Consider the following 144179-nt stretch of genomic DNA (forward strand, 5'->3'; position numbering starts at 1 on the left):
CTCTCGGGCTTATCAATCACTCTGATATCAGACAGTCATGGAAGGAATGTCAACAGCACTAACCTCTAACCCCACGTGTGAAGGCATTACAGTGGAGCACTGACCCCCAGGCAGCACTGCTCTAATGGAGATTTTATGGATGGTGTTTCACTTTATAGAGACTCAGAGCCTTACAGGGCGGCTCTGGGAGCCAGATGTGTTATATGGACAAAGTGGGTCAATTACTTGAGAATGAAAGAGCACTGGAATGCTTTTCTCAGGTAAAGGCACTAATATGTCAGTTAAATTTTACTCAAAGCAAAGAAGAATACTCGCATAAAACAGCAAGTCGGTCTCCTACAAAACACATTTTCATTCGGCTAATTTGCCTGTTGTGTTCACTGTAACAAATTACCGTAAAAATACAGGAAATGTTTAACAGTAATGTGCCGCTGTTTGTGAATATACAGTCAAGTGGGGGGGAAAAGGTTTTCACAGAATACTGTGCAGTCCTGTGAAAAACTAAGTGCAACATTACTGCTTCCACAGGCAGACCGTGCAGTGCACAAAGAAACTCTAAAACACATCTCAGACTTTACTGGAACCATTTAGTAAGTTAAATGTCAAAGTTTATTATGGTAAAGTTAGTTTATTTTTAAAACTATGGCATCTATGACTTTTTTTTTGTAAAGGTTACCAGGCGAAAGCCTCTTCTCAGTAAACACACAAAGTGGAATTTGCAAAGTTGCATCTGACAAGCCATCTGGCCCAATGTTCTTTGAACAGATGAAAGCCCATAATTCACAGTACTTCATTTGGAGAAAACCAAATTTAACATATGAGCGCAAACACCTCATGAAAAATGTCAAGCACGGTGGTGGTGGGGTGATGATTTGGGTTTGTTTTACAGCCAAATGACCCGGGAACCTTGTAGACACCGCGAACTCCTCTGCATACCCAAAGAGTCAAATGTGAAGCCATCTGTCTGACAACTAAACTCAGCTGAAATTTACCTCTCTTAAGAGAGCTGTACACACATGAATACCCACAAAAATCAATAGACTTAGGTAATCTTTTAAAGAAGAGAGGGCAATGATTCAACCTCAGTGATGCAAGATTCTGATCAAGCCATCCAGGAGGTAAATCGTTTCTTTTTCATGACTGTTTTCAGATATTGCAAATACTGACACATTTTATAAAAAATATTAGCAGCAAGCTACACTACATGATTTGTATAATTTATTATAGTTGTAATGGCTGTATCCGATTTTATTTTATATCACACTTTGATTGTTGCGAATGATGTCATTTCCACTGTTTGTTTGACCGAGAACAATGTGAACGTCGGAACGGGCCACAGTGACTGAGTGTCCTGCAGCAATTTATGACATCCCTCGAGTGTTCATCTTCAGGGTCGTTGTAAAATTGTTGAATACAGCAGACTCGCCATAACTATGCTGTGCAAGGAAGTTGAGAAATTAAGGAAGCTGATATGTTGTCTGTCAATCTGTCTGTAATCTAATGGAATAATTGCCTTTGCAACTTGACTTTTTCATATGCAACAACAAGCAACATTTTTATACATATACACAAGACAATAATAATAAGAACAATAAGGAAGCTCTGAAAAACTATGAAGGTTATGGTGATAGTGATCAAAGTAATGACGTCAGATGTAGTCATTACTGTGAGAACTCCAACAGCTGTGAAGACGGTGTAGATAAGCGGAGACTAGACTGATCAACGACATTCTGGTCTCATTACTCTTCCATTAGTCAAATTTCAGTTTAACCCATAGGGTGCATTAGACTATTTCCTGGGTCAAGACAAAGGAAAGAGTCTAATGTACATTGTTTCTGTGAAAACACCTGTCCCAGTTCAAATCCCTGAACCATAGAAAAGTGACTAATTCGCTTCATACTGACTTAATTGACAGGAGGTGACGAAAAGCGGGGCATCTTAATACGACTGTAACAGTATTTCCAGATTATTTTTTGTTTCTGCACATCTTTTTTCAACAACTTCTTCTTCTGGGTTTTGGGTGACAAAGAATAAGAGAACCAAAAAGCAAGTATGGGATTAAAAAAAATGTACATTTTAAATTAATTGTTCCAACTCTGTGTGGAAACACTCTTGGGAAAACAAGAAAGAAACAAAGAGACACAGACAGAAAGTGAAGACAGTGAAAGGAATGATGGTGCAAGACGGAGAGTTAGTGCAAGAGAGCGAGATAAAGGGACAAGAAAAAGGCACAGAGAATGAGAGAGAAGAGAGATCAAATGTCAAGTCCACTGTGGTCCATTTTGCCCGGAGACAGCTGCAGCCACAACTGACAAATCCAGAGGGGCCCCCTTCCTCTATAGGCACCGGGAAAGCACCGGGAATTATCAAGCGTCTCAGCTCTCTCCGCTCCTTAGGGAAGCTTGCTCTCACTCTCTCCCTCCCTGTCTCGCTCTTTAGTTAAAGGAGAAGAGGGTCATGGTCAGTCCCACTTTCAGAGCCTCCACTGATACCCCTGCTCCGCATTAGTTCAGCCAGCTCCCCGGGAATCCTGAAAGAGGGTAAATCCTGATGATTCAGGGGGCACGGTTCTCTCCCACCCTCCCATGCTTCCTTCTTCTACTTCCATATGTTCTCTCATAATGATTTGTATGCGCGTGTTAAAGGAATGTGGAAGTAAGAGGTGGGGGAAAGTGTGAACAGCTGTGATGAACTGTCGTCTGGGGCATGATAATATACCCATGTCATTAAGGCTGGACATTGCTACAGCTTACATCTGTATGCGCGTTTAGGTAGCTTTTAAAACAAGTAGTTCAAAGGAGGCCACAGCTTGGCGATACCCGCTGCGTCCGTTAAATAAGGAGAATAAAATGAAAGTGAAATTAATACAACCTACTGCCAGAGAGAAAGAAAAAAAGCAGCGGATATTGGTGTATTAAAAAGGGGTAATCGGGTGTGTGTGCTGGGAGGAGGAAGGGGGAGGGAGGAGCAGTAGCTACAAGGGTGAGAAAGGTAGGAGGTTTTGATGTTTGGAAAAGGAGTGCAGCAGGGGAGCACATCATAATGTATCTATTGAAGTTCAGAGCTCTGTGTTGGATACAGTACATCTGTACCCCATTTCCCTCTTTTCCCCCAGCTGTGCACTCTCACGTGTACAGGAACAATGAGACCCAGGACCATAAATTCCCTCATTCTGTCTCTCGCTCCGCATAAGTCTCCCCTAGCATCCATGTTTTGCGCTTTTAATCTCTTCCGCTATCCTTTTCCTTCTCTCTTCCGCACCAACAATGACACTCCTATTTTATCCCTTCCTCTCTTTTTGATTTAATGCAGGTGTTGCAAGCTCTTACTGTTAAATTTAACGTCTGCCTCCGATTGCTGAGTTGGCTGCAGCCACTCCTCTCAGGCACAGCTCTGCAAAAAGCTTGAATTAATTGATTTCCTCTCAGTAAGAGGGGTCACGTCTTCTGCTCTGGTTCCTGACATCCCTTACTCTTCCCTCCCCTCACACTCCCCATCTCCTCACCGCCTGACTCTCAGTGTACCATTCTCCCCCCAGTCCCTAAACCCCTACGACCACTCTGCAATGCAGGAGAATGGAAGTATCAGTTAGCCCCGTCAGGTCCGCTGGGGTCTGTGTGCGCGGTAAATGAAATATGGTAGCTGTCGCATTAGGAAATCCATTGAAGTTAATGAGGGCCGGTGTTCTGTGCGGAGCCACATCTGCTGCTGGTTAGGCGCCAACAGACCCCCATCCAGACATTACTATTGGGACCGTGGTGGAGATCAGAGGGATGGGGGTTGATACAGATGGGGAAACTGGACCTGGGGTATTGAGTGGTATTGGCCAGCGGTTGGCTTGGGATAGTGGCTGAATGGCTGAGAGGCCGTGACCTCCAGGTTACTTGTCTGGGTGGCTGGATTGAGCATCGAGTAATGGATACTACATTGTTATCAGAGTGATCAGCTGGCTAAGCTGTAGCAAAACCACGGAAATAGCCATTCCACACCCAACATACAATGTCAAGCCCCCCACAGGTGTGACTTTCTCAGAGTATATGATATTTCACTGCCTACAATTATATAAGGTGGGTTGTTACATTGAAGGTTAAGCAATAAAACAACTAAACTGTCTTACATTATTGCCTGGTAATGAGCTGTGAAGCAGCTCTCAGTCATTTGTTACTGTGGGATATTACAGGTTAATGGAGCATAATTTTGACATGGTTGCTCACAACAAAATCTTGAGTCATCCCTTGTTTCTTCACATTTTGCTTCCAAGGAGCCAGACTTTTTAAAATAATTTTTAAGTGGTCTTTAGCTATGGTTTTCCGGGCAATCTGGAGGTCATAGAAGTTTTTCTATGGACAATGAATGGTTTTTCACTCATTTTCAGTCCAGCCCTTGTTCCTGACCATTTCCAAGAAATGTTTTTTTGTTTTTTTAGTTTGTTAAGTTTCTTTATTAAGCTACTAAACACTGACCTGAGCCATTCAAGCTTAAAAGACACCAACTTCATTGGAATGGACCATTGGTGTGTCTAGAAAATTTGTATCTAAAATTGTATCTATAGCTTTGTAGCAGCCTGACAAAAACACATACTTTGTTCGCATTTTTTTAGTTGAATCTGTGAAAAATCTCAAAGATAAGAGTTTGACAGACCTGTTAGCCAAAAACATGTCATATCTCGGTATTGTGTGCCCTTAAAATATCTGAGGAAACGTTAACAAGTGGAGGACAAAAAAAGAAGTGGCATGCCTAACAAACTAACTACAGCACATGAAACTATCTGATATCCATGTCCTTAAGAAATAGGGAGAAAATCCAGCAAACATCTGACACAGGAGCTTAATAATGCTGTTCACCCAATTATCATCAGAAATGGTCTCAGTGGGAGGGTGGCTGTCACAAAGTGATTCTTAAGGAAGGCAAACAGGGAAAAAGATCCAGGTATGCTAAATTACACAAGAACTGGACTGAAAATCAGCAGCCACAGATCTTATAGAGTGATTATAGAGTGAGTAAAACATACCTGGATAGAAAAATACACTATGAGTCATGGACTGGCCTCCCCAGCATTCAGATCTCAGCATTATTAAAGCACTGTAGGATCATCTCAACAAAAAACAGAACAAGTCAGTCTACATGCAAAAAAGAGCTTTAAATCTCCTTCAAGAAACATGCAAAAGTATTTCTGAAGACTACTTGAAGAAATTACAAGAAATGTAGCCATGCTCAGCTGAAGAAAATAAGGTAGTCATAACAAATATTGACTTTCAAGCTTGTTAGAAGACTGCTTTATATACGGTATTTCGATAAATTTTTGTACACGCTTCAATAAAATACCCCACTTATTTTATTTTCATACTTCTTTGTTATTGTTTAAAAAATTCTCAAATATGGACTAAACAATGTATTTATCATTCTATTACCCATTTCCTAGTAAACTATAAAGAAATGTGGGACTTCTTGAGACTTTTGCAGGGACGCTACACAACAATCAAAGTCTTTACCATGAATTTTAGGATTTATCATACAATCACAACGTACAACAGCTGACCTGCACCCTTAGGTGTGTGGCCTAAAAAGAGAGATAATGACAACCAAACAATAAAGACGAGATAAGTAAACCTAATGTGACAGAGCTGTCCGCTGCTTAAACAGTAGTCACAGAGCTCAAAGAACAGAGTTTTGTCAAGGAGTGACAGACGCGGCAGGGTCAAAAGTTTAATGATAGCGTGTGTGTGAAACATGGTGAATGGGCAGTGTATTGACACGCAGACAAACGGTTCAAAGCTGCCTTGAATGGCCGGTCACAGCTCTTTAAGATCAAACTTTGAGTGCCCGACTGATGGGTTTGGGGTTGCCAGTTCAAACGAGGCCTTGAGACTGTGGAATCTGCTCTTTTCTAGAGGATTTTTTTGTTATCGGGTCAAATATTTGCTAATTAGTTTTACTTTACCTGCTCAAAGATCCAGATGGTAGAGGGTTTACTGTATCAGATCGAAGAGTATTTGGTTTTCGCTCACAGAGTTGACATTTAACCACTCATTCAGTTCTCCAAATAGTTGAATTAAAAAAAATGCAAATATTGCTTCAGTGTTATGTTTTAACATGAGCAGAGATGAAGAGCATGGAGACCTTTGATGTATTTAATATATATTTACTTACGGCATGTTTTTTACTGCAAAAACACCAATCGAAATACTAGAATCAGACTCTACATACATAAATTGTGTTTTATGTATGCAAATTTGTGATTGATTGATAAAACTGACCTGACATCGCCTAAAGAAAATGACTGAATAGTGATTAAAAAGGGGGTGCATAGTTTATCTCTGGCTATAACAATCAGCAGAAGAATGAAGGTGAAGAAATGGTCTCTTAACCCCTTGTCAAATCACAAAATAACCCACCCATCGTCAGCCATAGCAGGGGGTCAGTACATGCACTGAGGTGTCAGCTCATTTGTCAGCTACAGTTCAGTTCGGGGAGCATCTTCCCTGTGCCATCATCCATCTTTGCTGTGAATTCTGTGTGTGTGTCGGTGGTGTGTGTATGTTTCACGCCATTTGTCAATAGTTCAGAGTGCATCTTCATTCATTCATCTTCAGCAAGCATCTTAAGTGTGCATTCTTTGTGTCCATTAGTGCTCGCCGTGCATAATGGATGAATGGGTTGGGGTCTGTCTTCTTGCCTCAAACTAAATGTACAACTTTCCACAATAGTGTTAAAACAGCCCTTTGATTCGCGAACATCAATGTACACAAACGCTAACTGCTCTAGTTTTATATCGGTGGTATCAGCGATATAAGATTGATTTTGATATATGAAATCCTGTCACTGAAAGGGAGGGAAATCGAAAACTTCGATGCCTCTTGAACACCGGTTCCAAGTTTTCCAAAGCATCAGAGTCGTACGCGTCTATGCTTATCATTTCCTTTATCGGTGCCTGTGGCTGCTGCGATTGCATACTTATTGCAAATCAGCAACGTCATACACGTGTATCATGGTAGTGAGGACAAAGCATTGCTTCACGAAGAAAGATTATAACAGTGCCAGTTGCAATGGCTGTAACACGATTATTTCATATGCATGCTTGAGCTCCACTGTGCATGATGACATATGTACAAAACTTAACAGCAGAAGGCTCTTTATACATTGAGCTGCCAAATACACGCTCCTACACCTAAAGTCGACTTTTTCTTAGTGTAAAGTCTGTAAACATGCAGTTAGATCTTAACTTTTATTGCACACTTATACATTTGTTTTATTCAATTGGAAAAATACTTTTTTCTTAGAGCTTTTTAGAACTTTGTTGTTGAGAACATTTGTCTTGAGTCTGCTTTAACCTTAGCAAACAGGGTTAGCCATGTTACCTCACAAGACCTTATATAAATCACTTATTTGTTTGTTAACCTTATTGACCCAGGGCCTTGCAGTGTAGAGCTTGGCTGGGTTTTGTTCTAAATCCTTTGGTTCCCTCCCACATACAAAAGACCAGCATTAAAGGGATGCTGAAGAAAGAAAGACTCTGTGTCTGTCTTTTAGTCTGTGTTTTCATGTATAATACATTGGCAATGCATGAGAAATTATAAGGTCCAGAATGTCATAATCTAAAGCAGTGTGGTGCGTCTGGGAATCGGTGATTATGTGCCTCGGCAGCTCTCTCTCTCTATTTATATCAACAGCCTTTCAGCTGCTGCTAGATATGAGTGAAAAAAACGGATCTGACTGCTACCCAGTCCTGTGAATCTGTGTTCTGCCTGCATACTTGGCGTTAGATCAAGGTGAATCAGGCATGAGCAAGGGAATGAGCTAAGTAAAGTAAGACTGTGTTGGTGTGTGTGTGTACACTCTCAGCCCTCATTAGTAAACGCCAGCCTTGCGTTCACAGTATGAACACACCATTTCTCCCCTTGCTCTCGGCCCCCTTTAAACTAAATGAGGTTAATAAACTCAAGACTTTACTACCATCACCAACGCCATCCCTCCACCACCTCCTAACTCCTTCTTCCTTCATCTCTACCTCCACCTCTCCCTGCACTCCTGAGCCAGCACTCCTCCACCTCCCTTTTTCCTCCTAAGCCTCCCTCCCTCTTTTATCTCAGCTGAAATGCTTTCTTCCTCTTTTCCTCACCTCTTTTTTATTGTCATTGTTGCGAAGCAAAAGCTCTGGGATTTCCTCCCTCTTTTTCCCAGGACAGAGCTGCAATTACAGCTCAGAAGAGAAGAAGACCAGCTGTGCAGGGGAACCGAACTGAGAGCTGCATACAGGTGTAGCAAGAAGACAAAGGGCGCCTCCCAGAGGGAAGGAAGTCAAACTGCTAATATTTCCGCCCCAGTAATTTTTCCTCACTTCAAAGCAGAAGCACGCTTTGAGTCAGCGCTCATGACTGTTTTAAAAAAGTACAAGGGCAGGGTTATCATGACCAGAGAGGAAGAAAACTCGTCATGAGGAATATTATTCTGTTATGACCTGGTTCGCGTCCTCAGCAATAAACCACAAATGAGTACAAGCTAGCTTTGGCAAGAACAAACAGTAATACCAACAAAATGTAAAGAATGCACCAAAGAGCCTTGGGTGCTCCTACCTCGGACTGCATGTTGACAGTGACATCCTAAAAGCAGAAAACACTCAAGATATTGCTGAAAAGGGCACACAACCAACCAAGGTCAAACTCAAGACAGCTGCGTCCTGCATGCATAGACAGGAATGCTGTTCAGGTTGGCAAAAATATCATATGTCAATTCATAAGTGAGTGAATGGCTGTGAAGCATGTATTGTTCATGCTGCTGTTTGAGTTGTTTTCCCTTTCATCTTTATGTTTCTATCCTCAGGACATAAAATCAATGAAGTACAAGTTATACTCCCCGTTTTATTTTCCTGACTTATCATGCCTTCAAAATATTTCGAGTCATGCCAAAAAGTATTAGTGTTTTTAAAGAAATGTGTGATTATTTGATATCTGGGGCTGTCTCCAAACAAAAGGTTTAAGTGTTATTTTCAGCTCAGTTCTGGCCACGGTGTTCCTCATATGACTGAGGGGGACTTTAGTCTGCGGTGTGAAGCTGGAAAACTTTCCTCAGTTTTACTGTTGTGGCCCAGAATGAACCAATAGTACGTTTCTTGTGACTCTCATTATTAATCACGACTTCAAGCCGTCACTAGCATTCCAGGACAATATGATCCTTTTGAAGAAATCTTGAGATGCGTTCACGTATGTCCTTAATTTTTTTCCCGGAAAAACCTTAAGCACATACTAAGTATAAAAAATAGCTAGATGTTGGGAGTGTAACTATTGACATTTGCAGAGTGGTCCTCAATAAAGTATTTTCAGCAGCCACTTTGTTAGATAGATCTTTTTAGCAGCACGTTGGACCCTTTCTGCCTTCTGAGCTGCTGTAATTCTTTGTGTCACAGATTCAACAAGCTGCTGGAAACATTCCTCAGGGATCTTGGTTTATGTTGACGTGATAGCATCACACAGTTGCAGCAGATTTGATGGCTTCAGGAATCTTCCAGTCCAACAAAATCTCAAAGCTGCTCTATTGGATTCATATCTGTTGACTATATTCAAGAAACCACTTTGAGATGATTTGAGCAAGTTACCCTGTTAGAAGCAGCCATCAGAAGATGAGTAAACTAAAAGGATGGACATGGTCAACAACAACACTCGAGTAAGATGTGGCCTAGTAACAAAGCTCACTAGGAGCCCAAATATCCCCCGCACCGTTTCACCAAGAAAAATGTAATCCCCCGAGATGAGAAATTTTTATATATTTGCCATCTGACAAGTAGTTCCGATGAAACTGGTTGGCCACTGAAATTTCTGATTCCATTCTCCTCCTGCGCTGTATCATCATCCTTCTCCTGGCATTAAATGAATAATCCTAAAACTACTGTCCAACACGTTCCATTTGATGGACGCTTTTATCCAAACACTTGTGGGATGAGATACTTGGCCCCAACTGGAAGTGAACCCTTGACCCCAGTAGCACTGCCAGATCCACTCCACACAGGATCACACTATTAAAAAGACTTTGATATGTGCCTGTTCAACTTCAGCTATCAGCTGCTTGCAATGTAATGTTTCCTAACAGCTGTCACACTGTCAGATTGTGTGTGTGTGTGTGCGTGTGTGTGCGTAACAAAGAGAGTGATGGCAGCAAGAGCACATGTGTGTCCCGTGGGACAGTCGGAGAGGAGCAGACGGTTGTGTCGTTTCACTGGAAACATATGGTGAAACTCAAGTGTGTAATTTACCTAGGACTATGGGTGGCCCCAAGGAGCACATACACACATGTGTAAGCACACATGCACACAGTGAGAGGGTGTAATTTACCTGGGGCCTATGGGTGGCCCAGTATCCCATTGCACTTGTCATACACACAGACAGCTCAAACACAGTTCACACACGCTGACAGAGATAGAGAGACTGAAACTAATTTCCCCAGGCCTGCAGACAGGAGAATAAGAAATCACACGATGACAGAGATGTTAAGAGATCAGCACTCTGATCCAGTAGAGTGAGACTGTGCTATATTGGCCCGGTGGAAGACATTACCTCAAAATCTCAATCTGTGGGAGTTGCTGCACACCCTCACATCCTCTCCAATTCATCAACCTGCCTGCTTTTCAAGAGCTATCCCACCTTAGAGAGAAAAAGAGATGAAGGTCATGGGAGTACCAGGGAAAGGGAGGAAGACAGATTAGAAGAGCATGTCCCTCCCTGCATTCCTACAGTGTGGTGTGTGGCACTGTAACTATCATCAGGCCTCCATCCTTTGCAGTTGGATGTTATTGAGGGGGTGAGGTTATGTCTCCACAAACCCTTATGCCACACCTCGATTTCACAGCAACCGTGAATGGAGTGTATCTAGTTTCAGCATGAGGATTGACAGACAGGTTGCCCCAGACATTTACAGTTGGCACTGTTTAGAGCGTCTGTCTGTTATGGAGGGCTGGTATGATAGCCTGTCTGCAAGTTACTGTATGTGTCTGTGTGTGTGAGCAAGACACAGAGACACAGAGACAGAAAAAAACCTGGTGTTTGATCTTCTTTCCCAGCCAAAGGGCTTCAACTGCACTCCAGGTGCAGCAGTCAACCTGAGGGCAGGGGAGGCACATACAGTTTAAATCACACACACATACGCACACCGGCAACGTTTCCCTACAGCAGTAACACGGACTGTGTAACTTTGTGGTTTACCAGTTCAGTGGTGTCGCCGTGGAATGCTCCTAAAGACTCGGTAATATGCTGCAACGTAAACATTTCTGTTGCCGCCTCCACATGGGAACTTCAGCCTCAAAGAGAAATACCGAAAAAGGTGAAAGGGCCTGCAGGTTCAGTAGGTAGCATAATGACGACACGCAGGACAGGCTCTCAGTCAACTGTATACAGAAGCACATGGAGTTGGTTTTCTTTGCTGCAGGTCACATCTAATTAGGCAGAGAATAAATTAGCCGGAGTAAACACAGTGTGTACAACACTGCACCGATGTGGAAACCTATTTGTTCAACAGGTGCAGAAGACTTGGCAATTCGACTAAAACAATTACAAACCATTAACTTTAGCAGATACACTGTGAATTGCTGTATATCACAGTTAAAGGCTTTCTTCCACTCCATGACCCTAAATGTAACACGAGTCCTCACTCCCTTTATTCCGCTCTATCTCCACACAGGGAATCTGTGTGGTCCATAATGAGCTCAGCAAACATCTGCTACTCCTGTATTAGAGACCATTTTCTCCACATCTCATCCTGTAATATGGAGAAATTAGAGTGCAGGGACTCATTGAGCATGTTTATACACACAGACACACACACACACACACGCGCGCACACACACACTCACAGTGAGCAGACATAACATAAGGAGTCCAAGAGTTTTTATACTACCCAACTGACGCTCTAACATACCATCTCAACACCACAATTTTCCATCCACAACAGTAAAACACTACCGGGTGTCTTTGGTGTGTGTGCTCCTTCAATACCAAGGTTCTGGGTTACGGCTGCCAGGTTTAGCCCATAAACCCCTTAGAACATGAACGGATGGAAAAATCGACCCAAAAAAAACATCTCAGTTAACCTGCTTGTTTGGAATGGTCCTGTCATCATTAGTTTAAATAAAACATTATTTGTTTATTTAGCACGGCAGTGGTTTCTCCTCAAAACAGTGCGGGAGTTATGTAACTGCTACGGGAGGCGACTTGAGTAGAGAAACACCGCCACCTGGTGTCACAACTCCAAACAAAGAACACAGACCATAACAAGGCAATGAAATTCAGTTGTAACGCTTTGCAGGATTAATTAGCTTTTATTACAGACGACACTTCATCGCATACTGTGAATGTCACAGCTAAAATTAGTGACACTGGAAGAACTCCTCAGCAGACTGATACGCAGACATGAAGAAGTCAATGCTTTTACAAATAGAACATCAATATCCATATTCACTTCTTGTTAGATAAAGAGGTGTGGCTGTTGTAAACCGCTTGGAATAAGACTTGATTTGCTCCACATCCATGACCGCCTCATCTTCCAATTTTGAAAAGTCTGCACTGATGGTAATAAGAAAAAAAGTTGTTTGTTTCACTTGCTCATCTCCTGCTGGACTTCTTTGATGATTTGCTCCTCCAATTTGGATGTGTCGTACTCTTTTAGCATGTCATACTCCAGCCACGGCTGTGCCCACTTCTGGGCATGCTCCATCTGTTCTGGGGTCAGGGAGAGGTCGAAGCGGATGCCCTGGATGTCGAACTTAGGCCGTTCCCAGCGTTTAGACCATGGCTTTGGACGCATCCTTACCTTGATCTGGAGGACAGATAAAAACAAGTAATTGTTTTTGGTTCAAAATGCTGCAGTTTTATTCTTGCATCTTAGGTCTGTTAAATAAATAGACTGAACTGGACTGGGCTCAACACTTATCAAATCCCACACATTTGGCCTATTTATTTCAGCTCTGCTACAAATAAGACCTGTAGTAATATCAGTAATAATAAATAAAGGTTCATCAAAAATATTAAAAAAAAACAAAACATTTGAGTGTATTAGATGAGTTTGCTTTGGAGAAGCCCAACTTGATCCAGCTGTTTCAGTTCACCTTTAAGTTCTCTCACCTTGTTAACAGGCACCTCTCCAGTAGGTGAGAAAGGCACCGGCTTCATTTCAGGGTCCACAGTGCTGTACTCGGGCAGAGCGTCTCTCAGGTACATCAGATTATCGTCTAGTCTTTTCTCCAGCTTCAGCACCTCAATCTTCTGAATACGAGGGTTGTACAGCTCATAGCAGATCTCCACACCTAGGTCAAAAACACAGGCGTACATTATTAAAACATGGGTTATCCCTGATCACCTGGCTGGTGATCTGCAACACCTTCTTTATAGATTTACAACCCAAAGAATAAAGCAAAAGCCATCCTAGGCACTCCAAATAAAACCCTTAACATCTTCAGCTCATCCTCTTAACTTTTTATTAGTATCTCAAATCACAGCAGGTCTCAATATCTATCTTGTAAAGCTTCCTTTTAAGTCTCACTGCTAAAAAGTGAGACTAAAAAGGAACTCATATCCACCCTGTTTGCACTCTCTTCTTCTTGTCTGTTGCTTTGGCTGTTTGACCCTAGGTATCTAAACTCATCTATCCTCACTATCTCTCTACCTCACCTTTCCACCAGTCTCCCTCTCATTCACATGCGTATTTTGTCTTGATTCTACAGATTTTCATTCCTCTTCTCTTCCACCTGCTCTTTACTCTTACTACAAATCATAATGTCGTCTGCGAACAACACAGTTCACAGAGATTCGTGCCTAATCTCATCTCTCAACAATCCGTGATATAATCCCAGAACGCCACTGTCTTCCTGTCCTTGTGCATGTCCTGGACCATGCTCACATATTTCTCTGCTGCTCCTAATTTCCTCATGCAGTACCCCTGATCCTCTGCATTCAGAAGACATTTCTTACAAAACAAACAAACCTCACCTTGGTTATTAATGATGTTCCTCAGGACAAATGTGGCTCCCAGCCCTTTTCCTCCTCTCTGGATGCAGATGCCAACGAAGCGGTTGCTTTTCCCACTGGCATTTGGATCAGCCATAATCACAGCTAGAATACTCCCTGAAACCAACAAAACAGTTATAAATCTCTACATTCAGGTCAAAATATTCAAATGTCTCAACATGCAGTGGTACTACACCTGACAGTTTAGGTTCTTACCAACATAAAATTCAGGGATGTTGAGCACTTTTCTTCTGCGAATCATGTCTTTCCTCTCAATAGAAAACTTTAAAGGATCTGTTCTCTGTCTAGGAGGGATAAACTCTGGGCTCAAGAACCTAAGGAAAGAGGAGCAGGGGGGACATGTTACAAAAAAAAAAAAAAAAAAAGTCTTATTTACGCCCTCATACACACTTTACATAATGTCACTGAAATTTTGAGGTGTCTGCTCTGCAAATGAGCCTCATACTTTCGGAGAGATGCCACAGTCTGTGTCTTGTCTACAATGACAGGTTTCGATGGAGGGACGAATTTCGGCGATTCGCTGTCATTCCCAGCAACACGAAGACACGGAGATGTAGACAGAAACCCTGAAATCGAGAAGAAACTAAGACCGTCTTGTTTCTCATCAGTTAGTTGTAAACATAAGGGTTACGCATGTTATTTTTTTGGAGAGGTTGTTTCTAGCGTTAGCTCCGTTAGCTCAGAGTGGACACAAGTACGGCGCGTCCAACGACATGTCAGAAAAACACACAGTTATATGATAATACAGAAGATTTAAAAAAGTAAATCCATTTACTTACGCTCATTTTGGAGCTGCAAGTTTCGCAGTAACCTCAGTGAGATTATAAATCTGTCCAGCCTTTTAGTGCAGGCTGCCATGATTGACCTTCTGTTGTCGCGTGTGAGACTGTACGGAAGCCGTGTGGGTCAAACGTACTTGAAACGCGAATTCTCCAAGCTGTAATGCGGCAAGTTGCCCACAAGATGGTGAAACTCTTCCTTCATTTGATATCGGTTGGTCCTGACGTGAAATAATAATAATAATAATAATAATAATAATAATAATAATATGTTCTGAGATGGTGACGACATTATTAAGGCGCTAAGTGCTTCACGTGCTGACAGTTAGCTTTCTAGCTATTTCAGTTTTTGCTTAAGTAAAACTTTAGCAATAGCAAAATGTGTCCAAAATAGCATGACACAGGGCACACAGTACTGATAAAAATCCCACCTCAATTATTTTATATAGAAGAGCAGTGGTTAAAAATAATAATAATTAAGTCAGAAGTATGTAGCATTTGTATGGTCTTTCTCATTATGTTGGAGCTTCTTGTTACAGGTATAACCTATAGGCTGTCGCTATAGTCTGTTATTACTCTGTTTTAAATCATATTTTATCAGATTGGTCGTTGTAGCTGTCAGATTACGAAAGTAGACGAAAGTAGATATAAAGTGGAAAATAGATATAATATACATAAGTAACATAGACACCTCTGTCAATTAGGACTCAAACATTGCACATTTAAGAAGAAGGAAAAAGACTTCCTAAGCTAACTCTGGCTCTTTGAGACCATGCAGGGGAGCGTCGATCCCGCAGGTGGTGGCCATCCTCCACAACACGCAGTTGGAAGTGTAGTCAGAGAGCTGTGTACGGCTCCAGTCTTGAGTAATCCCAGTCTCAGTCTCACAGCGGTGTGGTGGGAGGCTGAGGAGAAGGCTAGAGACATGGACGCGCACATCTCCTGAATTCATCTCACAGTCTGAACCTCGATGTTTCCGCTGCTGCTGATGCTGCTGGACTTTCTAATGATTCGGAGACAATTTAAAAACGCGAGGCTTCAAGGATGTTCTTCTCAGATGGGACTCTCTCAGCCGTCAGTTTTACGCTCCTTTTGGGAATAACGTGTCTGACCGTCCTCTGCGATCTCACCGTGGGCTCTCCAGACCTTTCAGGTTGTGGTTTTGTTATTTGTTTTGCAATACACACGAAATACAATCTTGTTTTCTAGACTTTACAAAGCGGCACGTTCTTTTCTTAGAACTTGCTTTTATACTGCGTGACTGCACTTGCGCTCATTTGAAACTTGAGCGTGTTGTGTGCCGAGTTTATTTTTGCCCCCTTGGGAAATGAAACACATCACCAATAACTGCTGAGCACGACTGCCACTATAACTGATTTCAGTGCTGTTTCGCATCAAATTCTCCTCTCGGGACGACCCGTGCCTGTGGCGTGCTGCAGCATGCACACTCAAATGTTTGCGCAAACCCACTATAGGGCACGACTTAAACATGCGGAAAACACCCTTATGCTTATCTTTAAGGCCTATTCTGACACAGTTTGACCCACATAAGGCACTTCAAACAGGTTCCCTTTTACTAAACCGATCCGACTGTATGGATTAGTCTGAAGGCTGGTTTATCAGCACAGCATAAACCTGTTCCACACACACCCCATTGATGATGCAGTTGAGATAAATGGAATAATGGTTAATGTGTTACTGGATGGGAACTGTGGTCTAGGCCAGATGCTGCCCTTCTTTATAGATTTACAACCCAAAGAATAAAGCAAAAGCCGACTACAGAGGAAATTTTTATGGCTTTTCTGTACTTCATATAAGCTGCAATCAGCTTCAAAGGTAAAAGTGAATATCAGTGCTTAGACCTCAGGACAGAGTCAGAATTTATACATAAGCCAGTGTGATGGAGGCTGTAAGCCTTTGTGTCTGCTCCTAAAAGGTAGTATATTACTGAATTAAATTATTCTGTGTTGCATTAGTCTGTTGAGCTCTGCTGGGCCCAAGGCAAGCCTGCAGGTTTTGTTTATGGTGCTATAAAACAGAAAGGGAGCTTTGTGATGGTGTTAATTGGCCTCTAATGGGTCTAATGATTGGAATCAGCAGACTAACGCTACGGGGAAAGGTGCTAAAGAGCAGATGCATGTAACGCGTCCCCCGTGTATGATTCTGTGTGCATGTGTCCATGTTGCTGCCTAATTAGCTGTGAAAGACCCTGGTCTAGTGAAGGCTGTTAACAAGCTTTCATTTCTGTAATTAACATGTACACACATACATGTGATGGATGTTAATTTTGTCACAAGTAATAAGACTGAACGGATTACATGGTGGTTAATCAGCCAGCAAGTAAAAACCAAACAAGCAGCTGATTCCATCTCGAGTTCTGCTGCAGGCTTACACGCAATTATGCAAACATAAACGAAAAGCATGTCTGGCAGGAGTTCATTTGCTGAACTCTCAACTTTGGTGCAAATTCACTTCCTCTTGATTCTGAAACCTGTAATTTCTCTGCCCCCAGTGAGACCACTGACCTCTGATCAGTTTTTAGACTCTGCCCCGTAGAGTCATCGTTGCTGACTCCCCAGATGCACAGAAATGCTGACCAGTCTTTCCTGTGGATACGATGAGAAAGAGACTTTTTTCAGAATACCTCAGTGACAAAGAAAACCTTCAAGCCTCACATTCTTGACTAGCTGGATTGTTCTTGGACACCGTGCAGACCTTTTTGATTGACAGGTGCTGCCACCCTGCAGGGTGACAGAAGTTTTGATCTACCATCTGTCAATCAGACCTTTATCAGTCAGATGGTTGAACCAATGAGCAATCTGCTCACTTCAGTGGACCTCTGTCTCTGCTTTTAATGAATCTTTTCAAGTGACCATTTGTGGCAGTAGAAGTTTATTTCATTTGCATTTGAATTTGTTGTTAACAACTAAATGTAGCCATAGTTTCATATTTCATCAATGGCATTGAGAGCACTGGTGAAATGGAAGAACAAAAACTATGTTGGTGGGTTATTTAATTCTTCTTCTGCCCTGTAATCATTTTCTATTACAGTACAGCAATCTGAGCAGCTAATTAGAGGCACAGAGTGAGCCATGCAACACTTAAGAGCCTATAGCTAACAATGGTGTCAGCCTAGCTACTTTATCTAAATTGAAAGTTCACAGAATTCACTGTAAAACCTTGTCTCCCCATCTTTGTTCACGCTATGGACTGAGCACTCAGCTTGTAATGTAACATCTAACTGCCAAGCCTCTCTTTCCAAAAACGCTTTCTTTGTGCAAATACTAACCACAGTCGTTTTAGTGCCCATTTTCTGGAACCTGAGGACCACATGATTACTGGCTGTTATTTCTGTGTTTCTGTCTTGGTGCCATTACCAGCTGACGTAGGACAGATTATCATTTCTGTCAACACATAGTTGTGATGCTAAAGGAAAGTGATGAATGCCAGGCTGTTTGGAAAAAGGTCAAAACAATAACAGGAATAAAGCTTTTGCTGCAGCCGTGCCTTTTGGCCTGACGGTTGCTCGCTTTATCTGTAAGCATTTCCAGCAAAACACTCGCATACAATAGCGTATGCTTCTTTTAACTGCAGAATGTTCTAGAGCCGCTACCATTGTTAATGAGATTTTACTGATGATGTTGCCAAAGAGTTACAGTCAAGCCACTTTCTTTCTCTTTTTATGTCTTAACCCCCCACCCAGGCATCCCTTATTTAACCTTACTCAAAGGGAAGTGAGGCTGTTGAGGGGCCAAAGGGTCAACTGAGGTCATCCTATAGTAACCATCAGTGTGTGGTTAGAGGGACCTGCCATCCATCTTGTGCTTTGTTCCCCTGTCGAACCTCACCTCACATGTTTTTCAAAGATGAGCAAGGTAGCGAGAAAGTCACCGCAGCACTGTGTTTTAGGTCATTTTAAAGGGTCATTTCTGGCTTGTGTGATCCATTCGACTTGCATTTAAGGCTTTTAACTGGGACTCTAACTGTGATGTCGACTTTTAAGTTTGTAAAATAACAAATGCCTTATTTAACAAGGAGAAAAGAGCATTCTTTCTTTGAAAGCCAATCAAGGTCCCTTAATTCTTAATCTGCTTTGATTTTTTTAATGGTCCTGGATATGGGTGGCATGCTGAACCCCATACTCTCCTCTCCAAGCCCCTTCCCCCTCTCCATAGGCTCATCATACCTCCACCACCACTGCTTCTCCTCCCCGCCTCTTTGCTGCCTCTACTCCTCCCTTGGGCTTGCCTGATCACTGTTTCTGTGTCTGCTTGTGTGCCAGGTGAGCTCTGTCTAAACAAATCCTGCCTCCCACTTGTTTTGTCTACTGCGGTGGAGGCAGGCGGCTAGGCGGACAGCAAGGACCTGGCATAAGGCCGCTTTTCTCTCGAGCTGAATAGCGAGAGGTTACACGTCTCTTCAGAAGAATGGTTTCTGTGAATGATTTTCCCAAAGGAGCGACTCAAGTACAGGGAGCTCACACACACAAAAGTTTAAACCAAAGTCCTCTCTTGATTTCATCTTTTAAATCCACTTATATGCCGAGTGGTTGAATAGGGATATGACTGGGTTTATAGCACGTTATCACATCTGAATGATGCTTTGAGTCTACTTATAGGATCCAAATCCTTTTTCAGTCTTTTAAAATCACAAGCAAACATTCAAAACTAAAGCTGGTTGTTTTACATTTAGTTTAGGTCCTGACGCAGCTCTGACACAGAGAATATGTTCATATATGAGAAGCATAAAATGTTGGCTGCAAATTGACATATACCACAGTCACAGTTTTAGGAAATAGGAAATAGTGGGTGCAGAAAGCTTGGGGATATAATGTAGATAACTTCTGCCCTTGTGTGCATTTATGGCAGAGTGCGTGGGGTGTGTGTGTAATTTAAGATGGAAGTCTGGCCTGGTGCAACATGGATGTGATGAAAGACATGACCTACCATGTAAGTTCCTCCCCCGGGATACAATCAGTACATAAACAAACACACGCATAAGGCAGAGCTTGACATCACACAGGGGAACAACAAAGTGGAGCTGGAGATGAGAGATGGCTGTTTACAACAGGAAGCAAATCTTCTCCTCCGCTAATTTAAGACTGGCATGAGGAAATTAAATTTTACCACATCGCAGTGCAACAAACTGAGAAAACTCTGTTCTGTTCTGTTTTGCTGTGGCTGTGATTAAAAGTGGCTTGTTGAGATGTAAATAAGATTTTAAGCTTTTCTTTTTGCATAAATCAAATTCCTCATCAGCTTTTTTTTTTAAACCCACAATCCCCTGAAGGTGTTTTCAAATGAAAAGAAAAGACAAAGCAATGAATTAAAATAAAGTGCTGACATGATTAATGTTTCTATGTGTGCTCACAGGACGAATAGCCTTAAAGGTGAGCTTTGCGTTAGTCAAGTAGTGGCATATGGGCTCATTAACATGATCCAGTAAAAATGAGTTATTGTGTCATTGCCAAAAGATGCATTGGAAGCGATCGTATCCTGAGTGAGGTAATGTGTAATAAATGTTTTGGCACCTTTTGAGGTAATATTATGCTAAATTAAGTAGAGGATGGAGTGTTAGTAATGTTGTGGTACCACCCAAAGAACAGACACACAGTAAGCTGCCATCATCAAACTAGCTATTTTACAGTCATTTTTTTCTGGTGTATCATATGCACACGTAAGACACCTTCCATCTGACCTTTGGTTTGGATGAAGTTGTATTTTTGAAGTGTGTTTAAAGTTGTATTTTGTAGATTGTAGAATGCTTATTCTAGTTTGAGTATTATGAAATGTGGAGTTTCAATCGTGTCTTAATGTGTGCTCTTCCACGCCTTACCTGCTTGCCTTGATTCAAATAGGCTCAGGCGCATTTGTCTTTTTTAGCTTGTTTTATCTGGGCTAGAGTCTTAGGTGTTATATGAACTCTTGCTAGGGTCATCTGGTATAGGACAACTTGAGATGGCGGCTTTCTTAAAACAGATGTGACCCTACCTTTGTAGTGAGTGGTCACACGGTATTTCCTTAATAATATTAAAATACTTTTTCACCCTATTCCTATTAGTTTATCTTTATTGCTAATTTTTAAAGTATAGCCTCAGTACCTTTATAGACTTGCATTCCTGTCTATTAATCTTGAGACAACTTGTCATATCTGAATAATCATCCTGATTGTTTTGTTTGCAACAGTGGTGACGGCATTCTCACCAGGTCTGACTAGAATTAATGATTGCATTTATTTCTGGGCAACCTTTTTTCTTTTACACAGCAGAAGCACACAATGACATTTTATCTCAGTAATCTGTTTAAAAATTTCACTTGTAGAAAAACATTTGTTTATTATGAATTTTTGCTATTCCAAATTCAGACCAGACATGTGTCTGAGCCTACGTGATGTCATATTTGATGGTGAATGAGGACCTTAAATGCAGACTTGCAGGCAGACAGGGATCAAATGAAAACAACCTTTTATTGAAGGTGAAATTGTAATCTTACAAAGTGCAGTAAAATAACAAAGCCCATGTGAAAACACAAGAAAGCGAGCGAGACACTGGGAGCTCAGAAACAACAGGACTACAGGAACCACAGAAAACAGTAACCACTGTAAAAAGCATCGGGAACAGTACAGGTACCAGTATGACCTGATAAAGAACTGAGACAAACTGAAGGAATAAATACCTCGACATCTTGGGAACTGCACATATGTAAGCTAAATCTGGATAATGAGACATTTGAAGTGAACTAAGAACAAGGCACAAGGGCACACAACTACAAAAATAATACAGGAAGAAACTAAACAGGAAGACTTAGCAATACATGCGGAACACAGGGGAGGCAGGGTATACTGAAAGAAGGAATATTATAAATACAATGGTAACTGGAACAAATGGCACATGGCTGAAAACACAATAAATGAAATAAGAATGAAACTGAAGACAATTAATAATCAGCAAAACTTAGGAAACCAAAAACACAAAACACTGACCCATGACATGTGAAGGAGTGAAGCTTATTCAGCAGCACAGCGGTGCACACACACAAAAACAGAGAACATATTGGGAGATTTTAGAATTCAGAACTATAGTTTTCCTTTGCTAGAGTTGACACTGACAGTAAGTCATTTACATTGATGCTCAATATCTTGTACGAACTGTGGCTTTCTCCATCACTGTCAATGTTACTGAATGACAATATGATGAATTGCTGAGCGGTGGAGCAGTAATATATAAGGTAGGGCCCCTTGCAGTACAACTACTGTGGCCTAATCACCAGCATGTCCAGACACACATGAGCTTTCCAGAGGATGTGTATCGCCTGCTAATATATTCAGGAGCTCCTCCAACTACAGGATATAACAGTTAAGCAACAATTAATTACAAGATTAACTTCAGCAGTGCTTATTCTACCCTTGAGAGTGGGATGTAATTAAGAAAATTTACCTACTCTCTAACTGCTTAAATCAACTTATCTTTCAAACATCAGATCACACCCGCACCTGAAAGTACATATTCTGCATTTGTCATATGCTCCCAGGAGCTTCAAGATATAAAGAGTCCGGAAGGGCTCGGGCTGGTTTTGCAGTTCCTGGGTCCAAACGAGAGAGAAGGCAGTTTAGTAAAACACTTTAGAATTTCATATTTGACTTGACATTACCCACATAACACAGCTGGGTTAAAAGCGCTGTGCATTATGTTTAGAGGTCACGGGCCTCCTAGTGACAGGAATTATTTTCCTTTTCCTTTTTTCTGTTATACATATAATGGGACATGAATGCTCATATTAATTAATCATTTTTAATTAGGGCTGCCACGATTAGTCGACTAGTCACGATTACGTCGACTATCAAAATCGTCGACGACTAATTTAATAGTCGACGCATCGTTTGAAGCTTTGTAAGATCACAAAAGATGGAGGGATAAGTAGCAGGATTTAAGAGTGTAATAACGGACTGAAACAGAAGATGGCAGCACTGCATGTACAAGGATGCCAGCTGCCGTTAAACCCCGAAGAAGAAGAAGTAGCTCTGTCCCTAGAATTCATAGCGCAGCCCAGCTCAGTTTCCAACAATGGCAGTAGCTGGTTAGTTTTAATATTACTCTTATTATTCTTTCTGGGGCACAAAATAAACGTTTAACATATTTTCAAGCGAGAATGTAACTGTGTAAACCTCAAATATCTGCTCAGTTTATCAAGACACCACATATTTTGAAAAGTGCTCCGATGTCTGTTACCCACTAGCTCGATAGCTAGCCGGGGGCAAAGCTCACTAGAGCCCGTGAGAACCCCGAACTCCGGGCAAATCGTTTTCAAACCCACCGCCGTCTGTCGCTACTCAGGTTAAACATATATAAGTCACTTAGATAACTTAAAAATGTTATTGTTTGGCTTCTTTATAGTATTTTATTTATTCCTGAGTAAGTCGGTTTGGCTGAGATTAAAGTTATAGTTTTTACACAGCTGAATAAACGTCAAGCAGACAACTGATTATCAGAAGTGTGAGATGCTGGAGAATATACTCCAGTGTCCTGTTATATTTTAGATAGCAAGGAGTTTATTAAACTTCACCGAAACAATCTGCAAATTTCATTAAAATTTAATAAACTATCATCTTGCCTTTATTTTTAGTTAGCACATACCTTAAACACTTAAAGCTGTAAGCTAATGATAGTTATATAAGAGCAGATGCATGCTGGTGCAATAAGCTGTACGTTTTACCTCCAATGGATGCATGATCTGATTAGTATCGGTGACTAGTCGAGTATCAAAACAATCGTTTGTGGCAGCCCTAATTTTAATACAAAAAGACTCGGAATGCTCTAAATGTTCAGTTTCTTTCTGTGTGATGTTGGTGAGAGCAGATATCTTTAGTATGGTCATCTTACACTACTGTCACACTAGGAAAAAATAGTAAATCCCTGCATGAACAAAATAATTGTGCAGCGAACTTGCAGTCTTGTTGTCTTTTAAAATGGTTTCTTGTCATTTGCTGTTTTCAAAGGAAATTTGCTGTTTTAAGATGGCAACAAAATGGCACAGCCATCAGTCTGCTTGTGTTTGTGACTCAGTGGGTCAACTTGGCAATTAAATGCAATCTGTTTGTGATAATATGGTGATTAACTGTGATAAACTGGTAAAAATTGTAAATCTGTTGACATCTGTTGCAAATCTTTTGCAATCCACATGTGCAGAGCCAGAAAATCGTGGATTTGAAACAGAAATTCCTTCATAGTGACGTAGTTGCTGACTTTGACTTTAATAGATGACTGAAGCCCGCAGTGTTAGTTATTCTGTGAATGAAGGGGGCTTAATAACACAAATAATGGTCATACCTTTTCCTTTTTGGGCTCTTTGAGTTTTGCAGGTAGATTTGAGTAGTGATGATGAACATCACACGTTTTTCTCTGGGGTCTGAATCAAAAGAGCCAAAGCTGTGTGAAAGCAAACTCAGCAAAATACTGTGACGGACTGTTATCTGTGTGTTGACTGAGGGCTTATATTGGCTGCTGACGAAAAAAGAAGAAGAAGAAAAACACTATAATTTTACCATGTTGGTGTTGCTTTTTCAAACAACGCCTGTCTCAATCCTGATTTTAGGCTGAACTTCATAATTAAATCCGGGCTGAATTTTAAATTACTAATGTTGGCCGAGAAGGAAGTCTGACTAGCAGCTGAGAATCGAGGTTTTTTATCAGGAGAGAACTTCTCGTCCAGTCAGCTGTGAATACTGCACCATAATCGTTATTTTGTATAGATTTCTCTCAGTACGTAAAAACACCCAAATGGCCCAATCAGACGCTGAGCTGGATGGTGTTATAGTAATAACTGTTATTGGGGAGAGAAGAGAGGGTCTAATTCCATTTAGCTGAAAAGATGTATATATACACATTGCAGGTGTGCGTTTCTACTTGCCCTTTCTTGCATTAGGGAGAGTTAGAAGATCCAAAGAAAACACACAGAAACTTGTGAAGAAGATTCTTGAGTGGCACCCTGGCGTTGCTGTATGCAGCTGCACTTACAAAACTATCTACAGATCTCTGTGTCTATTTAAGCTCTAATTAAACAATAAATTAACAATAATAATTCATATTTCCAATACAGCCACAGGCTGTTTTACAGAAAAAGTCTTTTGAGTTGTGTCTTCTGCTGCTAGTACATAGGGTCGGACAGTTTACGTTGAGCTGTAAATAAATAGCAGCATGTGGGGAGGAAAAGGCTGAAGGGTGTTGGCACTGGCTATTATTATGCTCTAAACAAGCAGGAAGACATGCTCACATGCAAAAAGATACAAGACAAAAAAAAAACCTGTCACTCTTTATTATTTCTGTGACTTGAAAAATGTTAGCCATGCATTGATGCCTCCTCTGTCTTTAAGTCTGTTTCCTGGGTGCTGATTTGTGCTTGACTCAAGAGTTGATATCTCGTTCCATATATCCACCGATGAGCAGGTTGCTATAGTAGAGAAAAGGAAAGGAGGTCAATTTGAGCAGCATTTCTTCCTTTTATAGTTTGAAACCCTTGGAGGCTAAGAGAGAGACAGAGGGCACAGAGCGATGGAGAGGTAGAGAGGTGGGGCACCGAAGGGCCAGTCAGAACAAGGAGGCATTGTGTAGCCCCCCAACTGTGTTGGACTGACAGTCTGCATTACAGCACGCTACAGCAGCCTGCTCCCCAAAGCACTGCTAATCTGTTGCTTACTGCCCCTCTGGCCAGCTCAGGTAAAGGGGGAGGGAACGAGAGACGGGAGGAGACAGATTCCACGCGTTTTCCCCTAAGCCAAATAAATTTTTACCACCCAAACCTAGATTGTGTTTGTTGCTCTTTCAGCACAATTTAATCACGATAATTAAAAAAGAAACAAAAATGTGTGTGAAGTACAGAATGGATTTTCTTCAATAGCATTCAATGGCATTTGTAACTGAAGCTCTTTATAACTAAAACAAAGTAGGTTTCACCTTCAGTCTGTCCCTGCAGATCTGTCTGACTTTTTTGTAAAGGGAAAGGGATCTCCTTCCTAAGTGCCAGTGGACATCCTGCAGATGGTTTTTACTTTCGCAGTTCTTCTGAAGTTGTTCTGTTGCTTGTTTTCACAGAACACCCCACCAGATAAGCTTGTTAATTCCCTCCAAAAAGCTCAGCCTTTCAGTGCCCACCCACTCCTATGCTTTTTTCTTTTTTTCCCTTTTTTTAAGGGAAATATTTCTCTTTTTTGCCAAGCACATGCCTGAACTGTGATAGAGGTATGTGGTCTTGCTGTTAATGCATTAAGACTGACGATTGCTTTTGGAGGGAGTTTTGTGGGCTTTTGAGAAAAATAAAGAAGGATGAATGTAATGCAGCAATTTGCAGGATTACAGCCTGCCAGACAGCCAGGCTGTTTTGATGGTGTTGCAAAAGGGTTTGTTATTTTTAATGCAAGAGTATTTTCAGCTTAGACAGTGTTAGGAAACTAGTTGATGGAAAGAAGGCTTAGAAGGAGAATTTTGACTGTACATTTCATTCTCATTTTAGGATGACTATTATAACGTACTATCATTTAAAATATTTTTTTTTACTAATGTCAAGAAAGATGTGAAACTTCACTCAAAAATAAAAGTAAAGTTTAATTAACTTCATTTAATTAACTTCATTAATTTGGCTGCTGTGTTTCAGTTTCTATCTTATTGTGATAACACTGTTTATTGACTCAGTCAGAGCTGAGCTCAATAAATCTTAAGCAGATAACAAAAATATAATTTTGTTGGTGATACTGTAACTGGTTAAAAGTGTAGTTTAAAGTAGCATGACATTGTAACTCTTCAGCAGTCTGCACACTATTGTTGCATAGTAAAATTGAAATTGAAAAAATATTTTCTACCATTAGATGTATCTCAGGCTGAGCTTTGAAACTACTTGCTTCAAGTTCGGATCGGAAAGGAAATCAGTGGTATCGCGCATCACTAGTAAATTGTACTGGAAAGTGTGTTTTCTTGCAGATTTTACAAGTAAGCACGTACTGGACTCTTTTGTGTTTTTTTTAGATGTCTAATTTTTTGTAGCCAAACCACTTTCATATTATTCAAGTAGCTCTCTTTTTAGGTACTACACAGGCTGACACTCTGCTCTTGCTCTCAGACATGCCTGGGCTTGTGTTGTTGTTCTGCAGAAAAACATCACTACATCCTATCATGAGAAGGTTTTTAATAATGCATTAATATATATTACCTTTGTCATGTATAGTATGATATGTAAAGGCCCCATCCAGGAGACAGTTTTTCTAATTTAAAGAATATTTAATGAATAAGACTGAAAAAAATCTTCTTAAACATGACTTTAATGTATGGTTTGATTCTAGAGCTGTTAAAACAAAAATTCTTGCTTTCTATTTCTTTCTTTCTGTCTTTCTTTCTTTTAGTTTTTTGGATAACAAAAAAGCTTAATTATGTCCATTACCATGATGACCACGAGTCCATTACCACGAGAGCATTGGCCTACTGATAAAGTTTCCCTGAGGACTCCTAACCTTCTAAGTGTATGCTAATTCAAGTGTTAATATTGACGTTCATATTTTTGAAGAGCGATAGTTTTGCTGCTCTGTTGAAATTTGGACACGTTTCTTTGAAGTTTCCACGCTGTATAGCCAATTGTTACAAATTGTCATAAGTGTCTCTGTCTAGCCTTCTCTCTGGCAGTTTAAATGAGTGCAATGAATTGTCTCAGTGGTGACCTCACTGTCAAAAGCTCACTTGTCCAAGCCTCAGGCTACAACTGCTCCAACCAGCAGTCACTTAAATCCAATCTGCTGTGATGATGGTGACTGAGGAAGGATACATCTGTCGTTCACTTTGTGACGATGAAGCTTACACACTGATGCATCTGTCTGGTGATTAGGGATATGCACTGTGACTGCCACCCAACTCTTCCAGACCGTAAAAGTGACCATTAAAATGACAGATCTGCCCTCCTCTGGTTCTGTCTGTCCATATTTTTCTCCATCTGCACGCAAAAGCCAGAGATATTCCCGGAACCCCAGTGCCCCTCACTCCTTCACCCTTCAACCCCATATTCCATCCCACCGTTTAAAAAGAAACACACATGCTCTGAAGCTTGGAGTGGAAGTGTCCTCTTGCCTTGTGCCCTTTGACCCTCTGAGGTCACAAGAAGAGGCACGTGCTGACAGAGGTCATGGGAGTGTCCAGTATTTGGGTTTTGATGATTCCCTAAGGCAGACTTAGCGGCCACTGTCATGCCGTGAGGACATCCCCAAGCTGAGAGATTTATACCCATTCAGCACCCTCGGGACATCTTTAGACAGCAGACCCACAGGTGGACGTCCTCTGATTGTCTGCAGGGGTCGGCTCTTGTCAACAATCTAAAATATCAAGCGTGACCTCGTTGCTAAGATGACTTTAGCTGTCAGGGCACGCTCCTCCTGTGCTTTCATATAAAGCAGACTGTCCAGTGGGGTTTTTTTTCTTTCCCTTATTGTGATAAACAAGCAAGAAAAAGAAGTTGTTGCAAACTCCTTGTCCCTCCTGGCATGTGCATGACTTAGCATGTGACATTCCTCGCTAGATCATTCATTTTAGTAGAATTTTATGCACCCCTGGAAGAGTGGGATTCATGCCTCTATTAGAGTTTAAGCGACTTGCAGAGTTTCAGGCTGTAAAACGCACACACACATCATTATAAGCCTGCCAGTGTGCTGCTTTTGGATTCATACATCATGCTGTGAACAAATAAATGAGCTGTGTTCGGAAAGGCTGGGGGCAGAGCGGGCTGTAGACGTTCGTTTGTTTACTTATACATGAGTCTGTTGGTTTAAATGTGAGTGTGCGTGTGTGTGTGTGTGGCTGCTTGTTTGTGTGTGAAGGTGTTAAAAAGATAAGCTATCACAGGGAGGAGGAAAGGACCAGGAGAACAGAGTGTTTGTGTTTGTGTGTCTGGTTTTAATGACTTCAGCTGCTTGGTTTCTGGTCTCTCTCTCTCTCTCTTTCTCTCTCTCTCTCGTTTGAGGGGAGGAAGGGTAGATGTGTAAGCAACTCTGATTTTCAAAATAAGGCGACCATTGCCCGAGGGTATTGATACACACCATGAGGCCAACCCGTGCTGTTATTTTTAAAAAGTGGGATAAACAAGTTAGCACACAGACCTTTTCTTCCCTCTGGATTCCAAACCAGAGAATTTTGTGCACCAGTGAAACTGATCAAAGCACAGGAATTTTTTTGTTTGCTTTTTTTTCTCACATCTGTCTAAAATGTTAGAATCAGTGTTGCATTTACCCATATGCTCACAGTTTTGCCACTGTGTAAAAGACAAGAAAGAAACACACACAAGCATACCCACAGTTGAATGTCATGCTTATAAATCTTAATGCAGCAAAACCCTCAGCTTGTCTTCTAACATCAGTTTACCCACTCTTTATTTTCTCTCTCCTTAGGTTTTCTTCCTCTTTTTGCCACACGTTCTCCAATTTCATTAGCTATTGTTTGATCAGTCAAACAGCAAAACTAAATGTAGTGCACACAGCGTATGTAAAGTGCATGTCTGTTAACATGCTCAGGAAAGGCAACACTGCACCGGTTAGACCTCAGTCACACAGACCTTGAGAGTGGTCGGCGGCCCCTTTGCGACGGCCAGTTGCTAGGGAACAATGGGAGCAGCTGGCTAGTTAAATGTGTTGCAAAGAGGATGTGGCTGCAAAAACCTCTTTGGGATTGGTTTGATTCATAGCAGATTAATTGAGGAATGCATTTTTTAAAATCCAAATCAGAACAGTTTAGCAGTGAGGACTGTGCATGGCATGTTTACAAAAGCAGTTTCTGCACTTTTCCTTGACATTATATTTTTGTGGTGCGGATGCCATTAGGTGTGTGTTTTTAGTAGCATCCACGTGAACATTTGAACATCCACGTGAATGACAATAAAGTTGAATTCTATTCTATTCTATTCTAACATTTGCTCATTTATCTAGGTTGTTTTTGATATAATTTTGTAACTTAGTTTGCCTTACCCAGCTGTAGTAGCAGAAGATGGCCCGAAGATGTGATTTACAACTAATGGTTGTTTTACGACTCTGCTTAAAAAGAATTAAAATATGAACTAAAGAATGCAATGTTGTTGTGCGTATACATTTTTAATTTTTTTTACTTTGATATTTAAAAAATGTTGAGATAAGTTAAATATTTTAGCCTTTGAAACTCTACTACGAGTAATCCTTGAAGGGCTTTTCTGAACTGAGGGGTATAGGTCATAATATAGGTGTGCTTGTAGAACAAAGCGACTGGGTGTGCATCAGTAGTTAGTGAAGGTGGGCTCTGTCTATCTACCGTCTACCATTGAAAAAACCTAAAAAAAACCTCTTCCAATGGTCATTAAACCACGTCTTTAACGATATACACTGAGGTGACAAGACTCGTCATTAAGGGTACAGGGGTGGTCAATAACTCTCGTCTTTATGGGAGAAAGAGTTAAGCAATGTAAACAAACCTGGCAGAGAATCTTACTATAAATCAGATACATTTTCAATAGAATACAATTACAAGACTGGAGATAGTAGGACTTTCTTGAGAATGACCATCGATTTGCGGAAGACTTGAAGTAAAACAACATACCGGTAAGTCAAGAATTTGGGGGGTTTGTCTTTAGTTGTTCATAACACAGTTAAAGCAAGAATCTGGAGAAATCTTTGTAATCCAAGTAGAAATTGTAACTGTCCTGTGCTCGTTTTGCAAATTGTCGCATGTTGCATGGTCATAATTCAAGTAGCAGGAAGAGCAGGACTATCTGGGTTGTTGTCAATGCACAGTTTAAAATGGATGGATTTGATGAGAAATTTGCACATCTTTGAATGCCAAGTAGTGCATTTAGAGACTCATAAGGCAAGACACTTTATGCACATACATACTGGTTTTCCTGCAGTCCGGACTTGTCACAAGTCCGCAAGACATTTACTGCATCATGAAATGAAAAGTAGGACAAAAGAAATAGTTCAGCAGCTGAAACTTCATATCAAACATTTCACTTTTAAAACAGCAGTTTGTCTCCTTCTTATGGCGTGTTGTTAAAAGAAGAGGTGATGCAACACAGATATGAGCTCATTCCAACATTTTTGAATATGACTTTAAAGAAAAACACAGCTTCCAACAACCAATGAAAAGGTGTCAATATTTGATCATTTCTAGGCTTATCAGTCAAAAAGACATTCTGTTTCCCAACTATTTTCAAGAGGAGCGGTATTTCAAAGTCATGCTCTGCTCCGGGCCTTTGCATCTCATCTGTCGTTTAGGAAATGTAATTACTACAGGGCCTAAAGCCACCAGCATTGGCCTTTGGACCTCTGCTGCCACATCCTGTGAGTGGTGGCTTTTAGAAGCTCTGTCTTCCTCTCTCCATACAGCTTTCTTCCTCAGCAAAAAAAAAAAAAACGGTCATTGTTTTTCTGTTCTTGTTTATTTAAACCACCATAAAGCATTAAATTATTAAGCTCCTTCTCCAGCATTCATCTTATTCTTTGCTTCCCCCCCTCTTCATTCTCTTCTTCCTCTTTTCAAGTACCAGACTTCTCCAGAGCAGTGCTGGAGTGTGGCCCGTGTCTTTGAGGCAAACCTCATCTCTTCCCCGAAATTACCACTTAAAGGGAATTCCTTTTCCAGCAAGCGAGCCTGCAGCCCTCCATCTTTGAACATTTGATGGTTTGATAGCTATAATTTGCTTAAAATAACACCAATAAATTTATGAAGCGGCAAATAAATGCCTAATGCACCAAGATGAAACGCAATACAGCCTTTCATACTGTAGCGCTCGGGAATGTCTTTATTATTTAGTTTCTGTGGAATGTTTTTTTGAGGTCTTGTTACAAATATACTTTATCATATGTGAATGTTCTTGCACTTTTAGTTTATAGTTACAGCCTGTCAATTATCTCTAAAGTACAGTTTAAGCAATCACTTTTGTGGCATTAGGCTAAGCTGTAATCTCACAATTTTCTGCAATGTTATACATACTCGCCCAGTACAAGAGGATTTACATTACTGCACAAGCACCATAACACTGACTTAAAGGAGTAAGCAGCTAAAAAAGAAGCAGCATTAATGGTATTATAACACGTTGGTAGCATTTGCAATACTTCTGTCTTTCTTCAGGCCTGGCCAATAGGAAAAAGCGGCGTCTTTCAAAAACAGGGGAAAGCCCTGAGCATTAGTAACTGACAGACTTTGTAGTCGAACCGCTCCCCCTCTCTTTTATTCACCTCCACCTTCCCCTCAGTTCATGTCAGAAGTACCTGTCGTGCTCATTCTTAGCAGACACTGAACACCCCAGCTTAGTGTACCAAAAGTGAATTAGTTAGCTTCCTCTGAGGCTGACCTGAAAGGTGAGACAGGTAAGATTTCAGCTGAGGCTCCAGCTTGTGTGAGAGCACTTTATATAAGCTTTTCATCAGTTTGTACAAGACATGAAGGCAATCTTTTAAGCTTGTTTACCCACACCCAGGTGTAAATTAGCAAAGGTATTTGATATGCACTAGTTTGCGTACTAGTACCGATCCCTCGAGAGAACCACTATGCCAGCTGGGGTTTTTGTTATGTGATGTTGACACAACACAGCAGACCACCACTAATCTCCATCATACGTGACCTGCTCCAACCCTGGGTCAGACTTAAGGGTCATCACATGACCAGATATAGGGGGCTAATAATCGCAAGAGCCTCTGTTTTTATGCTTCATGACTGGCTGTGACAGTGGACATTATTTCCTGCTACCGGGATAAATTGCATAATGTGACAAAATCCTATTCGTGTAGGACAATAAAAAGACAGGTGCTGTTAACAAATCCCCGTGTGTACTTGTGCAGGCGTTAAATTAGCCTTTCAATTCAGTTCATGACAAGAGTTGAGCTGTTTTTACACGTGAAGCATCAGAGCCACAGCCTCCTGTCTTTTAATGAGAGAATAAACAAACCAGTAGACATAATAGCGCAGCGCTTTTGTCAAGAGAAAGGGCAGAGAGCTAGTTAAATAGGGAGTCTGCCCCCCACATGAAAAAGAACACAGAGGAAAAGGGAGGAGGAAAGACGCCTGGGTGTTCCTGCAGCATTGTCGAGCCTTGTGCCTTTGAGGGACACCTGTCATTGGCTGGGCAGTTCACACAGGTGCCTTAACGCCGTCTGATTTGTTGTCCTTAAAATGAGGCTTCAGTCAACAGGTAATGGAAACAATGATGACGATCTTGAAGAAGAGAGCGAGGCAGAGTGGAGGGAGGGTGTAGTGGTGGAGAAAAAATGGATTCTTTAGAAGGCACCTGAGGGTTTTGTGTGAGATAATCTGTTTGCCTTTTACTCACAGTCCTCCTTTTGTCGGGTGGAGGAAGGCGTATCGATGTGTTTGCGGTGCTCAGACTGTTGCTCAAGGATCGCTCTCTCAAGAAACTCCTCCTGCGAGTGGTCCGTTCAAATTCACTTATCTATCCTCAGTCCCCTCTCATTTACCCCTTTCGTAACCTCGGATGTTTCCATGGCTACACAACCCCAGCCAAGGCCTGGGTAGCTGGAGGGCCGCGCAAAATCGTGGTCTGTCACGGCACTTTGCCAAGAACCAGTTCCTAATAATGTGATACTGTTACACCATCACCCACACCCTGGTTTCAGGATCCAAACAGCAGGGCTTGTTCCTACCACGTTGTTTGTGTTGACGTTTTGCATGCATGTGTGTGTGTGTGTGTGTGTGTGTGTATTTATGTGTGTGTGGTCCAACTGCTTGGGGAATGCCAAGTTCCCTCTCACCCTGTGTGGAATGTGGCATGCAAAGCAGACCTGTGTGGTTGTGTGTGTGTGTGTGTGGAAGCAGGAGATTAGAGCTAAGACCAAAGAATTAAAAGAATCAAGGGCAATAATGATGTGAAAAGTGTAATTTATAAAACACACCTAATTCTAATTTATCTGACAGCTGCAGCTACTATCAGCTTTTTCTGTGTGTGTGTTTTTTAGCCGTTTGGGGCACTGAAAAACTCCTTGCACTGTGAAGATTTCATAAACTCTGTTTCTGCATCTGTGTGTGGGCAAAGAAAACAAAGATTTTGTCTTGTAAGTCACAGGTGTGTGCCTATCTCCTGTACTGACATCAGACCGTGCGGTTACTGTTTGTAGGCTTTGTTTGTGGGGGGTTTACACGTGAATGCAGATAGTTTTCAGACTAAAAGCATTAAACGCCCTTTAAAAAAATACAGCCTGAATTCTAGTTCCGGTATCATCCTGTATCAGACCACTATATCTCACCATTTCTCAGCTATTAAACATTTCAATTATTCTACCTATTACCTTACCATTTGTACTATTTGTCTACTTGTAATTACATGACAATTTGTGACTAATTTCACATATTAATCCATTATGGTTAGCTAACAATTTTGTTTGTATTAGAAAACAATGTAATTCCTTTTCCTCGTTTTCATCAATTGTTAATTTATACTGTTTGCCAACAGTCTGTTATACTCTTTGTGAAAATAATGACAGTTTATAATCCAGATAAGCATTTTAAACTGTTAGCCATGCTATAGGTATTTTTAATAATTTATTAACTATTTAACCATTATGGTTAGGTAACAGTTTTGTTTGTGGTCTTCGATGACAACTTAACTAGATTATCCATACTTTTATATTAAATCATGCTTATCACACCAAGAACTATCTTTTTTACCTTCATTGTCCCATATATTTAGAAACATTTCCAGCTTTTTATTCAAACGTATTGTCTTTTAATATCTCATTCATGAGTTTAGCTAGTTGCTGTATTTCAGCGATATCAATTATAAACTTTTTCCTCAGTTATCTATACCATTAATGCTTTTTATATATATGTAAAACAAGCTGGGTCTATTTTTGTTCTGTTTTTGCCCATTATCTTTCTTAAGTCCCAAATTTCAACAGCTTATTAACCTAAACTCTGAAAACTCAGATCAGTTCAGTTCTTTTAGTTATTTTAACAGCTGAGTTGATCATTCCACCTGTACTCTGGCTAACCATACATAACCTAGCACTTCAGCAATGTCTTAGAGAGCCTCTGAATTGTAAATTTAGGCAAAAAGTCCCCCACATGCAAATCCAAATGCGTACGTGCTCATTATTCAGGATGTTTTGTGTTTTTTTCTTTTAACCACAGCCCAACAACTTAGTATCTCACAAAGATAGAATCACCCAAATGCATGCAGGTAATATATACAGCTGTTACAGTAGTAAATTTAAAAGTGATCTATACCATCGCAGTAATATGGCACATCTACCTTTTCTCCTTTATCACATCACAGCCACAGGTGGAAACCGGTTACTGTGAGAAATGGTGGTTTAATAACCATCTCTATTTAGAGTGAGGCTGACCTTTCTACACCCAAGACTGTCTCCTGTTTCCCCTCTGCCTCTTTAACTGTGGCCATGGTGATAAGGGCACAATGTGTGTGTTTTGTGTGTATGTTCTGCAAGTCCACATCTGCTAATGTGTGTGTTAATGAACGCTGTCTTGGTGTTATTTCCTCTTTTCTACCAAACCCTAACCAAATAAAGGTAATTGAATGAGAGTGCGTCCACTTTGTGTGTGAACATGTGTGACTTTACTCCTCTGTAAACATGTTTGCAGAGCATTAACTGCAGAAAGAAGGCTGAGCTTACGTTGGAATGTGTTTTCTTTTGTTGAAAAGTAGCTCTTTAACATATTTTACCACCTGGATTAACAAAAAGTGGCTGCGTTTCCTTTTAGATATGGCAGACCTTTATAACTTCAGAGAAAAGAGATTAACTCAGTCCTTAAATTTTGGATTTTACAATTCCAGCCAGTTTTTCAAATGGAAGAAGCAAAGTGTTCTTTGGCAGCCAGCTCATAAATGAGCCAGACGGTCAAGAAAGACATTATATGGCAGCGGCCAAGGGATCAGCTCTCTTCTTTATCTGTTTCCTTCTCACAGACTGGAATGTTAATGGTGGCTTTGTGAGGAGTCCTCTGGATTGACTGACAGCCGAGTGGCAGCTCTCAAAGACTCTTAATGGAAGAAAGAAACCTTTTCTTTAATTTGAAGCAGCATCTGAGTTCCTTGTTTCATGAAATGGTTATATAACGTGTCTATTCACATGAACTGCCTTGCATAGTGCAAGAAAACGTGGTTTCCAGCAAACAAATGAGATGCTAATAGATATCGAACATGTGGAGTTGGACATTAAAGGTTTAAGAGAGATAAGAGACGACAGGTCATTCCAGAAAGACTTTGTTTCAGAATTGTTCTTGGATCAATATTAATTCAGTTCAATTCTGGTGCAGAATCTTTCTATAAAAGAATAATAGTTTCATGTTTTAAAAATCATACTTTGCACATGTTTTTATAATATAAAACACAGCAGTTTGTTCTGTAGCGATAACAAAAGGGCTAAAACTTACAGCTGAATAAGATAAATCTTTACTTTCTTTGTTGCTGCACTAGTCAAGGCTTTAAAGGCATCTTTGAGCTGGAAGCAGTGATGTAGTTCTTTAAATGAAGGCTAGGCTAGCATGGTTACAACTCTCTGCATATGGAAATGGGATGGAATAAGAGATTAAGTAGTGCATCATAAAATTATACAACTCGAGAATGCTTAAAATTGTTAAGTATCAAGAAATTAATTATCAACAGATGGTACTGTTTAATGTGCAATAAATGAATGTCTGCGGTTCTGCTTTCTTGCTTTCTCACAGGCTATCTGTCCAAAGTGTTGAGGAACTACACAGCGAGGGCTTGTGACGGAGACTTCCTGACTGTGCGCTGCCCTTCGCGTGCCACCATCACCATCCAGTCAGCTTTCTATGGAAGAAGAGGTGCTTCTGATCCCCAGCAGTGCCCTCAGACCTACCAGGCCCTCCTAAGCTCTTATAAAGCTCGGGAGGATGATCGATATTGCTCTGTGTCCACTGCACTACAGGTAAATAGCCAGGCTCATTCCTTTTGCGCTATTACATCATCATTATTCACAACTGTATTGAGTTGGTATTTACCAGACTTTTCCTAAGAATAAAGAATCTCCTCCCACATTTGGCATCCCGCCTTCTGTAAGTCACTTCTTAATGCACTGCCTTTCTTTTTTGGGTTGAGAGAAAGTGTTCTGTAAAAGGTTCAAATTAGCCAAGGGTTAAACTCTGGAGAACCAACGATTATGTAATGCTTTGTGGGAACGTTTTCCGGCAAATTACACTCTCTAAAGAGGAAGCAGGCTTGTATGTTCCCGTGACACAAAGCGATTTCATGGGGTCTTTGCTTTAGCATCCTCTCCTAAATTGGGATGCGGCTGGACAAGAAGACCCGCTTTGCAGCACCAACACAAACACACACAAACACATCCTGTTCGGCATTCATTCAGTTGTTCGGTTTATTCTTAGGCTCCCCTGCCTTTTAGCATCAAACACCCTCCGTTTCCATAATAGACAGGGCTGCCATGAATGCACAGACACAGAGGCTGCATTGTGTCGAAGTGAGAGAATGACTGCCGTGCCACCCACATGAGCACCACCTGTTCATGACCTTTGGTTTGCTGGCCTTACAGAAAGAATGCCTCCATCTACTAATGCTTGTTTAGTGATGCCTCAGGTTGACCAAGTGACATTTGTCCTTATCTTTTAACCTAATTATTTTCAAATCCCATTTATACTGATTCATTACTTTTTGTGCAATCAAACTTTACACCATAGAGATTTTGCAAGTAGCAAATATTTAGAATTTTTGCTGTAAAAAGGCAGATTAATCAATTCATTTCTGTCTGCCAGTAACTGAGTTCATAATTGTTTAATTAACATAACATAACTTTCTCACAGTGAAATTTTGGCAATAGCATTCAATAATATCTTTTTTTTTTAGATTTTCAGCATGTAGTCTGATGGATGTGAAAATTCAGCCTTTGCTGTGTGCTTAATCTGTGATATGTAGAGTCATTCTTTGGCGTATTCAGTAAAAAGCTTTGTCTTATTTTGTATTCTTTCTGACTGTCAACACAGTTGGCACTGAAACTTGTCTGGGAAGATGAACACCTTCACTGAGCCTTCTAAGGTTACTTATTGTCACCAGATTCATGCTCAAAAGGGGAATTTTGGTGTGTGGCGGGGAGATCCTCTCAAAAATGAGCGTGATCTTATTTATTTCCTATTTGAAAAGCTGTGAAAAGACTTTAATTTGTTGCTATGTGGATTAAACGGAGCTGAAGCAGTCTGATAAAAGAGACCAACAATGGCCATCACTTTGCAACTTAATTAATTCTTCAGCACGAACACATGTGGTCGTTTCTCCTAAAGATATCGCTCTTTAAAAAACACAAACTTAAATATACTTTGTAACAAACAGGATCAAATATTGCATTTACTGCCTGTTTGCAAGCATGGATCAGTACCCAGCCATGTGCATGTTATTAATGTAACAGCTAATTCAATTCAGTGGTTTACTGTGTTTTTTTGTTTATGTAATACAGTGGACGTACACAGAAGAATAAGACTTCTCATTCAGTGCTTATTGTTTCATTATTTGATTTGGTTTTCTTGTTAGATCTGCTGACAACAAAAAGTATATTTCCAGACGTATTAGTCTTAATTGGCGCCACAGTGAGGACCTTCTTGTCTATTCAGTGTGTTTTTAGGTGGAAGTCCACAAATTACGTCTGTTATCTTACCCCGGCACTATTTCAGTGGTAATTCATGTCTCTTTCCGTGCTTTTTCATAACTAATGCAACTCTTTTAATATTTAATTTAGGGGAGGCTCTGAACTGAAACCTTTCAGCTATTCCTGTGTGTTGGATTGGTCACTGGGCTTATAGCAGGCTAAAACATGAGAAAACGAAGTGGGTGAACTGATGCCATATACCCTAATAGCTATAAGCAACCTGTTTGAAGTGGTTTTAGGGGTTTTTTGCTGCTGGTCTCACTATCATTGGCTTATTGTTTTCCCTCTAAACGTGCCTTTGTTCTTCTCCCGTTTTGTGTCACTTTGCTTCAGAAAATGCAGGACGAGTGCCAAGACAGAAGGAGCTGTCAAGTCCTTGTCAACAGCCGCGTGTTTGGGACGGACCAGTGTCCTGGGAGCAGTAAATACCTAATTGTCTGGTACAAATGCAGACCGAGTAAGTCCCTCGTCGCCCCGCGTTGTGACAGCGACAAAAATTTCTGTCCCTCCCTGTGCTTGAACCATTCTTTCTTTGTTTCCCCCCCTCACAACGCCAATACACAATACACAAGGGTGGTGTCAGGTCAAAACCAAACTAGTACACTAACAATCAAAGGAAATCCCAAATCAGCCTTTAAAATTGTGTACCAAGGCTCTCCCCTGTAGCCACTTATAAATATCTGAATTTGAAATAGAAATTAGGGCTGAGATATACTTTTTAATATATTACAGGTGATGATTATGCTTTTTCATCATTCTGTGAGGTACATGCCCGTAGAGTAGATGCTCATAATAGGTTTTTCCAACACAGCTGGACTCTTTACTGACTCTTTACTTTATCTAGCATCAGGATGTGGTATGTGTAGCTAACCCAAAAGCCAGAGTGCCATTGTTTGTCATGATAAAGCACTATGTCAATTAGTGGACATGCTATATATTTGAAATCAAGTATATTGGCAACAATTGAGGAATAAGGCTGGCTGCACAGGCAATACTGAATCTGCATCAATCAGTACTGGACACTGACAGCCATATGTTATAGCCTCATACTCACTGGATGAAGAGACTATATCTGTTGTGATCGTGGCGGTCTAATCTGTATCTGTTATAAAAAAAACCTCAGATGGAAGGAGCTAGCTAACACCTCTCCAGCTGTGACTGGAGACCTTCTATAATATGTTATAACTATAGAGGCCATCTTTCATCTTAATCTGTCATTTCTGATTGAATTTAATTCTCTTATTTTCTGTTATTTTTATTAGCATGCATTTCTATTCGTATGTTCGGCACTTTGGTCAGTGGTTGCTGTTTTTAAAGTGTGTTATAAATAAAGTTGGCATGGCTTGGCTTGGATGACATTCATGGTAGCATGCAGTAAGGAGCATTTCGCTGTTTCAGCAGCTTGACCGTTATATGGCAGCCTGTTAATAGTAACGTTTGGTCTTCAGCTGGAAAAACATGCTGTGACTTTGCTTATCCCGTTTATATACTTTGCAGCAGGTAGACACATAGCTTTAATGTTGGTCAAAATGTTCTTAAGTATATCTCATTCATATATTGACGCTGTTTCACTCTAGCCTCACACTTTTGCATTTGCTACTGACTAAATTTAAGCTTTTTGTTTCAGATGGAAATCCCAAACAATACTCTTGAGCATAAGGGGGTCAGACCTGGCAAGAGTATTTAAATGTATTTCTCATTTAACTACTTTTTGTAGGGAAAACTTTTTCTATAATTTTTCTATAAAGTCTGCATTAATTTAGGCATCAGTATCCATGTGACTTCCCTCTGTGCTGCTTCTTTTATCTGAAAAAACCCCCGCTTTTTGCGTGCCTCGCTGTTTATCCTTGTCCATCGTTCCCCTTGTGATCCAGGAAGTTAAGAGTATCACTCCGGAGGGGAGCCACAGCAGTGCAGTAATCCCACCCTGATTCTAGTATTCATTCGTCGCTCAGTCCTGTGCTGAGCCGAGCCGCACTGAGCTGTGCAAAAGTTTACACAAGAGTGCCCACAACTCAGCATTAATCCACTGATCCCCCTGCCTTTCCTACTTGTTCCTTTCTCCACTGGACCCCAGGACCAATCAGCAGCTCTTTGTTCACTGTCACTTAACCAATGACTTCTTGGGGGGGAAGAGAGAAAGGCTGCATGGGGTGTTAGTGAGGTGCAACGGGCAGGTGTCACTGCCTCTGAAAAGAGAGGTGGCTAGAGGATGGTGTTAGTGAAGGAGAACAGGGAGGGTCTGAAACAGAACAAGAGTGAGTCCATCACAAAGAAGTATAACAAACTGGTCCTGAACATTTTCTTTGCTTTCTCTCTCACTTTTCTTTTCTGCATTCCTGTTCCACTTCCCACATGGATATAGAAACACTCTGCTGTTGTGTTTTTAGTTGCAGGCCAGTGGAGCTACTTCTTGCTGTCACAGGTCACTTTGGGTGGATGTGTCAGAGGAATGCCTCTGCATGGCTCTACATGTCCACCAATCTGTCCTCCCTCTGTCTCATGCCCATTACTCTGAATGAAAAATGGAGTCTGTGCTCTGCGCATATGATAAACTGCTAAGCAGAGGTTCTAATTTAGTGGTTCTAATTTGTATCTAATCAGCAAATATCCAGGAAATGAAAACTTATATCAAATATTATTAAAAAAATTTTTTTCACCTTTACAGAATATGTGTTGTTTTTGGTTGACAAGCTTTCTTCTTTCTCTCTCTGTATCCGCAGATGAGTATAAGAGTAAGGTGGTCTGTGAGGAAGATAAGATGAGGCTAAGCTGCAAACAGGGAATGCAGATCGCCGTCTACTCCGCCATGTTCGGCCGAACTCTGCAGGGCACCCTCGAGTGTCCCCTTCTCCACAGGAGGTCTCCATCAGTGGGTGAGAAACCTTCTTGTTTTCCTTTTCTGTCACTTCAAGTATGCAGTGTTTAAAAATCTACTTCGCTCTTGAAAGCTGTATTTTTTGGCAGTTTTTTTTAATAGTTCGTGATCATTCAATGACTTCCTTTTTTACGAAGGTGCCTCGATCGTGTGATTGTGTCATGTATTTTCATGAAAGGTGGCACTTTTTGCACATTTGTATCATTCCTCATATAATCAATTTAGGGGTCAGTCCGAGGTCAGGGGAGGAGTAATAAGTAAGGAGTCATAAAACAAGACACTAGCTTGGCATGCAAATCAGGCCTACATGTGTTTGCATGAAGTTAAAAAGAGTCTCCTTGTCGTGCTAATGCTCTTATACATATTAATGAATGGGAAGAGTGCAACTTCAGGTCGCCGTTTTTTTGCTAAAAGACAAAAAAGCCTTGCAGCGAAGACATAATCAAAACATTCAGGTGTCATTACACTGAGCAGATGTGAAAAATGAAAAGGTTTTAATAATGAGCGTTACACGCCTGGACTCGAACTCCAGTGAACCACAAAGAGAACTACAAATACAGTCAGGTTCAAAACACCTGCTGAATCCCCCCTTCATGAAATGTCTTTGACGTGGGCGATATTGCCTTGAGATGCTGTTGTGGTTTGGAAACCTTTATTCCTTCATTTCCTCCACTTTCTTTGACTGAGAGGCTCTAGAGCAAACACTGGTCTGTCACACCCATCCCTGATGTCATCTATTCAAACCTCTTTGCACTTCTTCCACAATCACTGGTTGATAATTTCACTTTTAGAAGCAATTTACCTTTTGTCATTTCATCATCTTGTTCTCGGAGCATTTTGAGATAAAGAAAACCACCACTGAGCATCAGGTAGACACACACTAACGTGCACACATTGCCAGGGGAATGAGGAGGAATGTAGATCAGATGTCCCTGTCATCAAAAGCACTGAGTTTGGACTGTTGAAAAGGAACATATTGAGTTCCCTCCAAGTATGCATGTTTGTTATGTGCATGTGTGAGTGCATGGGATAACCAAATGTACCCCTGGCCTTGTTTAGAGGAATGTTAATGACTTTAAACTTGGATCCGTGGCAACTATTAGTATTAGTTTAACCACAGGTGCTGTTGTGGTGGCCTCGACCCTTTTGTCAGGTAGTCTTTTCCTCTGTACAAGGAGGAAGCATTGGACCAGACGTGGCAAGTAGGTGTAGCAGGTGAGACAGGGCTGGTTTGAGATATGGTTTCAGACTCTGGGGTTAAATACAGTAGCTCTGAGTATTGATCAAAAATCTAATTGAAGCAGGGGAGACGTGGTGTTTACTGAAAAATCAGAAAAATCACATATTCACCATTAGTGTGTTTATGTCGACTGGAGACTCAGATACACACAAACGGCTGTTCGGCAAATTTATAGAATGAGTTTTCCTCTCTCCATCACATACACACATGTGTGTGCATGTAAACACTGCACTCACCCACAACCACCCCCTGAGCTGTTCCAGACAGTCTGGTGGTGCTGTAGTGGGATTTCCCCTGTCATCTCTATCTTTAATGTGGCTCTCATGTCACCTGGAGCAGGAAGTGAGGGTGTCTTAAGTGACAGCTTAGACAAACACTGTTAATTATTTCTAAATGCTTTCCCCCTTCTTTTTTTACCCTCCCGAAGCAGCGTGGAGCCTCAGCTGCATGTGTGTATTTGTGGTTCTGCATGTCTGAATTAATCTTGAGGTTGGCAGTCGCTGTAAACGCAAGTTGGTTTTGTGTCTGTTTTGAATTTAAGTTTCCTTAAATGCGGGTTCAAATGTGCTAAACGGAATAGGTTATGGTAATCTCTCAAACCTTCCTGGCAAAGTTGCAGCCTGAGTTGCGGGATCAACCGCTGAACTCACACAGCTGACTGCACGGCCCAGGTATGCTGTGCATAGTGTAATGTTAAGGAATATTACAGTGCTTTGCTTGTACACTGTTAGATGCAAAAATTTAGACAATTTAACACCAGCCACCTGCCAAATAGACGGAAATTTTTTGTGATAACTTGTGCTAGCCGTTGTCTAACAAACAAATGTCTTCTGGAGGTAATTTTCTAGTCAACTTATTTAACTTAATTAGATTTGCCGCAAGGAATTTATGCCATGGAAAACCACTGTCTGCTTTCCTTTTGAATGCAAAAGTCCTGGAAAAGTATACCAGGAAAAAACAAGTATGTACATAGACATGTACTCACAACACAAGGACTCTTTGATCTTGTCTTCTGGGTGGGAGTGGCGGAGTTGGACGGCTTTTGGCGGCGATGAAGAATCCTCAAAGTAAAGGGGCCTGCTTCAGCCCTCCTCTCTCATCTGCCCCATTACCATGATACATACCTCTTGACATCTAAATAGCCCCCCATGCTTGGCATGCAGGATCTTAGAGTGTGTTTTTTTTTCTAAAATAAAAGGAAGGCCACTGTGCTTTCCCTTTTGAGTGTGTGCTTTGAAAACGATGGTTCAGACTTTAGTCTATTTGCAGGTTGGATACTAGATTATTGTGCACAGCTGCACACTTTAATACTTCCATTTTGGACTGCTTGTTCCATTTTTAGGGTGTGAGATACTTCACTGTAACTCTGTCTGTATTTATTGCAGACACTAATAGATGCAGAGCAGATAAGTATCATGTTTATGCTGTTTTGGACTTTGCTGATATAGATATAGATGTAGACTTATGTTAAATGTGCAGGTCTGTCTATTTAAATCAGTCCTGAAAGACCTGAGTTGACAGATTTCTGTCAACAAATTGTTACTGGTTGACTGTTTTTCCTAAAGTTTGCAAAAATATCATCAATGACATTTGTATACTGGCTATCATGAATTTCTCAGGCTGCATGTTTTCTATGATAACAAGCTCATGCAGGGTTAAGGTGATAACACACATAGCACACATACCAAATTCTCTGATTTGCTGGAATGATTGTGACATAACTTGCTATCGCCTTACAAACCCACACAAGCAAAATCCTCTGTACAGTACTGTGCAAAAGTCATCAAGCCCTTTGTATTTTACTAAGAATATAACAAACAATTGGAGTTATTTACAGAAACATGCATAGGAGGTACAGCATATGTGGCAAAAATAGAGTTTGTATTCAATATGACCACCTTTATTCTTAAACAGAGCCCGAACTCCTTTAGGCAAAATGTCTTATAATTTCTTTAAATAGTCTTCTGATCGCAGATTCATCTAAAGTAATGGACACAAACTTTGTGTTTTTGTGACAGGCTGCTTGTAACAAAGTGCCTAAAGATACATTTTAAGTTGTTTGTTAAGTGTAGACACAACGCTGGTTCATCCCTTGAATTAGGTGCCTTTTTTATGCATGAATGATTCAAAGGTTGGTGTTAATTGGCTTAACCAACAAAAGAGTCATCTGAAAATGGTCAGGGACGAGGACTGGAATTAAAATGAGTGAAAAAGCAGCCAATGTTTAAAGAAAAACTACTATAGCTAAAGATCACTTCAAAAAAAAATCTCAAGTTCCTGCTCCTTGCAAGCAAAAAGCGACGATATGAGGGGTGGCTCAAGACTTTTGAAAAGTATTGTTTATGTCTGGCTGTAAAATATGTTTCCAGAGAAGTGAAAGAACATTTTGGGGTAAATGCGTGTGGTGTTACCTTGGGTAAAAGGTTGTCTGTCAATGTATCATTGACATCTACTGAAAGCATTTGGCGTGTGCAGATCCTTTCACCTTATCACCATATCTGAAAGTCGCTCTTCTATTACACAAAGAGTTTAAATCCCACAACAATGAGTTAAACCTCCCTATTAAATGATACGTATTGCCGATGAGTCAGAACGAAAGAGGAGTCGAGTGTTTTCCATCCATTGTCTTGAAATTCCAGGAAAGGTGTGCGTGGGTGGAAAACTTGGACTGTTATGGTGGTTGTAGTGACAATTTACTAGGAAAGGTTGCTGTACTCTTTGCACGTGTGTGTTCATTTGTGTGTTTGGATATGTATGTGCTCTGAGGTGTGTTGTGTTTATTTGAAAACACACACTTGTTGTACACCAACCTCAGAATGTATGACAGTGAAAATGCACTAACCTTACAGGACATCAGGCTTAATACACGTGCTCTGTGATGAGTGAAACTCAAGATGTGGCTTTCTACTGGATAAATTATTATCTTTTTTTTCTTTTAAAACAATTGAATGACATGAAATGCCACATCACACAGCTTTAGGTGGTTTCTCCACCTAGAATCGCCCTTTCATTGTATTAGGAAATCAGCTCAGTAACTTTTCGAACTGTGTAATTCCTTTTAAGAAAAGTACTTGTAGGTGCTTTTCTGTATGTGACCTCAGTTTATGTTTCCTGCTGTAATTAGTCATCATTGAGAGTAAGTGTGTGTTTGTTTGTGTATGCATGTGAATCTGTGTGCATGTGTGTGTGTATCCAGGAAGCTCCTCCCTTTCCTCATATGCTGCTTCTCTTGACTATGGACCTACTCTTCTGAGCTATAGTCCTGTCCTTGTTGGGTGTGTGGAGGATAGAGGGGTGGTGGCCCAAGCTTGGAAAATTGGAGAGGGTAAAGGTTAGAGGTAACAGGGGTTATTCATGCCGTGTGTATGTGTGTGTGTGAGAGAGAGAGGGGAACTGTTGTATGCTTGTCTCTCTGTGTTAAGACCACTAATGAGAGCCAGAGGAGGTCAGGCCCTTGGGAGTGTTCTTTTAAACTACATAGAAATTCTGTGTGTGGCTGAGCTGGTGAACAAAGAATACATGTGTGTCTCCATCCTCTCTATCAGCTCCTGAACCTCTAAGTCCCACCCCATTTTCTGTGAGCTCTGTGCTCAGCTAATCACCCAGTCAGCGAATCTAAGGTGCAGCTAATGGGGGGCTGTCTGTCAGTGGACTTGGCTTGTCAGGCCCTCCGGACAGGAAAAAAGAGCGGCAGAGAAAATTGAGGCACATTCGTCAGAGCAGGAGGTTATTGAACTGAATCAGAATCAGAATACTTTATTAAGCCCTAAGGAAATTGTGTAATTATGTAACGGCTGTACTATATATATATATGTATTGCTATAAACAGTGATCATAAAATCAACTAGTACAAATGTACATATTGTAGAAAAATATAATGTGATTAATAAAGGAAATAAAAGCCAATAGTTACAACATTGATCTCTGTCATAGACACAGACTGCTTATCAGTTTCTTACATAAACAGATAATAAACTGCTAATACGGATAATAAACTTTCACATTAAACGCTTCCTCACCACTTTATTAGGTACACCTTGGTAATACTGGGTTGAACCCCCTTTTGCTTTCAGACCTGTGTTATTTCGGCATAGACTCCTCTGAGATTCTGTTCCATATTAACATGATAGCATCACACAGTTGCTGCAGATTTGTTCTATGATGCAAATCTCTCATTTCACCACATCCCTTTTTGATTGAGAAGTGGGGATTGAGGAGGCCAACTGAGTACATGTTCAAGAAACCAGTTTGAGATGATCTAAGCTTTGAGACATGGTGAGTTATTCTGCTGGAACCAGCCATATTAAGATGGTTACTGTGCGGTCATAAAAGGGATGGATATAGTCAGCAACAATACTCAGGAAGGGTGTGGCATTGAAATGATGCTCAACTAGTACTAGGGTGTCCAAAATGTGCCAAGAAAATATCCCTCACACCATTATGCCACCATCAGCTGGCTGAACCTTAGATACGAGCCAGGGTGAATTCTGACGCACAATCAGATTAAGCACATTCTGACGCTTCCTCTGAATGCAAGGCTCGTGTGACCGTGCAACTTTTTTCATCTGTTGTGCGGTTGTACTTAGATGTACCTACACGTCAAATGTACTTAATGACTTGTACCATAGTCCTACTTCTGTCCTGTCCTCAGGATGCAGCTCAACATGTAAAGTCTGGCACTGCAAATTTAACGGTAAGGTAAGAAAATTTGTAATTTACTAAATCAAAACAAAGTTGAGTTGCCATTTTCATAATTTAAAAAAAATTATAAACAAATTAAAAGCCAAGTTTTTCCCATAAGTTTAAGACTGATGGCAGAATTCAAAGGAACTTTTTTTTTTTACATTACTCCACATGTTTTAAGTGACAGCAGGAATTATTCCACCTTTGAGTTATGGTCCTTCATATCCAGTTACTCTCACTGGTTCCCACAGGCTTTCACCTCACTACATCCTGGTTGGGAATTCCACTATGTCAGCTCCAGCTGGGGGTGTACACGTTTGATCTGTGTCCAATTGAACCAACAGTGATTCAGGCTTACTTCATTGAGAAGCTTAATGCTTTGCATATGCTGTGACCTGTAACCACACAAGATTTATGGAACAGATTTCCCCGCAATTTAGTTATATAACATAAACTGTAAATAAATCTCCTGATTATAAGACAGGCCTGCACGGTTACAGGCCATCCAAGGAATTCCCAATTTTGATATTATGCATGACCGCTAGATTACCCTCAAACACTTCCAGGCTATGACATTTAACCTTTGGCCATAATTTGTTGAGGCTTGGTGACACTTGAACCAAGTCTTACCCAGCATGCCCTCGATAGCTTTTTTCTGCACTTCTCCTTCTGCGTGGGCCACCAAGACAGCCGAGTGTCCATTTTCAAAGGCTCATTTCCTTGTGTTGTTTTTAGGGGTTAGATGGCCCGTGGGGGGCCCGGGAAGCATCCATGTGGAACCAAGGGCCCTCCACATTCCCACAAGACCACAACAGGAGTTGATTAGTGCTTCTCACACCTTTATCCTTAGTGTCACCGGAGTCATGTGGAGATATGTAGAATGGGAATTCCACTGGGACTGCACCTTTGAGTACTTTTATATTTCCTTTGCTGTTTAGCTCATTTGCAGATTATTGGCTTAGAAGTGCCATGTCATCTTCTGCAGCTGTGTTACAATTATGGAATAAAGGAATGAAATCAAAGCCAAAAAACGAGGAGAGGAGTTGGCTGGTGCTTAGCGATGATGTATGAGAGGCGTATCCATTACTTTGACTGGTCTCCATACACAAACACTCACACACCCACATGTATTGGATCAGATATCCTTTAGACAATGTAAGGCCTGCGGAAGGTTCTCTATGTGGGTCTGATGTGGACACAAACTCCATCATGGGATCTGAGATGTGTGTGTATGTGTGTGTCTTTGTAAGTGTCATGCCATCTAAGAACACAGAGCATAAGAAATGTAAATTGATAATAGTTATTGGGGAAGTAGTTTGGACTTTCAGTCCATTTATATAGAAAATATGTTAACAGAAATCTTCATTTTTTTAAAAATGCGTTTGCCTGTATTTTTAACAGAAATCTACATTTTACAATGCTAGTGGAATTTTTCTGTAGACTATAGTTGATGATCCAGTGGAATAGACATTACTGAGATGTGGGTTTTGCAACAGAGTATTACATATGTTTCCCCATCTCTGTCTTTATTCCAGAGTGCCAGTCGTCCGTGGCTCTGCAGGTTTTGACCAACCGCTGCCAGGGAAAGAAAACCTGTCTCATCCGAGCTTCCACGAGAGAGTTTGGAGATCCGTGTTACGCTGGCACCAGGAAGTACCTCAGCGTCATCTACACCTGTGGTGAGTCCCCAAGAAACCAATACTCATGGTTTAGTTTTTGCCTGCCACCAGGGGGTGATGTTTGCTAATTTATCAGCTGCACTCCTGCCCATCATGTTGGACCCCAGTTTCAGGATGAGGGACACTAAAAGGGGTTCTGCTGTAGTTGCAGAAATATGATTATCATCTGCGATGATCGTGGTTATGGTGAATAAATATGGGTAACAGGGGGATAATTTGTTAGGCTTATAATTTTTACTTTGAAAGGAAACTGAAACAATAAAATAATTTCGGAAATAGTTTTTTTCTGAAATGAGGAAACTATTCAAGGATTTAAATGCTTCTACATGTATTTTCCACCTCAGATCTTTAGTGAAGAAAACTACATTAAGCACTGGATATTGTGTTTAGACCTTATGTCTGTGCGGAAGGATGAGATTAATGATCTTCTTCCTTTATCAGTTCCCCTCCCAAGAGCTAATCTGGACATGTCAAGACTGTAATTAATTAACCACATGCTTTAGACATGCACAAAAGTATACATACACAGACAGGAACGGATCAATCAGCACCATGCCGGGGAATCTCTTAAATCCATAAAATCCATTTGCCCAAACACCCAAAGTAACATTCGTTCTGTTGTTTGCCTTGGCATTTCAATCTGAATTCTGAATTTATTTTATAGATTTTGAGATTTTTTTGTGTGTGGTGTAAGTAATTTTCTGCTGCCTTTCTGCTATAAAGTTCTTGTCATTTCTTGCTTCAGGGGATAATCTGTATCTTGATGTTGTCATGAGAGTTTACAGCTTGTTTATAGTCTGGTTTTGGAGATCCTCCATGCTGAATCTCCAAGAACCGTCAACTGTGAGCTAGTCATTGCAGACAAGAATACGGAGACTGTTCAACTGTGTTTATGGAATCGTTTGGAATGAATCTGTGTCTGACCTCTCTTATCTGTCACTGATAGCACAGTGTATTATCCTTACAGCTCTGGTGCTGAGTTTGGCTGGTAAATGTGTGAGTGTCTGTAGGGCCTCAGAGACAAATGAGATAGAGGACGGATGTAAGATGCTAACACACACAGAGGGGGATGGGGAAGCGGGAGAGGGAGGTCTTCTGGGCTGCGGTGGGAGTTGAGAGGGTTGAACGTGAGTAAATCAGTATAACTGCAGTAGACATGAAGTCACTGGTTTCTTCAGGCTCTCTCAGAGTGGTAATTTTGGGGGATCCTCTTTCGTTGGTGGTTGAATGTGTGCAGAACTGACCCCATTTTTGTCAGAGTAGGGGATGAAGGCTGTCTGTCCGCTCATGATTGGTGGTATTTATGTGCATGTGTGAGTGTGGTGGTGTGCTTTGTTCCAACTGGCACTGACTTACAAACTGACTGAGAGCACATGATCACCGGAAAGAAATCGCACCTTTAATGCCTTTTCAAATAAATATCTGTTATTAGCAAATATTTTATTGATCTTAGGTTTATTATAGTTCAGAATTTACTTTTTGCGCTTATGTTTTAAAATCTACAATGTGTTAGATGTTTAACTTTGAGTATTCAGGTTTGTGATTCTCTATGCCCTGTGTTGAGAACCTTTAATGGACTATAAACTGCTATTTTCATGCTTTTGAACCCTTCTAAAAGTAAGACAAGGATTAGGGCCACGGAATAGATGTTTTTGGTCATGACTTTAAAAAAAAATCCCAGAATTATGACATTTTTTGGAAAATGCTGATTTTTTCACAGTTTTTAGAAACAAAAAGTCAGAATTTCTATACAACCCCAGGGGTGCCCTCTGGAATGCCTTCTGAATAACACAGCAGCAAATGACCTGGAACCTGCCATCAGTCTATCAGTAGATCTCTCTCTCTCTCACACACACACACACACACACACACACACACACACACACACACACACACATACACAGACACACCACTGTCAAGCACCATTTACAACCACTACCCTAGGAGCTACAGATTAGTCAGAAATAGATTGTTAGACGTCTGAGGGGAAAAAGTCAGAATTCTCAGTTTCAGTCAAAATTCAGATAAAAAAGAAAAAAAAAGAAAAGTCATGACACCTCTGTACTCGTGTCTACTCTCTCTCTCCCTCGCACACAGACACACACAGTCATCCACCCTTCGTTATCGCCCTCAGCTTGCCTCTGATTTATAATTCCATCAGGGTCCAAGCTCCAGCTTCTTCATCATACAACCCCAGGGGTGATCTACTCTTTAGGAATTAAACAGCAACAAATGGCCTGGAACCTGCCATCAGTCTACCAGTAGATCACACATACACACTCTGCACAGCCACCACGTCAAGCATCATTTACATCATCCCTAAGCTTTATTTTCTCTCCAGGAGTCCAACTGAGTGCAGTTCATTTAACATTTGAATATTTTAAGGAGATGATGTTTAAAATATATGTGTAAGAATGCTTCCTCTATTCCAAATTATTCATAGGCTAAGCTTGAAAGTATTTGCCTCTCTCCTCCTGAAGATTGATGAATGAGTCTGCTTTCTGCAGAAAGCAAAGTTCCGCTGCGACTGCTTTGAACAATCTTCCTTTATGACTCATTAGTTACTTTGTCAAGATGTTTGATGTTGGAATGAAAAACTGCCTCACTCAACAGTTATCTATATGTATATTTAATACAGAGTAGGTGGAAATATTTTGGCAATGTGTAGTTAGAAGAGCTCAATATGCCTGTCCTGCAGCTCTGCAACATAATTCTTCCATCTTGCCAATAACCCTCTTTTTCCAGACAGCCTGAAGGCATCCTGTTTCTGTATGTGCATGTCTTTATACCATCAAACACGGTGTTGTCTTTGAATTATTGCAAAAACATGATTTATGGACCCCCCATGCTAATCCGATCGTATCTGGAGGAATCTTTCTCTTTCAAGTGTCAAGGGTCTCCCAGTTCCTACCCAATGCACAGTTATTCTCCTTTCCTGAGAGTTATTAAAGCTTCAGATCTCAAAGGTGTGTTATAATGGGTCACGCCGATTAGGCCACACAGCCTCTTTTGAACCATATAGCACAGGCTTTAGGGGGATAAAAGGTTATGGAAAGCTCGAGGACCAGGTCTAATTGCTTTGTAGGAAATTGATTGATTATGGCATTTAGCTGGTCTGGTCTTCCTGCACTGGGAGCTCTGTGAAAATGCCCTGTTCTAACCCTGAGGTTGAAACCACATAATGGACATAGGATCCCTCAAAAATCCTAATGAAAGTATAATGAGTGCATTAATATAGTTTATGTGTTCTTGATATAAAGAACTTCCACCACTTCTCTGGCCTTTGGACCAAACATGGAAGTGAAGAAATGCAGTAGAGCTAATGAGCTAAGTTTATCTCAGTTCATGGCTTAGTGTCATTTTCTTAGAGCTGGTCAAAATGTAGATGCTCAGATAAACATTATTTTCTATTTGTTTTCTAATGTAGACTTTGTAAATACTTCACTCAGCGTGGATCCTGCACCAAGCCTGGTGTCCTATCATGTGATTTTAAAAGACAATAAGTCATTTCAGAAGTCTTTGTTTGCTCATGCCCCACCTCTTCACCGAGTTTTATGAAATTCAGATGGGTAGTTTTTTGCATAATGTTGCTCATACAAAGGTGCACAGACATGTAAATGGTGCTAAAAACACAAATCGTTTCCTCTTTAGCAGTGGAATAAAAAGTCGAGTAATAAAAGTCGAGTATATGTGGTTTCATAGTACCCCTCACAGTCAAAAATAAGCCGCCGTGCTGTCTATCACGCCAGTTACATGTGCCAAAAACATGTACACTCCATAGTGATTTTGTAGTTCACTTGTACAATTATTTTGCAGTCTAACTTTATGAACAGCCACAGAATAAAAGAAACCAGTGATTATGTTTTCAACATTTGTTTCTGTATCTTTTTTCTTGTAGTATTTGAACTTTAGTGTGATGCGGAAATACAGAGATATATGGAGGTGTGGTCACTGGAGTGCACCGATGGTATTTTTAACGGACAAAGGATGGGCAGTGGAGGCCGTGGCTGCCAGACATAGCTCAGCGGGGGCTGATTTAGATGTAACTGGGGGAAAGAGAGGAAGATAAAGATGTAATTCAGAAACTTGAGGGTTTGAATTCTCCAAGTTGGTTATGTGGACACGAACGCTCACGCGCACATACGTACAAATACACATAGACATAGATACTTGAGGAACACATGCGACCGCTGGTAGCCACAAACTCCTCTGGCTGCCCCACACACATTCATGTCCTGTCAGCAAAGAGACTGAGGTTGATGTTTATTTAGGCTCTCATGCATAGAGCTGCAGTCCAGCCGGGCAGCCAGTAGTTGCTGCTGGGCCCCGTCATTCCCCCTTAGAGCGTATCCTAGAGCTGTATGACTGGTGGTCATATGTCCCAAAATATACCAAAGTATGGTATTCACCTTTATTCAGCACGTGTAACCTGACATGCATACTAGGGTTATCAAGACACTAGAATTTCAAACTCAGTACAGTTACCCAGGAAAATACAAGGGGGAAAAAAACCGTGAAACTTAGAAGTATTTTTATTTTTTTTTGTTTTTAAGTTGTCTTACAAAATAAAGTAACATAATTGTAAGGTATATATAAGACTCTCTTAGAAAGTGCAAAAAAGACATCAGTATTTTTAGGCTCTCTGAGATCGTGCTGTGCCTCTAATCACTTGGGACTACATTTCCATTGTTGATCAAATGGAGCTGGCAATATGAGCTACCACTATTTCTATTTAGTTGTTGTAGGCTTTTCTTTTCTATCTGGGGCTTTAAAACAAACATAAAACTTTTAAGATGAATATAATTGCATTATCTTGTTAAACTAATCATGTCTATTAACATTTCAGACGAGCAGGACTGATCATGTTTGCTGCCTAGCTCCAACATTAACACTGTAATTTTATTATTAGCCACAGTGATAACAGCAGCTAATGTGGATGTTGAGAAATTGCTAATAGCTAAATGGCTAATGGTAGCATGTGTGCTGGCCAAATTAAGATTAATGATAACTGTGAAATGTAATATTTCAATTCCTCATAAATTGTTATTCAGTGCTGTGAATGTCAGTCATTTCAGCTGCTAGTGAGGGAAGGGGCATATGGCGAATATGGCGCTGTTGCTATCAATACTGTTTTAAATGACTATCTAATCTGATAGCAATTTTTAATATTGCTTAGTATCTGAGTATTCACCTAAATTCTTAATCTTTAGCATCAATAACAGTCTTGCTAGTTTTTTAATTCAGGTGTTTTTAAGGCATCTTAAAAAAAGAAAAAGTCATTTGTAAAATATGATCATGGTGAATGCGATGATCAAAAGATTATTTATCTTCAAATAAATATATTTACTGTTGGCTCGTCTGAGTATGAAGGCACAAGTTGCTAGGTTTTGCTCTTAAGGACTTATTTATACATTTTCTGGAAATAACCATCACCGTTATTTAATTTTCTTTCATCCTGTTTGGTTTTATTATGAATGACTCAGCATCAGCTTGTGACTTCATTATTAGTTTGAACAAAGGAGCTTTCAGGATGCAAAAATGAAAGCAAATTTCCTGTAAGCTGGAGTTGTACAAATATTTTATTATTCCACTTAAGTAGGTTCCATAGTGTGTCCACACTGTATATTCATGGCTTAAGGAAACAAAGAATTCCTTGACTATGTATTCACCTGAATGCACTTCCAGCAGAGGTGTGCTCTGCTACAGCTGGCCTAATGCAAATGTACCAAGTACGGCATCAACAACTTATCCACGACCTAACTTTACCCTTAAATACCTCCTAGGTAACGTCACACGACTCTGGCTCTTATTGCACGATTATGCCATTTTACACCTTATAACTAACCCCACACATTGAGTATTTTATGAGGGTAATACAACCAGTAAACCTGGAAAATGTGATCTGTATTGCGTCTGAGTTTAGTGAGCGGAGAAGTGAGCACAAAGGCCGTAGAGGCAGCTCTAAATGCTCCCCAGCCTTGTAACACAAGCCTGACTCTGCAGAAACCCCGTGATAACTGCCACAATTGGCACACTCATGAACACTGCAGCGAGAAAACACAAAGCACGTGACCTGGCCTGACCTGTGTGGGTGTGTTGCCTTAATAGTAGTTGTTGTGGGTTTAGCCAATAGCCATATATGGCATTGGTTTTGACTAGTATAACATCATCTTTGCTGACCTTTTTTGTCCCTTCAACACACCACTAATCTACAGTAGCTTGGTGAAGTCACAGGCTAATGTAAAAAGTATTCTTTGGAAGAGGATGAAGAACATGTGAGGAGTTTCTTGTAGTCTGCTGACACTAGAGCTTGCGGGTTTCATGTTTTGCCAACATGTTCAGTCAGCTGATGTCTGGCTTACACCATGTCTTTCTGACTCACAGCATCTGGTGTCTGCTGTCACTCTAGAGCGCACAAGCATTGAACGATGTATGTGATTTACCGGGTATACAGTACTGTGCAAAAGTCTTGAGCCATTGTTCATATCTTTATATTTTGCTAGGAAATGGAAACTAGCAGTGCAAACATACATGAAAAGACGGTAAGTGAGGCAAAACCGGACTTTTTTTCATTTCGGACAAGCTTGAAAGTCAGTTTGGCACGACCATCTTTATTCTTCAACACAGAACAACTTCTCTTAGGCAGACTTTCTTCTAATGTCTTCAAGTAGTCTTCAGGACTCCAGACTTTTGGAAGGACATTCAAAGCTCTTGTTTGGATGTCGGCTGCCTTTTGTACCGTTTTCCGTCAAGATGGTCCCACAGCGCTCTGGGGAGGCCAATCCGTGATAGATAAACATCGACACACACATCTGAGCACACATGAAGAAAAGGTGTTACATTTTCTGTTAAAGTTCTCATAGTTTCTATGACTTTTCTTCCCCCCCTTTGCCTTTGGTTTCGTTCCCTCTCACCAGTCACAGATGTTTCAACAACTCAAAGAAAACAATCAAGCACTTTCACTGGGTATGTCTGGCACTGTCAGTGTCTTTTCCGTCTTTCCTTTGTCATATTCCCACATTTCTGCCACCCTCATTGCTTTTCAAAGCCTCAAGGCCTCTGTTTTTGGCAGTCGCCACCATAAGCCACCATTTCAAATAAGATGTGACAAGCAAGAGGTGGCTCTGACTATGACATTGCATGTTTATTGGCTAATGTCAACTAATGAGCATGCCCTGGATAACCCACCTTTCAGAAACTTAGAATAACCAAAATTTCACCAAAATGAGTGACTGAGCCATTAAAGTGTTTAATGGTCAAGCCAGAAGTGCTGTTGTCCTATAGACTTTTCTAGAACCCCCCTAGTGGCTATTAAAAAGAATGCAGGTTTAAGGCACTACCCATGTTATGTACATCTACCTTTTATTACCATAAGAGGTTACGGAGTGTCTCTTTGTGAAAAAATTGTAACTTTTAAAAGATGGACATCTCATGGAGGTCTGAAAACTGAAGCCAAAGTACAAGGGCCTTCAAAAAAAACAAAACCCTGAAACCCAACTCTACAAGAGTCTGTGAGGAAACAAACCCCATAGACATTCGTATGGTCACTTTTTTTTTTTTTTTGCTATTTTTAAATCTTTCTAATGTGCACTCTGTAAATGACGGTCTGATTTAAAGTCAAATCAACAATGAAGCGGGTGTATTCTTTAGGGCGAGTCCGACTTGTGATTGAGAAGTACCTTTTGAGCCTGTCAAGCACAAACACATTCAGTTTAAAAAAAGAACATGACCACAATGCTTAATTCAAGGTTTCAAGTGTTGGCGGAAACCATCTTTTGTATACAATCCGTAGAAGAAATATGAATTTTGACTTTGGGAATGCTTGGTTTACGCTATATTCAAAGTATTCAAAAGCAATCAACTGAACTGCCACAAGCTTCAGCTGTAAACATTGTTTTTCTGCCCAGAATATGTCATGTTACCGAAGCTGCATGCCACATAATCAGAATGTGTTTAAAGGAAAAGTCAATTGCTACTTAAACTCTAGAGCCTTTAATTTATCCGATGCAAGATAAAAAGAAAAAACTAAAACAGAGAAAAACAGCCTTTTTTTAAATTAAAAAGCAAGATTATTAAAGAAAACCATGAATAAACAGGAGTCATTACAGCAACTGATGTGGCACTTATAAAGTGTCTTAAACTAGATATTAAGAAAGCACCCAGTCTGCCAGGCGAAATGCACTTAAGCAAAGCTAAACTTCACTAACCCACAAATTTGCCCGGTTACAGTCAGAAGTGAAAAAGAGCGAAAACGCCTTTGTTCTTTCACTGTGTCGCTTAAAACTGTAAAAAGAAAAAGGATCCTTTATGACGCAAAACTTTGTATCTGAGACCAACATCCATGACCGAGGCAAATTAAGAGCATTGTCAGAGCTCAGCCATTATGTTTTTCCCCTCAGTGCTGCAGTGTTTTCTATCCAAAGCTATTCACTGTGGCTGGTACCAAAAAAGCCCCTTAAATTAAAACAGAAGGAGAAAAAAAAAGTAGCAAAGCGGAAGCTGGACTGTGAGCCAGCCAGACGCTTTGATCCCACTACAGACTGCTTAGTAAACATGGCGGGGAAGAAGCAAGATACAGACAGAGATAGCACAGGTGACTTGATAGACCTTACAGTTAGCGCTCACTGGGTCAGGTTAACTCTTTTGTAACCTCTGAAGCATTCAACAGCTCTGTTTGCACATGTATATGCGTAATGATCTGTTAACCCAAACACAAGATAAATCCAAACGGTGATAATACTGTGCATTGTTTCTGTCATGTAGTTTGTAGGGCATTGATTAGGCCCAGAATCAGAGGGAAACATACACATAGTCACTACTTCAGAAAGATTCTTCATGTGAAACAAAGCATTACCTCAGAGGTATGTAAGACTGTATATTGACTGTTTTATTACTAGATTCTAGTAATGATTAATGGTAATCCTTTTCTCTATATGATGTTTTGCCCATTTAGCTTCATTGTTCAGACTTTTACATTACAAGTTTATCCTAAACCAGATTTTTATACCAGTTTCATACAAATTGGTCACATAAAAGTCGTGACTATTCGATTTAGTTATAAGGGGTTTTTCTGATGAGCATTTTGGGGTCTGTCGCTCCGCTGCCACTTATGTCCCTGTAACTGTTCCAGCCCCCAAACATATGAAGCTCTTTCCAGAGTGAAGGAATGTTTTGCATTTAGCTGCGGGCTGTTTACCTCCTTTACAAATGAAGGAAAATCGAAGCATGCAGTGAAGTTAACATTCATACAGTCACACATTTGCATGGATGTAAAGACAAATTCAGATAAAATATACAAAACTGTACACACTAACACAAACGTCTGCCCCCTTCCTGTGGTCTTTTTGCTTGGTGTTCACAAATGAGCAACTGCTTCTTTGTTGGGCTGGAAACTGCAAAATAAGCAAAGCTCCGGACGAGAATTTGCTGCCAACTTTGTCGGCTTCACACATTCGTTAAACGGTGCACACTACTGTTTTCGTGTCATTGTGTGCCCATGGCAAAAACTACTCTCTGCTTTTTCTGTGAGATCCATACTTCTTGTTTTCATTTGTGTGAGGAGTGTTGAATCAGATGTGTTGGGGGGGAGCAGGCTAATGCTTTCCAGTCTGTGGCTGGTTTCAGTTTTCTTTCTGTGGTGGACAAAGACAGAGAAGAAGAGAGAGAAGGCAGAATTTTTGTGAACGGAGGGGGCAGTCTTGGGTGGGGGGATTCAAAGAGAGTAATTCCCAGGATATCTTAAGCTGGAAATAAAGTGTAAATTCAAATGTTTACAAGAAACAAATTAAAATTCAAATGTATTTTTTAGTTAATGCATATTTACTTTCATATTTTTTGGTTTGCTAGTATTTTGAGAATATGATTATCATATCTTGTCAAGTTTTTGTCCAGTACTATGTAAAACTACATCCAAAAGTCTTCAGTCACCCATCATTTCTTTATATTTTCCTTCCAAAGAGCCAGGCTGTCAAGGTCTTTCAAAGTTGCCCTTGGACATTGGTTGCTTTTTCCCTCATTTTTTGTCAACACGGTAATTCCCAAAGAGCTTTTAGCCAAAAACTTGGCATAGTGTTAGCCTGAATAGAAAAACACACAATGGATCGCTATCAGTCATGGATTGGCCTCCCCAGAGCCTACATCTCAACGTTACTGAAGCAGTGTAGGGTCATCTTGACTTGAGAGAACAGAACAAAAACAAACCAACATCCAATGAAGAGCTTTGAATGTCCTTCAAGAAGGACATTAGATTTCTTAAGAAGCAAATGCATGCCCCACAGTTCTTAGAGTTCAAAGATGCACCCAAGGATTTAGAGATATTATTATCAGTTAAGTTTAAAGAGAAGTTTTTCTTAAACACACTCATTATATCGGTATCTGTCAAAAGGATCTTTTTTCTAAAGATCATGAATCTTCTAATGTTTCTCCTGAGAGGTTATGAATGAGCACAGTGATCTGCTTTCCAAATTTCAGCAACAAGCTGCTTAGTTGGTACAACTTCCTGTCAGGAAACCAAAATAATGGGAAAAAATGCTTTCATGTTACACAAATGATCAGTATGGACAAACCGCTGACTGCTGACAAATCTATCTTGTCTAATGGAACGTATGATCTTACTGCCCAGCCCTGCAGCCGTGCATGTCTGTTTACATGCAGCCTGGAGCCGCATGTTCCATCTCTGGCACACCGCATTCCCAGTTTTCCAGCCTAAGTTGAATGAAATTTTCAGCTCATTCCCCGGAGCCTCACTCGAACTTTTCATTGCTTCTCTTACTTTCTCTCATTCTCAAGACAGCCCTCCTCCTCTCCTGCCTGCTCCTTCCCTCCCCTTTGTACCTCTTCTCTGACTGCTCGCTCACACAGCAGTGGGCTGTGTAGGTGGACACTACACATGTCCCTTGTCTTTCTCTCCTTCCCTCTCTGAGGCACACACTCTCTCTCTCCCTCCCTCACCACCTCATTCTCTCTCTTGCTCTCTCCTGCTGTCACATTCCAGTTGTCTAAAGCCAGGTTTAACTTTCTTTCTCACTGAGTGTAGGAAGGAAGGCTAAACCAAAAAGAGCCCAGGCATTAGCAGAGCCTTAGTCTTTCCGGATGAGAAGAAGAAAAGACGAGGAAACTCTCTTCATACTCCATTTGGCTTAAAAAGGGGGAGTCACCCAAAAGAAGCATACCTTATTAAAGGGGCTATTTTTTTTCCTCCCTCCTTCCTTTCTTTGCCTTTTTTGGGCCGTGCTCTCTCATTCTGTTTAGACCCACAGCGGACTATTCACGTGAGCGCTTGTTTTTACGGCAAAGCCAGTTCTAGTTCTTTTGCCGGGACAGAGAGGAGGCGGATTAGGGGGGGGAGTGTTTGACAGAGACATACGCTCAAAGAGAAAGCTGCCGCTTGGACCCGCAAAGGATTTTCCGTTCAGCGATGTGTGTGTAAGTGTCACCTGGTCTCCTGTCTGAACACGCTTTTAAATCTCTTCGCTGTACTCTGGTCACTTTTGCCTCAGACTTGGAAAGCAGCATGTGATCTGAGATGCAATTTGTAATAGTTAAAGAGTTTTAAAGTGTACTGTACTGAACTCTAAACCAAAGTCAATAGTGGTTATGTTTCACATCCACAGCATATCATGTGTTACATATCCCTTGGACTCCCTGTGGCTTCCAAATCCTCATCTGTGTTAAAGTTTTACATTCTGAACTTCAAATGTTTTATGTCCTTTTGTGTCTGCTTATTTTGCTTTTGCCTTTTGCAGAGGAATGTTATTGCTGTTTTAGCTCTTGCAGTTAAGGATTTGAGAATGTATGAAGGCATACAATAGTGTGAGACTGAGTGCCAAGCATTTGGAACTTAAGACAGCAGTCTGTCTTAAGATGGCTGTGAAATGTGAAGAAACAAGTTAGCTAGATTAGATTTGTAGACATAAGCTTAGATAAACATCATAAGATCACTTAGTTATAAAATACGTGTGTCTCACTCTGTACTGGTACCTTTAATAGAGGGACTGAAACTCTGTTTTCAGGTTTTCCTTTTGTGTGTGGGTTTCTATGGACGGTCAGTGTTTTCGTCAATGAACAGGATCTGTTAGCAGTTAGACTCCACTGTAATTAAGCACAGGGTGCATAATACTGTAAAGAAAGTACTGACTTGTTGTTACACATGCCAAAAGGTTACTGCTGACTCAGAGTGGGTAGTGGCATGAACTCCCCAAACATAGGCCACCTTAACTCCAAAACTCTATAAGATCACTTTCTTTCTCATGCATGTAGCTAACAGTTATTTTCCATTTGAAAGATAATTTTTATGTATTAATTGATAAGTTTGGTTAGAGACTGGTTGGCAACAACCAGGCAAACTCAGGTTGCTAGGAAAATGATGTATCCCCAAATGGTTGCCGGGTGGCTGCTGCAGATTTTGGTCTATTGTTGGGTGAAACCAGTCAAGAAAAGTATGTTGCATCAAAAGCTTCCTTTTGCTGTGGCAGATTGCCACAGTCACACATAGTTTGCACTGAAGTCACTAATTTGTATGTAAACACTTGCCATCTACTCACAAGCTTTAAAGCTGAAGCCAATAAGTGTTCACACAACATTTACTTTAAAAATAAACCCTCTGCGTTTCTGTTCTATTTCTGTTTCTGTTGCGTCTCACATTTTAGAGTTTCACCAGCAGTTGCAAGTAGCTGGTGAGTGTTTGCTGGCAAGTCAGCTTCTTTCATACAAACTATGCCATCATAATGTACTAGCAAGCAAAGTGATCTCCAGCAATTGCTCATCGACTAATGGGGAATGCCTAGCAAACAGGGCTTGCCTTGAGGTTATGACTAGATGATGTGTTCAGATCAAATTAAGATAAAGGGACCAAGCTTTAACATTTGTAAACCTATTAACAGCATTTTTTTTATGATTTTCCTAGAAAAAAATTAGGAAAATTTGATCACGTGTTGACTAATTTTCTGCTGATCGTGTAGACAATAAGTCATTTTATCAGTAATCTTTTGTGTATTTCTCCCGTAAGTCGGTTTAACTAATAGAAAAACATGAACCAGTATAGTGTGAGGGCTGGTTGGCTCTCTTATGGTCACTGCAAAAGATTTTTTAAATGATCTATTTTATCCAGTGATAAAATATTTCCAACCTGATGGAAATTGCTAATAATTTCTCTATAGGGAACCAGGGTCACTGAATGGTTTGATAAGTATGATAATGACTCAGCAGTCTCCAGCACTATTATAAAGACTCCAACTACTGTAATCCAACACTCACTCCTATGTCATCTAATGACACTTAGTCAGCAACCATTTCACATCATAGTTTACCGCATGGCCGGAAAGAGCTAGCCACAAAAGATACTCCTTTACCTTCATTTTCAATCATCTTGAAGAACATTAACCAACAACACTTTTAAAAAGGGGGCTAAAAGGCAGATGGCAAACTTCTCATTAGTTTCCTTAGCATGGAAAATAAAGACACATCGTGTGACAATAGGAACCTGAAAGCAAAGCTGGACCAGAATTTTCAGTCTTGTCACATTTTTCTTACATTTCTTTAATGATAAACTAGAAAACATGTTTAATGTTTAAACCACTGGTACAATTTAAGCAAGTCTTCCTGCACTTCAACCCGTGTGTTTTTACAGGAGCCTGCTTTGAACACAAATGTGGGTTTAACTCCCAGCAGTGCGTGCACAACACCCGAACGCACACGTCACCCTTCGGAAACAGGCCTGAGAAAACCAGCGAGCTGCTAAGAGCACACAATGGTGCAGTCAGTTCCTGGATGCCAAAATGACCAGACTGTTTAGCTGGCTTCCAAATTGTCGGTGTGTGTGTCTCTGTGTGTTTGTGTATATGTGTTTGTGTGTGTTTTACTGTCTGTTGTGAACACGTGTATGCAGCAATTTGCGCTCATTCCTCCATGTTTGAGCTACTTTAAATGTGTTAGCCTGTGAGTGTGTGCTGTGTCCACACCTCTCCCTGCCAGTCAAGTTTCCCTCTAATTGACGCGTTGCTGTTCCCCCGTAGCGCCAGTTTGCAGTGCCGTCCTGGTCCCTCCCAAACCACAAGGGACTCTTTGTTTGTAATTTATGAATTAGTGTGTGGTTTGGGTTACGAGAAGAGAGGGCAGGCCAGAGGCTAAGGCACAGGAACGACAGCAGGTTTACTTGATTAGCTCAATGCTAACCCGATTTTGTTTATTATTCCAAATTATTACTTTGGAAGTCCTGCATAGAAAGAAGGAAAACTCAAGATGACAGTAGACATGATTAATGGAGAAGAGAATGAATGGGCTTCTCTGTCTCTTTCCCTCTGCTTTTCTTTGTGTGTCTTTTGCGCCCACAGATGTGACTTCACGTTTGACAATGCCGTGATAATCTTTTTAAATCTGTGTCCAGCTATCAGATAAGGCTGGCGGCTCAGTTGTAAAAACAGTGCATACATAAAGCCTTCTCTTCATCTTCATAGTTTCATATATACAGCTTCATACTGAGCTGCCTGGAGCACTCTTTCCACCATCCGTTCACCCCCCTTGTCTCTTTTTCATCAAGTGGTTATATTTACTTTGTCTAGTCTGAATGGAACCTGGCACAGTATTATGCTTTGGCCTGGTCCTTCTTTTCACAAAATAGCAAAGCCCTTTCCAACCTCATCTTCCTTTTTTTTACACTTGATTTGATTTTTATCCCTTTCTCCCTGTTCTCTGTTTTTGAAACTCAGCATGCATTCCTAATGGCTTCAGCTCTCCTAGAGAGATGTTTTCATTTTTTCCCCCCCTTCCTTCCTACTGACCTTCCTTCCCTCTTTCCTTCCAGGATGAGGCTTGAAAAAAAAGTGAAAGACATTTGAAGGGGGGTGAGGAGGTCCTCTGATTGCCAAAGCAGATGCCCCACTCAACCCAAAAACAAAAAAAGTTCCTGACATTCTTCAGCACCAACGTGCAGCTGCTTGCAGGCCAGGCTGGGGTTCTTCTGCCCCCCACATCCCACCCAATACTTCCCCACCAGCATCTTGGTCTATATATCATCATCACGTTAACTGTGTAGCCTTAGCTCAAGCTGCTTCTCACTTTTATTTTCTATTTTTTATTATCTCCAGAGTCCAAAGCATCTGCCATGACTTAACCCATACTTCAAATCTAAATACCGGGGACCCCCACTCTCAAATTTTATATACTACAGTTTCACTGATAACAAGCTGACTTTACAAACTAATAATCATGTTAAAGGTTTGATAGTTCTGCTTCCAAAAGGTACAAGAATCTTTTCTTTTGTCTCGGGCCAGTTCTTTGTACTGTGAAATCAGTGGCAGTTGTAGCAGACTTCTTTAGTCTTCTCCTGGGGGAATAGTGTTTTATCACTCCTCTGATGTCCAGGTTATTGCCTGGACTGGTCCAGGATAAAGGGATTTGGGGAGCTCATAGCTTTTGAGAGTAATTTATTTCCCACTGAGATTGTGAGGGTAAGTCCTCGGGATCGTGGCAGAATTAAAAGGTCAACAAGGTGAGAAAGGGAAAAAAAGCGCCTTAGCCCGGTGCACTTGGGCGCACAGAAGTTAACACTTGAAGATCTGAAACACACCAAGACACTTGCACTTGTAGTCTATTGCCGTGTGAACATGCAGCAATGAGAGTGATGCACTGGTCACGGTGCAAGAGAAACAAAGTAAGATGAGCATTTATTCTATTCCCATTCACTTTTATATTGTTTAAACACTCTTTTGTTAGTTCATTTAGATATTTAAGTTTACCCGTTCATACTAATTGGTGTAGAAAGTGTCAAACTTGCTGATCTAACTAAAGTAACTCTTAACAATGTCATGGCAGAGAACCTCTTGAAAGAATTAATTCAGCAGAGCTTTTTGCCTTTTAGTTGACCTTTAGCAGGTCACGCTTACCCAAATGAATATACTCTAGAAGGGAATCTGGTAAAGATCAAGGACACTGCACTTCACAGCGAGAATGTGTCCCTAAATATGTTGGCCACGTTCATAGTAGACCGGAGAAATGAAGAGCATTGTACTGTTAGCTTTGTCTACTCATGTCAGTGTTTTACGTGTATACAAGACGTGGGTCAGCCGATATCTGCCAAAGACTGTGAATGGTTTAACCTGCTTAGAGTAAAAATGATGGATGATGTTTGACAGTGTAGTTACACTGGGAAAGTGTGAAAAATTAAGTTTGCTTTTACGGCTGCCCAAAGTTTCCAGACACGTTCAAGTTCATGAAAAATGGCCTGAAGTGGTCACCTGTGAGAGTTGGATCTGCTGTATGGAGTAATGTTGCATTAATGCTACTCTTCTCTTCTTTGGAGGCAAGTTTGGAGTAGCATGTGGTGTGTTTTTACAGCTCTTTCTTCGTCTACCCCCCCCCCCCCCCCCATCCCCAGCTCACCCTGCCTCACCCCACCTCACCCCGCCTCATCCCCATTAAACTCAATTTGTTCTGAGACTTGAGGATCACTTTGAGCCCAGAAGCATGTGCTGCATGAGCAAAGCGATGCAGGGAAATGTATTTTAGAAAGTTTAGTGGTAACATTGTAAAAAAAAAAAAAGAAGAAGAAGAAGAGAAGTAAAAAGAAAAGAAAAAAATAACTGCTTGAAGATGGGCCAAATAAAAGGCACTATCACAAATGCTTTTTAAACAGCTAATCAAAAATGTAGTTTGAGCGTGTGGTGTGTGCTCTGTAAGCTTTTGCGAAGTTACAGTACTTCTTATGATCTAACTCTTATATGTTTTAACTTTTATTTTGTTTTCTTATATGTTCTTTTATGTTTTGTGCCTGGTTAAGTCCTTATTAGATGTCAGCAGACTTTCAAAAAGCCCAAATGCTCCTCAGAAATCTACTGAGACCCCCAATCAAGGTTAAAATATGCAGCAGGATTACAGGGAACAGATTTAATGAAGACCCAGCATCTCAGTGAAGAGAATTTAAGATGAAGTTTGTTTTATCTAAACATGTGTTTTAACTCAGGACACATGTGATAGGTTTCAATATACAGTAAACATGTGTTGTGGATTGTGTTGCCTTGGTAGTTTTATCGCTGTTGTAGTTCAGGTTTTAGAAATTAGCAGACATGCTTAATGATGTCTTGAGATTTTACAGCCCAGGGTTTTCAAATGAAGCATTAAATGACTATCTACAGATGTGTTTTAGGTTTTCTTAGACTGGAGAACATCTGCTGCTACGTAAATGTGTGCTTGTAATTTAAGATAACGCCTGAACTTTGGGGCTAATTTTTTATGGTATTTCTGGATGAACTGTTTGTTGGAAATATTTAACAAGTAACAAAAAATATAATAATGTTGAAGTTATAGTGCATTTTATAATTTTTTTTAAATTAGGTCATCCCGTGTGGGGACTGTTTATACAATCATATTGCATTAGTACGTATTAAAAAGCAAACATTTTTTCTGGCCTTGCATTGAAGTCTATAACCTTTGAGTTTAGCATGATGTTCTCAACCTGACATCAGGACACTATTTATGCCACAAATCTGCTCAGAGATTGCATTGAAAAATATTTTCAAATAGCACGGACATCATATGAGCTGTTCTAGTTCTGGCATGAGAGAATTACCGTGATAATTATCTGAAACAATCTGCAGGACACAGAGCTCAAGTAGAAATGCGATGCCTCAAACAGCCGGGGTCAGTCCACTTATCACTTGTCCTGTGTGGAGGGTGGCTCTGCTGTAAACAATATTGACCTTTAATTGTTGTTTTCAGGGTCAAAGGTTATCTCTTATCAGCTGCTGTCACACACAGTATAAGGATATGCTGAAGGAAATAATCTTAACAGAATATGTCTCAAGGAATTCAGGTGTCGTTATTCTCCAGACGTCCAACTTTTTTTCTGTCTACTGGTTACAGAGCAGTATAATAAATATGTCTGAATCACAGGGTAGTTCAGGTTTTTGCTTTTTATTTTTGTAGTTTGTGTCGTCATCATTTTTGTCTATTAACATAATACTGATAACTTTAATCAGAATGAATGCATCAGCAACACAAAGCTGGGCTGAGTATAGTGTTAATAAATCCACATGGTAGCCATTGTTGCTTGTGTCCAGATCTGTGGCAGCATTTCTGTTGCACTAGCTTTCAGTATTATTTCAAGAAAAGAAAGTGTAGTTTTTACAGCCTCTCCTGCCCACTCCTAAAATAGGCATAATTACACCAGCAATTTAAAAACATGGAGCTACAATACTGGTTACAGTTGGTTCCTCCTTGGGAAGAAAAAGGTGCATTTCTGTTGTTTACGAAAAGAAAAGAAAAAGAAATTAAAGTTAATTACTGAGCCTCAGTGGTGTTTTTGACTGTACCAAATAAGCCAGACTGGTGAAATCCAGTCTTTCGCCTAACCTAGGGTAACCGGTTCCTTGTTTCAGGTAAGTGATGACCATCTAAAGGTGAGAGTGGCGTTGATACCTTCATCCAGTGCTCTGTGAGATGTAGTATTAACTTACACCTTTGGGTGAGTCCTAAGATTGCCATTTCAAATTCATTTTCTTTATACCATATATTTAACTTCTGGTGCCTCTTCAAGAATAGATTTTAATCTCAATCACACTTTCATGTGAATAAATAAAGGATAATGGGGTTGATTTTAGATGCAACACTTGACAGCAATATTATTGCTTGTAGGCTTAAAATATATTTTCACTATTTGGGACGTATCCCAAAGTCTTTCTTAAATAGCCTACAGGCTCTGAGGCTCAGCCTAGCCCAGTACAGTACAACCATGCTGCGCTGTTATTTAAAAATCTACCACAGAACTCCAGCACTCTGATCTTGAGCCAGAACCCGCTGATCTACGCTCCAAACACCACCATGGCCTCACTCTTCCTTTCCCTTCCAGCTGAGGATGAAGGGATGATGGAAGGAGGGATGGTGAGAGAAAAAGAGGGAGGGAGGCATTCTCTTTCTGGCCTTCTTTGGCATGCTTTTTTTCTCCTCTTTTCCCAGCAGCCCATCTGTTTCCTGTCTGCAACATGACACCAGTGCCCGATTAGGTTCTGCTACTCTTGAGGTGTGTGTGTTTGTGTGCGCGCGTGTGCTATTGGAGGGATTATGATTGGCTGCCATACACCTAGTCATTTATGTTGGTACAAACTGGCCCATGTGGTTGCATGTGATCCAAGTGTGATATAATAGCATTGCTAAAAATGTGTGGGAACCTCTGACTTCTGTCACTGAATCGTATTGAGCATGCTCAGTGGCTGATATATTGTGGTAATGCATTATTTTACTCTTTTCACGCTTGTTTTCATTAAAAAGTGAGAATGTTCTTCAGATAAAAATATCAGTACACTGAGCACTCTGTGCAGAAAAGAAATGCACATTTTGAGCTGTCATTCGGGTATATGCTGTGGCTAAAATGGCTGTTTTCTTAATCTGGCCAGTGTTTGGATCTTGGCTCTTATAACAGTAACAGAGCTGTGTGGATTAGCCGAGATAATCCCCACTCTGTTCTTCTTCACCCTCTATGGCAGCAAAACTGGGAAAGTGAAAATGTATCAAATGGACATCTTGTACATCAGCTCAAAGTACCCTTCCCTTTTTGTTGCATGTCTTTCCCTTTTTCACTGGTTTTTCTCTGTCTAACCCTGTCCGATGGGGATTTTCCACCCTTAGGCCCGCACTGAAAAGCTGGATGCTCCGCTCTCCTACTGTGTTTGTTTTTAATTGACGCACATAAAGACGTCCGTCAGCTAAGGCCAAGCCAGACCTCCAAGTTGTGTTTGGCAAGGCCACAGTGGATGCACTGGATTCAGGGCTCCGTAGGTCTAGTTATAGCCTTCTCCAAACCAGACAGACTGTGGGATGCTCCTTTATATAATCCAAGATTTTCGTAGCTGGGCTAATAGAGGGAAACACTCATCAGGTCTCTGTTGTCATAGTCCTTGACACATTAACCCTCTCAAGGCAGGCGTTGCCGATTTGCAACAGTTAAAAACTAACAACCTGATTACCCCACATACATATTTTATGAGTTTTTTTACTCAGAAGTACCACTGCAGGACTTGGTTGTGCATTAGCAACAAAAAGTTTAATTTGAGCCTGAGAGGGTTAAAATAGAGTGAAGTACCAATTCAGAAGTGTCAAGAAGTTGATTGACTGTAAAGAAGCCGGTGATCAATTTGGTAAAGTGGTGGAGACAGAAAAGCACTAGGATGTGTTATGGATAAATGAATGAAATAATGTTCTATTATGTAGATACAGTAAAAAAATACATTGAGAGAAACATAAAAATGCATTAAAAAATGACAGAGCCTCTTTAAAATTCTTATAGACAGCCACGTTCTGTGTTTTGATCACATGATTTCTGCTCTGGCACTGTTAATATGACAGTTGCCCTATAAAGGTCAGGGCTGGTGAGCTCGTGGGTGGTCTTCTACCGCCTAAGAATCCTTTTAAATCTAAACTTTGGCTCCTCATACTGCTGGTAGCTAACGCTACAAGAACATTTAACAAACGTCTACATTAAAATGTCTAACTCATAAAATGTTACTTAAAAATTGTCAAGGCTGTAAAATTAAGAATAAGAAAAAAAACATTATTACTCACTTTAATGAATTCAGATAAACTCATTAGCATATTGTTACTTACATTTAAGCAATAGTTGAAATCCTTCTCACATCTGCTGGTTAAATATGCTTACAGAGCGGTGAGAATGTTAGTGTGGTATAAAGACAGGAAACCAGTCAAAATAACTCTTTTGACTCACCTACCTACAAAGCTAACTCATTAGCATAATGTATGAGAAATGATCAGTTTCTTTTCTCTTCTTGCTTTTCTGTCTCTGCTGTTCTTAAAGATCAACAGCTCAATGTGCTCAAAGGATGTTCTTCATTGTGTGTGTATGAGTTAGTGTTAGGTTTTGACCCATGTGTCAGGATATGTTTGTGTCTCCCTTGTGTTAGCATCACACCCCCTGCAGAATCCCTGTTTTGTTGATACACGTCTTACTGGTCACAGTGCATTTTCTAACTCTATAAGCCACAGCTTCTTTTTAGCGGTTCTACAACGTTTTGTTACAGGAAAGATTCATAACACAGTGTGAATTAAAATGCACAGATCTTCTCATCTCTGACAAGGAGCTGAAATATTGTTTTCAGTCTAGTATTTCGTACTGTAAGTTAGGTCAGCTGCTTTTTGCTAGTAACTTTAAAGTCATAACAAAGCTCGTTTTGAAATAAAGAAAAAATTGATGTTTCATAACTAATATATTTCCACCCAAATACTGACACAACTTTTTTTAGTAAAAACCTCAGACCCTATTGGGGAGATGACTGATAAAATAATAATTGTAATAACTTCCCTTTCTTCTCTTTTTTTATTAAAGCAGTGAACATCAGTGCCAGAATTTATTGAAACTTAGCTCACCTCCTGTGCTTACTGTTCTGGACTTTCTACATTAGCTTACAAGAACTGATGTTTGTGATTTAAAATATAAAGATATCCTCCAGCCCCCAGTGTGTTAGGAGTCTTGCCAACTATTGGCTCTACTGTAGCTATTAAAAATACTAATTTGTCTTTTTGGATGACTTACAATGTACCCCATTTTGAAGAAACCAAACCTAGATCCTAGTCTGTAATATCTATATTTTAAATCCCTTTTTAATCTAAGTTCTGTTAAGGATATACTGTTTACTATAGAGACACAGTTTCTACCACAGCTCTCAGTCAGAGCAGTTAAACTACTTCTGAGAGTGTTAAATGACCTGCAGTGCCCTTGGGTGCAGGTGATTTCTCTGTTTTATTATTAAACATCAAGCACTAATTAAGAGGCCACATGGATTTCTGCCTGTATTGGACTCTAATGTCAAATTTGTGATCTGTGGTGCCCCACAGGGTGTGGTTCTGGGACCCCTGTAGTTCATTTTATATCTGTTACGTTTAAGACAGATACATTGAAGACAGTTTTAACATTAGATATCACTTATTCACCATGATGTCCAGCTTTATTTGTCCTTCAGACCATATGTGGTTAATAAGTTAATTATTTATATGACTAATGAGCTGCCTGAAGGCTATCAGTGAAATAAAAATACAGCTCAGTGCAATAGAGTTTCTTGACGCTGGCCCAGACAATGTACCTCTCTTAATCAGGAATAGTAAAGACACCCTCTGTACTATTCCTTTATTTAATTTGGTCAGTATTTAATCTACTAACTGTTAGATTAAATAACCTTAATCTAAAGGGTATTTTCAATCAGTTCCTGCCCTTCAGCGCCCATGTAAAAACAGCTCTTTTAACCTAATTTTATTACGTCTTAGAAATATTAGTGAATTCAGATCCATATTCTCTATAGTGGAGCTGGAGATTCATTTATGCATTTATTTCATCTTGTATTGACTTCCACAACTCACTGTCAAAAGCCTTCCATAAGACATATGCGTATACTCTGGCAGTGTCTTTAAATGTACGAGTTCTAATCAATGTAGATTCTGTGCTTTAATTCTTGTACTACTCTGAACTCTGTTTCATTTCTTGTGCAGTTTTTGCCCTGTAGAGTTTTTCTGTGTTGTTTTACATTTGTAGTCTTTTATCTTCTGTCCTCTTCAATTCTCTCTGTCATTTTGGTATTTTCGTAAATGCTTTTCTGTAAAGCACTTTGTGACTCCTGTGTGAAATGCTATATAAATAAATGATGCTTGCTAGCTTGACTGTACACTACAGTACAGAGGGGTACTTTGCTTGAATGTACTCAGTAATTTGCCAACTACAAAGGTCAGTGTACATTGCCTCCTAGGGCAGATAGAACCTTCAGGAACTCCTTCCTCTGTTACTCTGTGTAAACTATTCAGATCCATATTTGTGCTGTAGAATTTGATTGGTGTCTCAACAGAGTTTTATGTGCATTTACCCTCCTCCACAGGCCTGAATGCATATTTGAATTGTGTGTGCGTTTGTCTTTATAAAGAGTATGTCTAAGAGAGAGAGAGAGAGACAAGGATTGAGCTCCCTTTCATCATCTAAGCACATGCTGGCTACATGCTGGATCTCTAACATCCACCAGGCACTTCAACCATGGCAGCAGGTGTTTATTTTAAAGACTGTTGTAAAAGTGTCTCTGGCTGCCTCTGTGTCTGTCACTCCTCTCTCTCTGATGGCCTCTTGTTCTCTGTCTGTCTGCTCTCTCTTATCCCTGAGGCCATGTATATGCATCTGCTTTTAAAGACCATGATCTAGGTTGACACAGGCGAAACGAGTCAGGAGACACACACACAAATGCAGGCAGCAACACAAATAGATAACCAACTGTACTCAAAAAGCATCTGCAATGGGGATGGAATGCCAAAGCTTTGAGGCCTCATAGGACACGTTTGCATCAACTGAATTTGAGATTGAATATTCCAATTGGAGTAATGCATGTGCTCCCCTGTGAAAATGCCAAGAAAACTAAAAACAAGCAGATAAATGAAATGTTTTTAGCAGTTCTACTCATCTTTTCCTATCTCGTCTGTCCTCCCTCCTCTTGATCACAAGCAGCTGTTGAGGGCAGTCTGCGATAGAAGTTGCCTCCTAAAATCTATTTTTGGAACTGATTCTAATAATAGTCCATATTAAAATAGTGTCAAAACTCCCCTTAGGTGGGAGACATTTGGCAAGTGTATGGGTGGGGTATAGAGCCTCTACTTTTTGGTATTAACTAAAATTCGCCCATGTACCTATTTAAAAAGGTGTCCGTAGCCAGTTCTAGACAGTATTTTATGATAGCAACATTTCTAATTCTGTGTCAACCAAAGTGTAATGTTTGGGAACTGCTTTCAAAAAAATTTCAAACAATACCCAGCTCACACCCTGCGTTTTGGTAGTAGACTAAACGAACCGTGTGTAGTCTCATCCATTTGTGTGTGCAGTGTGTATTTGTCATGATAAGACCAATGACGGCTGACCCAGACCTCACTGTTATTATCACTGTGCAGGCCTGACCGCTAATATAGCCCAGCGCTCTGTCAGCACATGGAGAAAAAAATACGTATTTAAATACACAAGAGCAAGTCAACTCCCACACCTCAATTTAAGCACGATGGTGCTTAAGTTATCATTGGGTTTTTGTCTCTGGAATACAAAAGGCTATTACTTAGTCTGAAAGCTGTCAGTTATGATTCACTCTCACTTTGGGTTTGTGTAATTACCTGACAATGACAGGGCACAGGAGCACATATGATAGACAAGTGCTATATGAGGCAGGTGGTAGTGTTTAACCAGAATGATGAAGAGGGAAGAATCAAATCACAGAGCATGTAATGAAACGCAGATGCTGAAACTTTTGTGTTATGCTGTTATGAATGTGTATTCTATTGTTTAGAACAACGGGCTGTAATGTAATTTAGTCCATTCTAGTGTTTACTGAAAAGACTGTGTGTTATACAAAGGTCTTAAACACTGCATTGGACTGTGAGGTTATACTGTCACAGGGTCTTAATGGTCTTTTCTCACAATTGCTACGTTAACTTGCTAAATTGTATAGTTCTTCTACTCTGAAGCTGAGGCTTTGCACTGATTTTATACTCAAGAAAAGCATTAATCTATTACTCTGTTGAGAAAAAGTGTGACCACAGTTTGGATTAACAGCAGCACACAATTGGATCATACCTTTAAAGCATTAATGACAGAACCATACTATCTTTGTACCCACTGCTCTCTGTTTGCTCCTTAGTTTAATGGAGTTCAATGAGACTCATTCAGTGCCGACTTCAGTCAACCTTTGAGAATTCGTCTTTGGTGTGAAGCAGTGTCTTTCTAACTTTTACTGTACGACACTTGCATCTCATCCACTTTTATTATTCCTGATTTTTAAATTGCTTAATTTAAAATGAACCTCTTATGCATTGTGTCATATATACACTGACCAGACACTTCACTAGGTACATCTTGCTAGAACCAGGTTTGAACACCTTTTGCCTTCAGAACTGACTTCATACTTCATGGCATAGATTCAACAAGATGATAGAAGCATTGCTCATCGATATTTGATAGAATCACAGAGTTGTTGCAGATTTGGACTGAAATCTGGTGACTCTGGAAGCCGTTTGAGTACAGTGAAGTCATTGTCATGTGCAGGAAACAAGTCTGTTGATTTGAGCTTTGTGATATGGTGCATTGTGTTTTTTATGGAAGCATCCAACAGAAGATGGGTACACTCTAGTGTTCAAACAATGCTCAACTGTTATTAAGGGACGTGCCAAGAAAATATCATCCACATCATTGAACCACCAAAACTGGCTGAATCTGTTGATAGAGCGCAGGACTGATTCATGCTTTTATGTAGTTTACACCAACATGACCCTACCATCCAAATGTCAGTGCAGAAATCAGACTCATCTCTTCAAGCAAAGTTTTACCACTCTTGGTCCAATTTTGGACTGGAAAAATGAATTGTAGCTTTAGTTTCCTGGTCTTAGCTGACAAGAGTGGCCCATGGTATAGTCTTCTGCTGCTGTAGCTCATCTGCTTTAAGGTTTCACATGTTGTGTGTTCAGCAATGCTGTGATGAGTGGTTTGAGTTACTGTTGCTTTCCTATCAGATAGAAGCAGTTTGGCCATTCTCCTCTGACCTGGGGCGTCAACAAAGCATTTTTGCACAGAGGAAACCTGCTCACTGGATATTTTCTCTTTTTTGGACCATTCCCTTTAAACCCTAGAGATGGCTGTATGAGAAAATCCTAGTATATCAGATGAGCCCATCTGGCACCAACAACAATGGCACATTCAAAGTCTCATAAAACATGTTGCTACGACACTCTAATGCTCAGCTAGAACTTCAGCAGGTTGCCTTGACCTTGTCTACATGCCAAAATTCACTGATTGCCTATTTGTTTTGAGGCGCAGGTGTACCTAATAAAGTGGCTTGTGAGTATCAGTTATAGTGTTACATTTTTATTATATTAGGTCATCCAAAAGCTCAGGCTTAAGGTTGCTCTAAATGCTCTGTTTCAGACAGCTCCACACACCTGCTCCCCGGTCCTTTTGTTTGCAAAGGGGAGCCAATCAGAAGAAAGATGACTTATATGGAGGGTACCCTTAAATAGAGAGGAGCTCATCGTCATTATCCACTCATTTGTTGTTGATCCTATTATATCACTGACAAAAACGTTGGCTTAGTACTGATGGCATATATTCTGTTAAGGCAGGCTTACAGATCATTCCTCCATGAACAGATGGCAAGGAGGGAGCTGAAGTGGAAAATTAAAGTAATTTAATTGAGCATTTCACGTCAGTATGAATGATATTGGCATTAACTTGTCTTTTTGTCACTTTAGAGCTTCGTCTGTCACTGCTAATTTAAAGCTTAACGAAGTCTTTTGTTCAGGCGTGCAAGAGACTGAGCGAGAATGAAAGAATGTGGACTGCCAACATGCTTAGTAACTGCCAACCTTTAATAAAGTTGACTAAACAGTACACAAAGACTTACACTGATTCATTTGTATATGACAAAAAATGATAAAAAATGATCATAATTTGTCAAAGTAGCATCACAGTTTATCTTTCATTGAAGTAGCAGGTCCCCAGTAGACTTCATGTTGCCAAGTGTTGATTTTATTAACTGCCTTGCACAGCCAGTTGTTGCTTGCAGCTAAAGATAGCACCATTGTTTAGATCATCCTTGACATATGTTGGAACATACTTGTTGAAAGCTGTTGCCTTTATTTCTGTCACGTGTGGATTTTAGACGGCACGACTATTTCACAACTATTTTTTCCCTCTCCGCTTTGTTTCAGTAACTCACGCCCTCTGTCCTGTATGCAAAAGGACTATGTCATTTGCTGGTCTCATCAGCCCTCTGCACACTAAAAACTCAGTATCCCATTACCTCACAACACTGACATGAAGGAGTGCGTTTAGGCGGGTGGCTTGATTTGATGATTCAGCGCTGGTCTCATCCTTGTTTGCCCAGTGGAACATCAGATAATGCTGAGCTTTTGCTGATCTCTAGTGTGGCCCGACTCTCCCACATCCAGCCAATAAAGATTTGGGAGTACCAGTGTGTTAGGTATGTAAAGAAAGTGGGTGGAAGAGATGGTCATTTAAGTACACTTCCAGCATTAAAAGTGTGTTCTGGATAGGTGTTATAAATGTAGAAATATGTCATGTTAACATAGCAGGAGACACAAGTTGGGCTGTCTTTGGTTCATATGCAGGCTGAGTGGATCTGTTCAGTGCCTACTTTTTTAATGCATGCTTAAAACTCGGAGTGAGGTCATGGGTGAAGATATAAACTCTAGCATGTGTCTGTGTGGGGTCTGAGGGGATAGCTCCACAGCTGAGTGATTTTCTCACTGATTGTTATGACTCCCGCGCTGTCAACAGAGCATCTATTTCTATCTCTGAATCTGTGTGGATGATGCCAACTGTGTGTGTGGACTGTTTAAATATCCCACACGGCTGGGATTTGGAAGTTTAACCAATGGTTGTGGTGAAGTGAGAGTGTTCATGTTGAGGTCCCATGCCGGGGCGTCTGTGTGTATGTGTGTTTGCATACATTAGCATTTGTGGGTATCTCACAGCAGAGGGTTGTGTGTTATCCATTAGAGTAAGTGGGGAAAAATTCTACGCAGGGTTTGGGGTTTTGAGCTGTTCCACTCTCTCCATTCTGGAATGCATTCCCAACCCACAGTATCCTGACTCTGGATGCTTTTAGACTGTATCACCTTCATAATGGGTCTTACACAGACTGCATACCTGCATTATTGCATATTAGAAAAGCTTCATCAGGACATGGCCTTCGTTTATTTCGAGCTTTAACAATCCACACTGACAAGATAACTTGACGCAACTTTTTGCATTATTCATTTAAGCATCTGAGCCAAAACATAAAGCAGAAAAGGTTTCTCCACCCCTCCAAGATGTGAGGCTTGATTCTCAAATTTTCTCAAAGTTTTTTCAAATTCTTAATCTGGTTTTTTTTATGTTTTTCTAGGAGAAGGGGAAATACATGCAGTAATTTATTGAAACATGTGAAAGCATACATGGAAATAAAGTACATGAGGCAAAATTCTAACAAGCTTCCCGAGGGACAATAAAAGCTCTTCTCTGGATGTCGCCTGCCCTTTGTCGCATTCCCTATAAAGATGATCCCATACTGCTTACTCAATGTCAGGGTCTGGGAACTCAGGAGGGTAATCCATGATTGATAGTGTTCGACTGTGTGTTTTCCTATGCACGTATGCTTTTACAGCAATATGTTTGAGGATGTTTGTCATGCTCAGAAATTGAGTCATTGCCATTTAGATGCTTTCCAAATGATGCCGCATGTTGGATCGAAATCTGACAGCACTTTTCGATGAGTTTTGGCAAGATCTCCAAAAGCATTGGCTGAAATTCAGCCCCAAACCATGACAGAGCCTCCAGTGTGTATCTCTTGAGTTAGGTGCCTTTTATGCTTGAATGATTCATAGGTCATGTTAGGTGGCCTTACAAACAAATAAAATACCCAAGTCACATAGAAGGACTAGATTGAAAATGAGTGAAAAAGCAGCCAATGTCCAAAGAAAAACTTTGAAAGACATTTAGAAAGACTCAAGAATTATTTTGAGCACAAAGTAAAGTTTAACATCTTTAGGTTCTGTATTTTACAGGTGTGGGAGGCAAAAAGTGGTTGTTTTGTGAAAACTAACCTTTTAGCATGTCTTTGAGCTAATGTAGCATAAAAATGTAAATTTACAGCTATCCTGATCTAGAAAGTAAATGTAAGACTTACAGCATGCATCATAAAACAGTCAAGTTGTGTAAATTTGATACCATTTATATTTAATGAACTAAAACCACTGGCATTCTCCTTTATGGATACCACAGTCTCATGGTGCAATATTTTTGTACACACATGCATGTACACTGCTACTGAACCTAATGGAGTAATATAAGAAATTTGGATTCCTCAAACTCACATAAAAATGGAAGCAGAACCAGGAAAGGTCTTCGGTGTAGACCACCAGTCCCTTGGTAGAGTTCACATTACTGGTGCAAAAGCTGGTCTACTTTGTATAAATAAGACGAGAATGAGTGTGTTAATCATGCTCACCGACACACGCGCTCTCAATCATGCAAGCACGGGGATGTTTAGAAAAAAAAACACATAAATTTTCACAGTGTGAGGTCGAAGTAGTGCAAACATGGCTGTAAGACCCCAGCTTTGTATTACACTTATGCACTTATGTTGTTTTATACCATTCTTATCTGAAAAATGCAAAATCATGCTGCATATTGAATACTGGCAGCCTCCCACACTGCTATTAAATGTGCTCTCTCTCTCTCTCATTCACACACACACACACACACACTCACACACACACACACACACAGTGATACCCAAGCTCAATAAGCTGCTGTCAGCTGGATGGTGTTAGAGTGTTACGCTGTGGGTTGGAGAGAAAGAGCAAAGGGAGGGAGAGGTGGAATGCAATCTCAACACCTTCAGCTTCTGCCCTATTCACCTTGCATGTTATTTTGCAGGAATGCCATTAGCTAAGTGAAAAATGACTGTGTGTGTGTATGTGTACGAGTTGGTGGATGGCTTCATGAGTATGTGCATGCAGATGTCTGTCTACATGTCTGCCTGTGTGGGAAGCAGAGACTTGAAAGGACATAATAGAACATTAAAAGCATTTTGTGAATCTGAGTGTCCATAAACATTGAGTTTTTTGAGGCACTGCCTTTATTTGTGTATCAAGTGAAAGTGGAGCCTTAACCAGCACTTTAATGTCGTAGATTAAGTTGGCACTGGCTGTGTGCTGATGAAAACCAGACGTTTTTGCTCAGACTTCCTACACACATGCACACGTGTGCGTGCACATTGTGTCAGTCGACTGGTTCTTTTGAAGAGTCCATTTAAGAAAAATGTATTACCCAATCTGTTATGTGTTTTGCCATCTAACTGTGTTTATTATCCATTATACAACAGATTAAAGAGTCAAGCTATTTTTGAAATGATAAATATCTCATTTGAAACAAACTCTGGAAGTTTCTGACACGGGAAACGACTCCCATCTCTATGCAGTGTCTCCATGTCTATTTTACAGTTTCTTGCGCTCATTTTTGGGGTCAAATTTTAGGCGGCTGAAGCTGACCAACCACCAAGGATGCCCTTAAACAGTACCTCAAACATCTAGTCTTCAGCAGTCTCCCGTCTAAACCCATAAAGGCAAAAGTATGTGCAAATTATTGGCCGAGGTCTTTGAGATTTACTATGGTTTAATATTTCATTATATCCCTTCTGGCTTATAGGGCTTTGTCCCAACTGTGTTCTGCAATGGTCAGCATATGGCTCACAAACACAGACACATACAGACATGCACACACTCTCTGGCCTGCAGAGCCCAGTGAAAACAAAGCTGGGCTCTGCCAGTGTAAACACAGCCCATTGTTAAGGGCACTCTTTCCCGCCTCGTATCTTCGCTCCCTGTGGCGATCCAGGGCTCTGAGAGGTACAGTTCTGGGACAGATCCCATGTAGCAGAGTTATATTAAGAAGTTCGAGGACTCATTTGCTCCACATTTATGTGACCATGTCATTATAACGAAGGCTGGAGAGTGTGATTTATGTGCTGGGTTTCGCTCCCTTGCACTACTCTGTCTCTCTTTTACTGATTTAGTTTAAATGCTTGGCTCCTTAAGCGTGGTTTGCGGTCGCTTATTTTGAGGGGTTTTAGCTTTTTGACACTTATTTTTAGAAAGGCAGCAGTCAATATACTATACTATACTGTACCGTTTTTTGTTAGCAAATAAAGTGTACAGAAAAACTTGGCAGACTATTGTTTTGGATGATTGATGGACTGTGTGTGCATGTGCATTGGCCAGGTAATGCATCCGATTACATAGTCTTTTGTTAGTGAGGAAAATGCATGTTTCACAGTGTGTATAAGCCACATTGTCCCCTCTTCAGCTATGACTCTGGTCCACATGTGCAGCCAATTAGGACCAATCAGAAGCCTATAATAAGGGCGTGGCATGGCACCACGGCAACATGGCAGTGGGGGAGTTGTAAAGCCCTGTGATTAGTGTGTCAGACTGATGAGAAGGAACAAGGGAACCTGCCAGGCCAAATCTCACTTCTTAATTTTGCTATTTTTTTTTATATCCTCTTAGTTTGACCCAACCAAACCAGGTCAGTTTGGGCTTCTAAGTCTGATTTTTAAAAATCTTTTCTGTTGACAGATCACACACGAGATAACACAATTATATAAAGTTTCTTACAGATATGAAAATCTTATTTTCACTTTTCTACTCAAGCATTCAAAGTGCTTTAAATAACATTTTTCATTCATCATTCACACACAAATTTATACAAGTGCTTTCTATCTAACATTCACACATCAGGAGCAGCACTGATTTCAGTATTTTGCCCAAGAATATGTAAAAATACAAATATACATGTATGTTTATACAACTGGTGAGAAACTACTTTGCTAATGGTCTTCTTTAAACTGAAACAAAGATCAGAAATCATTTACTGGTTGTTACTTGATGTTGAGGAGGTTAAAGTCAGACCTGTTAGATCCAAGTCCTCCAGGAACAAGAGCTGTTGAAACTACTTTAAGTGCAGTCTTTAAACTGCTGTAAGAAAAACGTCTTTTTCATGTCTATTGCTCTCTCTGTTTAATTGTCAGAAGTTAAAATGGTATTGATTGTACAGGGTGGGCCATTTATATGGAGACACTGTAATAACATGGGAATGGCTGGTGATATTAAAGTCCTGTTTGTGGCACATTAGTATATGTGAGGGGGCAAACTCCTCAAGATGGGTGGTGACCATGGTGGCCATTTAGAAGTCGGCCATCTTGGATACAACATTTGTTTTTTAAATAGGAAGAGGGCCATGTGACACATCAAACTTATTGGTAATGTCACAAGAAAAACAATGGAGTGCTTGGTTTCCATGTAACTTTATTCTTTCATGAGTTATTTACAAGTTTCTGACCACATTTCCGTGTTGTCTCATTCTTCTTTGATGCACGGCACAAAAATCTACCAAGTCAACCTTAAGAAAATGGTTTGCATATTAATTTTGGTCTTAAACACCATAAATGCATCCTGCAAAGTAGAGGAAACATACTGGTTTACTTAAGCAGCCGTATCCTCCATCTTTATTTATTGCTTCTTCAAAGAGAGCTCTTTGTCTGCTTAATTGTCCTGTTGTGGAAGAACAGGTTTAGTAGGAAGATCATGTAACTGTGGCCACCAGCATTTCTTATCAGACAGTACTGTCCAATATCCGATAAAGGCAAAATGTCACACAGTATAATTACACAAATTGTATCATGCAATCTTTTCATCATTGCCTACAACTGGAAAAATGTGCACAAGCCGAAAGCAGCATCCAGTGCAACGGGGGAGTGTGGCCTGCTCTGCTCCTTCCTGTGCTTTGATTGGCTCTTGGATCACTGCCAAAATACGTCTCTGGTAATTTGATCAGCGTGTTTATCGTCGTCCTTTAAACAAATGCTGAATTTTTACCCCAATTTTCATGTCATAATTTTACTATTAGTACTGATGATCTCCCGGGGGGGAAAGCAGCAGATTTGTCTTTGTGGCTGTTGTTCACAAACAGCAGTGAAAATGCAAGAATGACCAACAGCTGGACAGACAGTCATCTGTTCAGCTGTGAACGGTCAGCCAGTCTGACAGAGCGGACAAACACGGTGACCGGAGCACGGCTCGGCCTCCGAAACCACATGTGAGCCGGCAGGAATGTATAGCCCAGTAGGTTTGTGTCTGGGTGAAACTTCCTTGACTAACAGGACACTGTTAGGTTGGGGGGTTGTGATGGCGGGGGCAGCGTAACTTTTGGGAACTTGCATGCATGGTCCGGAAGAGTGTGTGAATCATGGCCACAACGCTGTCTGACACCGTCGGTGACAGCATACTCTTGAGTATGTTTACCTTTGTTTGACTCCTAATGAAATGAATCAGCAGTTGATGTGAGTCTTAATCCTTATCAACAACAGCAACAGAAACGACAGACTGCACAGCTGTGTGCACTAGAGGGTAGAGAAGAAGATAGTTCTGATCAAAAACTGGTTGCTTTGAAAATATAATCCAGTATATTGCTTTACAAATACTGCATTGCCCTTTACTTCCTTTACCTACAAATACTCCAATACTGCATTGTCTAATTATGCTCTGTTCTGTCTTTCTTTTCCCTAAACACCCCTTCCTTGCTTTACTTCCTTCTCTTTGTAGTCCCAAAGAAGTTGCTCCACGAGCAGGGCCCCAGACCACCAGCCTACCACCCAGCACCCAGCGCCCATGACCCTAACATAGTGGGAGACAGCCCTCCTGAAGGGAGCTCAGTCAAAAGCCCTGACACTGTTCCAGGTGAGACAAATGACAACTATAGTGTATAAGCTCATACACTCTCACCCCCCACCCCCCCATGAAATGTAGTTAACGCTAAACAGGTTTGAGGCCTCTTGAGCATCAGACCTTGATCTAATTCAGGTCTTAAGTCAGAGCGTGGTTGTGTGCGTTTTCAAAGTAACACAAGTTCAACTGTTTCCATATGGATCCTTTCTGATTGATGGTACTCACAATATACTCCTTCCCAACAACCAATGATTGCAGTGCATGTACAACAACCTAAGTCAGGCTTTCAAATTCCCAGAGAATGAATGACCAAGAACAACGGAATGAGAGAATGAAAAAGAATAGACGCCAGCAAGAAAGAAACTTAAACAAAGCTTTATTCATGAGCAATGGTGGCCTGCATCCAGCACACTAATTACTCTGCTAGGCTACTGGCACTGTGCAGATTAGGAGGATAGAAGAATGAATGAGCAGTTAAGAGAGGTAGAGGACAGAAGACGTGTGCTGTAGCGCTGACGGTTCCTGATGCATGAACGTCTCCTCCTTATTGCCACGAATGTACGCACTGCTCACAAACTAACTCTGGAATAACCTTTTTTGTGAGATTGCGTGATAGCAGATAAAACATGGCGAAGAAGAGGTTTTCAAAAGAAATATTCAACCAAATAAAGATGTGATTCACTGTAAATTCAGGTACCTTGTTCTTCTTACTTTAGCATTTCTCTTTAGTTAATGTTAGACTGCACAAAATGATGGGTATGTAGACATAGATTGAATCTTTTTGCTTGATCACCAAAGGTAGCCATGCAGACAGCAAAGGCTCCAGGAAGTCACTGCCCTCTGCCAAAAAATAGTCCAGGAAGTGGCATACCATAAAAACACTACTTACTGTATTTACTATATAACACAAGTGAGTACATACATGATTGAAGAGGCAGATTTGAACTTTTAGACTAATGCACCACTAATAAACTACTTGTATCCATTTGCTTCCCATCATAAGCTAATAAGGATATTTATATTAATCATACATGGATTAATATAAATATTAATTTTCTCATTCAATTTTGATTTCTCAGATTTTAAAAGCTTTGTGTGTTGTACTACTGCCTTGATATATTATGCCTTTTCTATCGCTGTTATCATATATTCCTCACTCTGTACACTTATGTGCTTGTTACTATAATTCAGCAAAACTATGTGATGCTTAAGACCATGATATCATAGCTTTTAGAGGAATACCATTATATAAACATGGATTTTGAATGCAGTCTTGTTTATTTCCTGTCCTTGCAAAATTGGTTTTATGTGTACAAGTTAAAATACAGCTTTGTAAACATCATATGGCACAAACACAAACACTGAACTTTTTATTGTCTCCATCTTTGGTTCCAGCTGCTTCTTGATGTGGCATTGCTGCTGTGCAGTTCACACAGATTACTTGACTTTTCTTTTTCCATTTATTTCATTGACGTCAAGCTCTTTCTTTGACTCTTCAGTTAGTTTCCCTTTGCATTGCACGACATGATCTTAGGTTGAAGTCACTGGGATGTCGTGTTAACACACACCTGAACACACTGGACCAATGAACTGACAACACTTTTGTTTTTATAGAGGTGCTAACACTTGCTGACTGTCAGTTAATGAAGTGCATTTGATTAGCAATATCTGGCTGGTATGTATGCTCTTATTGCCTAAGGAAGTAAGAAGGGTGTCTTTAGTTTCCCACAGGAATGCTAGTCCTCTGAACACAAATGTATTGTTTCGTAGAGACAACAGTATAACAACAACGTATTTTATATTTTCATTGATAATGTGACAAAAGTTGTCTGTTTTCTGTGAGTTGAGACAGATTGCGGTTGAACGTTAGCTCATGTGTGCAACATAGCCGTAGGTCCAGGTGGAAGCATTTACCTCATCAGCGAGCACTTCCAGTATAAACTGCATTTATCAGATAAAGAGAGCCCGACACACCTTAGAGACTCTACAATTAGAGGTCATTCCTGCGTGTGACAAATCACCAGAGTATGCTTACCTTCATTGACAAAAGAAATAAAGCATGTAAAAATGACTATGCAACCACACACACAGAGAGAGAGCTCAGGTCACTAAACTAAATGCTTCTGTTTATTTTGACTGTCTGACGTTTGGTTGCTTTTTTTCAGTGGAGCTAAACTTGCAGTAGTTCCACGCTACCCCATAAACAACTACGTCAGGTAAACTAAAGGCAGCTGTAACATGAGTATGAATCCCCATAATTAATTCATGGTGCTCCTGTTTTCTCTCTCTTTCACACACTGTCTTTGCAGGGAGTGCACAACAAAACCCAGCTGGTAAACACTGAAAGAAGTTTAAAAAAAAAGAAAAATCTAGAGCAGGAAGTAGTCGTTCCCATCTATAAATAGAAACATTTTTTCTAAGATTTTGGGAAGCTTTTGAAATGTCTCCAGAGTACAAACTTTTCCATGTGGTTCTCTGTTTCTTAATGACCTGAGTCAGAATGAATTACAGAAAAGGATGTTGTGTTATCTTCTGAATCACAAAGCTCCCTGTGAATGTGTACGTGTGTGTGTGTATGTGTGTCTTATGCGTGACGCATCTTTTTAGAAAATTTATGCGATAAAATCTCCCCCAAACCACTGTGAGACTGTAGGCGACTGAGACTGATGTCATTACAATGAATCAGCAACAGCAGATTCTGGATTTACTGTAAAAGCAGCACCATCATAATGTAACTGTACATGTAGCTGCTGTAAACTACTCATTGTGTACTCATGTCCTGTTAATTTACATTTTTTTCCAGAAAGGAAGAAACCCAGGGAGACCAACGCCGACGAGGAAAAGTCTTTTGAAAACGGAAAAGGAGGAGAAGAAAGAGAAGAAAGTCCATTGCGTCCCCCGGACATGAATCCCATCATCAACTCAACATCGAGTGGCAACATGGCCCTCATTAGTAACGCATTGGCAGCCTACACTTACATATCAGGTCGGGTAACATTGTTCTGAAATCTACTGTAACATCACATGTGTAGCGTAATCTCTGGCAGTTAGACTTTTAGAGATCTTAACTGCATCTGCTTAGGGAGTAGCCCCACAGTGTAAAGGTTAATGCATTCACCTTGCAGCCTGGATAAATGGGAGGGGTGCACCAGGAAGGGCATCCGGCGTAAAATCTGTGCCGAATCGAAATATGCAGATCCAACCACTGTGGCGGCCCCTCGGGAAATAAAGGGGCGGACGAAAGAAACTTGATCTCTTTGGGAAAGAGATACAGTTCCACCGCAGGGATTCTCGTTGCTCTGTTAGCAAACAATAAGGCTGGATCTCTGTGTTCAAGAGCATTATCAGCTCCTGGTTGCTTCTTGGCCCATGAGATTAGTGACCACGGGATTGCACTGCATGGATTGATGTGTGTAAAATCCCCGTTTCTCATTTCTTCTCACTAATAGGTGGGTAAATGTGGGCCAGAGGATGTAAGCAGCGATAATGTCTCTATACATTACACAGTGTGGGTCACCAGCTCTAAGCAGCTGCTAAAACAGTCACTGAAATAGTTTGCCTGTTTCCTGCTATAAACAGTTTATACATAGTGAAATGTGCAGCACAGAAGGTCAGATAAATACACAAGGCATGCAGTGAACATGAGCTCAGGTGGTTACTTAGATCACTTAGCTTTTAGCTTTCTCTAAAGGTTTCCTCAGAACGCAAAAAAGGTTGCATGTTAGGATTTCAAGAAATATTCTCAACGTCTTAATGGTAAAAGAGAAATGAAATTGATTATATTAATGAACAATAATATAAACAGAAGTGTCTGCAGTTGAGCTGGATGCATTCAGAATGCAAATGCAAAGTACCTGCATGCAAAATGCAAGGAAGACATGAAGGATTCAAAGCTGAAAATGGCATTCATTCATTGAAAAGGGAGAGCTGTTCTCGTCTCGTACTAATGGAGCTAGAGTCACTTTGGTTTTTTCAGTGGGGAAACACAGATCCCATCAGAGCTGTGACATCTGTTGAAGATGAAAACCAGGAGTAGCAGAATCTGTAAGACATCTTAACTAAACCAAGCCACGTGAACACTTGCTGTGCAGACAATGTTCATTACACTGAGTGAAATGCATCTGACTAAACAGGTCAGGAAAAAATAAGAAACCCAGTGAGAAAGACTCAGCTTAGTGTTCGACACATTTTCCTCATAAAGTCAACTAACAATTTCCAATTTCTCTTCTACAACAGATCACCCAGAGAGGGCTGCACTATTCTTTGTCTGTGGTGTGTGTTTGGGCCTCTTCCTCACCCTCTTCGCCCTGGTAGTACAGATCTCCTGTCGCACCGACTGCCAGCCCCGCCAGCGGCCTCCCGCCAAGAAACGACCGCGTCCTCCCGACTCATCCTCCGATTCCAGCGACTCGGACTCAGACTGGGACACCACCTCAGATCTGTCGGCGCGGAGACACCGGCGCTTTGAGCGTACGCTCAACATGAACGTGTTCACGTCGGCGGAAGAGCTGGAAAGAGCACAGAGGCTTGAGGAAAGGGAGCGAATCATCCGGGAGATCTGGATGAACGGACAGCCGGACATCCCAGGGACACGGAGCCTCAATCGGTATTACTGAGGACTGCAGAGGGACGATTGATAGGCGGCTTACTTGACTCAAACAAAAATTTAGAATACACTTGGGTTGGAGTGGAAAGGGACAAGGCCTCGATGAAGCTTTATAAGCATGAATGCAAAAGCAGCTGGACTCTTACTGATGAGAAAAGTGGAAGGTATTGCAGACTTTTAAAGAAAGTCCTCCTTCTCTGCTGATTTGCATATTCCTCTGGGTATCATAAGCTATTCCCCTTTTGAGTAAAACAATAAGCTCCCTTTCTGTATGGTAAGCTTTCCTCTTGGCTGGAGGAAGCAAGAGGTGAAAGGCTGCACTGCCTTGCCCATGACCGCCGCAGGCCTTTTTGAAGTGGGGATTTATGGGTTAGCTGCCTTAGACATACATAGGCCTGCAGAGACTACATGGTGACTGAAGGACCAAGGCCTCAGACAGGTCTGTTTATACAGAACCCCAGGCAGCTGGAAGAGACTGTGACACTTACAGCTTTATGCTCTGTACCCTCCAGTATTCAAGTGTGAACTTTAGCAGAGGGGTAGCATAAAGCAAGTGCACTTGGCAATGTAAGATAATCTTTCCACAGTGAATAACCATGCTGCCTTTTGAGCTTTATAAAACCAAAAGATATTTTTGTGGGAATTCATCTCAGCCCTTCTGAAATATATTTTAAAATATTTAATAGTTTATTAATGTTGCGTATTTTTGTTGTCAAGTATGGTTTATTATGAGATATTTTTATACTTGGCGAAGGTTGTCTGGTCTAGCACCTCAGGGATGCAATCCTAGTGTTTCTGTGTTTGGTTGATGTTTGTTTGTTTTTTTTGGCTATTAAGAAGGGGATCGGCCCATTTAAACCGCTGTGCCAGCATTTAAAGAGAAGAACTAGAAAAATCATATAAAGAGCCTCAAAGAGGTTTTAGTGATTTTTAAACCTTATTTTTGATACAGTATGTTTAACTCACAGTGCAGTGCCTTTTCCAACTGTTACATCTCTTTGTCAGAAATGAAGCTGATGAGTCTCTCTGTAACTGGTCAAATTATTTATTGATTGGAAATCATAAATTCATCTCGTTGTATGCATATTCCCTTTGCTGAGGTGGACCATGTGTAAAAGCTGAATGTGTCTGTTAAACATTGCACTTCTCCCCAGATGTAAATGTGCATTACCAGTAAATGCCAATTTCTATCAGTGACTTTGCTACAAAATATTTTTATGGTCTTGTCTCGTGACAGATGTGTGAATTTCAGGTCTTGCGCCATCCGTGTATTCATTTCAAAGATGCTAAACAGATGCCCGTGGAAACCAGCGCTGCAGAAAGTGGCGAATTATGTCGCCACTTTAATCTTATAACCAGTTGTCAGTCCAGTTCTGCTCGTGCTTCCCTGACTTCAAGCGTAGAGTTAGTTTTCATAAATCAGTTTGGTATTTTTGTGAGCATAATTAAAGAGTAAACAGGACATATTAAGGTCATTTTCACAACACTCCCTCCACCATACATACACCCTGCACTTCTCCTGTTTTTTTGTTTGTTTTCTAACAAGGATATTTGTTGTGTTTAATTTTGAATGGGATTAAAATGTGCCAATAACTGGTGATGTGAGAGACCAAAATATGACTCCTGTGCTTGGAATAAACTGTGTTAAAAAAAATAACATGTCTTTTTTTTTTCCTTCTGCACTTTCTTCTGAAAAAAACACGCTGCAACTGTGTACACTGACCTATATTTTTGAATTTAAGACTATATTGTGAGTGTCAGGAGAAAGAAGACGCTTTAGCCCAATTCCAGTACTGAGAATACAGGGAGTTCATACATAATACGGATTTACACAAGGAGGTCATAGACAGCATGAAGGAGAACTTGTGAGCCAGCGGCTCACTGGATCTGTAAGATTTGTTATTGAGCGCCACCTTGTGATGAAGATAGATCTCTACAGCGTGTTTTAATGCAGCACATAAGGAGTGAAGTTATGACTGCAAATCACTTTGGCTAGCTATACAAAGTCAGCACAACTATATAGATAAATGCATTTGTTTTATTGGATATAACATAAAAAAATACTTAAAATAAAAATGCAAATTAAAAAAATAGAAATTATAACAACTTAATATCATGTTATTATATTGTATTTTATTTTTGCCGTGGTTATTCCTTTGTGTTTGTGTTTGCCGCTGTGAATTTCAGTATTTCCATGGGGTTTTTACCGCGAAATTAAATCTGTTTTAGGAAATATTTGCTTTGTTTCCACTGAGACGCTCCTGTCGTTACTATGGATACCATAAACTTACCACGGTGAGAGCTCTCGTGCAATTTTACACACCAACAAAAACGGCTGTTAAATCCACAAATTACACAATTCCCACTGCTAACATCTTGTCCAGAGGAGGAAATCTTTTTAAAAAAAATAAAAAATATCAAGACTGGAAATGTCTTATACCGGGAACAGCCACGGACTACCATTTTTACCGGGATATACATTTCGAGATGTGACGGTAAGAATATGATTAAACAAAACTATAGGGTTTGCTTAGTAGTTTGAAAAATTAACGATTGACAGAATTTTAATTTTTTTTTTTTTTGAAGGGGGGGGGGGGGGGGGGGTATTTGTCGATTATTTTTTAATAATGCAGGTGTCTTCTTACATTCCTCCACTTGTTAGGTTGTGTTGCTAAGGTACTAGCCAGAAAAAAAGGTTTCGGCAAAAAACACTGCGATTTACTCATGGGTGCCTAATAAACTGTGTTACTGTATTATGGGAACAGATGATGTGTTTTTGTGACGGTATACTAGTAAGATAACTAGAGATATATTTTTAGATCGGTATGTTGTACAGTTTTCTGCTATGTGTAGACAACACAAGGTCATTGCTTGAGTTAGGTGTCTTTTTTAATGCTTCAGTCATTCATAGGTCAATGTCAAGTGGGTTAACAATTAAAGAATTCCTCTAAAAATGGTCAGGAACAAGGACTTGATATAAAACCCTTGAAAAAGCAGCCAAAAGAACAATGGTAAAAGACCTTAAGAAAGCCTGGAGAATTATTGGCTACTTGGAACAAAATATACACAATGGGTGGCTCAAGACTTGCACAGACTACTGTAACATTGGACAGAACACTCCCATATTGGTATTTAAGTGTAAACGGCATCAATTAGTGATAAGTGCTTCATGTAATTACGTTTCTGTCTGTATTTACCTGAGCTAATTTATTTCTTCCTCTGTGTTTGCAGAAGTCAGCCTTCCATCGACCCCAAACTCTGAGCTATAGGAATGGCTATGCTCTGCCCCGACGTCCCACTGTGGGCATTGGCAACGACCCTCTTTTATCAGAGCAGCTCACTCAACAAGAGATTAGCGAGTTAGCCTTCGAGACACCTGACCTTACTTATTGCGCCTTTGGTAAAAGAGTACATGAAGACTTCATCCCTGCTCATGTGGCCCTTGACAAGAAGGTCTGGTAACACCTATAGTTGTAAAACTCATAAAAACATAAAGGTTCCTCATCTGTTATTCATCACTACCACCTGTCTTGCAGGCGCTGCGCTACTATGGATATTTTATGGAGGCTATCTTGTATTCTCCTGAAGAGCAGTACCGTGTGCGCCCTGTGGTAATTTACTATTACCTAGAGGATGACAGCATTTGCATCATCGAGCCCACAGTAGAGAACTCTGGGATACCACAGGGAAAGCGGCTCAAACGCCACCAGTTGCCCAAGAATGAACGCGGAGAGCATTACCATTGGAAAGATCTCAACCTTGGTATGGACCTGGACGTGTATGGGGTCAAATACCGCATCACCCAGTGCGATACCTTTACTAAGGTACAACCTTATGTGTTTGAATGCTGTGGAAATGAAACTATGCATTAGAAGTCTGCTGTTATAAATACACTTCCTGTGTGTTCTGATCTCTCATTCTTCATACAGGAATTCATGGAAAGTGAAGGCATGATTGTAAATGACCCTGAGCCAATGCCAGCGGATCCTTACATCATCCGTCGTGAAAACCCTCCACCGTGTCACACTACACCTTCCACATTTGATAATTTGCACAAGTTTCTCAACATGGACCGCAAGGTGAATGAAATTCAGTCCTTTACAAGCTGACTGTGTAACATTTATCACGTTTAGCACTGTCACATCACAGCAACGTCCAAGGTTTGAATCCACCGATCTTGATTTGTGTTAGAGTTCTAATAAGTGCTAGAAATTAAATTCCTTCATGGGGTATCCCTGCCATAAAATAAATGGCAGATATAATAGAGGCATGCCTGTATTTGTAGTTTCATTCTTCTACACTTTTTTGGTTAGGTGTTACGCTTCTTCACTCTGTGGGATGATGCTGACTCTCTGTATGGGGAGTCCAGGCCTGTTACCATTCACTATTACCTGGTGGATGATACAGTGGAGATCGCAGAGGTCCACCAACCGAACAGCGGCCGGGATCCCTTCCCCATCCTGATGCGGAGGCAGAGACTACCCAAAAAGATCAAATCAGGTTTGATGCAGTACTGTGTGTTGGTTAAATGTGCATTTAACCGATTTGATTTGATACAGTGCAGTAAAGCGAGTTATGTCATCAGTTATGTTTTTTTTCTTGCCTACTTTATGTATGACATAAACGACTTTATGCAATGATGGCAAAAATGATGACATGTTATGTAAAAAGATTAATTACACTGGCTTCTACAAAGTACTCGGTTTTCTAGATACATCAAAAATACACAGAGACTGTGATAATATTTTGTATATTTAATTTTGACATTGTTGTACTCTTGTTTATTTGTAGAGAACTTCCCCAGCGCAGTGATGGAGGTCTCAAAGCAAGAGGTGGATGAGTATTACTCCCCAAAAGACTTCCAGGTGGGTCAAAGGATGAAACTACTGGGGCGCAACTTCCTGCTTTATGACTGTGATGACTTCACTAAAGAATATTACCAGAAGAACCACCCGGAAATGGAGATGAAGTCCATAGAGATACCAAAGAAGGTTGATATGCCTCAAGACTGGAAGAAGGTAAATTGAACTGTATATTTAACCTATTTTTGTTTTTTATGTTGGAACAATTTTAATTTAAACTGAAGCCCATCTTAGAATGGGATTACACCAGACAAAACGATTATAAACTACATCCATCTGTGAATTTGACGTTCATTATAATGTCAGCGATACACCCGCATCTCACACAGTGATGACGCATCATACTGACAGAATCTGTCTGCAGATAGTCATATAAACACCTGATAAAGCTCTAAAAACTACCTTTGAGGTAGTTTCTGCTATAGTAAGTGTCTCAAGGACCTAATTTTGCCATGATTGCATACACACAGACAGATTCAGAAGGTAAAAAGCAATTCCAGCCATGCTGTCAGAGCTAGACTGTATCACTGAGGAGGCATGCTTTATACCGCTTTAAGCCAGACCAATTCAAAGTGATAGGAAGGCAATAGTAGCTCAGTTAAGCAGATGGACTACAGCAGCAGAAGTGTATATGTTTTTGTACATTTGTGTCTATTTCCTTCTCTCTTTCTCCATGCTGTCCATCCTTACAGACAGTTCCTCCCTACAATGGTTTTGGTTCACTTGAAGATTCTCTTCAGAATTGTTTACGTCTGATTCCCGAGCCTCCCAAAGTGAACGTGGTAAAGATGCTAGAGAACGACCATAAAGTGTTGCGCTACAGTGCCAGACTGGTGAGCAACATTTAGCAGAGCATTTGTAGCAGTTCAAAAGAACTGAATCACTGAAAGTTACCAAAAGTAGACCATTTTAATGAGATTAAAAAAGCCAAGCCTTGCTCCTCATTCTGCAATGGACAGGGTTTGCTCAGAAACACTGATTAGAGACATTTTTACTCCTCAGTAAAAATTTATTTAAAAAAGGGGTGATTATGCAAAAAGCTATTTTTTATTTTTACACCTTGGTTAAGCCCACCTATGTTGCATTCCAGGACTCCCACAATCCTGAAGATGAAGACCGCCGTTTCATCCTGTCCTACTTCCTGTCCAATGACATGATCAGCATTTTTGAAAAGACCACACGCAACTCTGGTGTCATTGGTGGAAAATTTCTGGAAAAGTCCCGTGTCCCCAAGCCGGGCTCTACTGTAGACAAACCTGCGTACTACTCACCTGCAGACTTCGCTATCGGGGCCACTGTGGAAGGTAACAGCTGAAATCCTATGTTAATCAGGACTGGGAAAACAAACATGCCGCTATCCCAACTTCTTTTAAGCGTGTTTCTGACTTAAATTGAAAATGATTATATATGCATTTTTATACAGTAACATTTCTCAGTTATGACATTTTAAATGTTATCTTTAGTATAATATCAAGATTATAAAATTTACCTTTGCCCGCTTTCAGTTTTTGGTCACCGCTTTGTGTTGACTGATGCCGACCACTATGTGCTCAAATACTTGGAGTCTAACTGGAGTGACATCCCTTCCAAGACGCTGGATTCTTTGCGGCAGAAGCTGGGTGTGGAAATTCTAACTACCCAGCCACCTGACCAAGATGGGAAAGACTATACCAGCCATTTAGACTAAATTATTTGTCAATGATACCTTTGTGCAGGTAGGTATCTCTTTGGAAAAAATAAATGCTAATTAGTTCATGCTCATCCTAATTGCCAACCCCCCCCCCCTCCCCTCCTTTCTCATCGGCAGGTGAAGCAACAGAGCAGTTTCTTTGATGTGAAGACTTTCCTTATTTCAGAGTTCTTCTTCTTCTGCAATAAATCTACTGTGAATCAAAGCCTTTACTAAAATTTCCTTGACAATTAAACAATCAACATGACACCTTTCAAGTGATACCTTACAGTGAGACAAATGATAAATACAGCGACCTTTTGTTGTTGCTTTAAAATGAACCTTATGGCGTCTCTGATGAGGAGACTTCAAATTTGTCCATTCACACACTTTAAATTCCAACAAGTGATTATTCTTTTTTTGTAGTTTTTTTTGTTTTAAACACATGTGGTGCATAAAATGTAAACCAGCTGAAAAGACCTCAGATGCAAAACTTATATCAGAAAAATTCTCATTATTTAATAAAGAAATTAAAAACAAAAAAAGGAAAAAAAAGAAAAAAAAAGAAAACATGAAATAGCATGCGGTAATATCCAACATACATATTTAATGCATATTTGTTAAGTGACCAGTGACAGTTGTATGATTTCGACAGTAAGCTCATATCATACTTTATCATCAGTAACGCTTTTCTGCTCCAGCGGACCAGAATAGAAAACAAGCAAAGCCGGCTCAATGGCAAGAGCTGCAATATCTCACAATGCTACAACCAATACAGTACTTGTGTATGAGGACTAATCAACACGTTCAGCATGGACATACACGTTAAAATGTGCCGAACACTGCGTTCACTTTACTTTTGAATTCCCTCTGCATTCAATGGTGTGCTTCAGGGTGGGATCACAGGCTTTGTGGATGTATATATAAAAAAAAAACAAAAAAAACAAAAACAAATACTGATATGATGAGAAGAGAAAATGTCTGTTGGGGCTCAAGGGGTTTCCTTGGATTTCATTTTCCAGCATTCAAGCCTAAGTCTGTAGCGACTGAGTCCCCGTGGCATCTCAGGAAATACACATCCAGAAGCTTGATGACCAGTGGCTATCAGCTTCGCTGCGGTGGTGCTGATGAGAAGCCTTGGCCAGGGCTAAGGTCTCCTGTTTAGGCCAGTCAGTTTGTTATCTTAAGGGGATTTGAGTTTCTTTGTCCGAGGAGAGGCTCCGTTCTCAGCTTTAAGAACTCCGTTTTCATGGTGACCAACTGCCAGGCAGAGAAGGGAGAAATCAGTACCTCTGTTAATGCAGCACATGTAAGAATCGGTGTGATAAAGATAAATGAAGAAAGCAGAAATGACAGCAGAGAAGAGACAAATGCTAAGTCTCATTTCCTTTTTCTTTTGCAAGTATTTAACAGGTAATGCACGTGAAATATGAAAGCCAGCAGAGCAGGTGTTTAAAACTCACGTGAATCTCTTTTTAGTGGCCTTAGGGGTTGTTTTGCAGCAGACTTCTTGCGAACAGCCTGCTCGTGTCTGAACTCCCTCCAGCGCCTCAGCTGGAAGCGAATAAACTTCCAGAGTAGCCACGATTGAGTTAAACATACCAACAGTAGAACGGTCATCCTGAAAGGGCAAAAGGAAAGAACAAAAACAAACGTGTGCTCGTAAAAATGGGCGATTGTGTTGCAAAATGTTAAAACATATGATGCAAATGTATGATATTTTTAATAGCCTAAATAAAATATCTAAATTCCTTCCTGGCTCCTATACATCCTCCTCAAAATGAATGATGCAAAACAATACAAAACTGAACACTATAAGGGCACAATGTAATTATACTTTTATGTTGTTTCTGTAGCTCTAAACAGTTCTTGCAGTACCAGAAAATAAATCATTATCCACAGACATTGGACATTGCTCTTTTTTTCCCTCTCTCAATATAACTCACCTTATCAACACAGTGTTGAAGTTCCCCATCTCCAGGTCCAGCCCCTGATACTCAGAACGAGCCAAACCAAACCCCACTGCCAGGAACATCAGGGTCAGCGTAGACATCCGCGTAAACACGAAGCTGACCGCCCACAGATCAAACCTGGGGGAGGACACACAGCGAGGTTGGGCCCAGAGAAAGGAAAAGGAAAAAAAAGGTAGTGGTTATCATAAGAACATTGTAATATTATAATGTACTGTAAAACTATCCGAGTCAAAAGGTGAACAACGCTGAAAACACATGATGCTGTTGCTTACGAACAAGAACACTGAAGTTTATTTTTAAAAGGTCGCACTGTTGGGCTTGATCTACTTCTATCTCATTCCTTTATCAAGTAAAACCTGATGAAGCCTCTTCGCAGGTAAGATAGCTTACATTTTCTGGTGGTTCTCATCAGTGAAATACAGGAGTCTGGCGATGTGGAAGCCCAACTCTGACACGTACTGCAGGAAGAGGAGTACCAGACCCACACGACTTAAACTAGGCAGGAAAGAGGAGACACAAAGTCGAGAGATTAGGTGATAAAAGGAAATCATCTAAGCAGCCCGAGCATCTTGCAACTTGGGAGTCACCGTGAAGTGCAGCTGGACACTTATTTTGAGCCATTATCTAAAATAACTGAATCACCAGTACAGTTTGATCCGACTTAACCCTGAAATAGTGGTGGTGGTATTTTATTATACCACCACCACTATCTTTATGTTTTTCCCTCACAGATTTCAAATCAAGGTTCTTTGAGTGCCACGTTTCTCCCTTACATCCCTGCTGACAAAAGAAACACTAAGTTGAGCAGCAGAGTGAAAATTGCTGCTGCAAAGAATTTAAAAGACCTCGAAATGACTCAAATACCAAGCATTTAGTGAGTCTTCTCTACTCACACCTTTGGATTTTACTGGCCAACTTCAAAGGGATTCTTACTTTAACAAATAGGCTGCAGAGATGTGGAGCAAATACAGGCAGATGTACTGGAGCTGGCGAGAAATCTCCTCCTGGAAAACAAACAGCCTTTATTTGCAAATGATTTTAAAGCTTGACACCTTCCCCCACCTCTCCGTCCTTTTCCAACTTTGTCTAATGCACATGCAGAATATACATGAGTCCAAGTATAAACAGAGCTTATCTAATCACACTTTAGAACTCCTCTAGTTTCAAGGACTCTCCAACTGACCTTGCGGACTTTCTGGAAGTAGAGCTCTGGCAAGGCATGGAGCCAGTAGGCAAGCTGAGTGAGGTAGAAAAACTTCACCTGAAACCTGGACCAGACACAGACAGACAGGCATGGGTAAGACAGAGGGAGAAGCACATAATCTATATCCTGCCTCACTGATTGTTTCGTCTTAGTTTTATTATATAATTAGGACTATGGTCAAAAAAACAAAACAAAAAAAACAACAAGCTTGTAGACAGCTAACTTATCGGGTTTCTGCAGCAAAATTGATGATCCCCACTTCTGAAAAAGAAACTCTAAAAGGCTCCTACTTTGCACAAATGCATAATGCTCCTTCTCTCCTGGAGCTTTTTACTAGGTGCCTTTCCATCTTTGACAAACGTCCAGCTGTGATAACCACATTTACTCAGGGCCTTCTTGATATGATGTTCTTCTGTATTCCTGGCCACTGTATCTGTGGGCATGGTGTTCACTCTGTGTTGTAGCGTCCTGATGACACCCAGTTTGTGCTCCACTGGATGTTGAGAGTCAAACCTTAAATATTGATCTGTATGCGTTGGTTTACAGTACACATTTGTATACTACCATTATCATATTTTAATAATGATTATAGCTAATAACCTCTTATTCTTATTCTCCCTGGTTATTTTGATAAATGCCACCAGAAAAAGTCAGGCAGTAGAGACTCCACCAAGTAAAACTGGTTGGAGAATCAGAGTTTCAAAATAATTTGAAATATTAAGTGGGCTTAGATTAAATAGCTTTAATACACTTTATTTATTTAACAGCCAAAATTAAATATAACGTGATGCACAAACTCATTCTGTCAATTTGCCTTAACCATCTGAAGATCATTTGCACTCAGGTCCATACCCAGGCCAAAAACCCAACCCCAAAATAATCAAAATCTGGCAGCAGCATCAAGATAAGAGTATCAGAAGAGGAAAGGTTATGATAGATTGCTGTATCGGTATTGTGTCTCACTCCTAATAAACATGACATTTGTTAGCTACAGTTAGTGTTTTATGGTTAAATTAATATATATAAATATATATACCTGAGATGTACATGAGGATAGTTCTCCCAAAGGGTGCTGGGATGCAGGAGATATCCTTCCTGTGTGAAGAAATTAGAACACTTATACTATTAATACTATTATCTATTAATGTGCGCGTGTGAGCGCCTGTTTTAAGAATATGTGCGGCATTTCCTTCACTAGGAAGTTGTCGCTTGAATGCAGTCTCACTCACTGTAATGAGGATGTAGAAACTCCACACACTAGACACCAAGTGAAACACGCAAAGTTGACCCGACTCATTAAACTTGGTGTTCTTGCTCTTGGAGAGGTGAAGACGTCTGTTCACTTTCTGCAACATGAACCATAACAACAGGACGCGTGAATGAGGTTAGATCCCGGCAATAACGGGTGGCATGTTGACTCTGGCGTTTGTCATGCACAAGGAAGTGTTACAGGATTACCGTAAGGAGGACAAAAAAAAAAAAAAAAAAAAAAAAAAAAAGACAGAAGCTATTTATGGCTGCTACTTTAAACACTTGCCTGAAGAAGTATTCCTTTCAAGACACGCTGGAAACCGTGGTGATGTTGCTAAAATAACACCCGATCCTTTTCGCTGGCCTATTTCTAAACAATGACCAAATACTAACCTGGCTCTCCCGCCATCCCCCCACATCAATCTGTTTAAGCTCTTTTGTTTAAAATATTCATAACTGGCATGTGTGGGTTTTTTTTCATGTGGTTTCTTTTAAACTGACACACTGAGAGCATTTGGATGCAAACACCATGAGATGAAACAGCACATATCCTGGTTTCAGTATATGGCACGCATCTTCCTCATTATAATATCATGTTTTTGAAACAGTAAAGAGGCTAATACTGTGCACTGAAGGGGTTTTTTAAGCTAATCAGTTCAAAGCCTGGATGACTACACTGAAAACAGTAATATTCTGATTATTTTAAAGCTTCTTTATGGTCTTGGAAAGATTTATGTAACTTGGTACAACCTGGTCATAACCTGTAGTGTTCGCCTTCATTTAACCAATGTGTAGAATGTGTATATAGTGGTTAATGAATCTTTATGTGGGTTTTATTGGGGCAGTGCTTTTGTGGCAATGGGTACCTTATGGCGCTTCCTTTCCAAAAACCTTTCTACTAAATTATTAAGAATTTGCATACCCAGAACAAAAACATTTTCCCTCATTTTAATTACCTACTCATTTTTTAATCTTTTTTAAATCTGTCTGCTGGAAATAATCAGCATATGTTTCAGACAAAAGAAACACACCAAAAAGCTGAGGCATTGTAAAACAGTAAAAAGATGCTTACATCCAGAAGATATTCCTGCACTACTGCGTGGAGGATGATGGCGATGAAGAAATAGAACAGGATGGTGGCACAGTCCTTCCATCCGTAATGGTACAACGTCACCTCTCCCTCTAAAACACACACAGGAGATATGAAACACACATAGGATGTTATTTATCAGGGGTGTGTTAAACATCCTGGAAGAACATCCAGCTTCAATAATACCGTGACGCAGAGGAAAAGGTACGGAAGAAGTGAAACTCCATGAGTCAAAGGTTAATAGAGGCTGAATGAAAGTAAGCACGTAATCAAAATCTGGCTCTTCGTACCTGACGACAACGTGGTGACGTTGTACTGAGGCTGAATGAACAGTATGGCCGTCTTTGCTGTTGCCTGGAAATTAGACGAGACGTCAGCAGCAGCATAATTCAGCGAACCTGCCTGAGTGCAACCTCAAGAATGTGGGCTTCCAAGTAGAGCAAACACAAGTCAGTCTTTCCTTCATAAAGGATTTTTGACAACCCCCACCCACATCCCCTTGCAGTGTTGTAACACCTTTTTTTCTTAATCGGGTTGTCATTTACTGAAGTACAATAGCCATATCAGTTTAACATATAGTCAATAAACTTGCTATCTATCTATCTATCTATCTATCTATCTATCTATCTATCTATCTATATAGCAAGTGGGTGTGTGAGATTAAGGAAATAGCCTTATCAGTATAGCAGAGCTGTCAGACAGTCACACATCTGGTGTCATAACTTCCTCATGAGAACTGATTTCTAAGATGTCCTTCTAAAAAAAAATTTTAAAAAATAGAATGGCAGAGGTTTTTGTTTTAACCCAGTATAAACCTTATTTCAAAACAAAGCCATACCTGCCTGCAAGCACCTGTTACAGGTTGCTGAGTGTGATCCAGGATCCGATTGTTATATTCAGATGATCCAGATTTCAACATGCATAAAGCAAATACTTTTGATTATTCCTGTCACTAATTAATATATATATATATATATATATATATATATATATATATATATATATATATATACACAGATATTTTTCCATAATTGCTCCAACCAATCGTCCATTATGCACAGAAAACAAAAACATGTTTTGTTCTGTTTGTTTTTTTTTTACTTAAAACTTGAATACACTTGAATGTAATAAGAAAAGGTGAAGAGGGCCAGATCCTCAGGTTTGATTATTCATTGCTCAAGCAATTCAAACAGTTAAAAAAAGTTTTCTGCTGATTAACAGACTGCATATTAAAAAGATCAAAGATTGGTGTCCAGTCATCTCCTTCTCAACCCAGGATGTGAACCACTGCAGTAAACTACCGTTTCCCGCATGCTAAATTCTGACCTTAACACATATGATTAAGCAAAGTGAAAAAAAATGAAACCACAGCCCCCTCCTACCCCTCACCCCAAGAGACCTTGTTGGTCCCCTGATACCAGTTTGGGCGCCACAGTGAAACAAGTCGCCAGTTATTCCCTGTGGATGGAGGCTACTGGTGACATGTCATCAAAATTTAACATAACTGACTACATGTAGAGCACTCTTGTTCTCTTTTTTTCCAGTAATGAAAAAAATAAAGGAAATCCCCTATTTTTTTTTCCCCTATTCGATCAGCTGTGTAATCACAGCCAGGGTTCCGTTTTGAAACTTTACTAAATGTCCAGGCGGTGGCTGCCTGGGAGTGTTTGTGCTCACGCAGAAGGAAGAACTACTACACGAATAATCTATTTAATTATTTCACTAAATGTCAGCGGTGAAATCCCTTCAGGTCAAAGCGTGTTAAGAGCAGCTGACCCCCCCGGGTCACAGCAGCAAATATTGAGACGTGGCAGTTAACTAGTGGCGTCAAGACACTGACAAATAGTCAGACAGCTTCCGTTCACGACTTTCAAAATAAAACGGCTGGCAGCGGAAGTTTGTTGGAACTCATAGGAAGGAAAGTCGTTGCTTTTAATTTGAATACAGGAAAGGCTTTAACACCCATTTTATTTTAGAAATGTCTGGTAACTGACAATTGCAAAAACAATTGCTTGCAAAGAGTTTTTGCTGTAAAAGACCCTGTCATGCGATTAAACGGTCATGTAGCTTTGCTACCCAAGTCAAGTGTTTAGGTTTTACCCAGATTCTAGAAACTTAAAGACAAGACAAAGGGAAACTTTCAACATGTAAAGCAATAATACGAAAACGCTGTAGTTTGTGCACAGCTGCTTTTTTAACCCGTTTCCTCCTACCTTAAGAGCAACGCATAGATTGTTACTTTGACTGCGACCAGAGCAACATTTTTTTCCTTCCCCAAACTTGTAAAATTTAAAACACAAAAAAACAGCACGAACGACAAACCCGCGAAACTGATAACAGCTAAATTAACAGACAATCTTATGAGCAACCGTTTCTACAAAGCGGGAATCGCTTTAAGTGGGATTTCAAGTTAGAGCTTAGAGTTTGCCGCAGGCTTTGCCATCTTAAAACAGCTGAGGGAGACGAGAGAAGGAAAAAAGGAATGTGAGTTCATCTCACCTCAAACATCAGTCCAATCAGAATGAAAATCACCAAACCGAATACGATGTCAGCATGGTTTTGAATTAAGAACTCCTGGCTGAAGAAAGGATAGCTCTTATTTCTTCGGCGAAATGCCATGTCAACACAATGGACTTTTCCCTTCTGTTTTAAAAATCAGAATTTTTCTGACTACGAAGTTCAGTGAGTTAACTTTCTCGGCGACGTACGCATGCGCGTCGTCTTAAAGGGCCAGAGCCATAAATACCTTCTTTGGGTCGATTTACACAAAGTTAGATTCAGTCTGCCTTGTCAGACTCAACATAACCACTTTTGCAGCTGCATGCAGAATTGGCATAAAATGTTGTGCAAAAGTCTTGAGCTATCCCTGTTTTCTTTGTATTTTTCTTCCAAGGAGCCATATTTTCTTGCATCATTTGGTAAATGGCCTGTATTTGTATAGCGCTTTACTAGTCCCTAAGGACCCCAAAGCGCTTCACACAACCAGTCATCCACCCATTCACACACTGGTGATGGCAAGCTACATTGTAGCCACAGCCACCCTGGGGCGCACTGACAGAGGCTGCCGGACACTGGCGCCACTGGGCCCTCTGACCACCACCAGTAGGCAACGGGTGAAGTGTCTCGCCCAAGGACACAACGACCGAGACTGTCCAAGCCGGGGCTCGAATCGGCAACCTTCCGATTACAAGGCGAACTCCCAACTCTTGAGCAATAGTTTTTCCGTGTTCTCTGAAGGTCTTTAAAGTTTTTCACTCATTTTCATTATCAAACTGTTTTCAGAGGAATGTAGATAACAGAAAACTAAGCAAAGAACCTAGTTTAAATTGTATCTTTAGGGACTTTGTTACTAGCAGCCTGCGTAATTTGCTCCTTTAGTGTCTTTAGTTTAAATCTAAAAATAAAAAAAAAAAAAAAGGCAACGACAACATAGTGGACAAAATTGTATTTTTGCAGCAACAACATGATTCCCAAAGCCTTATTAGTGTTGGCTTTGGCACATCTTGATTTATGTGCAGTATGTTCTTAAATAAATCTGAGGACAAATAGAGGACAAAAGAATCTCCAGCAGATGAAGTGTATCTGAATGTTATGCCCTTAAGAGGTGGGGTGGAATTCAACACAGGACTTAAGAGATGAATCAGGCCCTTCAGCGGATCCATCTACAATTCAGTTCAGTTCAGTTGCCTCAAGGCACTTTATATTGTGAAGTAAAGTGCCTGTAATTATAAGAAAGACATGCTGTGGAATGGAGCCAGAGATTAATAATAACTATTGATTACATGCAGAGTGGTGTATAAACACATAGTGAGTGAAAAAAGGGTGAGTGAAGAAGAAACACTCATCATGCATTATGTCAAGCCCCTGCAGCTGAGACCTATTGCAGCACAACTAAGGGAGGATTCAGGATCACCTGATCCAGCCCTAACTATATGCTTGATCAAAAAGGAAAGTTATAAGCCAAATCTTAAAAGTAGAGAGTGTCTTTCTCCTGAATCCAAACTGGAGCTGGTCCCACAGACGAGGAGACTGGAAGCTGGAGGCAGTGCCTTTGCATTCTGCCCCCATTCTACTTTTAACCACAAGTAAACCAGGAGCCTGAGCGCAAAGTGCTGTGTGGTCTTTAAGATAAAATGGGACCTGATTATACAAGGTCTTGTATGTGATAAGAAGGATTTTGAGTTCGATTCTGGATTTTGACAGAGAGCCAATGAAAAGAAGTCAGTATGAGAGAAATATGCTCTCTCTCTCTCTCTCTCTCTCTCTCTAGTCCCTTGCATTACTATTGCTACAGCATTTTCAATCAACTGAAGGCTTTTTGATGATTTTTTAGGTCATCCTGATAATAATGAATTACAGTAGCCCAGCGTAGAAGTAATAAATGCATGAACTAGTTTTTCAGCATCAGTCTGAGACAGGATGGTTCTAGTTCTAGAGATACTGAGCAAATGGAAATTCTGGTCAACAGTGACTCCGAGTCCTCAGTGTTACTTGAGGCCAATGTTTTGGGTTTTTTCTTTCTTTTTTTTTTTTTTAACCTTTATTTATACAGGTATGCCCATTGAGATTTGATGTCTCTTTACAAAACAACTCTTTCGGACAAACACATTAAAATTGCAACAATAAAAGAAGCAATAAAAGAAGCAATAAAACGTAATGCCATCTAGAGTAAGCATCATGTTACGTACCATATTTCAAAGCGTTTTAGGGCTGAGTTCAATAACCTCAGTGTTATCTGAATATAGGAACAGGAAATTCAAGGTCATCCAGGTATTTATGTCTTTAAGACATTCCTGCAGTTTAAGTATCCTGTGTGTTATTTGGCTTCGTGGATAGATAAAGTTGGCTATCATATGCATAGAAGTAAAAACATATGCTATGCCTTCTAGTGATACTGCCTATAGAAACATATACGTCATTGTGTAAAGATGACTCTCCATTTACATGAACAAATTGGAGACTATTAGATAGATATGATTCTAACCACTTTAATACCTAAAGCATGCTCTAATCACTGTAATAAAATATTAAGGTCAACCGTATCGAATGCAGCACTGAGATCTACCAGGACAAGCACAAAGATGAGGTCCACTGTCGGGGACCATAAGATCTTTTGTTACCTTCACTAATGCTGTTTTTGTACTGTGAGGCATTCTGAAACCTGCCTGAAACTCTTCAAATAAACCATTCCTTTCAGTTCGCTGACTCAAGAACTTTTGAGATAAAAGGAAGGTTGGTGATTGGCCTATAATTAGCTAAACAGCTGTGTCGAGGGATGGCTTTTTAAATAAAGAATTACTTACTTGAAGCCTACAGCCTACAGTGTCTACAGCCATTTGTAAAACATGGTGGAGGTTCTGTCATGATTTCGGGCTGCATTTTACTCAGTGGTGTTGGAGATCCTGTCAAAAGAATTTTGAACACAGAAAAATACTGATAATGATTTACTATGCAATCCTAGAAAGCATCTGATTGGCAAGAGCTTAATTTTTCAGCATGACAATGATCTCAAACACACTTTCAGTGCAATAAAAGCATAACTGGACAGAAAAAAACACAATAAAACACTAGCAGTGTGGGATCATCTTGACATAAAACGGAACAAAAGGCAGCCAACATCCAAAGAAGAGCTTTGAATGTCCTTCAAGAAGCCCGGAGAATTATTTCTGAAGTCTCCTTCAGGAGCCTAAATTCCAAGAAAGCTTGCCTAAGATAGCTGGCCATCTCAAATGTTAACTTCAAAGGTGATTAGAACTGTAAAAAAACGAGTTCTTTCCCCACTTTATATACTATATTTCCATGGATGTTTGCATGTTTCAATAAATACTAAGTGATGGTTGGGTCAAGACTGCACATCACCGTACTTTGCTCAAAAGAATAAAACACTCGACACATCTTCACTCCACTCACCTAAACATGTACTGTATTTATTGCTTATTCAGAGCCACCAGTGGCTTTACACTTCACAGTTCAAAATGTCATATAGGCAGTCAGCTGGGCATGAGAGAAAACCCAGCATAATTTCACTGCTTTATTAGTGGACTTTAATCCTGTTACAGAACACAATAAGGGGCAAAGTACATTTGGCCCCTGCCAATAGTAATCAAGAGCACATACAAAAAAAAAAAAAAAAAAAAAAAAAAAAAAAAAATCACCACAAATATCTCATAAGCATCTTTTCACTTTGTTGCAGAACATATGAAAGCTTTGAGACGTTAGTGCCTGAGACATTGTTTCATTTCCAACAAAACGTAAATTGCAAAAACAGTTCCGCAATTACATGGTCAACATGTAAATCAACACATCAAACAGTTTCCCTAGGCCCACACACCAGCCCTGCTCAAAGCGATGCCTGTTAACATCATACAAAAGATACACTTTGATTCTCAGATAGGTTCCGTTTTTTGTTTTGTTTTGTTTTTTTGATAAAAAAAAAAAAAAAAGAAGAAGAAAAAAAATAAAAATCACAGCATCACAGCAACAGACACATGATACAGAAGATATTTGTGCTTTTAGGAAGCCAAAAGGCTCTGGCTTATAGTGAGATGGTTATGATTCAGAGGTCAGACACTCCGGCCATTGAAAGATACAGGATTAGTTTCTCTATTTTCATAGCTGCTGGCAACTGACATGAGTAACAGCAGTTTTAGTGCGTATTAAAGAGATCATCCCCCTTTTTAAAATCATGAAGCATCTGCGTACTTGATGATGTTTATTGAAACAACTAATGCCTACTTCCTTATTACGTAGTTTTGGTCTTGACCGACCGGTGTTCATTTTGTTGCACAGTATAATTGTTATTATTCTTGAGGCTTAAGTTCACTGTGACCAAAAGAATGAAAATGCCAGCTGAACATCAGGCAGAAGGTGTGTCTGAGCTCTACACACAACCTTTGTGGTAAATGAGCTCTACTGAAGGCTTTACTCTGTGTCCGGCTTTTGGGCAAAGGAATGCTTTTGTAGAAAAATCGTTTATGCTTTGAGAGGATTATTCCACAATTGTTGCATACGCCCCACAGTGTATTAAATATATGTGTATAGACAAAAGGAGAAATTACTGCCAGCTTTCTAATTCTACAATGCTGGACTGCTGAAAAAGCACTCCCTTTAAAAGCTGGTGTACTCCTCTAATGTTGGATACGTTTTTACTTCTTCCCTGATTCTGTCACATGTAAGCTAAAAGTTTTCATCCTCATCCCTTCGGGACAATATGAGCTGCTTTCTTGGACCTTTAAGATGAGGGACACTGGAAGGGGAGTCTAACACCCCTGAGTCCAATTTAGGGGTGGAAATACATCGTGGTCCAACCCGGCCCATGAGTCCACGGACATCTCTGTGAAGGGCTGGATCACTAGGGACTGAGTTGAGGCGAACGCCTTGCTCCAGAGCCCCAAGGTCCCGGTCCAAACGGGGGTTACTGGCGCTGCTTGGAGATTGGGGATCGGCGCTGAAGTATAAGGTTGAACTTGATTCTGTAGGGCAGAAATAGGGCTCTGGGCTGTCTCCAAACATTGATTTACCCTCTGGTGAGCTGCGTTTGAAATCCGATGTGGGCGACTCCATTGGGCTCTCCATCTCCAGACTGTCGTCTTCTTCCGGTTGTTCAGTCGACGTGGGTTCGCTTACGCTCTGGAACTCGTCTTTACAGTCCGAGAGGGGTGCCAGACCTTTCCCCTGAGACTCTGAGGTGGAGACACCCTCACAGCTTCCTCCAGCTGTAATTGTGATGCCCTCGTTACTTTTAAATTCTTGGTTGTACTCCTCTATGTCTAGTACGGCCGCTGCTCCCCCAGCCCCATACGCCCTGTTGATTTTACCAAGATCTCCTGTTTTCAGAGCAAGGCGGATCAAGAGCCAGTGGTGGTGGTAACACGGACAGGAGCTGTTAGGCCTGCCCCCGCAGTTCCCTGGATGCTCCAGCAGAGAACCAGCAACACCTGAGAGGGAGAAGCTGCCATGGTTTTGAATAGAATGAGCTGGCAAACTTTTGTCCCCAAGAGAGAAGGAGGACTCCCCTTGTTCTATGCATGTACTGCCCATGTGGTTGTGGTTTGTTCCCTGGGAGATCTCTGTGGACTTGGGGTGCAGGAACCGGTAGTATAGGACAAGAGAGGTAGCACCTAAGAAGCAAAGGAATAGGAAATATTGATTTTAGTGGCCCAGGTATGTTTTGGCCTTTCACAAGCAATTAGCTGACTGCACAGTCTGAATCACAGAGGGAGGCTGCAGCAGAGATCACAACAGCCACTCTGGCTGTTACTATATGAATTCTATCGTGCATATCAACCTCACACAAAAAATTCAAGGTTTCACTTATTTTTTGCCTTCTTACGATCCCATCTCCACTCTTACGTATTCAGATAAAGAGATTTACAATATCCTGCACAGTAAAATCTCACATATAAAGAGTATTGCAAGTAGGGCAGCATATCGGTAGCTATGTTTGTTGTACAACAATACCTCTAAGAATTTGTGAATAAACACAGGGGGGATTTATCACTTAGGTATGACAGAAACTAATAAACAGTGTGACATTATTCTAACTATGACTAATCTCCCAATACAAACAGCAAATTCTCTAGAAACAAATGACTCACCGAGGAGAAAGCCACACAGCACAGTGGTGGGAAGGGTCATGCTGTCCCATGATGCTTCGCTCAGGAAGTCAGAGGCGGCCAGCAGCAGAGTGGCGTTCTCTACAAGCATGAACTGAAGAAGGAGAGAAGGTCGCACCATCAGTCATCTGTAGACAGCTTTACGTCACTGTGGGCTTAGCGCACAGAGGTGAGGATGACACTGCAAACTTATGTATCTATATCTGTTTGTCCCTGCTGCCCTGTGAGTAGGCAGATGAGACAAAGCTGCACAAAACAACATAATGAAAACAGAAAAAAAAAAAAAGAAAAGTTGAAGAATAATAACTTTAACTCGTGCCGTACTGCATAAAAACTGGCCATGCGGAAGCGCGAGGGTCCATCTTTGACGTTGAGGAAGAGGAAGACGTGGATGAGCCCCATGACGCCATTAAAAGCACGCCAACACCAGGGACCGGTGCAGATGTCTGGTTGCTGTGATACCAGCCAAAAGGAGGCCGTGAGCCAGTGAAAACCTGAAGGTCAACATAAAAATAGAATAGAAGGTCTACAAGTGCAACACAGGATCCATATACAGTGTGCAACGCTGATGCAGAGGCGAAACAGAAAACTGGATCAAGAGGACATGTCACAGTGCTCTGAGGATAATTACATAACTCAGTGGTTAAATGTGAGTTAATAGAAAATGGGGTTTTTTAAGCTCAAAGGAATTTCACATGGAAATCTGTGCGCGTACTAGTCATTGAGTCTCCTGTACCCTTTAATGTAATGTACTAGTTTAATATAACTGTGCACTTTCTCCAGCTTTCAAGTGTCTTAACAAAATAAAAGTCGCTTCTCAGTGCTCACCTGCTACTCCACAAACCCACCAATTAAAAACCCTGGCAAAGAATGTGAGGCAGGTCACCCTGGCACCCAGCATGCATGCCCTCCACACCAGCTGGCACAGCAGGGCTGCTGGAGGCATGGCCAGGTGGCCTGGTCTTATCAGACAGCAGGCTCGGCTGTACAGCACCAGGGCCCACGCAATAGACAGCACACACAAGCCACAGCAATACGCCACTGTAGATAAAACATGCAAAAAAAAAAAAAATGTAATATAACAAGTTACAGGCCATAAACATCACACGGATCCCGTGATTCAGCTGAACATAAAATTACCTGGTGATGCGATGCCCACATCAGTAGACACCACGATGTACGCCTGCAGCAGGCTCTGAGGCAGCGTGAGGACAAGGGCTTCCAGCAGCCAAAGGGCAGCAACATCTGCCTGCTGCATAACAGCAGCTCCCAGATCAGCCACTGAGCCCTGCATGCGCAGCACAGACCTCATGCAGTCCCACAACCTGCCAGACGGTGGAGACAAAAACCAGAGGAGGCATAAAATATAACCGACTCAGTAAGGTTTCAGAGTGATGTGAATTTTTTTTTTTTTGCCCTGTACTTTAACAAAAACTAAAAATTATTACATTCTATAAACATAGTCTGCTTTTGTAATGTATCTACGTAAAGCACATCGAATGGAAAAAACGAGCTTACCTTTTGAAGATGCCCAAGTGCAGGATGTGTATAACAGAGAGGTAGCATCGCCTGTCATCACCATCATCATAGTACCACTTCACACTTAGCAGCTGAACTGCTGTCCCCGGTAGAAAGAGGCCAAGTGTGAGGCCTGCCCACTGTGTCTCCTCATTCCAAAGGTAAAACCCTATACAGTAGATCACTGACACACAAACACACACAGATAAAGAACAAACACCCAGATGCACAATGATATCTTCTAATGGGATGGCGCAAGCTCACAGAAAAGACACCAGAGTCATTCCACACCACTTTAAAACAGCCATTAGCTGTTTCTTAGCTTCACTGGTACAGCTTTATCAATGTGCCACTCTACTGATAATCTAAATAGCCATTCATTTATGCACGCATTCACTTTTTAAATTTTTAATTATGGCAGAATGTCTAAAGTGTGGAGCTCAGGCAGCAGCACAGTATTTTTATCTTCTGGTAATGGTATACTTGCTGAAGACAAAGTCACACTCTGTACACATCCAGGTATCCTCCTGGTGTCCTGACCTTGCCCCATTGATCTGCACAGTCAGGAAATCATAACGCTGTGCTGCACCTTGTTTTCAATACAGATCCTAGATGTGCAAAAAATGACTTGGGAAAAACAAGTGTTTATTATGTTCAATCATATTTTGGGGGAGGTGTAAGGTGGAGAATTATAATTTAAAAGTTGGGCATTATGCGAATATTGATCAGCGACGGCAATTTAGTAACACTTAATTAAAGTCACTAGTTAAATTCAATAACTAATAGGCTGTGTTATCCTGTTTTACGATCACAGGAGGTCTCGGGGGGCCCAGTTTGGCCAACAAAGGTGGACTAACCAACGCCGATATTGGATTGCAGTGCACACGGAATTCAGCTATGTTTTCCCGTTCAGTACTAACGGCTGTGCCATAGCATCTCCCAAATGTGCTTCTTCTAACGTGAAGTACGGCCGCAGCTGAGACGGCTCCAGCGCGTAGCATCATTTTCAATCACATTACGGCAAAAGAAAAGAAAAAGAAAGCCCAACATCTATTTTCCACGAGGTTGAGTTTCAACACGGCAAGCAAGCTAGCAGCACGCTAGCGCTTGGAATCCCCACTTACGAGCGCTCCGTTCGGCCACAATAACCAGCCCCGACACGGCGAGCAGGACCGCCTGGCACCACGCTATCCAGCACCCGCTCCGCCGCGCCGCCGACGGTATCCTGCGAGCGACCGCTCCTGCGGCGTTTATCATGATGCGGATAGGTGTGAAGGAGGACACACCGATGACATTATCCTGGGCATCCTTTGGCCCCCGCTTGGTACATCCGCTCTCCTCCTCCTCCTCCTCTTCTTCTTCTTCTTCTCCCGCTGCCTGCCCCCTGTCAAAATATCTGACGTCACAGCACGGTTTAAAGGTGCATCAGTTTAGCGAGCCTCTCCTCCCTCCACCGTGGAAACCTCTTCTGCATCACGGTCTATTTCTTCAAATCTTTTGTGACGGCGGTGCTGCATCTTACTTGGTAGACTGGTGATAGACGGCAGACTGATCTGAGCGTGAATTTCCTCGCATGTGGAGGCCGCAGGTCATGGTGAGCGCTGTTTACAGCTGTGGTTCTGGTGCGTTTTTTGTCTGCCATGCCCAACTTTAGAACAATAAATAAAGTTCATCCCCCACATCACACCGGTGCACATCTCTGTGTCCTTTATAATCGGGTTTCAAGGGGCCAAAAGCAGAAAAAGCTCCCATATTATGTGTGTTGACGCTGTCTAGGCCGAATAGTGTTTTCTATTTTGGCACTTGATCGTGACTTAACCTTAAGAGTACACCAAATCCGAATGTTTAGCCCTAAGATAACGACTTCTGTGGAAGAAGACTGCAGTTGCTATTCATAAGCAGGACTTGTGTTACTTGTTGACTCTGACTTTCTTTATTTATTAATTTATTTATTTTCTACTTTATGTGCTTTCATGTTATATTTGTTTTAACAATTTTTTGTCATTTTGAAAAAAAACCCCAACAGGTTTTAATCTAATGGGGCTTTCTGGTAAAATCAAGTTTTAAATAATAAACACTGAATAAAAAGGAAGATTTAATTTCAATTAATTGAAGGTCATGACAACAGCTGGAGTCTTTCTTTAATAGTTCATGCACCACTTACAGTAGTTCTACGCCCCATATTTCGAGGACTGTGTCACGATTGTGTCATTTTGAAAGCCATTAATGACACCTACTTGACCCACCACTTCTTTAATTTACTTTCTTAAATGGAGAAAAAGCTCCAGAGCAGTTTACAAGAGCCCCATTACCTCATCATCACTCGCATAAATTGGCACTTTTTTTTAACCTTTTCCACAACTACACTATTTTAGGTTGTAGTAAAAGAACCACAGAAGGATACTGGATAGAAAATCCTATAATAATTCTTGAGTATAGCAAGTATAGCTCTGTTAATATAGAGATATGGTTGCAGTTTTATTCACAAGCCTGCGCTGTACGAATCAGCGTTCATTGTGAATAAAAGTAGTCATCTTAAGTCTGTTTTGTTCTCTTTGTTTGAGTTTTAATTTATTTATATGTCTTACTAAAACTGTGGAGTCACACAGTGTGGGTGAAATGTCTGACAACTGCCTAATACCAAAACTCAAATATAGATATACGTGTATAAAATTATTCACAGGATATTGATCATGAAGATAATCTTGTTCAATTTTGTGTGTGTGTGTGTTTTTTGTTTTTTTTTCCTTCCATGATGACGGGTTGGTATTTACTGGTTGTGAGTATCCCAAGACTCATAACAGGATGTTTATCTGCAACTCCGATTCAGAACTGTATACTCACCCAGAAGGCAAGTTGAGGTTTCTTTTTGCTGTCATTTCAGTGCTTAACCCACTTACATTATGAAGTCATGCTTGTACAGTAATAGTTACGTGAATCACGGGACACAATTACGCATACATACACAAACAGAAACATTCAGTCTCATGCTAAAAAACACATTTTAAAGCAAACATCTTTGTTATTTTTAATGCATAATCACATGTGTAGTTGTTCCATCAAGACATTCCAGAGATATAAAAATCAAAATTTCAAAAAATGTGTTGTTTTTTTGTACATTTTAGATTAAAAGTAATTGAATAAATTAACAAAGATCTATACATTTAATAAAAAAAAGTCACTTTTTCCAGGCCAGGCTGGTTAAGTCTAGATTTTTCACATGCTGCGGTCTACGTAGAGTATAGGCTAGGAAATCCATGATTGAGATAAGGCTTTACTTCAAATAGGGCAGTAACAGACAGCTGCTGAGTTGACCTGTAAGGATTATATGGATGGATTAGCAGGGCTGTCTTAGGGCTCTGATATGCAGCTTGACTCCAGCTTGATGCTGGCTGGATGAAGAGGTACAGGACTGCTGTGATGCAGCTGAACACCCGAGCGCTCTTTTGCTGATTTGTAGTTGGTTCTCTCAGCCTCCCCTCTGTCAGCATCCCGGTGGCCCGAGACACGGGTCTCTATCTTCTGTATTAGGTCGGTAACATTCCCCTTGTCCATATCAACCTCTGCAGCCATGGCTTCAAGCTCCTCTGCCGCCTCACTCATGTCAAACCTCTCAATCTCAGAGTTAACTCGACATAGCTCCTCTGACGAGTATCTGTGTGAGGCCAGGGGCAAGAGTGGGCAGAAGCCTTGGAGGTGCACTTGGAGGCTGCAGTAATGGAGATAGGAACAGGGGCAGTGAGGACAGCGGTGTGGTCGCTCGCCAGTGTGGAGGCGCTTGTGGAGTTTGAGGTGGATGAATTGAGTAAAGCGAGCAGGGCAGAGCTTGCAATGGTAAGGCTTCTCACCTGAGTGTAGCCGCTGGTGGGTCTTCAAGTTACTAGTGCTGCTGAATCGCTTGTGGCACACCTATGTAAAAACACAGCAGAAGGGAATCTCTGTATGAGTCTTTATTTTGTTCTTAGTCACATAACCTCTGCGATGTTTCGATGTTTTGTTTCTGACGTACAAACCTTTAGTCCACCTACGTATTTATTACGAGAGTGATATAAGGCGTCTAATGCTTTCCAGCAATTTCCGACAGCTGCAGCCTTACCTTGCATTCATGGGGCTTTTCTCCTGTGTGAACCAGGTAGTGTTTCTGCAAGTGTGCTAGCTGCGTGAAGTTCTTATTGCAGGTCTGACACCTGAAGGGACGCTCCCCGCTGTGTACTCGCAGATGAACCTGAGAAGATGTCGGAGATATGATAATTTATTTGTTATCGATCAAACTCAGGAAATCAGAGGAACTGGTTAATTCAATTATACTATACTCCAGTCACTGTATTCAACTGATGGTTGTCATTTTCTTTCGCACTGCTTTAATGTGTTGAAGAGCAACTAACCTTAAGGTTAGACAGCTGCCCAAAGACCTTTCCACAGATGTTGCATTCATATCGGATCTTTCCATTCTGCCTCATCAGAGGGTAAGACAGGGTCTTGTAGCCAATTGTCTGCCCACTTTGCTTTGTCTTGCTTAGGTCCATTGTATCCTCAGCTTCACTTTGAGTGGCAGAGGTAAAATTGGAAGGGAGGCAGTTTGAGGAGGCTGCCATTCCCTCTTGCGGCGAGCATCCTCCAGGTGTGAGAGACGGCTGTGCTTCACGGATTTTAGTGACCATAGATGAGGCGGTGGATGTGGCAGGCACAGCGAGGTCTGTGTGAACGTTGGTGGGAGGGGAGTGTTTGAAATCTCTGAGGTCGTGTGAGGGTATGCTGAGGTAGGCTCTTCTTTTGGATATGAGGTCCTTGTTGTCTCTGTGCTCACGGATTGGTGAAAGAAAGAGGTCTGGTTTGGAATCAGAAAGTGCACGTGTCAAGTCTTTGCAACCACTGGTTAAAGGCGATTGAAAATGTGCATAGTTGTGAAAGGGCGATACATGGGGTGAGACTGCCAAGTGAGGTTTCAGTCGTTCACGATAGAATGGATATGAATGAGGTAGAAGGCCAAGTGAGTAGTGGGGCAGTAGATAGGGGCCGTGCATTAGAGTAGAATTAGCAATATCGGGCATACAGGGATCTTGGTAAGGCTTTGCTACGGGAGGGCCTTGACTGTGCTGAAAGGCAAAGTGGACATTAGCAGGGACAGGAATGCTTAGTGCTGGCCTTTTGGTAGCTGGAGGGCTACAGGATGGCAGAGGTGGTAGAAATGCATATCTATTAGCATGCATAGATTTGGAGATAGGCTGAGGTGGGTAGACAACACTGGGACATAAAGGAAAATCTGCTGAGACATTTGTCTGAGGCAAAAAACTGTCCACACGTCTGATGCAGGTAGAAGGGGATTTGGAGAGGTCGTCTTGTAGGATTTCAGAGACCGTATGACCTCGTTTCCTTGTTGTCTTCTTCGCTGGACTCTGTTCTGTTAGACAGATAAGCAATAGAGAAAGATCATCAGAGACAGGAAACTCATTTCTTAACATAGACTAGATGTAACATTATCATCGTTCAACGAACTGACACATGCAGCCATACAAGCACATATTCGTCTTATCAAGCACACGTGTTGTATGTTTTCTTTCTTAATCACTATGCACGTTTGCTTTCAAAAGTACCTACGCTAGCCAAACAATTTACTTTAAACTTCAGGAGATGCACTTTTTTTTTATCAGATGCGACTGTTTGAATGTCCCTGACCTTTGCACTCTGTTAAAGTGGACACCAGAAATGAAACAATGGGGATCTGATCATGATACAGATAGCACAGAGAGCAAGAGTCAGTGGATACAGTGTGCTATTTGCATTAGAGGGCTGGGCAGTTGAAGGTGTATTTTCTGTCACAAGACAGACAGGATACACAGTGTACAGGAGACAAAAATCAACTTGTCATTTGGAAGTGACAAATAAACTACAGCTCCCAAACAGATAGAAACGATTTTATAAATTGGATTGAAAATCTGGATTGAAATTTGCATTTCATCTAGGTAAAAAGGCACTGCTTCACTGACTTTACCACAGAATAAGCAAGGGACTCAAACCGACGACAGAGAGGAAGACCAAATACAGTGGTTTGCATGTACATTTCACCTACTTTTAGACACAATTAACCCACAACCCACACAAACAGCACATCTCTTATATTTTGTTCACTCCCAGGTTACCCTGCCCCCACTCCAGGGAGGCCAGCTCTCAGCAAACAAACAGCCAACACTGAGTGAGATATCAATCTGTCAGCAGGTCACCTTGTCAGGAAGTTCAAGTAGTCAGTAGAGAAATTCCTACCTCGCTTCCTACTTAAGAACCAAATAAATAAAGGGTGTCGTGCCAGAGTGCCATCAGCACCTCTAGCGGCCTCTTTTTGTGACTGTGTTTGAATTAGTATTTTTCTGCGTGGTCTTTCTGCTAGCATGCACATTCCTACTGTTTGTGAATGAATGCCAAATGCTGTCTGGCTGAATGAGCTGCCGGCAGCCTTCTATGTGGGAGTTTAAAAGGGAAACTGAAACATTGCTTAAAATCCTGAAATTGGTCTCATCTTACGCCAGTACTGCTGCTGCACCTGGAGACAGCTCTTCTCTGCTTTCAAGTCTCCACTATCCTCCTTTGTCTTCTGCGTCAACAAAGGAGCTATGGGTGTGACGGAGTAAGTTCTTAAACACCTACACAAAGAGTGTGTCAGTCGGCTGGTGTTTTGACTGGGGGCCTTACTTCACAATGACAGAACAAACCAGATACGTCTCGATGCGTGGGCACCGTGTTAGTTTCTGTTGACTTCAGCAGCACTCGGTCCTTGCGCATTCCTAAATTGACAACACACACAAAAACACACGCACTCACCGTTTTTGTCAATAGCCAGCTGTCCCAGTGGAGGGTAGTTACAACGCTGGGCAAACTCAGAGCAGTACCACACCAGAAGCTCCTGGCCTGGCTGAAGTCGTTTGGTGGTGTAGAAAAAGATGTCCAAGCCACTCTGGCATGCAACCAGGTTCTGCTCTTCCACAGAGCATGCTGGATTGACGTAACGCATCCAGTTGCTCCGCTCTTCATTCAGCCCATCCAGAATGTGGTGTAAGCGCCCCTCTGAGAAGACCTATAGCGTGAGCAGAACAAGAGATCAGAAATAATTCACTTGATTATTAGAAGTGAACCTGAAACCATGAAGTCACAGTTTCCTCGCGCCTTTATGGTAAATGCTGTAATTTCTTTCATGTTGGATAGGCGCAAGTCTTTGCAGCACACAATATGAGTTACAAAGGGAACACTCAAAAAGAATTTCTCTGTATGACTGGATTGTAGTATTGGGTATACTGTTTCACCCACTCCTTACTCTCACCTGTTACATTCACGGTGAAGTTATTCACCTCCTCCCTTCCTCTGCGATTGTACAAAAGTGTTCTTTCTGTGCTGTTGCTTGAGTCATGGCTGTATTATTAACAAATTGTCAGACTGTTGCAAAATTTTGGTTGGAGTTGCATGATGTCAAGGTTGCTGAGTGTATGCTATAGAATTACTCAGGAGCATGTGTGCAATGGAAGATGCCCTGATGCTGCTGAATGTGTAACATAAACAGTTCTCAGGCTTGAAGCCACTTCCTTGCTTAGTCAGTGTGAGAGTTTGTTAGTTTGGAGAAGTGCGGACATGTGTATGGTGTATTTACTGGCAGTGATACCACTACTGTGAGAAGCGAAGACACAGGAGAACCGCTGCGTCACTGAAACCAAACAGCTGTGTGTGCTTGTGCGTGTGTGTGTGTGTGTGTGTGTGAGAGAGAGAGAGACAGAGAGAGAGAGAGAAAGACCTCAGACAGAAGCGCACAGAACGGGCAAACACACTGACATATATGGTGCATGCACTTTTGAAAGCTATCAAGGCAAATGGCATTTAAAAACACCAGACCATTGACAAATTTGACTCATACATTGACAGGATGTCAGACGTTGACCACATTTGCTAACTCGTGCCACGACATAGCCAAAGCAGCATCTCCAGTCAGTCAGAGATACAGGATGTGAACAGTTCTGAAAGGCACATCGTTGAATTTAACATTTAAGTTTGCAGAGTCTCATATGAGGCTTGCTTACCCTCCAAAAGTACTTCCTGTCGGCGTCTTTCGGCAGAGTTTCGTTGGTGTAGCTCTCCCCCACCAAAGGGCCAAAACGTGTTCCCTTCGGAATGATCTCCTTAGTCATCACCCCAAGCACCTGTTAAACAAAGAGAGCACATAATCGTCAAACAGCAGGTCAGTTAATAAAACAGAAGATCTGAGCGAGCAGTTAAAGGCACGTTTAGTTGTTAAAACATCCTAAGATAGATGAGATTCTTTGGAATACAGCCTCCAAAGAATCTGGTCAATTCACTGAATATTTTTGTCCCCTGGAGACACTTATGTGGAAAAAAGGAAAAAGGCAATTAAGCAGGTTGTCCTTATTTTATAATATACAGGCTGAGAGGATTTTCAGAGGCTGTGACTGAATGTTTTCTCTCCTTCACATGTTAAATATTTAATAAGCCAATCGACCAAGTTATCTTTAGTTTCTCTCCCATATTAAAATTTCACTACTAGTCTTGTTCTGCTACTACCAGGTGTGAAACTCAGTCCTCTGTCTCAGTCCTCCAGGGTGGGGGAGAGTGGATAAGGTGTCATGGTCACACCCCAACTAGCACCTTGAGCTCCATGTTCAAAAAGCAAAAGCCCTAAAGCGATGGTAGTGTATTTCTCTTTCATCTTTACACTGTAGACTCAGGCCTACAGTTTTGTCTTTAGTTTATCCAGATATTTTTGTCCTTGCATTCAATGACTTTGTCTAAAGGCATCATTTGACTTGCCCTTGTGTCACAGATTACTGTCATGTATCCTGTTCTTTAGCGTCAACCAGACATTTCTTATAAGAAGGTCAAAGTGGTAAATGCAGGTATTTTACTGCAGATGTCAGGGATACTTCCTCTGATCTCCCTTCCCTACACTTTTTGTAGAGGAAATTTAGTGTTTCCTTTTCATGACTAGTTCTTTGCGGTTAACCTTTTATCATGCATTTACCACACTATATGATTGTCAGTTCCTTATCCACTCACTTATTTATAGATGAGAGGATGGAAATAATTCTCCATGCTAGATGACACATATTTTACCTGGAAGAACATTTAGGGTATTATGTATATTATGGGCTTTTGCCTAATGGTGTAATTTTCTGCTGGAACAAAGGGATGGGAATCTAAGATAACTACTAATCATAGAGCCCTCAGGCTGAGTGCCCAGAGGCTTGGCTATTGTGTCTGTGTTTGCTTCAACATACACATAGCAGAGAGGAAAAGCTCAAATTAGACAACAATATGTCAAGTACTTCCTACCGGAGGATAGATGAGAGGATGGAAGGATGTTGGAGTGACGCAAAGAATTGTCATTTACTAAAAACATCACATAGCTGCTTTGATATATTTGGACTGGGACTATTTGTCTTCATTAATGTCTTGCCTGTTTGTAAAAGAACAAACACGGAAGGCCTTGGTTACCTCTGCTGAGTCGTGGCAGCGTTTCAGGGCCAGGTTCCTGGGCAACGATCTCTCAGCTTGTGTCTTGCAATTGTTTTCGGACTCGCCTTCCAGAGGTTGGTCCTTCACGATGTAAGTGCAGTTCTCCTCAAAGTCTGCCTCGCTCCATGATGTCATATCAACATCGTGTTTTCCTGGCATCGCTGCAGTGGCACCCACAGTTTGAGCTGACTTCTCTGAGGTTAACATGATTGAGGTACATGAAGAGGCGGCCTATGGAAAATAAAGAAAAATGCTCTTAAATCCCTATGATTCTATATCTGATTTTATTATTAAACGCTATTTTGGTTATACAGGGTGGAAGGCAAACCTTTCTTTCATAAAACAGCAGATGCAGAATCGAGTTGAGTTTTGAATGAATCTAAAAGTAGGTCCCAGATTGTGAAGTGTGATATAGAGAAGGAGGCAGTTGTGATGCTGTAGAGAAACTAACCTTCCCGTCTACTGCCAACACCGGACAAACAAACTTCAAAGTGGAACCTTCAAGTTTGCCTCCCTCTGTCCTTTACATCCTGTGACTCAGAATACAACCCCGGGGCTATAACAGAGGTTCCTGTGCACGTCAGCCCCGAAGCAGGACCACTTTCACAAGGAAACCCGCACTACCAGGGAATCAACCAGACTTCCTCCGAACTGACTGAGACTTGGCTGTCGGCCAGGTCTTAACACTCTATACTGACTATTTACCGTATTAAAAAGCCACAGAAGGGCTGCTAGAGTGAGATCTGCCTGATTTCAGTCCACAAAAACCCCATAATATGAAGACACATGTAAAGAAAGAAAAACAAAAAAATCACCAATTGATCAAAAGCACAAAAGCAGTACGTCTGCTCATTGATTGCCAGCCCCGAAGTGGCTCCCTTTCCTAAACAACTGCTCTTACTTGTCGAAACAAAGAAAAGAAGTGCCACTCTACTCTCTGTTTCCTTTTCTTTCTGTCCCTTATTTTCACTCTTTCCCTTCTCACGACATTGCGATTGTCAGGCAACTCAGCCGCGACAAAAGATACGGCTCCCAGACTGAAATAAAGAAGAGTGAAAAAGCGGATGGCAGGCTCGTGATTAAAAGGCAACGTTCAGATGTGTTGTCTGAGAACTTCTTCCTTTGTAGACTCATCAGTTTGCCTCTGAGATAGTGGTAGATAAGCCTGGTTCTTGCTAATATATGGTAAACACTCATGTGACTTACGTTCCTTACTGATGAGAGATAAAAAGTCAAGTCAAAACTTCACTCCTGAGGGAATGACTGCAAGGAATAGAAATTCTAAATTCTCCCCATTTATGTATAAATAAATCTACAGTCAGTAAGCTGCGATAAAAAAGCCCACCGCTCATCTTTTTGTTGTTTTCAGCACTAGTGGTAGAAACTGTACTCAGTGGCATATATGCAGCAATAACAAAAGAATGTCAACGTATTCTCAAATGCAAATAAAAGTTCAAAGAGACGAGATTTATATATGATGTTACACCTTATTTTTTTTTCTCTGAAGTGTCACCACAGCTGACTCGGAATGACTGTCACAAGTGTGACAGCTCACTCCGAAACCATTGAACCAAGTGACACAGCAGAAAATATATTTTGAAAAATCAAGACATGAGTCAAGAGCACACAGCTGTGGCTCGGGGGCGACATGTAACGGGCTGTCTCTAGAAAGCACACTTTGAGATTGCACTTCGTGGGAGAGTGTCGTAATGCAGAAAAGAAAAGTCGAGCCAAAAACGTCTAACTCTTCTTAAACATGCTGAAAATATAGAACAATCGATATTATTCCTGTAAAAATTAAGAAGATGATCTGAGACAGATGTTGCAGACTTACTGTAAAGCCTTGTGAGGAGCCACACATAGGTCAGGCTGTCTGTGCCCTTCTTGAGCTTGAGTGTCTAGAAGCAACCAGTGGCTGTTCTCTGCCTCTTGTCTTCTCTTCCTCTCTCTCTCTCTCTCTCTGAGCAGACCTCAGTATACTGACTGCGCAACCGAGCAGTCAGTGTATGTGAGTCTTGCTCACATACACCGTGTGTGTGTGTGTTTGACAGTGTAAGAGAGAGAGAGAGATACACTCCCTTTCCTCTCATGCTCCCTCCCCCTCTCTCCCCTTTGCCCCATGACTCCTCCTTGGAGCGTGTTTGTGTGTGTGTGCATGTGCATGTGTGTGTGTCACACTCTTGCCCCGAGGCAAGAGGCTTTCTCCAGGGAGGCTGTCACACAGCTATGTCCGGATCAAACAAATGCATCTTCATTTTCGGTCTGTTGTGGATTGGAAGAGGGCATACCTGTGTTATGTTAGCGAGTCAAGGACGCGCAGAGGAAATTAGATCATTTATTTGTAAATTGTAGGTTTAAAGTTAGTCAGATTAGTCGTAATTCATGTAATCGTGTAATAAGGATATCTTACATGAAGAATGTTACAGCAACATAGAGATTTAACAACCTGTAAAACTTCATCGTCTGTAATAGTCTTTTAAACGAAGCAATTGTTCTCTAGGTTCTGTAGCTAAATAAGATCATCAGTTAAAAAAACATACACAATAAATGCACCAAGATGATTTTTATTACATACCAAGAAATTAAAAATCACCAAATAAACAGCTGTAAGTAGAAATATGTCTGCTTTGTTTGGTTGACTCATTCATATTGATACTTGATGCGTCAGAGCTTTAGATACACAAACCCATGAGATTAATCACAATTCTTGTTATGGTATTATGTCACTGTACTACTAAGAATGATGAAATAGGTACTTCTAATGAGAATCCTGAAAACAAATACACAACGACAGTTTCTGGGTTATATTGTGCATGCACACCTTATTTGAAATTAAAATGCAAGCTGGTGCAACAAGAAGCAGTGTCACACCTTAGAAATCTTTATAAGCTGCGATAAAGACAAATAAATGGAAAACTCTTGAGGGTGTGTTCTGGTGCATGTACATTTGTAATCAGCCACTACACACTACTTCACTGGGGGGGAGGTCCAGAATTTGTTAATGCCCAGGTAAGATTGAGATCTACAGCCCTGTTTTCACCTCCACCTCCGCTCCCTCCTCTTCTTGACTTCTCTCCAAACACAACATTTGATTTGGCCGGCTTCCAGCCAGCTCAGGAACTGTCAGAATTTTCTTTCTCGTCACCCACGCGCTAGACACGCGCCACGCTCTGAACCGTCACGCCGTACACCTATCTGTAAACCTAATTCCACACGGCACATTAAACATCTACACTGATCACATTCACTTTCAATTTGGGGAGGTTCATAATGCACTGGCATATGTCAAGTGGATTCTGGCGCTTGTAGACTCTTCTTTGTTTTTGTGGTGTTTTGTCCTTTTCATGCTTCCTGCCCACTCACCACACCTGACCAAGCTACTAATTAGGACTGCTGACATGAGCCACCATGTAATTTAAAATCCACTTCTGTCTCTCACTCTTTCGTTCTCTTTCTTTGCCTTCAGTCATCTCATTCATCACCTTCTATTCAGCTCTCCTCTCCTCCACCTCCTCCTCTTCCTCTCTAATGCCTCTTTATCTGGACCTTCTCTACACTATGTCTATTACTCATAGGTATGTGTGAGTAATTCTCATAATGACAGCATGGACTTCTAGTCTGAGTTGTGTACAGGCCCTGGAGACAAACTTACACGTACGTGTGGAGGTTTTTGAGTATGGTTGTACATATGCCCGTGTAGCTGGTTATAACTTGGTTTAGATCATCTGATAATTGAGATGGCATTCTTAGAATGAAGTCAGCGAGCAGGAAGTGTAATGAAATGTAAGCTGCATACAAGTAGACTAACAATAACAAGATCACTGACTGACTTTAACCGGTTTAGGATGTGCTGTAGGAAGTGAAAGTAGACACGTCATGAACCCAAACCAGGGCAATGAGTATTTTGCTAAAGAACAGCCACCCTTAGATTTACATTATCACAATAAACGCTGAGCAGACTGGGATTAAAAGTGCTTTCAGGCAGAAAGTGAAGCAAATGTTTTACTTTCATCATTTGCATGAATTTGGCTTTGCCAAACAGAAGTCAGTGTGCCAACTGTACAGGCATTAGCTCTTAGCTAGCTCACAATGAGCAGCAGGTTTCAATTTGCACCCTCCTGGGAAAACTTGGATCGTTCTGCCTTTGCATTGCCCTTACATGAAATAGCACCAGCTCTAAATTTTACTTTGCACATTAGATACGTTCAGCTTTTCTGCTGAAGGGGTTAATTCAACCAAAATAGACCACAGCATCTACCCATTTTTTCACATTTTGAGAATTTTTCTCTTTAATCATCGAATTGATTAAATCTCCTGCGGTACATGTAAAAACTATTTTATGATTATAAACCTGCTTTAACACAAGCCAAGAATACCTGTGGGGGAAGGCTTCAACCTGCCTTGGGTTATGTCTCGCAGGAGAACCAAAGGTGACCACTCCTTCCTTGTCACCTCCCGCAAGAATGAGGACAATGCACTTTGGCAGAGATGGCTAAGACTAAGCCCATTTTATAACCCATTACCCCTCAATTGTTCAACAGAGCCTCCCCCTCTGGCTTTTTTTCTGAAGTTTTACGGCTGACTCAAGGAGAAATATTTAGAATTTTATCACAGCTATCTTGCTGTCACTGTTCCCTACTCTGACCTATGTCACCCTGCCTTACTGTGGTGTTATCAGCGTGTCAGCCATGACAGCCTCCTCATCCATTTCATGTTACTTTAAGTGATTTCCTTTACCTCGAAATACCCTATACTCTCGACAGCTTGTGGTTGAGGAAACATTTACTCTCACGTGCATTTCATCCGGTCTTTGACAGTTGATTGAGGCAAGATAATCTACATCTACATGGCGGTGGTAGCAATGTGAACGCAATGAATGACTTGGGTTTATTTTATTAAATTAGAAAACACTGATGCACGCCGTCTTTCTCCATCTTTTTTTTCTTTCCTCTGATCCATTTCATTTGTTAATCTGAAAAAAACAAAACAAAACCTGACAGCGCTGCGCCACAGCCACCACCCACCCAGTCCAGCAATCTCCCTTCAATTGCTGGATGATCTCCTGTTGACAGGCCAAGGGTTATTATCGTGGTTTCAGGGCCAGGAGTGCTACTGCGCTTCACAACAGATGTCTGTTCAGATCCTGACAAAGCCACCCACAGAGATGAGGAGAACAGGAAGAAAAAAATGTATCACTGTACTCAGCTGACCCACAAAAGATGTTTTTAACAGGCTGGATAGTAGAAATTATAGGTGTCTGTATGTTCTTATCCTAACTGGCATCAGAATGGCATGCCAGTCTTGTCATGCATATAGCAATCCTTAGTTCTCTGTAAAAACAGTTTTTTTGGGGTTTTGAAAAATTCGATTCACTGTTTATTTTACTGCACATGCTTCCATACAGCATCACATGAGTTTACAGTAACCTGATGGTTGATAATGGAAACTAACATGCTGCTCTGAGAACCAAAGCATTGTGGTTGACCCCTCAAAGTCCTTCCTGAGTATTTTGTCTGAAATGAAGTGTACTTTTTCTCACTCTTTAGTTTTATCATGCCTCTTTATCACCATTACTAATAATTAGGAAACGTTTTGACTCTCTTTAAGGTCCGACTATTACTCTAAAATAGCCACAGCATTTGTTTCTGATCTAAAGAAAGAAAGAAAGAAAGAAAGAAAGAAAGAAAGAAAGAAAGAAAGAAAGAAGCAGTTGCTGCATTAAATTTCACTTGAAGCATTGAGTGGGAAAACAAGGGGGGTGCTTACAGACATCTTTAGACAGACAGTTGTACAAGCAAGGAAGTGTCAGACCCCCAGGAGCCACACCTGCCTGTATCAAAAGCCTTTTCACATTGTTTTGTCTTCCTCTTGATTACTAAGCCAGACTGTAATAATGACCAACAGAGGGGCCTGTCATCCGGGAAGGATGCACACAAACTATTACACATACTCACGCAAACACACACACACTCTCTTTTTCAACCTATCTGCCCAACCCCAAAGAAAATGGTATGTAGTCAGAATCTCTTAAATATACACAGTAGTGTTATCAAGTCATGTGAAAAACAGTTTCCACAGGACAGTTTTCACAATCCTCTGAAAAACTTAGTGCGCACCAAGATTCTTTTAGCTAACCACCTTTAGAAGCTATAACTTGAAGTCATCATTTACTGTATGACTGTCAGTACGTCATTCTTTCACATTGCTGGGGAGGAATTTTAGCCCGCTCTTCTTTACAGCATTACGTCAATTCATTGAGGTTTGCATTTGTTTATGCACAGCTTTCACCACAGCATTTCATTGAGTTTTAGGTCTGGACTTTGACCAAGCCATTGCAACACCTAGGTTATTCTCTTTTTCAGCCACTGTCTTGTAGGTTTGCCACTGTCACTGTCGGACAGATGGCCTCACATTTCACTCTAGAATTTGGCATACAGAGGGGTTCATGACAGTAAGGTTCCCATGTCCTGTGAATCCTTAATAAGCCAAATCCTCAACCCTTCATCACTGTGCTTCACATTTGATAAGAGATGTCTGCGCTGATATCCTGTGTTTGGTTTGGTTTCCACCAATGGTCAAACATATCTACTTTGGTCTGTTCTAGACATTTTTCCAGAATTGGTTTGTACATATGGAACTTAATTCATGCTCCAACTTTAGCATTTAGCTTGCTAACTGGGGCCTAAAGAGTCTGAAATTTGACTCTTGGGTTTTTTGGGACTTCCACTCCTGGGAAGATTGTAGGATTTTGCACCTGAATTCTCCAAACCAACAAACTACCAAAATGTATGCTTTTATAGAGATGCTCACTCTTTTTGATCATCAAAAAACCACTTGAATTTAAATTTGCAGCAACTGCACGCTATTTACGTTTTTGATTCCTATGGAAGTAGATAGTGTGTACGAAGATTTTCACAGGACTCTAGAGAATCCCATAAAAACTCTCTTTTTGACATGTCTTTATGTGTGTTTGTGTATATATATCTGTTTGTCTTTGTCTATATCTATCATATTTTTTGTCTCTAAGGAGCAGCCTCCTCATATTTTGGATGGCTGTTGAACAAGTAGCCATCCATGAGGCCAACCTGATCCATGCAGTCATTTTTTTAGCCACTTGTAGAATTTCCCCTCACTATTTCTTTCTCATACACCCACACACATACATGCTTAACTTCCTTTTATATTTTGAACAAAGATCCACAGGAAGCCCGACTGTGACCCCTGAGCTGATGTAATGTGCTTAGCTGTATACGTATTCATGCTTACCCCTTGCTTACTTTGTAAGTGCCCTCTTCAGTGAGTGCAATCAGTTCCTTACACAGGAAATAATAATCCTTTGAATCTCACCTTGACAATTCTTTAATTATTAGCAGTGCTGACCAAAATACACTTCTTGTGTGTGATGGTTTTTAAAACAAAGTATCAAATGAAATACCTTCACCAAAGGAGCATCGCTCTATGAATCACAAAAGAAAATGAGTTTGCAGGCACTTGATGAGCGCTTAAATTGTTTAAATACAGCAAATGGGTATCTTGAAGTTACTTGAAAACACTGATAACTGTCAATACAAGGAGTATTAAAATAAGACATAAATGAGTTAATCGAAACAAACCCTAAATATTAACAATATTAGTGAAAAACCAGTTTAAATACAGTGTTCTTTTGTCTTCAGCTAGCAAGCTATAGTTGTATCAGGCTAATATAAACTGTATTAATCAAGGTAATGTGCCGGATGAGGGTTAAATTGTTAGAAAAATTAAATCAATACCACATGATGACAAATGCTGTAATAATATAGGAAGAAGATCAAATAAAAGAAAAAAAATAAAACTATAAAGACTGCTTTGTTTAAGGGGATGGGGAAATGTAAGCAGTGGAGTTTTGTCTGATGCAATAGCGTCTACAACCTGCAAACAGCTACTTTATCACTTAACAATTAGGTAACTGATGTCATTTAGGTCTAGATAAGACGGTGAAGTGAAGTTATCATCTAAGCTAGAAAACTTAGCTAGCAAACTGTATCCGTGCATAACAAATATACACATATCTGCGCATTAGTTCCAAGTAACATAGCAAAGAAAAAAATACCTACCAAGATGGAGCACATGTTCTGTGGTTTTTGGTTCCTGTTAAACCACATTTATTTTATTTGTTTTCTTTTTTGTCCACTTTGCAATTGTATCTGTTTCATTTCCTGCTGTCTTGGTCAGGTTTTTCACTTCTTCTGCTCTTCTTGTAGCCAGCCCCAAGTGGCCATTTGAGGAACTGTAAAATCTATTGCTTGAGTGCTAGCTTTATTTTTTTTAGCCTAACAGTTAGCTTAGATTAGCATAGAGAATGGAACAGAGGAAGTAGAGTGCAGAGACTCTACCAACTACCCCAAAAACAAAGCAAAACAAAACAAAAACAATATGCTAGGTCATCTCTTGACTCAAACAAGAAACACTACATGTGCAGGCTTGTACTTTATAGTATTTTTCCCTTTGTGCTAGGACCACAGTTTTTCTCATACAAAGCTATCTGTGTAAGTTTGTACAACTTCACTTTCAATGGGCAAACAAGAGAGTAATACTGAGAAATACAAAAAACAAAAACTTTTTTTGGCACTGATGAACTCTGTGCTAATGAGAGTGCTGCTATTATTGTAACGTCCTGTTTGAGCAAGTGAGCACAAATGGTGCGACTTCATTTTTTTTGTCACAAAAAGAGGAAGCTTACAGTTATTCAGTGACAACACCAGTGACATCATCGGGTGCCAGCATGTCTGTCGGCACATCTGAGTATGTGCGACTACTTAGAAACCAATGCATAGACACATGCACGCACACACACACGCACGCGCTTCAGACCAGTCAGACAGCGCTGTCTTCCACCTGTCTCCAGCGTTGCCCGTCCCGGTCATTAAAAGGGTCCCAGAGCCCCACTCTAAGTGCACATGTCAACTGCAAAATTACAGGGCACGCACAAACACATATTTGTTGTGTATTTTGAAAGGGTAATATCTGTCTGCACGCAAGCAATACGTTCATTTTCCTCCTGATAGCTCCTCCTCTTCTCTTTGTGACAAACCCAGAAAACAAAGCAGGTAAGGTTCAAAGACAAAACAAAGGAAAGGAGATAAAGACAGGAGACAGGTCGAGCTGATGGACCTATGACATAGGGAAACTTATCATTTCCCTAATGATTCTCCGGTTACTGTGGACTTCACCACAGTGATTACAAACCACTTCTTTAACTGAGGTCGAAGTATCATGATATCTCAGTTTTGTTCTACCACTTAGCTCCCCTTTTTCTAACTAATAAAGACCACAAAGCCACTGCAGATGCGTGTGATGAAAGCATCGCTGTTTGAAAACATGAGTGCCAGACATTGGCAAGACCTTATTCAGTGTAGCGGGAAGAAGTGCACAGACAAGTTTGACCGGGAGGAAAGACGGAGCATAAAGGAAAACAAATTGCTTCAACTGAAAGATGAAGATCTATTTTCAGACAGTGACATCATCGTTTCTTTTCGCTGCCATTACTTCTGGGTGCGTGAATACGACAAGGAGCACAAACAAGCAATCAAAAACCCTTGGCACCTGAAAGTTGTGTTGTTTTAAACCTGCCCTTTTATTCTCAGCTCTTTCACCACGTTGCCTTTGGGTAACCTGAGTGCTCTCTTTCCCTTTTCAACATGATCGGTACAAACAATGGCAAACGTCTTTTCTCCTCGGGGTGATTGACTTGGTCTTATTGCGGTTCTTATTTTATGTTTTTCTGCTGAATGAAATCTCGGCTGTATGTCTGAATAGATGCTGACAGGACCTTATTAGCTGCGTTATCCCGAAATACACAGACGTGAGATCACTAGTGGACAACATTGGGCTTGTTGTCACAGCTCAAACCCAATTTTATAATGGCTGTTTTGTCACTTGTCAACATACGGCATGAGTCACGGCATCTTGCCTTAGCCCGAGAGTCAATGAAAATGGCACAGTAGCACGTCTGAACACCATGACAAAGGCATTTAGCATTTCCTATAATTTTTGCACTGGTCGCATCCTTTTTCCACGTGTGCTGTAATTTCCCTCGGCTGGATACTCAATAACATCCTGTTGTCTGAGGATATCTGAGGGGACAGATTTTACTGACCCCACCACCACCGCATCGTCACACACTGTTATCCCAGCCCTGGCTAATGACAGCCAGCCAGGAAGCTGTCCCCTGTGATCTCTGTGATTAAAAGCATCCTTATTATTGCCTGTGTATTGTTTTGTTGTGTGTGGATCCCTTTGGACTACTGTTATTAAATCGAATTACTGGGACTCGACTGTGACACCAAGAATCTTCGGGAAACACTTCATAAAAGGAAAATGCACAGTGACAGCATCTGAGATGAAAAATAAAAAAATGTCACAACTAACTGCACTGACAGATTACATGAAAACTAGTCAGCCTGTCCCATGATAAAAGATTTATAGCATACATAATATTTTGCACAATGTTGATCTTAATTTTACTCTTTAACTTAAACCTATTTCTACTTTTTTAGTCACTTTTGCATATATACACTTTGTACACTGTCTCACAGCATAAGGCCCTCACTTTGCGCTTTGTTGCATTTTTACTTACTTATTTTAACTATGCTGTTTATTTATTGTAGACTGTACTATTTTTATTCATTATCCTGCTGCTGTAGCATGATAATTTCCCTTATGGCATCAATACAGTATCAATCTATCTGTAGATGCTGAAGAAAAGCTTAAAGACAGAGCTGAAGAAGAGATCTACTTACTTACATAGCTCTTATAATGACTAAGCGATGTACAGATTTCACAATCCGTACAAAACTTAGATCTGTTTAGCACAGTTCATCTTGGTACATTAAACTGGTTTTTCCAGTCAGGTGCTGATATCAGTGTCATCTCTTCTCCTTAGATGGGCATCATCGGCAGCTTTCTTTATGCTTTACTGATTTGTTCGTTTTCTTTTTGGTTCGCATTTTAGTCAAACCAAAACCAAAAAGAGCTTCACACATGCAATGAAATGCAGTGCATCACAGGTGCCAGCCTGAGTGGAGGTTTTTTGAATGAGATAAATTTGCGGTAACCTCTACACGGTGACACAACAGGTGGTCATCCTTCTTAAACCCCTGCGACAGAGACAGGTGCTTCCGACAATGAGGGCTAGAGTGGGGGTGGGTGGGTTGCGTGGATCTCCGGACAGGCTTTGGACAATGGTGGAAATTGGGCATGGGGGGGTAATTCATGCATGGGCAGCTCCTGGCCCATCCCAGCTCTATGTCAAATATACAAGTGCATGAACCCAACTACTCTATGAGCATAAAATAGTCCGCATTGCAAGGTAAACACAAACATGCTCATTCAAACTGTTGAGTGTTTTTTTTTTCTCCTCAGTTTGTCAGGGAAACAGAGGCGTCAGAGAACAATGGCCTGACAATCGGCAAACAGGAAGAGATCCCCTGCGCACAGAAGGGTATTCCTGAGTCCATCTTAAAAAGGGAAGAGGGCTGGAGGTGAGAGGGGCTGTGGGGGTGGGTGAGCGCAGCGACAGCACTTTGACCTCAAAACACCACCACAAACATTTCCGACCTAAAAAAAAATCCATCTAAAGAGATCATATCTATCCGCCCAGGAACAATGCAACAACCCGAACACAGCAATGACACAACCTGAAATATATCCCGCTCGAAAACTACATTTTCTCAACAGAGGAAAAGACAACACAGGTGAAACACTTCTTGCTTTTCCATCACCTGCACTTAGCTTCTCTCATTCTTTACTTTCATTGTAAATTCACCCATGAAAAGATCTCACTGATTAAGAATCTTTTACAGTCTGAACTTTTCAAAGCATTCCACCCGGTTTGACCATGTGACAGCCGGCAAATGCTTCAAGCCAAGTCTAAAAGTAAAAACACTTTCCAATCGCCCTGCAGACATCTGCACGTCTGATCGCCAGCGGTATCCCAACAATGTGTTTCCTTTTTGATGCAAACGCAACTACATAATTAAAGCTGTCACAAGCCTCTTATCTGCATACCTCACGAATGACATGAAGTCAAAATGTTGCGTCACAGATAAATAAACTTATATAAAACAAGTCAGATCACTGCTGGAAATACATTTAATTCCATTTAAAAATACACATAATAAGCCAAATAAAACTAAAACCCATCAGTTCTCTAAGAAACACACTGTATCTTATAATTAATCACTTAGTTCCGCTCATTTCCTCAAGCTATGAGCTGCCTCGGTGAGCCTTATCCTGCGCTATCAGTCATTGTGTAAGAGTAGGTGCCAGAGATAATAATGGTCAAATCAGCGCTGATTGATTAAGCAAGAAGTGGAAGGAAGGGAGGGGACGATGATGAGCAGGAAGCAAAAAGAGTGAAGAGTTGACCGTCCTCTTGTGCTGTCAGATAGATAAGGCTAGTGATGGAGATTCCCAGTGGACTCAGATAACCTTTACCAATAATGTCACTATTTAACAAAGCTGCTCTGTTTAGAGTGGACTGCTAACCTATCAAAAACGAAAAGAAAAAATAAGATAAACACTGTTTGCAGGTCTATACATATTGTGTATTCATTTCTAAATTGAAATGACTTCTACTGGAATTCCAGCTTTATCAAACTGTATTAGTCTGTTTTTGCAAGTAGACTGAATAAAAACTACAAAGATCAATAGCAAACACAGAATTCGAAACTGTAGATGCTGATAAGCATCTGACATTGTTTTGAATTCCTTTTAAATTTACTGTAGCAGTTTTTTCAAGAAGTGTTTCAAAGCTTAGCTTAGACCTTGCCATTAAACACTTTATGCTTGCATGAATCCCTGGTTTAGATACAGTTAGGTACAGACTATTTAAACTATTGCATTTTATTTCTTTGTCAGTTATGTTGCTTCTTTAAAGAAGTGTGTAGGCCTACAGGGGAAAGTACTGTGCCACGTAATCTCCATTTTATTTGTTTTATTGCACGTAATAGACTACATAAATTATTTCACATTAAAACCTTTTAATTGAGGTTATTAAATTTATCTTAAGTGGTTGGTTAAATCAGGTTCCAAGAATCGTCTTCTCGCTATTGGCCAACAGAGGGCGCTGTAAAACATTGGTTGACAGTCAGTGAATTCTCATGAAAGCGCTTGTTGGCTGTGTACAAGCAGCGGTATCTTTTCCACACAAAAGCTTCTGCGGTTTAAGTTTATGTTTTACAGGGCCGCGAGAGTCATTTCAAAAGCACCTTTCCAATCTCTGCGGCAGCTTTTTTGGTTACGAAATTCCCGAAAACTGACGTCCAAAATGTCCTTTCAGTATCCCCAGGCTTACCGCGACGAGTCAGTTGTAAGTAAATGTGGGTTGCTAACTAGCCTAGCGTGCTAATAAGCCGGGATGCTTAATCATCACGCGCTTTCATTCATTGAAAAGAGCGTTCGCTTTGTTAGCATGCTAGTTAGCTTAGCCATCACTGGTAAACCGAGATTGGCTATGTTGACAAAAATGCATGCATTTCAGAGATAGCCATAACTTAACTACAAGTCCAATTTTAGCCTTTCAAGATGCTACGTGATTAACTTTACTAAACACTCTGGGTTTATAACCCCGATTGCTCAACTCTGTTTTGCTTAGCTACTTCACCTTTTAATCATTCCTCTGTGGCTGGTCTCAGGTGGATGACTATCATGGCTGCAAAGTGCCTGACCCTTACAGCTGGCTGGAGGACCCTGACAGTGAAAAGACACAGGTAAACTCCCCGTTACCACTCAAATCACCAGCGAATTTTGTATTTTTTTACTGCCATATTTAGTTGTTGTGTCGCGTTTTATAATTAAGAAATGTGGGCATGTGATTTGATAGTTAAGTGTTGGTATTAAAAGTCACAGGCGCATTTAAAGCGTAGCATCTTTTGATTTCTTTCTTTCTTTTTTTTGCATATTTGTCATACTTACGTGTTTCAGATGAAGCACCTTTTAATATTAGTATAACCCCAGTACATATAAAATGCTTAGCCTATCAGAGGCATTATAGAACAACAATATTGGATTTTCATTTATATATTTCAGTTCTTCCATATTCATTATGGATTTCTGTGGAGAGACACTTGCTTAAAAAGCATAAACTAAGATTAAAAATTGTGTACAATCATGTACGTGTACGTTTTGAGGACACGTTAGCATGCACTGTAATCTGTGCATATCAGAAAATTGGTGCACCGGCGTTAAAGGTTTTGTGAGTGAGAGGGATGTTATTCAGTTATGTCCAACTCGTGAAGCTGAACTTAATAAATTGTGCATAAATAATCACTATTTATTCAGGTTTGGATGTACGTGTTTGTAAAATAGTTTTATGTGTGGTCAAATCGATTTGTATGTGGATTGGAACACGCATCTGTGAGTCCTCAAATGTTACACACAAATTACTGTACACATTTGTAAATCATATTTTTCTCCGTAGGAGTTAGGATGCCGATCGCCTGATCCCTGCTTACCTGTGGCAGTTGTGGAATTGGGGTTAGGGTCAGTTTCGGGGGGGTTTTCGGGTCAGGCGGATATGGCAACTTGGCCTTGCAAGACTACTTTCTAATCCCTTACTCATTACTCATAGTTGTTTTGTTCTATTTTCATGCACAAAGAATCAGTAGTTGTTGGGTCTGTATGTTGTTAGTGTCTCTTGGTATATTTTAAACTTAACCTAAATTAACAGACTCCTTCAGTTCAATAGATCATGAGACATGAGAAATGAAAAATATGCAAATGTTTAACAAAATTATCTTCTCTAATTAGTATGATCTACAAAACCTAGCTTGTTTGGAGGTTTGGATAGCTTTTTTCCCTTGGAAAAAATAAGATCTTTATTTAAAAACTGTATTTTGTATTTATTCAGGTTATCGTTGATATTAAAGTTTGATCTAAAACAATTTAATCATGACAAATATGCCAAAAAAAGAACTCAGGAAGAGGTGGATACTTTTTCCACAGCAAAGATATCTGCTAAATAATTATTTGCTCTTTTGGGCAGTCTGTTGAAATGATAATGGTAAAATGTAAAGCATGGTTGTATTATGCTTTCTTCCATTAGGCCTTTGTCAGTGCCCAGAACAAGCTCACTTTGCCATTTTTAGAGCACTGTGAGGTGCGAGAGCTGTTCAAAGAGCGTATGACTGAGCTGTATGACTATCCCAAGTATAGCTGTCCCTTCAAGAGAGGAAGCAGGTAAAGCTTGCTGCAAGTGATTCCATAATAATATTTTTGATGTTGGATTTCAGCTTTAGTGTTAGATGACAGAGTGATTATGTGACATTCCAGTAGCTTTCCTCTTTGTTTTTTAGGTACTTTCACTTTTACAACACGGGCCTCCAGAACCAGAGTGTGATGTATGTGCAAGAGAACCTAGATGCCGAGCCCACAGTCTTCTTAGATCCAAACACATTTTCTGAGGATGGGACAGTTGCTCTGCGAGGTATCAGCCGTGGCTATTATAAAAGCAAAGTACCCATTTTACTGATATGAAAAAATATGTTGCCTGCATTTCTGGATCGTGTGCTCTTTTTAATTTTAGTAATTTTAGTAATACATTTAGTTCAAAATTGCCTTTCAAGTAATAGTTGCTTCATGTGGTAGTTTTTACTCAGTTTTGAATAAAAATCTCTACAAATGTAGTGTCCTCTCTGATGTCTAAATTTTGTTAAGTTTCCTAAATAACATTCTATTTATGTTTCTCTGATTTCTTCAAGGCTATGCATTCTCCGAGGATGGAGAGTACTTGGCATATGGCACTAGTGCCAGTGGGTCTGACTGGGTGGAGATCCGCTTTCTGCGCGTTGAGGGCGCCGTGCCTTTAGAGGACCGCCTGGAGCGAGTCAAGTTTAGTTGCATGTCCTGGACCCACGATGGGAAGGGGCTTTTTTACAACTCGTATCCTGACCAGGAGGGCAAAAGTGATGGTAAGACTGTGTTGGACAGGATTCAAACATTCTCAAATACTAAACCTTCATTTAGCTGCAGTAGATTACCCTCAAAATATGAAATACTTATAAGATAATTGACATTCTTGGAACTCAGTCTGCCTACCTAGCCTCATGGGACAGGGCTCTCTGCCAGGACAGAAGAAAATGGATTAATGGATATCTGCTTAAGGACTCACTTTTCTGTGCACTGGCCAGTTCCCATTTAAAAAAGCTAATGAAAAGCTAAATTGTCATTAGATAATTGCTAGCGGTTTCAAATGTGTATATATCTCCAAATGCAGTCTACATAGACTGTTAAACTGCATGCAGCAGCAATGTCTGCTCAAACGTGAGTGGAAAATAAAACTTGATCAAAGACAGCATTAATGTATTATTATAATTTAAAAAAAAAAACAACAACCTTGAATTAAGAATAAAAAAACATATGTTAGCTGTTGAGGAATTACAGACATTTTCATACACAGACCTCCGTTTTCATAGACTGAAATTGGTAACTGACTGACAAGCATTTCAATGGCCAGGTGAGGCCTGTTCCATTGTTATTTCATGACAAATGAGTCAAAGTGCTGATTTTTTTTGTAACATTTGTAACAGCTTTTCACTGTCATCATTAGACTAAAAAACTAAAAACCAAAAATAAAGAGATCCGGGAGCTTTAGACAACAAAGTTGGATGATGACAAAATTATTTTCATGGTTTAGAAAAGTTTGTTTACACTAACACGACAAGAACACGACAAATTGTCAAGGTACAGCAGGAAATGCAGCAGTTTGCACTTTGCTATAAAGTGAAAACTGGTCATTACAGTCAAGAACAGGAAGACCAGATTAGATGTTACCAGAAATCATCTAAAAGAATCTGCATTGTTCTGGGAAGGAAATAAAAAAACAAACAAATTTGAACTTTTTACCAGATGATGACAAGAGAAAAGTATGGAGAAGCGTGCCACGTTACCAGTCAGACATGACTTATAATGTCAGTGGAAATGGATCACTGGTCTTTATTAATGATGTAAGTGTTGAAAGAAATAGCAGTATGAGTTGTGAAGTGTACAGGTTTATACTCGCTCAGTTTCAGCCAAATGCTACAAAACTCATAGGACAGTGCTTAAACAGTGCAAATGAATATTATCCCAAAGCATACTGCAAAAGCAACCAAAGAGTTACTCAAGGCAAAGAAATTGGATGTTCTTCAGTGGTCAAGTCAGTAAGCTGTTGTCATTCCAATAGAGCAAAGTGCACAAATGCAGAAAGACTCACAAACAAGCACCAAATGAAGGCCTGGCAGAGCATCTCCAGGGAGGTGAACCACAGCATTTGGTGATGTTTGCCGGTTTTAGACAGTCAAAGATTGTAAATGGTTTTCATCCATGTAAAGTTACGTTTGTATGTCCAATTACTTTTGAGCCACTGTAAATGGACAATGTATTTAATGTCATAAGGCGAAATGTTTGTCATTTGTCAATATTTGTTATTTTCTGTTTATTGTTTTGAAACCTTTTGTTATCTAGTATTATAAATTTTGCACCCACTCGTAACACTCTTCGTCTTTTTGTATTCGATTTTGTTTTTTGCTTTCAGGCACTGAGACCTCCACTAACCTGCATCAGAAGTTATACTATCATGTTCTGGGGACTCCACAGTCTGAGGACGTCCTATGTGCAGAGTTTCCTGATCACCCCAAATGGATGAGTGGAGCAGAAGTATGTGTGAAGTTGTTTTTTTTCCCCCTCTACTGTCATGTCATCAAACTTGGACAGAATGCATGTTTTAGTTGGCATTCAGGTGCAGTTTAATGATTGCAGATGTACTGTAGGTATCAGAAGATGGGCACTACGTGCTGCTGTCTATCAGAGAAGGTTGTGATCCTGTCAACAGACTGTGGTATTGTGACCTCAAGACCACTCCTCAGGGTATTACAGGTATTCTGTACTTGTTTCTCTTCATTTCTCAAAGTATTTTGGTACTTTAAGACAAATATTGTTCTTCTTGTAGTCTTACTCGCTTAACAGTTTGATTTTAGAACTGAAATCCTTGTTTGCTCAGGACTTTTGCCATGGGTAAAATTAATCGACAACTTTGACGCCGAGTACGAATACGTGACGAACGAGGGCACATTGTTCACCTTCAAGACCAACTTAGACGCCCCTCGTTACAGACTAATCAACATCGACTTTGCCTCTCCGGAGCAGAGCAGCTGGAAGGAGCTCCTGCCTCAACATGAGAAGGATGTCATTGGTGAGGTTCTGCAACACGTGCATGACCTTTTCCCTATAAAATATGAAGCGTTAGCAGTTTAGCCCTGTCATTAAAGGTACATTTCAATGTCATTCATTCTTTTGCCATGTCTTCCTTGCAGTGTTTGCCACCTGTACATACTCCAGCTATTTGTTCGTGTGCTTCCTCCATGATGTGAAGAATGTGTTGAAAATGTATCGTCTGAGCTCAGGAGAGGAGCTGAGGACCTTCCCTCTTGATGTTGGATCCATAGTAGGGTTCACAGGACGAAAGCGAGACTCTGAAATCTTCTATTATTTCACTTCTTTCCTATCTCCAGGTACTATAATGCAAAAGTTATTATTTTTAATCAAAAAAAGCTACTTTGTTTATCAGATGCCTTTGTCTCGCAATTTCTACCTGTGCAAATATTGTTGTTTAAGTGAAATAAGTCAACCTTTATGTTAAGTTTGTATAAATAAGAAACAACAAGTAATGCAATTTTGTTCTCATTTCTAAGTTCCACGTATTATTTCATTAAGTAAATTTGTACTGTCTTTAAGAATTCACTGATTGTGAAGTGATTTCAAAATAGTAAAGAAAATGAAACTTTTACTTTCTTTTCATCTAGCCATCATTTACCACTGTGACCTAACCAAGGAGCCCCTGCAGCCCCATATCTTCAGAGAGGTCACTGTCAAAGGCTTCAACCCCTCCGACTACCAGACCACACAGGTAACTAGAGCCTAGACTGGGATTACCAGTGTTTAAATAGGTGTGTTTCATTTCTCTTTAAAAATAGGCTGCGGTAAACACATTTATTAAAAGATATCTCAACAGTTAATTATGCATAAATGCCCAACTTTAACCTAGTTTTTAAAGTACTGACCCAGCATTTATCCAAAATGACAGACATAAAACGGTGGTGTACAGGCCAGTTTGAACCCTGACAAACAAAATGAAGGGTTTTATCAATTGTCTGGCTCGAAAACGGCAAACTGAGGGCAAACTATCGGCTTAGGGTTGTTGTAGAAAAGGTGGGCTAAATCAGGTATTGGTAGCATTTATTAACGTAAGCAGCACTCAAACTGAGCTTTCAAAGTAGTTTTTTTTTTTTTTAACTAGAACTGTACCCTAATAGTCAAATCATCAGATATTTGTTTCTTAGTTTAATTTTGTGATTTTTAGATGTTGTATGTTTCTAAACATGAGGCTATAAACCAAGTCAGTATGGGTGTGTTCACAGTAGTAACTGTCACATGTCAGTTCACCTTGTTGTGGCAAATAAGCAACTTTTTCTGACTGAAGTATAACGGGAAGGATTGCTCGGCCGTCATAGGAGACATGAGCCCTTTCTCTTTAAATGTAGCCAAAGTAACAGCCATTAATTCTGATTTATTAAAAAAAAAAAAGATTGATTGCCAGATGGAGTTGGAAGCTGGTCACCTGTGGAGAGAAATGACAGAGAAAGAAATTTTGCAATTAGTCATAAGATTTGAAGCTTTTATGTTATGATAGATGTTGTCAGTGTCCCTGGGAAATGATTATGGGCCAGGAATGGATGACCTGACATAGCTGATTTTATATTTAAGTGGTTCAGATTCCTGAGAAACTTGCAGTAAATTGTCCTTTAGATAGTCTAGCCTTGGCCAGACCATGTTTCAAATTCTTTTTACTTCCTCTGTACATATAGTGTCCCAGAGTTAGATATATTTATATACTTCTGCTGAAAACAGCGGCCTCGAAAATAGCTCTGTAAGTGTAAAATGTTCACGCTGCAGACAGGATTTTAAAAGAGCTCCTGTCTTCTCTTGTCTTCTGACTCAGAAACAAGGATAGACTGGTGATGTAAGCTTTACTGTTCTTTACCTTTTCGTAATTCACTTCCCATCTCCTTTTGTTTCCCTGACAATCTTTTTTTTTTTTTTTCTCTCTTGTTGTCTCAGATCTTTTTTCCCTCAAAGGATGGCACTCAGATACCCATGTTCATTGTTCACAAGAAGGGCATCAAAATGGACGGCTCCCATCCAGGTTTTTTATATGGCTACGGGGGCTTTAACATCTCCATCACGCCAAGCTACAGCGTGTCCAGACTCATCTTTGTCAGACATCTGGGAGGAGTTTTAGCTGTCGCCAACATCAGAGGAGGAGGAGAATATGGGGAGACCTGGCACAAAGGTGAGGAGCCTTTGACACATAATTATAAACATGACTACAGAGCTCAATCGCAAGGGCATGTCCAGTTTGCCCTGTTAGAAAACGCCTGTGTTTGTGTGTGTTTGTAGCACATACAGTAGATTGTGTCTTGTCTTTCAATAATGACATCTTTAGTTAAAAGTTTGAAATGAATATATTTGCATATTGATAGATTCTGGAGTTTTCTGTGGCTGAGGAGGCATAAATGTTGTTTTTAAGAATTTCTAACCTGACAAGCATAAAAAAAACATATCAGACACACATTATTATTCAAAGCAGAATAATTTTAGATCTTTTCAAACGTGCCTGGAGGGAATCTTTTAAATATTACCAGCGCAAAGTCCTCATTTACATACTTTGTATTCTTTTTTTCCAGCTGGCATGCTGGCAAATAAACAGAACTGCTTCACAGACTTCCAGTGTGCAGCTGAATATCTAATCAAGGAGGGATACACTTCTCCCTCCAAACTGACTATAAATGGAGGCTCCAATGGTGGCCTGCTTGTAGGTATGTATGCTTCCACTAAAGAACAAGATACACTAAAACAATATAATCGCAGCAAATGGATATAGATGATGATGTTTCTGAATCCTTGGTGTCCTGTCTCAGCGGCCTGTGTAAACGAGCGGCCTGAGCTGTTTGGATGTGCAGTAGCTCAGGTGGGCGTCATGGACATGCTGAAGTTCCACAAGTTCACAATCGGGCACGCCTGGACCACAGACTTTGGCTGTTCAGAAGACAAAGAGCAGTTTGAATGGCTGATCAAGTAGGTGCTCTCTGACCACAGTGTAGATTTTAATGTGAATTATATACTGTAGGCTGCATTTACATCATCTGCCTTTCTTTATACATTTTAATCTAAGCTTCACTGATTACATTGGCTACATGGACATAAAAAAATGTGTTCCCAGTCCCAAGTAGCTATTAGCTGAAAACCTGGCATATTTCAGCATGGTGTGCAGCATGTCCTTTAAAGAATTGAAACTGGACAAGTGGAGGACAAAAGAAAAAGTTCCAGGCCTAAAACCCTGTCTGCAGCAGATAAAGTGTCTGAAGGTCATTTCCTTAAGGAATGGGGATTTAAGAAGTCCAGTTGTCAAGAAGCCATTGCTAAGGAAGAGAAACAGGGAGGAGGCTGAGTTATGCCAAATTACACAAAGACTGGATTGAAGATCAGTGGTAACAGGTCTTTATGGTGTGATGAATATATACAGAGGCTGAGATGTAGTGGTTTTGGGCTACATCTCAGCCAGTGGTGTTGGTGATCTTGTCAAATTTTAAGGAATTATGAATTTGGAAAACACTGTCAGATTTTAATCCACCAGGCAATACAGTTTGGAAAGCATCTGGTTGACAGCAGCTTCATTTTTTTTTAGCATTACAGTGATCCTCAACACACAGTTAATGCAGTAAAAGCATACACAAATAGAAAAATAAAAATACACCATGAAACACTGTCAGTCATGGATGGGTCTCCCCAGAACCCAGACTTTAGCATTACTGAAGCAGTGTGCGATCATCTTGACAGAGAACAGATCAAAGGGTACCCAACATCCAAAGAAGATCTTTGGAGGATCCCGAGGACTACCTAAACATGACAAGAAATCTTTCCTAAGAGAGTTCAGGCTGTGTTGAGGAATAAGGGTGGTCATACCAAATATCGACTTTCATGCTTATTAGAATTCTACAGTCTCAGCTTTTAGCTTGTATACTGTATTCCCTTGTGTTTGTTTGCCCATTTTAATAAATAACTGAAAATCTGTGCGGTAATTTTCTTTGCAAAATTTAAAGAAATAAGGATTGGCTCAAGACTCTGGCATAGTACTGTATTTTAATGAAATATCTAATTCCAGGAGTTATCCTTGTGTCTTGATTTGAGAACTGAAGCTCACAAAGAAATTCAGAACAAACAAAATTACCCGACTGTTTCGTTTGTGATGTAGGATAGCAGTGTGAATATTTTAAGGTTAAACAAAATACATTTTGTACTCCAACATTATCATTGCTCTGACATTTTTATAGAGGGATTCTGCTGTTTACTTAATATTTAAACGGTTGCAGTCCTAACAAAGATCCCACTGGTCCTCTCTTGCAGATACTCCCCACTTCATAACATCCGTGTACCAGAAGGCAATGGGGTCCAGTACCCCGCTGTGCTTTTGCTGACAGGCGACCACGATGACCGGGTAGTGCCTCTGCATTCCCTCAAGTACATCGCCACTCTGCAGCACATTGTAGGTCGCAGCCCCAAGCAGACAAATCCCCTTTTCATCCTTGTGGACACAAAGTCAGGCCACGGTGCTGGAAAGCCCACCAGCAAAGTCATTCAGGAGGTGGCTGACACTTACGCCTTCATCGCTCGCTGTCTCAACATCTCTTGGGTCAAATAACCTGCATCTACCTTTTAAAGTGTGTGGGGTTTCTCTTTTTTTCTTTTTTTAATCCTTTGGTCAAACCATATTTAGAATACCGTTAATACCAGAATACCGTTAATACCAGATGTTGACACATTGTTTATAGCACTGCTACCTTTTTTTTTTTTTTTTTTTTTGTGCTGATCTGTTTTTGTCCCTCCCCCTGTGTGAGCAGATTAGATCACAGAGTCATCAGGCTCTGCTCTGCACACAAATATAAGCCAACATGCATCTCTCACACCTAATGTGTTGTTTGTTTTGTGTAGTCACAGGGGGCTCTTTTCAAGGATGATGCAGTAATCAGCCAATCAGCCGTTAAAGTCATGAGGTGAAAATAGCAAAAAGTTCATTTCAAGATTGTTCCTGCTCCCTTTGGGTGCTGCAACGTGATGTGTGTGTGTAATTTATTTCTGGATTGTGCGCAGGAGTCTGTTTGATGTCAGATGAAATCAGTACATACAAATGTTAGTGACAGTATTACACGGATGATGGTACTGCTGGTGGATGAAATGAAAACAAATGCAAAAAAAAATCGGTTGTTTCCATGGGAAAGTGTGTGTGTGTGTGTGTGTGTGTGTGTGTGTGTGTGTGTGTGTGTGTGTGTGTGTGTGTGTGTGTAAGTAAATGTCAGTCCTTACATTAATTTCAGACTGATGATTTCTACCTCTTGACTTGTGCTGATTGTTTTCCTTTTCAAAGGGAACAAAACACAATGCCACAAATACAATAAATAACTTTTTCAACAGTGACTCATCGGGATCTTTTATTATTTGTGTATGTTAACAGCTATGCACCTTCATGTAGTAAATAAAATTACACTAGGGTAACAGCTCAGGATAAAAATATGAAATTTGATTGTCCAAATTGAGGAATAATTCTCCGATCCAAAGTGGCAAGTTTGAGTGAAACAAATGAAGGCAGTGAGTAAAAAAAATCTTTTATTTGAGATAATCTTGGACAAAGACAGAAATATTTTGCTTTCTATTAAAAAATATAATGAAATAATAAGCTGGGATATGAATCGGTCTGTTGTTCCCTTTCACAGACAAAGAGCAAGTCAGGGCGTCTAGATCTAATCTTGAGTTCATGTGTGGTCTTCCACCAGGGGGCAGTCACGCTGAAAGTGAACAACGGGTATAGCAGCAAGCACAAAATGAGGGTGGTCTCACAGAGGGAGCCATGAGGATTAATAAACGTACATGTTTCATGTTCAAAAACCTCTCCGATGTCGCACTTTTGGTTTTCATAAGCATAATCAGTCACACCTGAAACTTTTGTAATCATCTCAAACACTCCATTCTGTGACCGCGCCTTTAATGAACAATACATTACAAAATAGCAAGAAGTTGAGCTTCATGATGACTCTTTCATCATTTATGGGTTATATTTTTATTTTTTAAATGTTTAAATGCATATGAGTTAGTATGAAAACATGCACAAATTTCCAAATTTCTTTTATCTAAATTCAAACTGGTGTGCACCATTACATTACATTTTTCACAACATTCAAATAAACTGATATCAAATTAGAAAAACGTCTATTAGAAGTGAAGTTAAAAAAAATTAGACAAATTCAAATGCTTTGCAAAGATGTCAGTTTCAGATAAACATAAATTAGATAAACATAAATCTGAAGACAGAAAAAATGACAGTTTATATGTTTCATTTCTATTATTTAAAACACCCAATAAACATTAAAGATGGACGTGAAAAAACTCATGGTTTCAGATTCAGATCATTTTGAATGTAATTGAATGAAACGTGCTCAGTGTTCCAGCAAAACCAAATTACTCGTCATGTTATGAAACTAAAACAGTCGTGAAATCTGACGCCAAGAAGATTCAATTTTTCTTTTAAGTTTTGAGAATGTTTTCTGACACAACACTGACTCGCTTTACTTAAAACCAAATTATACTGCCTGTCTTAATACTTTAACATCTGTTCCAGCTCCCCAACAACTTTGGGTGACAAAGATCGGCTAGTGCCTCTGCATTTCTATTTAACCTATTTAACTTTAGGTTAAATAACTGGAAGAATGAACAGCTACATTGACTGAATAACAACCAGAGCCAGATATAGGCCCTGCGCAATAGAATCAAACGAGCTAGTTGACCAAACTTATCAAAAATATCAAAAATGTTAAAAATAAATAAATCCCAGTCGTTACAAATAACTTTGTCAGCACTCAATGCCTCATCTAAGGTTTGCCACCCCCCCTTTTAATCACCTCCCAGCCAATTTAGATTGAATGCGCACGCGTCCACATACACCCGCGTGGGAAATCAGAGGATACTGGACCACCAGATGGCGCATAAAACCCCGTGAAATCCTGCTGCCTGCCTACATGTAGACTGGTGTGTCAGTGAACTGATCCTAGTGGTAAACTTCACAAAAGAAAAAAACACCCTCACTGTTTCACTTGTCTGTGCTGAAGCTGGCGGGTCATCACACACAAAGAAAGTGGTTTATAGGATTAGCCCATGCATGACCTACATTATAATATTATGTTAAAACATCCTATTATAAGTTGGCTTTAGGTGGAAATAACCATCACATGTGGCAATAATCTTATCAACTTATGTCTAGTGAAAGCGGTGAAAAAGATCCTCATTTCTGATTGGCTGACACATTCGAAGACATTATAACGCGCCCGATGAACACACACCTGTGGTTATAAGCGTTAATGCTTATAACCACATGTAATAATTTAATAGTTGTGAATGTAGCTTTTTGTATCTATCTATCTATCTATCTATCTATCTATCTATCTATCTATCTATCTATCTATCTATCTATCTATCATTAGGTCTCTCTCTCAGTGTGAGGTACATTAATAACAGTGAAGTTGACTGCCTTTATCAAACCGATGGATGGCGCTATTTATTCAATC

General features: G+C 40.5%; 7 protein-coding genes across 9 annotated transcripts; 3 read left to right on the forward strand and 4 right to left on the reverse strand.

The window, feature by feature from the left end:
* Positions 1-12284: 12284 nt before the first annotated feature.
* On the reverse strand, positions 12285-14925 carry mrpl19 (mitochondrial ribosomal protein L19). The gene is made up of 6 exons (XM_040017358.1): positions 14789-14925; positions 14455-14575; positions 14205-14323; positions 13971-14105; positions 13107-13288; positions 12285-12801 (listed from the first exon to the last, which is right to left on the reverse strand). The coding sequence occupies exons 1-6, from the start codon at positions 14865-14867 to the stop codon at positions 12580-12582; spliced, it is 858 nt and encodes a 285-aa protein (XP_039873292.1). The 5' UTR covers positions 14868-14925; the 3' UTR covers positions 12285-12579.
* Positions 14926-15561: 636 nt separating this feature from the next.
* Positions 15562-88456, forward strand: LOC120724875 (protein eva-1 homolog C). Its single transcript, XM_040017357.1, has 8 exons — positions 15562-15941; positions 36474-36697; positions 38753-38876; positions 41143-41295; positions 48756-48899; positions 82071-82205; positions 84997-85179; positions 86430-88456. The coding sequence occupies exons 1-8, from the start codon at positions 15833-15835 to the stop codon at positions 86807-86809; spliced, it is 1452 nt and encodes a 483-aa protein (XP_039873291.1). The 5' UTR covers positions 15562-15832; the 3' UTR covers positions 86810-88456.
* Positions 88457-89033: 577 nt separating this feature from the next.
* On the forward strand, positions 89034-93556 carry efhc1 (EF-hand domain (C-terminal) containing 1). The gene is made up of 10 exons (XM_040017986.1): positions 89034-89294; positions 90031-90252; positions 90336-90623; positions 90729-90878; positions 91113-91299; positions 91591-91817; positions 92354-92494; positions 92752-92965; positions 93167-93376; positions 93469-93556. The coding sequence occupies exons 1-9, from the start codon at positions 89229-89231 to the stop codon at positions 93346-93348; spliced, it is 1677 nt and encodes a 558-aa protein (XP_039873920.1). The 5' UTR covers positions 89034-89228; the 3' UTR covers positions 93349-93376; positions 93469-93556.
* Positions 93557-93917: 361 nt separating this feature from the next.
* Positions 93918-101562, reverse strand: tram2 (translocation associated membrane protein 2). Its single transcript, XM_040017987.1, has 11 exons — positions 101348-101562; positions 99139-99202; positions 98831-98940; positions 97737-97853; positions 97544-97602; positions 96487-96571; positions 96237-96307; positions 95694-95798; positions 95277-95420; positions 94794-94951; positions 93918-94590 (listed from the first exon to the last, which is right to left on the reverse strand). The coding sequence occupies exons 1-11, from the start codon at positions 101465-101467 to the stop codon at positions 94514-94516; spliced, it is 1110 nt and encodes a 369-aa protein (XP_039873921.1). The 5' UTR covers positions 101468-101562; the 3' UTR covers positions 93918-94513.
* A 3182-nt stretch (positions 101563-104744) lies between these two features.
* On the reverse strand, positions 104745-110910 carry xkr5a (XK related 5a). The gene is made up of 7 exons (XM_040017956.1): positions 110106-110910; positions 108982-109165; positions 108604-108788; positions 108292-108504; positions 107788-107957; positions 107446-107557; positions 104745-106968 (listed from the first exon to the last, which is right to left on the reverse strand). Exons 1-7 carry the CDS (start codon positions 110236-110238, stop codon positions 106025-106027), a joined length of 1941 nt encoding a protein of 646 aa, XP_039873890.1. The 5' UTR covers positions 110239-110910; the 3' UTR covers positions 104745-106024.
* Positions 110911-111995: 1085 nt separating this feature from the next.
* Positions 111996-120802, reverse strand: prdm1c (PR domain containing 1c, with ZNF domain). Of its 3 annotated transcripts, none has more exons than XM_040017955.1 (8): positions 120326-120795; positions 118471-118722; positions 117042-117161; positions 115798-116050; positions 114284-114382; positions 113367-113809; positions 113078-113206; positions 111996-112890 (listed from the first exon to the last, which is right to left on the reverse strand). In XM_040017955.1, exons 1-8 carry the CDS (start codon positions 120350-120352, stop codon positions 112333-112335), a joined length of 1881 nt encoding a protein of 626 aa, XP_039873889.1. In that variant the 5' UTR covers positions 120353-120795; the 3' UTR covers positions 111996-112332. The 3 variants fall into 3 exon arrangements, with proteins under 3 accessions (XP_039873889.1, XP_039873887.1, XP_039873888.1); XM_040017954.1 differs by having other exon boundaries at positions 112465-112690; positions 112830-112890; positions 113367-114382; positions 120326-120802; XM_040017953.1 differs by having other exon boundaries at positions 113367-114382; positions 120326-120800.
* A 10803-nt stretch (positions 120803-131605) lies between these two features.
* Positions 131606-142038, forward strand: LOC120725233 (prolyl endopeptidase). The gene is made up of 14 exons (XM_040017999.1): positions 131606-131839; positions 132165-132239; positions 133574-133707; positions 133824-133954; positions 134229-134438; positions 136043-136164; positions 136278-136383; positions 136508-136699; positions 136821-137018; positions 137310-137413; positions 138625-138856; positions 139251-139382; positions 139485-139641; positions 140971-142038. Exons 1-14 carry the CDS (start codon positions 131702-131704, stop codon positions 141263-141265), a joined length of 2226 nt encoding a protein of 741 aa, XP_039873933.1. The 5' UTR covers positions 131606-131701; the 3' UTR covers positions 141266-142038.
* Positions 142039-144179: the final 2141 nt, after the last annotated feature.

The sequence above is a fragment of the Simochromis diagramma genome, unplaced genomic scaffold (genome assembly GCF_900408965.1).
Source record: "Simochromis diagramma unplaced genomic scaffold, fSimDia1.1 OVJJ01000802.1, whole genome shotgun sequence".
In the NCBI taxonomy this organism is placed as follows: Eukaryota; Metazoa; Chordata; class Actinopteri; order Cichliformes; family Cichlidae; genus Simochromis; species Simochromis diagramma.

Coding starts and splice junctions, on each gene's coding strand:
- xkr5a (XM_040017956.1), bottom strand. CDS start 110,238: ATGATAAACGCCGCAGGAGCGGTCGCTCGCAGGATACCGTCGGCGGCG. Junction 109,166..110,105: donor TGTGGCCGAACGGAGCGCTC/GTAAGTGGGGAT, acceptor TTTGTGTGTCAG/TGATCTACTGTATAGGGTTT. Junction 107,958..108,291: donor GTGGGTTTGTGGAGTAGCAG/GTGAGCACTGAG, acceptor GTTGACCTTCAG/GTTTTCACTGGCTCACGGCC.
- efhc1 (XM_040017986.1), top strand. CDS start 89,229: ATGTCTTATACCGGGAACAGCCACGGACTACCATTTTTACCGGGATAT. Junction 89,295..90,030: donor ATACATTTCGAGATGTGACG/GTAAGAATATGA, acceptor CTGTGTTTGCAG/AAGTCAGCCTTCCATCGACC. Junction 92,495..92,751: donor TGCGCTACAGTGCCAGACTG/GTGAGCAACATT, acceptor GTTGCATTCCAG/GACTCCCACAATCCTGAAGA.
- LOC120725233 (XM_040017999.1), top strand. CDS start 131,702: ATGTTTTACAGGGCCGCGAGAGTCATTTCAAAAGCACCTTTCCAATCT. Junction 136,384..136,507: donor CACTCCTCAGGGTATTACAG/GTATTCTGTACT, acceptor TTGTTTGCTCAG/GACTTTTGCCATGGGTAAAA. Junction 138,857..139,250: donor TGGGGAGACCTGGCACAAAG/GTGAGGAGCCTT, acceptor CTTTTTTTCCAG/CTGGCATGCTGGCAAATAAA.
- tram2 (XM_040017987.1), bottom strand. CDS start 101,467: ATGGCATTTCGCCGAAGAAATAAGAGCTATCCTTTCTTCAGCCAGGAG. Junction 97,854..98,830: donor TGCAGGAATATCTTCTGGAT/GTAAGCATCTTT, acceptor TTCATGTTGCAG/AAAGTGAACAGACGTCTTCA. Junction 94,591..94,793: donor GCCACTAAAAAGAGATTCAC/GTGAGTTTTAAA, acceptor TCTGCCTGGCAG/TTGGTCACCATGAAAACGGA.
- prdm1c (XM_040017953.1), bottom strand. CDS start 120,352: ATGTGTGGCTCCTCACAAGGCTTTACA. Junction 117,162..118,470: donor GCTGCCACGACTCAGCAGAG/GTAACCAAGGCC, acceptor TTTGTTTAACAG/GTGCTTGGGGTGATGACTAA. Junction 112,891..113,077: donor AAAAGCCCCATGAATGCAAG/GTAAGGCTGCAG, acceptor GTTTTTACATAG/GTGTGCCACAAGCGATTCAG.
- mrpl19 (XM_040017358.1), bottom strand. CDS start 14,867: ATGGCAGCCTGCACTAAAAGGCTGGACAGATTTATAATCTCACTGAGG. Junction 14,324..14,454: donor ACTGTGGCATCTCTCCGAAA/GTATGAGGCTCA, acceptor CTCTTTCCTTAG/GTTCTTGAGCCCAGAGTTTA. Junction 12,802..13,106: donor GAGAGGTGCCTGTTAACAAG/GTGAGAGAACTT, acceptor TCTGTCCTCCAG/ATCAAGGTAAGGATGCGTCC.
- LOC120724875 (XM_040017357.1), top strand. CDS start 15,833: ATGTTCTTCTCAGATGGGACTCTCTCAGCCGTCAGTTTTACGCTCCTT. Junction 41,296..48,755: donor CAGGAGGTCTCCATCAGTGG/GTGAGAAACCTT, acceptor TCTTTATTCCAG/AGTGCCAGTCGTCCGTGGCT. Junction 85,180..86,429: donor AGCCTACACTTACATATCAG/GTCGGGTAACAT, acceptor CTTCTACAACAG/ATCACCCAGAGAGGGCTGCA.